This window comes from Phascolarctos cinereus, unplaced genomic scaffold, assembly GCF_003287225.1.
Source record: "Phascolarctos cinereus isolate Bilbo 61053 unplaced genomic scaffold, phaCin_HiC Scaffold_4;HRSCAF=312, whole genome shotgun sequence".
Lineage (NCBI taxonomy): Eukaryota > Metazoa > Chordata > Mammalia > Diprotodontia > Phascolarctidae > Phascolarctos > Phascolarctos cinereus.
Window position 1 is genome coordinate 365,726,550 of NW_027555847.1, and position 144,179 is coordinate 365,870,728.

A 144,179-nucleotide genomic window follows, 5' to 3' on the forward strand; every position below is an offset into this window, starting at 1 on the left:
TCTCTCATGGCTCCCTTCCTCCCACCCTTTCAGCTTGAGAGTATTGTCTCATATTTCACTGAAAAAATATCGAGGCCATTTGCCAAGAACTCCCTCTTCTTCTCCATTTCTTTTTTCATATCATTCAGATTCCTCCTGCTACTGTCTCCTTCACCCCTGTTTCACATGAAGAGGGAGTTCTTCTCCTTGCCATGGCAAATCTCTCTATATGCACAAGTGATCCCATTCCATCCAATCTCATCCAGCAGATTTCTCCCTCTATCATTCATATTCTCTCACTAATCTTCACTTTCTTCTTGTCTCCTGGATGCTCCTGTATTGCCTATAAACATGCTCATGTTTTCCTCATGCTCAAAAAACCTTCACTACCTTTCATCCTATATCGCCTATCCCTTTTGGGGCTAAATACTTTAAGAAGGCTGTTCAGAATTGATGCCTTTCCTTCCTTTCCTTTCACTCTCTTCTTATCTCTTTGCAGTCTGGTTTCTACCTCTTTATTCAACCAAAACTGCTCTTCCCATAATTACAAATGATCTCTTAATTGTCAAATCTAATGTCCTTTTCTTATTCCTCATCCATCTTGACTTCTCTGCAGCCTTTGACACTATTGATCATCTTCTTCTCCTTGATATTTCTCTTTTGCTGATATTTCTTCTTCCATAACACTGCTCTGTCCTGGGTCTCCTCCTACCGATCTGACTGCTCCTTTTCAGTCTTTGCTGGATATTCATTCATTCTACACCTGCTAACTGTAGGGGTGCTGCAAGGTCCTGTGCTATGCCTTCTTTTTCTCCCTCTATACCAATTCACTTGATAATCTCATCAGTTCCCATTATTTTGTTTATCATCTGTATGAGGATCTAAGAAGATCTACTTGTCCAACCTAACCTCTCTTCTGACCTCATATATGTCCCCTTCTTTGTTTTGTGACTGTGAATACCCTAGTACAGGTCTTCATCACCTTACACCTGTACTATTGCAAGACCTGGCTCATTTATTTCCTTCACTCCAATCCATCTCCTACCCAGTGATCAAATTGATATTATTGATATACAGGTTTGGTCATATCACCTCTCTTATTCAATAAATTCTAGTGCTACTCTATTACTTCCAAAATCAAATCTAAAATCCACTGTTTGGCTTTTTAAAACCCTCATAACCTAGCCTTTCTTAGGTAGCCTTCTTACCTTTCCAGTTTTCTGATATGCTACTCCTCTTCATGTACTCTGTGACCTAGTGGCACTAGCCACCTTGCTATTCATGGTACATGATACTCCATTTCCCAATTCTGAATGTTTTCACTAGCTGCTTTCCATGCCTGGAATGCTCTTCCTCCTCATCTCTACCTCTTAGCTTTCCTGGCTTCCTTCAAGTCTCATCCAAAGGCCTACCTTCTTCAAGAAGCCTTCCCATTCCTCCTTAATCTTGGTGCCTTCCTTCTAAGACTACCTTTACATCCCATAAATATCTTCTTTGTACATAGTTCTTTGCTTGTTGTCTTCCTCAGTAGACTATTAGCTGCCTGAGAGGAGTTATTGTGTGTTTTTAAAATTTCTTTGTATCCTTAGTGATTAGCACACTACCTGTTGCATAGTAGGCACTTAATAGATGCTAGTTGACTAATTGACATATGACATTTTCACCTGGCCTCTTATAACTGTTGCCATATTATTCTGGATATTCTGTAGCTGATCTATGCCTCTTACAAAATGTGATGACCAGAACTGGACACATTACCTCTAATGTTGACTGCCCAGAGAAGAGTATCATAGGCATATTAATTTCCTCATTATAGACAATGCAGCTTAGGGGGAAAAGAAGTATTAGTTGTTTTGTTTTTTTTTTTCATGTCACATTATTGACCTCTTTTGGGCTTGCAGTCCTCTAACAATCTCAGATCTTTGTTTGTTGTTTTACAGGAACATTCTCTAGTCATGCTGCTTTCACCTTTTCTTTGTGAGGCTGACTTTTTGAAGCCCAAGTGTAGAGCTTTGCATTTATCCCTATAAGTTTTAACATTCCTTTTAGGACTGGTTTTGGAGCCAGAAAACTCAGGGTCAAATCTTGTCTTTGATTGTAATGCCCTCAGTTTATTTGGGCAAGTCAGTTCACATCAGATATCTTTTTACCCAATCCCAACTCTCTTCCAACCTTTGCTCTTGTTGTTGAGGGCAGAACCATTCTTCCATTCACCCACATTGACACCAGTCATTCTTAATTCTTTATTCTCTTACTCTACAAATCTAGTGAGCTGCCAAGTCTTGTAAATTCTATCTCCATCACATCTCTAATTTCTGTCTTTTTCTCCACACATGACCATCAATCTAGTTGAGTCTCATTACTTTTTACCTAGACTATTGAAATGGCCTCTTCATTGTTCTTCCTACCTCAAAATTCTTTCCTTTCTAATCCACTTCCTCATAACTCCAAAAAACATTTTCCTAAAGCTCAGATCTGACGATGTCACACCCTACTCAATTATCTTCAGTGACTTATTATTGAGTCAAATATAATCTCTTCTGCTTGAAATTTAAAATCCTTCACAAACTGGTTCCCAACTACCTTTCTAGATTTCATTATCATTTCTTCCACTCATACACTCTTCAATTTAGGCAAACTGGTCTTCTTACTGTCCCTCACACATGACACCCCATGTTTTCATCTCTGAACTTTGCAGTCTTTGGAACGTGCTCTCTCTTCATTTCTGCCTTTTTGAACCCTTTGGGTGAAAGTATCTTTTTTTCCTGGCCTTCCCCCTGACTCCATTTCTAGTATTCCCTATTACCTTGTGTGTATACACACACACACACACACACACACACACACACACACACACACACACACAGTATTTATTAAGTATTTACTATGTGTTTCTATGGATTTTACAGGCATACCTCATTTTAATGTCCTTCATTATTGTGCTTTGCAGATATTATGTTTTTACAAATTAAAAGTTTGGGGGAACTTTGTCGAGCAAGTCTATAGGTGCCATTTTTCCAACAGCAAATTCTCATATTATGTATCCTTTTTCCTTAATCATTTTTGGAAATAGATGTGGTATTGTGAGTTGTGGTATTGCTGGGTCAAAGAGTATAAACAGTTTAATAAGTCTTTGGGCATAATTCCAGATTGCTCTCCAAAATGTTTGGATTAGTTCACAATTCCACCAACAATGAATTAGTGTCCCAATTTTTCCACATCTCCAAAATTTATCACTTTCTCCTTCAATCGTTTTAGCCAATCTGGTGGTAGGTGTAAAATGATATCTCAGGGTTGTTTCAATTTGTGTTTCTCTAATCAATAATGATTTAGAGCATTTTTTCATATGACTATAAATCGTTTCAATTTCTTCATTGGAAAACTGCCTCTTTATATCCTTTGACCATTTATCAATTGGGGAATGACATATGTTCTTATAGATTTGACAAAGTTCTTTATATATTTGAGATATGAAACTTTTATCTGAGAAACTGACTATAAAAATTTCCCCCAATTTTCTGCTTTCATTCTGATCTTTGCAGCATTTGTTTTATTTATACAAAATTCCTTAAATTTAATGTGATCGAAATTAGCCATTTTATGCCTAACTTTGCTCTCTATCTCTTTATTCATAAATTCTTCACCTATCCATAAGTCTCATATATAATATGTTCCATGTTCTTCTAATTATCTTGTGATATCTCTCTTTATATCTAGGTCATGTATCCATTTTGACCTTATCTTGGTAAATGGTAAAAGATAAAAAAAATCAATAATCTTTGATGTTACTATTGTAATTGTTTTAGAGAGCCATGAACCATACCCATATAAGATGGTGAACTTAATCAATAAATGTGTGTGTTCTTACTGTTCCTCCATCTTTCTCCCTCTCCCTCTCTTCAGTCCAACCTGATAAGGCTCGGAAAAAATCTTCAACCCTTTTTTGTTATGATTATTCAACCAACACTAGGAAATATCTTAGAATCCAATCCTGATAATACATAAAGTTGGCTTAATTATGATCATAACCTGTTTCTATTCTTTTCTGAAGTATGATTCTATTCTAGTAACAGAATTAAAGATTTGTATTAAAACTCCATAGTACTTAAAGGTGGGCTAGCAGTGAATGTCAACTGGATAGCTGAATTTCTTGGCTCCTCTCTGGTTAGGCCAATTGTCAGTAATCATAGCCATATTCATGTCTTAAACTTGTCATTTTTCATTTATACAGGTGTACAACCATCATCAGCACAAGCTCAGGTTGTATGTGTGTGGTAATTGATGGTTTCACACACACACACAACTTTGTCCATGTTTCCAAAGGGTCAAGTGGACTATCTTAGAAAAATGTTTATAGGAACTTCCATGCTGACGGGCAGTGTGCCAAATCCCACCAGAATGCTAATGTTTTGGACACCTCTGGAACATCAGAAAGGTTTTTTACAATGGGTAGCAGCAACCCCAAATACACAGGACTCTCCTTCTGACACATTCTTGAAGCTGCTCTCAGGTCCTATGGGAAGAGACCAGTACCTCTGGATACTTCCAGAACCAAATCTCCCTTGGATCTTCTTCACTTCATGTTCTACTCTATGGCAAAGAATGTCACGTACAGGCATACCTTGGAGATATTGTGGGTTTGGTTCCAGAGTACTACAATAAGTGAATATCACAATAAAGCAAATCACCTGAATTTTTTGGTTTCCTAGTACATATAAAAGTCATACTGATTCTCTACTGTAGTCTATTAAGTGTGTAATAGTATTATGTCTTAAAAAGGTATATGCCTTAATTTTAAAAACATGTGTTATTGCTAAACCAAATGCTAACCATCGTCTGAGGCTTCATCAAGTAGTAATTGTTCCCCTGGAGCAGGGTCTTGCTTCAATGTTGAAGTCTATTGACTAATCAGAGTCCTGGTTGCTGAAGGCTGGGGTGGCTATGGTGATTTCTTAAAATAAGATAATGAGGAAGTTTACCATATCAATTGACTCTTTCACTTGAACACTTACTGGCCATTGTAGGCTTACTAATTGGCTTAATTTCAATATTGTTGTGTTTCAGGGAATCTATCTTTCTACTACACAGGTATCTCTATGGCATCTATGTAGATATACTTAGGGACAAATTTTGTAGGACTGATCTAATGTCCAAAATTAAAGCTGTTGTGGGGAAGTTAGACAAAGGGGAAAGGGATGCTAAGAAAAAAGTAGAGTCTGGTGCCTTATAGTTAATGCTTAGGACCTTTTACAACCTGTAAACTCATATCCCCTTCATCAAGAATTTCACATTTCCACCGCTCTCTCCTTAGCAAACCTCTCTTTTAAAATGCAGATAGCATGCTATGTTTTATGGCGAGGTAAAGAAAAGAAGAGGAAGAAGTATCTTTTCCCAGAGCTGGCTAAGAATGGAAGAATGGAGGAAGGTGGGTGAGACAGTAGATAGTACAGACAAACTGGGTCACAGGCTGTCTGTCAAAAAAGGAAGTGCTATTATGAGACAGGGAGTGCTAAGAAAAACAGCAGGGGCTCTTGGCTCCCCAGATACCAATCTCATGGCATCACATATCCACAAACAGTGATAAACAGCCTGATATAGCAGAAAGGGTGATTAATTTGGAATATGGCAAAATACAGATTCAAATTATGACTTTAACATGTGTTGTGTGACCCTGAGCAAGTCACTTAACATCACTGAGCTTCAGTGTCTTCATCTTTAAAATGGGGATAACAATATTTCTGCTTTCTCTCTCATCGGGTTATTGCAAAGAGAATGCTTTGTAAAACTTGAAGTACAATACACAAATGGGTTATTATCACTAATAACCCAAGCACCACATTCTACACAAAGCCTTCCATGATCCCTCTGATCACTAGTGCCCACCTTCCTAACTCCCTTGTGCTCACCTACTTTGTATTTATTTTTATTTCCTCTTTTTAAACTGCTTCTCTATATACTTATATATGTACTTGTATCCCATTAAAATATAGGGTTTTTGCACTCAGGGATTGTTTTAGTCATCATGTTAGTGTTCCCTAAGTTTTGCATGATGCTTGGCATACAGTAGGAGCTAAATTTGTTTTTGTTGGTTTACTGATTGATTGGCTAACATAACACATATGCACACTTGAACATGCACATGTGGTTCAATGCTTCAGCCATCTATTATTTTTTCAGAGTGGGTATACTCTCTACAGAGCATCATTCCTTAATATACAGCCTTAGTGAATTTTGAATAATATTGTACAGTCGACTTGGTGGTGAGCCTCTCTTGACTTGGCCTGACTATTAGAAGACAGATAAACATACCAGTGTCAGGTCCCCGCTCAAAGTTTCTCCATCATGGTAGGACCTGCCAGTGTTTAGGTTCCCCTGGTCTGGCTCTTTGATCGTGCCAAATTCCTTCTATGCCACAGTCAGAGCAGGACTTTGGTAGAGGGTATGTGAACAACTAATAGACAGTAATGGAACATGACTTTCGAAGTCATCTTGGTGTTGTTTCCTTGAATGTGTCTTTAGCCTCTATTTTTATATATTGGTACTGCTTAGTAATGATAATTTCAGCATGGAAAGCAAATGCTTGCCCAGGCAGGAGACAGGGGACTGGCCCAAATGGCTTCTTGGTGTTCCTTCCACTCAATCTTCTTAAAAATAGGAGAAGAAAAATATGTATGTTCCACTAGTGCTGCACCCTGATTATTATTATTTATTCTGGTAGTCTCTTACCATAGATAGTACGTAAGACTACTGGAATCTAGAAAAAGACAGTTGAAGAATGGGAATTCTTATTTGAAATTTATACCCAATAATTCAAGAGCATATTGAGCAATAATTCAAGAAGCGTATCTTCTTGCATATTGTCACCCTCGCAGAAAATTCACATCTGATTCTTTTGTTTTGAACACAAGGGACAAAGGACTTTTATTATTTTGTTACCATATTAACTCTGAAATAGAAAGAAAACAGATTAGATTCGATAGATTTGGTCATCAGAGCCAAACCTAGGGTGGGGAGGGGAAGGAGGGGAGGAGGGAATGAAGGAGAAAAGGGAGAGAATAAGCCTTCACAGAGTCTGTACTCTGAGGATGAGTGTTGGTGACATTTTGATGTTACTATGGGGATTGCTATAGTAACAATTCCACTCACCCTTCATTTATTAAGTTATTTTATTGTGGAACCCAAAGGTAAACCAAACATCCAAAGAAACAATAGCTTTAAAGAGATTTTGCTGTTCTCACAGCCCATGTTGAATGTGCTGATGAAAGTACTTTGAGTGGAAAGGACAACATTTGCAGATAATTTAATACAATTGAAGGAATGAGATTCCTCAAGGTTTTCTCTGAGGCTGGAAAACAACAGCTGATCTATGTCATAATACACTATAGCAGTTGAGAATTTACCAATCCTCAAACACAAGGACCTCAGGAAGCAATGGCTTCTGGCCCCTGGCTCCTCTTCTCCAGCCTCCCTCCTCTTATCCTCTGCTACCCCACAGAAGCACTCTCCTTTTTATAAACAGAGAATGAAGGAGAATATACTGTCCAAAAATGTCATTTTTGTTGATTGACCAAATGCACTAAATACAGTTCCAAATACCGTCCAGGCTTTAGCAGTGATACAATTCAAATTAGAAATTGATAACAAGACAAGGTATACAATTCCAGATTAAGTGAGAAAGCTTCAGAATTAAGACACAATTGTCATTTTTCCTTTGAAGAATCTTTTGAAGCTCTACTCTTGTCATTTTGTTCTTACAGGAAAGCTTTCAGTCATTAATTATAGTAAGAAGCCTTCACAGAATGACTGAGGACGGGGCATGTAGCTGTATTCCACTATCTTTTAAGTAAGGAATATTTCCAGGTTTTAAAGGAAATGTTAAAGGAAAAAAAAGGTAGGGAGATGGAGCTAGCAGTATATAGTTAAATAAAGACAGTAGGGACTATGAACAACTAAAAAGAATTAACTAAAGCCCATGTGATGCCACAAGAACTTTTAAGTTTAAAAACAAAATGAGGCAGTTAATCACTTATTTTCTCTACCTGACCTCAAATAACAAATTTGACTGTGCCTTTCTCTCCTCTAATTTCATAGACTGAATTGATTCTTTATTTTGGTGGTGTAAAGACATGTCTTATGAAAAGAGGCAGACACAGACAGCATTTCAGAGATAAAAGTGACCGGAAGGTGGAGAGAAGTGCTTCAATTTGATATTGGCAGCAAGGAGGAGCCTATGAAAGGATTTAGGGGCCAATACAAACACTGTAAAAACACCACATTAATAGTAATAATAATAATATGTTATGTTTATGTAACGTTTTACCTTATCACAGAGTCTAATATTTATGGTTATGTTTTGGCTATGTTTTCATAAGCTGAACTGAAACAAGAGAGACAATAGACAGAAAAAGTTATTCTCTGGTTATCTAGTCCTATGGGCATATACAGAGGCAGACCATTTTATTATTCCATTTCAGTGTCTTCTTTATTGGAACTTCAAAAGATGTTTACCATAGGGAAAGACAGGCATTTGGGGCTACGTGAAATCCATCGGAATTTGTACTAGCCCTCTCCAAGATTTCTTCTTTTAGCCCAAGGAATCACATAAATGAAATCTCCGCATAGATAATAGCCTTTAGTTTCATTTCTTCTATTCCTTCTGTTTCTCTTCCTTTTTAGTACCAGAGAAATATCAGGAGTCTGAGGCTCAGAATTCAAATCCCACTTCTGATGCTTGCTACCTTCAAACCTTGAGCAAGTCACTTAAACTTCCAGAGCTTCAGTCTCTTCAACTGAAAAAAAGAATGGTTGGCCTTTGGAGATCCCCTGTCAGTGATGATTCTTTCCTTTTCCTCTTCTGTCTCCTATTGTTCTTCAGTTTCTTCCTCTCTTCTTCTTATGCTCCCCCTCGACTTTGGAAGGGTCCAAATTCTTTGCCTCTCTTTCCCCTCATCCATTTCAGGTTTGTGGCCACACTCCTAAAAGTGACAGGTTTTTCATTCACCCATTGAAGACTAAGAAAGAAAGGAAGAAAGAAAGAAAGAAAGAAAGAAAGAAACATGGAAGGAAGAGAGAGAGAGAAAGAGAGAAAGAAGAGAGAGAGAGAGAAGGAGAGAGAGAGAGAAAGAAAGAAAGAAAGAAAGAAAGAAAGAAAGAAAGAAAGAAAGAAAGAAAGAAAGAAAGAAAGAAAGAAAGAAAGAAAGAAAAGAAAAGAAAAGAAAAGAAAAGAAGCAATCAGGACAGGGCTGCCTTATCCTTTTTGTGAGTTAGGAAATGGTCGTTTGAAACGTTTTAGTCCTGGCAGGGCAATCAGGGCTCAGAAAGTCCAGTGAGGGGAGTGGAATGGGAAGAGAATCAAGGTGGAGCCTCCAAAGCAGAACGAAGTGTTAACGGTGGTGGCGGGTTTGGGCTTGGTGTTTCGTGTTCTTAGTTTTCAGGAGTGGCAGCCGCTGACAGCATCGAGGAGGCGAACGTCTCCATTGACTTGCATTAGGCTCTGCCCAGGCTGGGCTCTTTACTCTCTAGACACGTTCCCCGGGCTCTTGCAGCTCCACTAATCATGCAAATTCTTTTGTGTTTTGGAGGCCCCTCCGCCTCTCCTTCCGAAGCAGTTTGGAGCCTGGAGGCCACTGGCATCCCAGTAAGCAGGAAGTTGCTGAGTTCTCCGGCCATTAGTACAGGGCAATCCTTAGAGTTAAAAGTTAAAAAGAAGGGGGAAAAATGCAGAAGAAAACAACAGCGAAAAGGGATTTTCTTTCATTTGTCTACATTACTTAGGAGGTGGGAGGTGTTTCTAGAAGTCACATCTCCAAGTATTGCAGGAGGATGGGGATGAGGGAGAACGATGGAGAAGAAGAAAGCCAGGTATGTGAAGGAAGACTGCCGAGAAAACATGTTTAATGCCTTTTTCTTTTGCAAGGTACAAATACAAATGTAATTCCACTTTGCAGTCGCACAGTAAACACCAGATTACTAGGTAATTATATTTAAGCATTACAGAACCTCCAAAAATAATTGCCATGTTCGGGGCAGTTTTTCAATCCCTGGATAACACTATGGTTTAATGGATAGAAACAACTATATCATTTGTTCCTCTTACATAAAAAGCTGCCAACCATGTAAGTACATGATCAATAATCGAGCTTAACAGCAGCCACCGTGCTGCTGCTGCGGCTGTCTGACTAGCTGCTAGCAGAGGCTGCACCTCGGGTAATAATCAGTAAATTGAGCAGCTCAAAAGTATGAAGTGGAGGAACCTAAGTAGAGCTGGGGTCCCCAAGACACTTCACATCCCTTTATTTTTATGATGTACAAGGAACAATGTCAAAACTATACTTGAACCTTTTAAGGAATTTGTAAATCAGCTGTAAAACATTATTTCTGGCTTGAATTTTTTCCACTTAAGATCTGGCCATAAAAAAAATGTGAATGGGGGTGGGGAGGCTGAACCATAAGAGGAAAGACATGTTAAGGGATACCAGGAGGTTTGTTTCTTTTGTTTTTTTTTTTTACTTTTGCCTATTTTTCACATATATGGGTATTAGGAATAAAATAGAAGTGCTAGTTTGAAAGATGTTCTCCAGTGCTGCACATTACAAACTCCAGGGCAAGGCGTCTGCCTTGGGTTAATGCCATAACAAACAAACAAGCAAACAATTTCTATTCCCAGGGTAGCCACTGCATGCTCACTACAACTTTTCTGCCAATATGTATGGCATAGACTATTGTTCTGAGTAAACAACTTGGAAATAAATACAATTAGCAGTTATAATGGTGATCTAAGGTAAGGGAAGGTTCCAGAACCAGCAAGGGACTTAGGGGTTAAAAATCCTCATTTTACAGATGAAAAAACTGAGACTTACACATTGCCACACAGGAAGTAAGAAATGGAGCAACAATGTGAATGTAGACTCTCTAAATCCAGATATAGCATTTTCCTCCATTATATCACACTGCCATGCATATCCTTTTATAATTACCTGCCTCCAAATCTATCTCTCTCCCAATTGGAGACTTATATTTCCTCCTCAAAATAATCAAAACATCTGTAGAACCCATGCAATTTGCCTTGGTCTCATGCAAACTTACCAAGGCCTTCCTTTAGCAGTAATATTGAAAACCCTTTCCTAAATAGCATAGAGCTGAAGGAGCACATCAGTCAGTCTCAGCAAATTCCCTCAAAAGGTCTGTCTCCTCCATGTTTAGTTTGAGTTGAAATTGAAATACCAATTTCAAAAGTATTCAGTAACTCTAGAGTAAAGCATGCAACAGTGTATTTGTCTCCATTGTACACAGATGGTAATTAAATAGCTGGGAACCTGAATATGCCACTCCTCAGGCCAGTCTCCTTACTGTTCTGCATCTTCACACTGGTTGTCCCCACCTTCCTGCCTCTATTCAAAATAATGAGCTATGTTACTCACCTGATATGTCTCCTTTTATCTTCTCTATCTTCCAAAATCTATAGACCTTGCTCTTCAAAACTTATATTGATCTCTTCTGCAGTTTGACCTCTGGTGGCATGTGCTTTACTCATTAGATACTTCCTGTCTAAAACTGCTCTCTGTTTTATATCTTATCACATCAATGTCAGTATAAACTTTGACACAAACAATCAACCAATGAGTGTTTAGTAAGCATTTATTACATTCCAGACACTGTGCTAAGCACTTGAAATACAAGAACCAAAACATAAAAACAAAAAACAAAACCAAACAAAAAAACCCATAGGATCATATAGGTTTAGAGCTGAAAGGTACCTTAAAATCATTGAGTTCAACTTCATCATCAGTACTTTTTGCAGGGCCCTGAAAGATAGAAGGAGGAATAGGAAGCAGATTAAGCTGGTACCTTTGAAGGAAGCATTGTTGGAGTAGTTGGAGAAGTAATAGGCCAAGCAAACCTGGAAACCAGACTGAGAGAGGACATTAGAGTACATGTTGATCCACTGTTTCAATAATTGCAAAGAGGTTGAGGAAGATTGGGATAAAATAACTTTTTTAGCTATAATAGCGGGGAATGCATTGCAACCTTGGCATATGTGATTTTAGTGGAATAAAAGCAGAGAAAAGTTATTTAAACACATATGCAGACCTTCAAGACCCTGAGATGAAGAAGGGGGAAGATATTAAATTTATTCCTCCTTCAGCTTTTTCTATTGCCAACCAACTTACAGACATAAACAAACTTAGTAATCATTGTCTATTCCATTATTCAAATCAGTGATAAATACTGAGCCAGATGCTGCCACTCTTGGGATCAGAAAGTTCCCATTTTGGGCATGCAGGACAATTAGTTTGTTCAATCAATCAACTGACAATAATCAACGAATATTCACTAAATACCTACTATGTGCCAGGAAAATCCCTCCATTTCAACCAAAGTAATGTTTTGCTGTTCTTACATGTGGCGTGGGCGATGCCACCTTCTCATAACTTCTACCCCACTTGGAATGATCACCTTTCTTTTCTCTACCCATTCATACTCATCAACTCCTTTGAGCCTGGCTTCAAAATCTCTCCCCTTTAGAAAACCTTCCCTGTTTAACCCCATCACATTCTAAAGATTTTTCCTTCATAACCCTCAGATCAATCACATACTCAACCTGTACAAGTTTGTCCTGACCTACTAATATATCACTAATGCTGCTCCCAAGTTGCTCTATTTCAAGAGCAATCCATAGCCTGGGACTCCTTATGTTTAATTTTGGGGATGTCATGCAATAAGCCCTTGTACAGTCTTTTTTCTCTTAGAAGATGCTCAATAAATGCTTGTTTCCTAAGTAAGATGCAATCAATCTGTAAATCAATAAGTAATTATTAAGAGCTTTTTGTTACGTATTGGGCACTGTGCTAGCCCTGCAGACACCTATACAAAGAATGAAACAATTCCTAGCGAAGAGAAGCTTTCATTCTAATGAGAGATACAGTGACTTTTTTTTCCTGTCTCTTGCATCCATGGCACCTATGTACCCTGGAGTCTACGAGGCATATCTTCTCCCAGAAGCTCGGAGGAAATTTTTTCCTAATAACAGTTCCAAGCTCTTTTAGTTCATAGATTTGTAGAATTTGCAGATGTCCCAGTCACTAAGTACTAACTTCATTTATCCTCTCAAAGGGAGACAGCCCCTTCTGACTAAGCAAAAAACAAAATAGTTGGAGTCTGATACTCAGATACTTTATGGGTAGGGTTTTAAGTTTTAAAAAACTCCAATTCATTTGGTTTGGCTTAACTTACATTTTTAATTTCCTATACGTGCCAGCCAAAGTAGTAGAGTTCGGTGGCTAATAATAGCAATAATCGTGAGTACATATCAAAAGTGTTCATGAAAGTCCAACTGAACTATATTTTCTCTGCAGATTCTTTGGGTTGTCTGCCAGATTAGATGTTTCACAAAAGTATATTTTCATACACCTGTCTACCTTTTTTTAAAGTCTGTAGACATATTCAAAAAGGAAACTTTCTAAGTTGAAGCACAGTTGAATGTCAAGTAATATTTCTGTGAAATCTGAGATCTGTTCTCTGAGTGCTTGTCAACATGGACAAGTTGAAGAGAATAACTTTGAGTTTGTTTGCACATCTATAAAATGGGAAGCTGTGATGAAGTGGTCTCTGAAGTCTCCTCCAGCTCTAGCATTCTGTGATTCTATGATATGAGTAATTATCTCCAAAGTATATCAATATAGTGTGACAATTTCAAGAATTCCCCTTTTAATTAATTCAAATATTTTTTGTCTGCATTCTTCAGGCAACAGTTTCACTCTTAATTTATACACTAAAATTACATTTGCCCTAAATTCTCTTTAATTATGATATTTAAACATTACTTAGCAGCAAATCTGACACTGAGCACACAGGTGGACAGAAAGAAGCACATTCAAGTAAGTTTGGAGAATAAGACATGGGTGTCAGGGGATTCTCATTTTTGTTCATTGTCTTTATAGCGCATAATATTTGCAAAAATGCCCATTGGCTATGCATTACCATCATCAGAGTCTAAGAGCTGTTAGGGAACATAGAATTCATCTTCTTTAACCCTTTTGTTTTAAATATAAGGAGACTGAGCTGCAGAGAGGATATTTGATCTTTCCAAGGTCACCTAGGTAGTAAATGGAAAACCCAGAATAAAACCCAAGTTCTCTGATTCCAAATCCACTGCATTCTACATGATCTGGAGGCTTAGTGATTAGTGTTTTCATTCTCATGTCCTAAGTGAAAAAATCGAAATGAAAATAGATTAAGTAGCTTAGATTTTACTATAAGCTAATGACAGAGATGAGCTTGAAGCTCAAGAGCCCCTTTTCAAGCAATTGCTTTGCCTTGGTTAATGGGGAGAACAACTGAAGAACAAAGATTAAAAAGAAGAAAAGAACTCAGACATAAGGGAGGGTTTGAATTGAGCCTTGAAGAATACTAAGGAGAATAAGAGAGAGGTGAGGAGGGCAAACATTGCAGGAAGAGGGACAGCTGACATAAAGGTATGGAGTCAGCAGACAGAATTTCTTGTGCAAGAAAGGTAGATAGGAACAAAGCATTGTTAGAAGGCTAGGAAAGGAAGGAAAGGGTCAGATCATGAATTAAGTTAGATGCCAAACAGAAGATTTAATCTTTGATCCTGGAAGGGAGACTTTGGAGTTTATTTAGAAGAAGATGATGGGGAAAATCACTTTGGTAGTTGAGTGAAAGATGGATTGGAGTCAAGAGAGACACAAGACAGACCAATTAATATACCATTAAAATAATACATATGAGAGATACAGAGAATCTGGGCCAGGCAGGTTGCTGATGTTATACACACATATATGTATGTAGATGTATATACACATCACGTACAAATATGCAGCATACTATATTATATAATATACACTGTAATAATATACTATATTATATTTGTATGTGTACATATTTACATATATATATGTATACATATATAATATCTTCAAACTCACAAGGCTTCTGTTCTGCTGAAAAATTAGAGCAAAGAGCTTCAGCAACAATGTCTAGCCTTTCTTTGCCTTTCCAGAGTGGGCTATTTATGAATTAGAATGGGAATCCTGAGAGGTATAATTCAATTCACACACATAGTTTGTCACATAGCAGCCTCTCAATAAATATTTTATTTTCTACTCCCCCTGACAAAAAAAAAATCCCTGTAGACCTGACATTCCAACATGTGATCTGGTTAGTAGCAATAGGAAATAGCAGCAAAGGATAGAATACCATCATCCTTTTCTTCATCTTCACTATGCCCTCCATTCCCTCCAGTTATCAGTCCTTTCAGACTATTATGTTTTCACTGACTATGAGCTCCTCCTTTCCTTAGCTTGACATCCTTGGCAAACCATTTCAGATATCTCTAAGATCTAAGGCCCTAATCTTTCTACAGTCAGGCCCAGGAAGATTTTTTTAAGGGGGACAGAAAATCAAATATTTATTGAGAATCTACTACATGCCAAACTGTGTGTGAATTGAATTATATTTTTCAAGATTTCCAATCTAATTCATAAGTAGCCCACTTTGGAAGGACCAAGAGACTAGACGTAAGTGAAACTCTTTGCTCTAATTTTTCAGCAAAACAGAAGTCTTGTAAACTCAAGGATCTTTTAATCTTGACATAGCCCATCTTGGTAGCTGAAATCCAATAAATCAAAGGTTGACAGACTTTTTTTTTTTTGTAAAGGGCCACAGGGTAAAAATTTTAGGTTCTGTAGGCCAAGAGACAAAATCAAGAATGTTATGAAGGTACTTATTTAAAAAGAGAGAAAACAAATTTCTACAAATTTTTTAATGATGAAATTAAAAATATAATAATAATTGAATACAATATTTTTGCAAGATAATCTACTAATGAGAAAAGTATACTTCTTTCTGTAGGATAACATTTTGCTTTATTTGGGTTCAAAGTTTGTACAAAATGAAAATTGTACTTTCTACTCCTCGTTTTTGATGTTGCTTCAAGGAAAAGGGGAAGAAGAATAGAGAAGAGGGAAGCAACTTCATTGTCTTTAATACTTCACGTGCCTTTTCAAATGTGGCTTAGAAAGATTTTGCAGAATCTGTAAGCCTTTGCTTGCTTTTTTCCCACTACTGGAAAGATTTTAAAAAGCATGGGGTTTAGAGCTTGAAGAGTGTCTAGTGACCATCTATCCTACCAGCCACTAAGCCAATGTTCAAGGGCTTTCTGGAGGGATCCAATCTGCTTATTCCTCATTCCATCTACCTTCCCTAGAAAGCAGCACAGGGCATAGTTATTGTGGCAGAAGAGAATGAGTGCTAGACTAGGTGCGAGGGGACTTGATTCTAATTCCAGTTCTGCCATTAATTTACTATGTGATCTTGGACAAATCAGTTTCTCTCTCTAGATGTCAGTCTCCTTATCTGTTAAATTGGAATCATGCCTTTCATGAGCCTCCAATGAGAAAATGGCTGCAAACATTTTATTTTTTATAAAATGTAAAATCCCTATCCAAATGTAAGAGATTATAGTACCATACATTATTACTGATTGGCCTAGCTGTTAAAAGACTACAAACAGCATCTGTGGTCACTGGAAAGAATAAAAAAATCAGCAAACTCTAATCTGTTTGTAGAAAGCATCTGAAGCCTTATTTGTGACTGATTATTCACACAAGTGTTAGAAAAGCAGGATTTTATAGTGGGAAATATACTGGAGTAGAGTCAGATCACTAGAGTTCATTCCCCACCCACATATGTACTGTCTATTTTAACTTGATAATCACTTAACCTCTCTGGTCCCTAGTTTCTTCATCTGTCAGATGAGGGGGTTGGACTAGATGGCCCCAAAGTCCATTCTAGCACTTAATTTATGATCCTATGAATGGAGTGTTAAGAGGTAACCGAAAGAAGCAAACTTTAGTAACAGCTAACAGATTTGTGCCTTTCCTTCCCAAGATAGAGACTATGGCACATAGTAGATGCTTAATAAATGTGTGTTGCTTGCTTGCTTGCTTCCCTGAAGGTAAGATCATTGGTACCAGAAAAGGCTATCTTTGAAGTGCAGCTGAGTCTTGAAGGATGAATGGGGTTTGGATAGTCAGAGAAGTATGTAAGCATATCCCTAGAAGAGCCCAGGGAGATTGGCAAGTGAAGGGAACTTTCGAGGGACAGTGAACAAACATGTTTGATAGGATGGCAGGGTTGATTAGTTCATATTGTCTTCTAGTACACTCGATCTCAATCCATTGGTACTTCAGTGTTTGCTGTACGATCACATTATAGGTTACACTGACTTCTATCGGGTTCATTTGAAGTACTCCAGTAGCTCTCCCATCTAGACTATGTACAAAGTAGACGACTCAGTTCAATTTTTGCTCTGTAGCAAATTGTTTTAGATTGATAGATCTGTTGTAAAGTTTGAATGTATACCCCAAGGTGAGTGGAAAGATCATCCAGGAGATGAAAATGGCTAGTGGTTAAGTGATAGAAACCATTGCTAGCCCTTTAATGGATTATGCTTAACACTGTGCAGAAGATTCCAATTAACAATTAAGATAAGAAAATTGGGTAAAACAAGACAGATTGGCTCTGTCTCAGATGAAGCACAGAATTAACTGCAAAGGAAATTTTCTACTTGCAAAGGTAACTTCATAACCACAAAGCCATACTAAGGGTCCCCAACCCCTAGTCCCAGTTTTATGGTGATCAGATAAATTCAGTATGTTTTGTGACTGCCTAGGGAGAACTCCAGAAACTTGGGAGCACTGTTTTTGTGAAGTAATTTGGCTGAATAAAAAGCTTAAAGATGACACAGGGAGTATTATCACATTCTTGGAATATATAATGAATGGAAAGGTTTAGCTCTACATAGGTAAATCTATATTTGTGGGTGAAGAATAAGAAGTTAACTAAATTTTAGTTATATGTGCCTTTCTAGGTTAAAGTGAAATGGAATATGTGAGATCACTGATCAATTTAGGAAAGTCCTACTTAACTGGGAGGAAAAAACAAATCAAAACAAAATATACCTTAAGAAAAATGAAGGTCCTCATACTCAGTGTAATCTTACTTTGTAGCCTAGCATCCTGAGCTGCTCATATCAGCTGGCATGGCATTTAAGTCCCAAATCACTCAAATCAAAAGGTGGTACTCTCCGTCTGTCACCATGAAGGAAGCTCTCCAAGGTGTATTTATATTCTGTCCTCATCTAAATTATGACAACTCACCTGGTTGGTTTCTATCATATGAGTGGAGGGAGACATCAGAATGACAGGATATCATTCCCTGTTACTTAAGAGGGAAAAGAAACCTGCAAAAACCAGATTTCTTAGTATTTCCAAAATGTATCCAAATTGGAAGTGAAGGTAAAGAACACTGCTGTGCCCAGAGCTCAACAACTCGGCTCCTTTTATCTTACCCTGGGGCTTCTCAGCTTTGAGGAAGGTAGAATCTGAGATGGCATCTTCCAGAGCAAGTGAGTCTCTTTCGTTTTGGGTCTTTGTCGCTGTTTTATCCTTTCCTTCCAGCTCTAAAAAGCTGTCATTGTGAGACTCTCTGTCCTCTCCTGGTTCTCACACCAAGTGTTGCTATAACTGTATGTTTTTTCTGCTTTGGTGAGAGAATACAACCATTACCACCACCACCACCACCACCACCACCACTACCACCACCACCACCACCACATTAACTTTCAGCTAGCTTTCCCTTCTATGGCTTCTTTGCTGATGTTCTTTAGTCATTTTTTAATTGTGTCTGACTCTTTGTGACCCCATTTGGGGTTTTCTTGGCAAAGATACTGCAGTGGTCTGCCATTTCCTTCTCCATCTCATTTTACAGATGAGGAAAGTGAGGCAAACAGTGTTAAATGACTTGCCTAGGGTCACACAGCTAGTTAAGTGTCCGAGGCCAGATTTGAACTCAAGAAGATGAGTCTTCCTGACTCTGGCTTGGCACTCTATGTACTGAAACACCTAATACTGATTTTCTCACAGGAGGAAATCAAGACTAGGGCAGAATAGCAGATTTTCTATGTACAACATTTGAATGGGAGAATGCTGGAGCTGGAATGGGGCTCAAAGACATTTCCATCCAATCTCCTCATTTTACAGATAAAAAAAACAGAGTGATTAAATGATTTATCCAATACAACATAGCTTTTGTTGTTATTTGTCCTTTGCTTGCAAAGAGGACCAATGATATCACAGGGTGATGTCTAGATTTGTGCATGAGTTGTATTTTAGTGAGGCAGAGTTGCGTAAAGTCATCAAATTCACTCTCTCTTCTAGAGTCATTGAAGACCATTGGCAGGACAAAAGTCGAGATGACTCTGACGGCCCAGGATGACCTTGGTGTCTTTGATGTTTAACCAAGTTCTGGGAACTCCAAGCACCTGCTTTAGCTGTCTCCATGGCCATTGCAACAAATTGATCTGCCCATTCTGCCAGAGGAAGTCTTTACATCCTTGAGACAGACATTCCCCTAACTCACTGACAAGTTTGAGACATGATACCCTCAACCTGGTTTATCCCGTCTACTGAAACAACTTTACCAGGGTGTGCTTTAGCTTCTTGGAGGCACAGGTGAGAGTTAGGTCACACCAAGGGTGGTTGAGCAGCTTTGAAAAGGGCTCAACAAACCCTCACACCAGAGGTCCTAGTCCTCCCTGAACACCCCATACACCCTGCCACAAAGCTACTTGTTACAGATCAAATCATTGGCAGCAAAACAAAATAGAATGTAGGTTCAGATCTGGAAGGAAACTTAGGCTATCTAATCCAACCCCTTCATTTTAAAGATGAGCAACTGAGACCTAGAAAGAATAAGTGACATAAGTCACTGAAACAATGTGTCTGAAGTCCAATTGGAACCCAGTTATTTTGACTAAAGGCAATGATATACCCATACTGTTGCACATTGCCTCTAAAATGGTAGCTAGGTAAAATTTTAATGGACATAGCTTTAATAATATTAGCAGATGTCAGTGAAATTGATATGTGTATAAGGTGACAAAAGCAAATATCTTAAATTTATATCAACATTTACACTTTTAAAAAGTTAACTCGACTTTTATTCAATTAATTTTAATTTTATTCACTAACATCCTCATTCTTTGACTCATGAGAGTTAAGCCATGTACAAGCCCATTGGAGATAGATGGATTTGGCAAGATGCTCTAAATCTCCACACTGTGAACATGATAGATTTGGCAAAATGTGATAAATAGCAATATTACAAAAGAAGAATGTAGGGTAGAGGTTAGAGGCTTAGGAGGGGAGAAAAGAGGCTGGAGAATTAAGAGAAAAAAATGATTTTTAAATAATTGCATTGACTTTAGTTCTTCCCAAACAGGAAATAATCAGAAACCCAACAAAAGTAAGGGTTCAACTTGGATTACATTCCGAGAAACATTCTTAAAGCTGAGAAAGACCGAGGTTGCTATCTGATCCAATCTCCTAATTTTACAAATGTAGAGATTGAGGGCCAGAAAAAAAAACTGAATGAATCAATGGAGCAGCTAGTCAACTTGTGCCTTGACTCTCACTCGCACAGTCCTTCTACTACCTACTTCTACCCCACAGGACCCATGGATTCTAATGATTAATGCTATTTTTTGGCAAGTCTAAGTAAGGGGAAGAAAATATTCTCGTGGATGGTTGGGGAATCAGCAAAATCAGATTTATTCTTAATATTTAGGATGTGAATAGAAAATGAAGAGTAAGGAGATGATTTAAACAAAGTGCCCAGCATTTTATATATCAACTTCTCCTACATTTTCCACCTTGTACAATCCTCCCAATCTACCCTTACTGTCGAGCAGCTAGCATACAACTCTGCCTAGGAATGATTTGCCTTTTATAAAAAGAGAGGTGGGGGGGGTGGAGCCAAGATGGCAGAGTGAAAGCGGTGACTTGCTTGACCTCTCCCCAAAACACTCCAAATACCTAGGAAAAATTGCTCTAAACAAATTCTAAAGCAGCAGAACTCACAAAAAGACAGAGTGAAGTAAATTTCCAGCCCAAGACAACCTGGATGGTTGATCAGAAAGTTATATCGCTCTGGGCAGAGAGAGTAGCGCAGTTTGTAGCAAACCTGGAGCGGGCCTCAGAGGACTGAATCACAGGCAGCTGTGGCAGTTTGCAGACTTCTCAACCCACAAACTCCAAAAACAACTTAGAAGGTCAGTAGGAAAAGTCTGTTTCTGTTGGTGCTGAGAGAGAAGCAAGGTAGTCTCAGCTCCATTCTCCGAGCACAGCCTGAGGGGGGAGCTGCCTCCTGAGCTTCTGGCCCACAGAATGAGGAGGAATCCAGTGGCTAATCAGAGGGGGATTGCAGGGATCTCTTTGCCAGTGCTGAGGCAGGAATCTCTTGCTTTGCCCATGCTTGGATCTGGGTCAGAATTCTGGGCAGTTGTCCTGGGGTGAGGAGGAGCACTGGTGTGGTGGAACTTGTAGTGGCTGTGATGAGAAAACCCTCTTCATAGTTCCAGGATAGAAAGGAGTGCTTGTGGTCACTAATAGATCAGAGCACAGGCCAGGAAAGGAGTAAACACCTCACCCCTTATCATACTACCTTGGAAGAATTGAAAATTTACAGGTCCCTACAAGTATCTCTGAAAACAGCTGTACAACCCCCCAAAGCTTAGGACAGTACATTCTCCACATTGGAAGCAGATTCATACCTTAACAAAGAGTTTAAAACTCAAGTAATTGGCCAGGATCATGAGCAAGCAGCACAAAAAGAGTCAGACTATATTATCTTACTTTGGTAACAAAGAAGATCAAAACATACAACCAGAAGAAGACCACAAAGGCAAAGCTCCTACATCCAAAGCCTCCAAGAAAAATATGAATCAGTCCCAGGCCTTAGAAGAGCTCAAAAGGGATTTTGAGAAGCAAGTAAGAGAAGTAGAGGAAAAACTGGGAAAGAAATGAGAGTGATGCAAGAAAATCATGAAAAACAAGTCAACAGCTTGCTAAAGGAGACCCCAAAAAAAATACTGAAGAAAAAACACCTCAAAAAATAGCTTAACCCAAATGGCAAAAGAGGTCCAAAAAGCCAATGAGGAGAAGAATGCTCTAAAAAGCAAAATTGGCCAAATGGAAAAGGAAGTCCAAAAGATTACTGAAGAAAAGACTTCCTTAAAAATTAGAATAGAACAATTTGAAGCTAGTGACTTTATGAGAAATCAAGACATTGTAAAACAAATCCAAAAGAATGAAAAATTAGATGACAATGTGAAATATCTCATTGGAAAAACAACTGAGCTGGAAAATAGATCCAGGAGAGAGAATTTAAAAATTACTGGACTATCTGAAAGCCATGATCAAAAAAAAAGAGCCTAGACATCATCTTTCAAGAAATTATCAAGGAAAACTGCCCTGATATTTTAGAACCAGAAGGCAAAATAGAAATTGAAAGAATCCACCGAGCTCCTCCTGAAAGAGATCCCCAAAGGAAAACTCCTAGGAATATTGTAGCCAAATTCCAGAGTTCCCAGGTCAAGGGGAAAATATTGCAAGCAGCCAGGAAGAAACAATTCAAGTACAGTGGAAACACAAGGGTAACACAAGATTTAGCAGCTTCTACATTAAGGGACCGCAGGGCATGGAATATAATATTGTGGAGGGCAAAGGAGATAGGATTACAACCAGCAAAACTGAGTATAATCCTTCAGGGGAAAAAATGGTTATTCAGTGAAATAGAGGACTTTCAAGCATTTTTGATGAAAAGACCAGAGCTGAATAGAAAATTTGACCTTCAAATACAAGATTCAAGTGGAACATGAAGAGGTAAACAGAAAAGAGAAATCATAAGAGACTTATTAAGGTTGAACTGTTTATATTCCTGCATGGAAAGATGATATTTGTAACTCATGAGATCTTTGTCCGTATTAGGGTAATTGGAGGGAAAAAAATTATATGTGTGGATAGATAGATGTATAGATAGATAGATAGATAGATAGATAGATAGATAGATGACACAGGGTAAATTGAAGATTAAGAGAACAAAATTAAGGGATGGCCAGAAGCTCAGGGAAGGGGAGTCACTGAGGTTTCCTGCATCAACAATGCTTGAACGGAACTGTTGCTCGATTGCTGGCAGGAGCCGCCCTTAGCCACCTGTCCACCTTCACCTCCACCAACCAACACTTCTTCCATCCTCCCGTTCGAACAGCAGCCTCCTGCTCAGCAGTCCCTGGCTGTCGCAGCTGCCGCCCAGCCTCAGCCACAGCCACTGTGCAGCTGCTGCCTCCCTCCTCCTCCTCTTCCTCCTCCTCCTTTCCACTGCCTCCTCCATCTCCACTGCCACGATGACCTCGTCCCCCTCTCAGGTGCGGCAGTACTAACACCAGGACTGGGAGGCTGCCATCAAGCGGCAGATCAACCTGGAGCTCTACGCCTCCTACGTCTACCTGCCCAAGTCTTACTACTTCACAGTCGAGATGATGTGGCATTGAAGAACTTTGCCAAATATTTCCTACACCAGTCCCACGAGGAGAGGGAGCATGCTGAGAAGCTGATGAAACTGCAGAACCAGTGAGGCGGTCAGATCTTCCTGCAAAACATTAAAAAACCAGACCAAGATGACCGGGAGAGTGGGCTGAATGCAATGGAATGTGCTCTGCACTTAGAAAAAAAATGTCAATCAGTCTTTACTGGAATTGTATAAAAAGAGAGGTGCATGCTGTGAAGAACCTAAGTCATTAACGTATTTTTCCTATTTATCACATGACAAGGATAGACAACAAAATCTTCGTAGTTTTGGAGTAATACCCTGGAGTAGAGCTGTCTGATTACATAACTGCCAAGAACCATCAATCAGGCAAGAAAACACTGACCTCTTTCACCAATGGTTCCATCAGTTGCTCAAGTGAATAGTCAGAGTTATACTCACAAGGACTTCTGAGGTATTTTTCATAATTAGATGGGCCTATGGCTGATATTCCCAACATTCCATCTCCCAGACTCTGCTATGACTTAAGCTTTCCCCAGTGCCTGAGAATTGATCCATGATGGCCTAGCAAGGATTTCAAATAAGCTTGAAAATTATCATCTAAGGAGATATGCTGAAAAGAATCCGAGCACACAAAGAACCATTTTTAAAATTTACCCATTTTTGAACTTATATTATTATAATCAACGGAGTTGCCAGGATGATGATAAATATTTAGATCATTCAAACAATTAAAAAAGAGTTTACATTGGCCTGAATTATCTAGAATAATGAAAAAGTATATTTCAAACAAAGGGCAATGAGAAAGGAGAGAAGGTGGTTTTGAATTATCCATTTTAGCTAGCTACATTGCATAACTCACTTTGTGACAGATATACCTGATACCACTCTAGCTGAAAGGCTAAGTGGCAAAGTGGATAGAATGCTAGGCCTAGATTAGGAAGAAAACTTGGGTTCAACTCTGACTTTACTGTGCACTGGCTGTGTGACTCTGGGAAAGTTATTTAACTTCTCAGTGTCCCAGGTGGCTCCTGAAGACACTAAGTTACAAAGCAGATGCCAATCTACATTGGTAGACAGGATTTCTCACAAGGAGCTCCCTACATTGAAAACACAGGTCCAATTAAAAAAATACAAACCAATCTCATCCTCAGGATAAATCTCTTCCTCAATCTCTAATGCTTCAATGGTGTAGTCAATTCTCCTTAAATCTTATACACATAACATGAATTTGCCATTTTGCCTCCCTTTGCTAGCCATTAAGGTCTGGCATGATTTGACTATGTTTGTTTCTCAGACATTTCAATGGCTCACAAACTTTTTACCATAGGAACTATATCCACTGACAAATATCATAACTTCTCCATGCCTTCTCATCTATCTCTATATTACCCTTTGACTCAACTGCTTTTTTCTTTCTTCTTTGCTCTTGCTATATCATGATTTGCAGGCCAACAGCATCACCAAGAAAATGTCAGTGGTTAAAAAGGTGGACTTCAGTGGCAGGGAAAAGTTTGAGATAATGGAAGCCAGTATTGGATACCCCAAATATGGTAGGCAACAGCCTAATCCTCTCCTTCTATCTCATCAGTTAATAGAAAATTTGCACTTAAGTAGCAGGTGATAAGCTACACATCTAAGATGCTGAAATAGAAGAGGAAGTGGTGAAGATGATGTGTGACCCTCCCATACAATGTATTTGTAGAACTTTCCTTTCCAGGATGATATAATATGAAAATAGTAGGCTGTTGGTTTTGTCTGTGAGATGGATAGATGGAGTTGTTTTTTGTCAAGGTACAGTTTCTTCCCCTTGGAAAGCATTTTCCCACTTCTATAGTCTCAACACAGTATTTGAGTCTGTTTTCTACCCACATCACTACCAGTGTTGCCTCTTTTGATTTTTAGATCCACTTAATTTTCAGCAAGAGAGTTTGGACACAAGATTAGTGTCACCTCCAGTCTCAGGCTTTCATTATATTTCCTGACATATTCAGGGATTTGGGCCTAATAGTGTGAAGATGGCTTAGAAATTGTAGGTCACCACCTGCCCTCACATTGCAGTTAATAGCATCTCACATTCCTGAGATTCAGGACCCTCCTCTGAACACAGGCTCAAATCAGCAAGCGTTTTCTTTAGGAGTTGATATGGGGTCAGGTTATCTGGAATCTTTTGTCCAGAAATTGCTGCTCTGCTATGCCACATGCACCAACATATACCCAGCTTCCATCCCTGCAGAAGGACAGCCAAGACTAACAAGGGTAGGCACTGTGCAGGGCACAGGACGTGTGAATAGCTCTATTCTTTGCTGGGCAACACTAGCCCCATTGTTTGATGAAATGAATAGAGCTGTGTGGAAAAAAAAATTCACACATGAAGTAAAAGCAGCAAAATTTGCCTCTTTGTGATGGTTTCAAGACAGGGTGAAAAAGTCGTTCTTCACCTGGTGCTATTTTGCATATTCTTTGGTAAACAAAAAACAGTTTCTGGCAAGGGAAAATCCTTTTTTCTTTACAAAATTGGAAGTTGCAGGTCGTAGTACAGGTGGAAAAGTGAAAGTTAATGTTCAAGTTTAGAGTTCCATTCAGTTCCATTCAGACATGATTTTAAAAATAAATCTCAAATGAAACTATCTTCATTTGATTGGACCAAGTAGTATAACCATAGCTATGTCTGTGCTTTGGTCTGAAAGCTCAAGTGTTGCCTCATTTCCCCAGAAAGAAGTAAAAGATGTAGCATAGGGAGAAGTTGGCTAAACCCACAGTCTACATGTCCTAAAGAATGGTTAATCCTCCATAAGCTTGGTGGACACTACCTTAGCAGAACTAATTCTAATAATAACCAAAGGTGTGAATTGGGTCCAGTACATATCTTTGGTTGGTTCAGTACTCCCAAAGTGTATCCAAACCCTATCTTGGTGCTGTGTAGACAGTGTGGCCCAAACCAATTCAGTACAGCATGGATTTATTAGGTGCCTGCTATACAATAGGCACTGGGGATACTAAGACCCAATTGAAGACACTCCTTGACTTTAAGGAGAAGACACTGTACAGGTGACCAACCAATATGACAATTTTTATTCACCTTTACAGAGTGATTTGTTCTCTATAAATGAAGAGAGAATCATTCTCTACATGTTATAGTAGGCTCAAAGCCAACAGTTCCTATATAGACCCAAAGCCTACCCACTTTATACACCAGAATAGATGGAATGGTCTTCCCGAGAAACATATATCTAGGCCAATACATTTAATAATAATGCCACACTAAGGCTACATACACTACAATCAAAGAAAATTTCCACAGTTTTACTGAGTGAATAATTATTTAGTGTTTTGAACTTATCTTCCATAAGACTTCTATCTTAAGGTGGAAGCTTTTTCTACTCTTTGCTTTGAAGAAGCCTTATTAAAATCTCTTCTCCTTCTATCCCCAAACTTCAAACAAATCCTTAACATTGTTCTCAGGTCTAACATATTATACCTTCATAGTATCAAATATTCTGTACTGTATCCTTTCAACTTAGAGAGTATTGCATAATAGTTAATTACCAGCTTTGAAGTCAGGAAGAAGTGGGTTCAAATCCTACCTCTGACACATATTAGGAGTGGGACTAAAGAGCAAGTCACTTAAATCATCTACCTCCCCACCTCCTTGAGTCTTTAAGACTAAGATAGCACTGAGTTGCTAATCTGCATTGATGGAGGGTCTTTCCACACTATGTTTCTTATAAACCACATTCCTCCCCCATTCTCAATAGACTAGTTTCATGCTTAAGGCTGAAAAAACATACATCTTCCCTGATTATTTCAAATTCACTTTAATTCCAATCAATAATGATTTAAAGCATTTTTTTCCATAGGACTATACATTGTTTTGATTTCTTCATTGGAAAACTGCCTGTTCATATCCTTCAACTATTTATCAATTGGGGAATTTCTTGTATTCTTATAGATTTGACAAAGTTCTTTATATATTTTAGACATGAGACCTTTACGTGATAAACTTTCTATAAAATGATGTTGGCTACATTTGTTTAACTTGTACAAAAACTTTTTAATATAATCAAAATTATCCATTTTGCACCTAACTTTGTTCTCTATCTCTTGTTTATTCAGAAACTATTCAATTTTGTTCTTCTACCCAGAGTCTGCAATAGCAAATTTATTAAACCTTCTATAGGCCTTTGCTGATTCCCTGCAGTGTTCTCCTTCCACCAACAAAGCTATTTGTATTTAACTACTACAGAGAAGGAGCATAATATAATGAGAAAAGAGAGGACCTTGAAGCCAGAAAGACATGGGTTCAAGACATATGCGGGCTACATGACCCTGGGCAAGATCCTGGACTTATCCATGTTATCAGACAACTCTCTAAAATTATAAATTGCAGAGAAGGTACTGACTTGCCTCAACAGGGGGAGATAATGTCATCACCTGGGAATTAACTATACCTATGAAATGTCAGGTCCAGTCCCTATCTCTTAGTGTGTATATATTTATATTCAGTTATGTACATGTTGTTTCCCTTTCAGTAGAACGTAAGCTCCTTGGAGATAGGGACCACTTCATTTTTGTCTTTGTTCACCTAGTACCCAGCACAGTATTTAACACTTAGTAGGCCTCAACTGATTCCTTAAGCATGGTGTCTCACACATAGTAGGTGCTTAGTAAATTCTTTTCAACTGACAAAACATGTATTGCTGTTATGGGAATCACATTTACATTAAACTTATTTGGGGAGTCTGGTATCTCCCAAGCTTCCAGTTAAGAAAGTAAAAAAAAATCATTGCAATAAAAAAGGAAAATTAAAAAAAAGAAAACCAAGTACATTATTTTGTATATCAATTACAATGCCATTGGCTGACTGACCACATTTTTCACTCCTTGGTCAGTTTTTCTATCAGTTGATCCGATTTAGCTTGGTGCTTTGTGAGCAGTGTTTTCCTTCTGATCCTTGCATAATTCAGAAACAGCAAAGTGGATTTTTTTTTCAACTTTCTAAGACATTCACCTTTGACAGAAAGTTTGGAAAACATTATCCCCAGAGGAGTGGTTTTAAGAAAGTTATTAGCATCCCCTCAGCAAGGAAGCTTCCCCTCCCTCAGACCATTTGTTCCTCCAAACGCCATTTAATACATACAACTACTTTCCTAGCATTTAACCTAACAATGCCTTTTAAAGATTAAATATTACCCTCTTTTCCCTCAAATGATATTTGCATAAGCCATAATTAAGTTTTAGGAGTCTTATAAAAAAACCTTTTGAGAGAAATAAAGCGGTGAGGCAAACACTGTAAATTGGAGCAGCTAATCACAAAAAAATGATAATAGCTTCCAAACTGTAAAGTCAAAATTCACTTATATTTCCTGAATATTATGACTGTTGATATTTTAAGATCTATTTGTACTGAGATTTTTTTTACCTTCTAATTTGCTCTTTTATTCAAAATGATCTTGAACAACTAAAATCTCGTAACCCAATATCATCATCAAATGACTGCATTTTTAAAAGACAGCAGCTTTCCTTTAAATTCCTCCTTTTAGAAAAATAATATTAAAAATCCTTCAGGAGTACAAAATCATTCATTCTGAGGTGCACATTTTTAATTGTTTAGGAAAGTACAAGCTTTCATTAACCACTAATACAAAAAAGTGGGTTCTCCAATAAATAAGAAGCATCCAGGAAAGTGGTAAATTTCAACCGGCTTAACTAAAGCTGCCAAAAGTGGACTGTATTTAATACAAAAGATGTCATCTTCAATTTTATAGCCATTTTACATTTTGCCTTATTAAAGTGATTAGCAACTTCAAAAGAACTATCTCTGACTTTGAAATTTCTTTAGAAAAGGAAAATTTCTAATTCCAGTCACACTGAACATGGAACACACAGGATTTCCAATCCTGTATTTCTCCTCCCAGAAAGTTAGTGTACCGATGGCAGAAAACTTGATGAATCTCAGTCACATCGCCTCATTTTATACACACTGGACTAAAAATGTTTGTTACAGAAGTTTGCAGAAATGCATTCAGTGGCATATGCATACATATGTACACACAAATTAAATCTGTGATCAGCATAAATGAAATGTTCATTCATGGGGTAGAAAAAAAAAAAGGATGAAAATCTGAACCAGGCTAGCTGCCCTGATGCTCTCATTAGTGTTCCAAGTCTTTTCTCAGAACTTTGGACAAAAACTCCATTAGCAGTTTTGGTCTAAAGGTGACAGTTATTTTCAATTTCCCATATACCCTGATGATGAAATTGTATGAACTTTAAATTAAACTTCCCCAAGCCTGTAGATGGAAGAAGTCTTAGGGCTGCCTGCTCTGAACTGGAATTATTGAAAAAAGCCATTGTGAAGATGTTACAATTTTATCATTTTAACAAATGTTTGTTTTTCATTCAGAGTTGACAATAGAATTAATAAAATATTTTGCCATCTTAAGATGTATGAAAAGTGTTTCTCCCCCACTTATCTCATTTGGAAAATTTGCAATTTGTATGATGGGAAGACAGGGGCATTCTCATCATGGTCTTTCAAACACTTCCATTCTAATTTGCCCATAATAGTAAGTGTGCTCAGCAACAATGGTCCATTGATCCAGTTTGTCTCCTACCTGCCCTAGAGCAACTGGGCAATTGTTAACCGTGGAAACCACAAAACAGATAACACAATCGGCCATTAGTGCATAAGCAGGGCCTATAATGGTTTCAATAATAATTAATATGCAGGCTAGCTAGTCATGTCACACACCATTTCAAACTAGAATTGCATCTGTCAGTCCAAATCCTGACTCTGTACGAGGCATCCAGAACTGAATCTAGTTAGACAGCTAACTGAATTAAAACAAAAATCTACAGATGCATGATAAATGCACAGGATGCTATGTCACACATGAATGACTCCTGTGCAGGCCAAATGACAGATGTATTTCCTCGACTCCAGGCCAGGCTCCAGCACAAACCACTCTTCATTTATCAATAATTGGGCCTTAATTTCATTTGGCAGTGGTGGAGCAGCATGCTCAGCTTCCTCTCCAATAGACTAACACTAATTAGACTTTTTTGGGGGGCATCAATCTTTTGATTTTATCCTCTAATAATCAGCCATAAGCTTAGCTATAGCTTGTCCTTTGGAAGGGACAGGTTTGCTTTACCCATAGCTCATTATTAGTGATGATGTCTTGCTTGCAAAGGGAACTCTTAGATTATTTATGGTCCATTTTGATAAAGATGAGGCACATATGAGAGGGAAAGAGGGACCAAGGGAGAAGGAGAGAGAGAGAGAGAGAGAGAGAGAGAGAGAGAGAGAGAGAGAGAGAGAGAGAGAAAGAGACCAAGAAAGAGAGGAGAGAGAGAAACAAGAGGAGGGAGGAAAGGTTGTTCTTTCAATATAACAATAACTCACATTCATATATACTCTTTCAGATGTACAAAGTGCCCCATGAATTAGGTAGCACAGGTAATGTTAGCCCTAGTTTTGAGATGAAACTCAGACTCAAAGTGAAGGGACTAGGCTTTCGTCACACGGCTAGTACATTGAAGAGTCAGGACTTGAACACAGATCTTAGGCTTTTGCCATTATTCCATGCTGCTACCTATGAGCTTCTGTCTTGAGTCACTTGCAAACTTCTTGCTGAATGCTTACAAGTATATGTGTGTGTGTGTGTGTGTGTGTGTGTGTGTGTGTGTGTGTGTGTGTAAAGGACTGGTGGCTTTGTGTATTTGTGCATGCATGTATACTTATGTGGCTTCATACATGTTTTTCAGGGAGACTTTCATGCCTCACACAGGCAGAGGAATACTGCTTCGAAAACATGGTAAGTTTAGGGGCATTCTTACAATTAGGAGAGAAAGAGTATATTAAGAACAGAACAGAAGACTATAACTATGCATGAATTGGATGGTACAGATTATGTCTAGTCTCTGGAGATCATGGTCAGTTTTAGGGTGATTGCTATCATGGTAGCTTTGGGACGTGGAGTGAAGTTCTGTTATTATTGAGTCAAATGAATGTCATGTATATAGTATTGTTTGCCACTACCTTTTGTGTGCGCTATGAGTTACACTTACAAGAAGACAGACTTCATTACCCTGGTGTGTTATAGATAAGCATATGAGCAAGCGCCATAAATATTTTTCCTCTCTTTGTAACAGATATTCTGAAGCATGCATGTTCTCCACATTTCCCTCTGCATCTACATGCAGCGATTAAAATCCCCCCTCTTGCACCTGCATTTTCCAAGCATTCATTTTTTCCCTCTTTAAACAAGAAGCAAATCTGCATGGCAGACTGAGTTTTGTCCCCAGGATGCATCTTTTCCCCTGTGGTGTTGATCCAAGCATGGAATGTTGATTTGTCTCCATTTAGAACTCATTGCTGGATTCTTGTTTGTGCTTAGAGTTGGATGAGCATTTCAAGTTCTCTCAAGTTCCTGTTTTTCTCCCACAATGAGTGACAAATGGGTGTCCTGCCTTCCATTTGCCTCCTACTCCCTAGCTTTATGTCCCTGTTGAGCCCTATTGATTTGCACTTGGGATCAATGTTATTCCCTTCCACTCACTATCCCTTCTTTAGCTCATCTATCACTCTTTATTGGCATAGGGTAAAGCAGAGCTGTTGTCCTGAGGACTGATTGCTATGCCCACATGATCTGCTGAAGTTGGCGGCCTGATCCAATATACAGCATAATTGAAGAGGATGAGGAACAGAATCCATCCCTGTTTCACCCCAGTAACTATGCCAAATTCAGCAGAGAGCTCTCCATATGGTCTAACACAAGTGAGGTAATGTGTATATCATGCCATAATAAATGAAGTCTCATAGGTTTCGATGGCTCATAGTTGTTATCAGAGAGCTCTCCTAGCAACTCACAGGAAACCAAGCAGCATGCCACAAATGGGAAAACCATAAACAATATTGCAACACATCCACTGAGGTTGGGGTAAAATGCTGGGCTTGCATTATCTGTACTAAACACTGACAGATATTTGGGCATGTCTGTCATTTTGCAGGCAGACTCCCCTGTGGAGAACAGAAGTACTATTAGATTGGCAGCCTACTTGGGAGAAATCAGAAGGCTAGTGAGGTGAGGTATGGAGAGAGGGAAGGCAAAAAAATTGACATGCTCCAGTCTAACTAATGCAAAAGTTATTATCCTAAGCTGGGGGTGATGGTAGTAGTGAATACAATAGTTGATTCTTCTCGTTGCTTAACTTTCTAATTTGAAGGGGAAAATGAAGTACTGAAAAAATGGTTTTAACAATATCTTAGAACCCCTGGATAGCAAGAAGGTTTGCTACCACCAAAGGTACCATTCCTGTTTGTCTTCTTCCTCACGCCTTCCCCTGGATCTAGCTATCCAAGAGCCCATCTGGGATACTTGACTACTCACAATGGCATAGATGAGAATGGAGTCACAAGCTCTCTTCTTTTTGATAACATAGATAGAAAGTCATCAGGCTTTATCACTTTCCCTGCATCTGAAATAGTATTAGCCACCATTTTTATAGCCTTCTAAAGTTTGCAAAGTGCTTTACAAATATCTCATTTGTTCCTTACAATAATTTCGGGAGGCAGGTACTATCATTACCCTCATCTTACACATGAGGAAACTGAGGCAGACAGGTTAATTGGCCTCAGGGTCACACAACAAATAAGTGTCTTGGACCGGATTTGAACATAGGTCTTCCTGACTGCAGGTCCAAAAACATCCACTTTGCTACCTAGTTGCATCTATGACTTGTCAATCTCTAGCACCTGTATTTGACCTATTTACCTAACTTAAGGCACTGTGGGCCTTGTCATCTGCCCTGCTACTCTACCTCTTGAACACTTTTTTCCCCATATGTCTTACAGCTAAATTTTCTTTCGTATGTTGTCTTCCCAACTAGAATGTGAGCTCCTTGAAATCTGGGATGCTCTAGTTTTGGTTTTTTTTTTCTATTTGTATTTATAGCACTTAGCACAATGCTTGACCCATAGTAAGTGATTAATAAATGATTGTTCATTTTCATTCAATACTTAAATATTTAATTTTATAATTACAACCCATGTGATCCCAGGAAACTCATTTAAATACTCTCAGCCTCAATCTTTTCTATAAAATAAGGGGACTGGATTTATGTAAATGTCAGCTGTAATAATAATGACAGTTATTATTTTAGCACAAGCATTGACAACCTATGGTACTTTTGTCATGGATTGAATACTAAATACTTTTCGTTACTTTACATGCTATTTAGTGCCACTTCTTGAATGACCACCATTGGCTCCCCTTCTCAGAAAGGTGGCAGGTAACATGTTTACACTGCTTCATCCACTCAACTCCAGACTTAGCATATAAATTTAGCACTCCCTCACCATCCCAAAAGGACACCATGAAATAATGCATACATGCTTATTATCCTTTTCCTCTCCAACTATACTAGAATGAAAATGGGGAGACAGACATACTGAGTCCCAAAAGTTCATAAATTTAGAGACTGGTTGTCACTTTATAGATAAAGAAATGGAGACCTAGAGAGATTAAATGAATTGTCTATAGTTACATGGGTCATAAACATCAAATGTGGAATTGAACCTAGGTTTTCTGATTCCAGAGCCAGATACCTTGATTTATATTAAGATTATTTCTTTTTACTCAATTTCAACACACATGTGTGTATATAGGTGGAGGTTCATATAAATAAATACTGGTAATACAAGGGCGTATTTATATAGAGAAAAAGATGACCCCTCAGAACCTCCATTCATGCTTTAAGGGAAATAGAAGGTACAACATCATCAGTATCCTGTAACTAGAACACCCTCTGGCCATAGAAAAGCTAGGAAAGTCATAATGACAGAGAATCCTGGCTATAGTGGGGAAAATGACAGAAGTAGAGATGGAAGGGAGAAAGAAATAGGAATTTATATAGTGCCTATTGTGTGTTAGGCAGCTGTGCTAAGTGCTTTTTATGAATATCCTATTTGATTCTCTCAACAATCCTGTTAGGTAGGAGCTATTATTATCCTCATTGTAGAGTTATGAAACCAAAGCAGATAGCAGTTAAGTGACATCTAAGATCACACAACTTAAAAGTATCTGAAGCTGGATTCGAACTCAGGTCTTCCTGATTCAGGCTCAACACTCTATCCTCAATGCTACTAGCTAAGGTATTCACTAAAGAAGTCAGGGGAGAAGATGCAGATCAAGGTTATTCTTCCTTTTTATGCCTGGTAAGGCATAAATCAAGCTTCTTCCTGAGGATACAAAAGGAAGTGCAAAATCTATGGTACCTGTATTGGGAACTTTCACACGGGATATGAAAATCCCCCTGAATGAATGGGAGTCTTCTCTATGCATAACCTTATGACGCTTTTAACACATAGATTTTAAAAGACCCCAGTGAAGATCCATGTCACTGGGATTATTTTATCTTTATGGTGCCAGGTCTTGTTTTTGTACAACAGTAAAACAAGTAAATTGTTCTTTGGCGTCCTGCTACCTAAAATTTCAATTTCCTTCTCTCTCTCTCTCTCTCTCTCTCTCTCTCTCTCTCTCTCTCTCTCTCTCTCTCTCTCTCTCTCTCTTTTCATATACAACTTTATTGACCCATTCCCGGGGGTCAAGGACAGAAGGACAGGCTGCAGGGGGCTCCTGGCCTGCCCATAGACAACACTCTCCAGACATAACTCATTATGGTCTTGTTGCTCTTCATGGAGTCTACTAGCAACTTCGAGCGCTTAGGGAAGGGGAGTGTGAAGAGCAAGGCCTGGGGGTGGGGCCCAGAACTTGGGCCTTATCCATCACAGGATTGGACATCCCGGACTGGGGAGCGGTGTAGATGAGTGAGCCAGTTAAGCGACTCCCTGGGGGCCAGGGCTGCTCGTTCTTGGGCCACATCTCAGGTAAAGCACCCTTGGCACAAGTGGTCCTCAGCGGCGGGAGTCTGGTCCTCATCCACCAGGGTAGATCAGCCCAGGACCTTGTGCTCCAGATCCAGGTCCAGAATGGGGGACGGGTAGGTCTCACAGTTGTGGTCCTAGGAACGGTCGGGATCTTGGCCTGAGCAGGTAGCTCAGTAAAGACAGTGGCCGACCCAACCTTGGAGGCGATCCAGTCCAGAAAGTGCCAAGTGGACGTGTAGACGCCTGGCCGAAAGGCTTGGCCACAGCCAGCCCCCAGCTCATGATGCCGACTAACACGTAGGTGCCACTGTGTGCGTCTTTACACATGAGCGGCCCCCCGCTGTCCCCCTGGCAAGTGTCAACCTTTCCATGCCAGTAGCCAGCACAAAGGTTGCTTTGGTGAATCGTCCCATAGTACCAGAGGGTTCTGTTGCACAACGTTGTATCAAGCAGGTCAACCTCGGCTTCCTGCAGCATGGGATGTGGCACAAACGTTTCTTCTGATATGAGCCCCCAGCCACCAATGGCACACTTGGACTGAGGGGTAACTGTGGGCTCTTTAGCCCAAGGCAGGCAGGCAATACCGGCCAGGTCCCCACATTCTATCAGTCTGTCCATCTCTATCAGCGCAATGTCATTTTTATTAAGCTCTTTATTGTAATGTTCCTGTGGTATTATCTTGATGGGCTTTCGCTCTTGCACTGTGGAGTCCAAGGGGCTGTGGGTCCATCCGATCTCAATCTTCAATGCGCCAATCAACAGCCGCCATCCACCGAGGTGACTGGGGAAAGAAAGAATCAATGAGGACCCAGAGTCATCTCAGGCAAGGGAGTGAAGGAGGGAAGGCAGAGAAGGAGATATGAGAGAGAGAGAGAGGGAGGGAGAGACAGGAGAAGAAGAAGAAGAAGAAGAAGAAGAAGAAGAAGAAGAAGAAGAAGAAGAAGAAGAAGAAGAAGAAGAAGAAGAAGAAGAAGAAGAAGGAGGAGGAGGAGGAGGAGGAGGAGGAGGAGGAGGAGGAGGAGGAGGGAGGGAGGGAGGAAGGAGGGAGAGACAGAGAAACAAAGAGAAGACAGACAGAGAAGAAGAAGAGAGACAAAAAAACCATTCCAGAAGCTACCGTACACGCAGAGACAGAAATGGAAGAGGAGAGAAGAGAGAGAGAAAAACTCTTCATCAAGCTTATACCCAGGCAGGGCTTCTCCAGAGACAGACAGACAAAAAAAGAGAACCCTCTCCCCCCCTGGGGAGGGAGACCTCTCTTGCCCACCCCTCCTCCACAGCCGGCCCCAGCTCACTCACGTTTCATTTTAATTGAAGCAGTGGGCAGCACTGAGAACCCAAGTCGGAGATATGAGGGTGCCCCCACATATGTGGTCCCTATACTTGCCATTCCAATACTGTGTCTATATACTGACTATCTAGGGCCAAGAACCTGGGCATGCGGCCGTGCCCCCAATGATCCGAGAGTCAGATGACTTGGACAATGGCCTCTGTCCACAAAGGCCAGAGCACGATGACTCAGCATCAGCCCTCACAGTCCCCAGGAGGGATAGCAACACTACCCACCACAACATCCCAGTCACCATCATCCCCCAGTCTGAGCTGGAAGCCTAGAAGAATTCCCAATTGTACACTTCTCAGGCCAATCCCAGGACTGAGCCTCTGTGATGCCAGAATAGAATGTGGGGGGAGGGGCCCCTTGAGGTCAGAGAGGACACAAGTGGCCACCATTCCCATGGGCCCTCTAAGATCCACAAAGCATTTGCCACACAAAAGCCTCATGAGGTTTTAGAGGTTTAGGGATACTGGGACCAGGAAATAGCAATATGCTATTTTGGTCCACCCAAGCCTTCTTTCAGCCAAAGACAAAGTTTATTTAACAGTCGCCATATTGGCCAGACTCTTAAGGAATCTGAACATTTGTGGACTCGTATTGACAAGCATGCTAGAGTAAATCTCAGCCATTGGTTAGATTTTAAGAATGTGAGCACCTTAATGGAGACAAGGTGGACCTTATATATAGAAAGACTGTGGAAGAGATCTAGGAGTGGCCAAGTAGTTTGGGGGGACTGGAGGAGGGGGTCTATGGAGGATCTTGATGGGGGTTCCCTTCTCTCCTTTTGAGATAGTATCTGTTCCCAGGAGTCCAGAACCTTCATGCTTTCCTCTGAATTATTAAGCTCTACATAGATATTTACTTTCTGTGTTCTAGACTTAGCTATCCATCCATTTCACTGTCTAGAACTGCTCTCAACTAGTTGTCATGCTGGTAAAATTCTGACAAAAAAACTCACACTATTTTCTAGTACTGGAATTATAACAAGGGATCTAAAGTAATAACTAGTGTAATTTCAAATACTAGGGATAGCCTGGTGAGGGAGACATTCCTGGATGGTGGCATTTTCTTGTCCCTTTCAGATCCCATCATATAGGCAGCCACCTACTCTGCTTAAGCCTTGGGCCTGATCCACATATAGGATAAGTATATGCTTCAGTCAAGTGCTTTGAGCAGTGCCATGAGGAAACTAAAGGATTTGAGAACTTGGCATAAGAAATGGTGCTAGAAAAAGCCTGGATTCTACATATTATCAGGTCCTCATGGTATTTTAATTTCTATTGATTTTATTTTTAATTTATGGAATAAAACAAGCATTTCTGTAAAATAGTATAATAAAAAGATAGATGCTCATGAAACTGCTAATCTATTATGTACAACTTGCTATTTCTTTCAAACATATAATAAAGTTATCATGTAAATGATAACTTTTTTCTTTTCTTTCCCCACCCTGAAAATGGCTGCCATTAGCCATAAATACATATGTATGTATATATATTTATATGTAAAATTATATATATACTTCTACTTATCACTTCTTTCTCTGGATGCAAATAGTGTCTTCTTTTATATGTCCTTTGTAGTTAATTTGGGTATTTATAATAGCCAAATGACTTATTTGCTTAAAGTTCTTAAAACAATATTGCTGTTACTGTATACAGTGGTTCTCTTGGTTCTGCTCATTTTTCTCTTACTTTGTGCAAGTCTAGACATAGGCGCCAATGAAAGAAAAGTGTTCTGAGAGTATTTTAAAGAATACCTATTTACAAAAAGCCAATAGCTGTCTTTAGGTATGGTTGCATTGGAAAAAGAGAAAGCAAGAGAGTTGAATAGTATAACATTGTGGCACAGCAGTGCTGTTCCTGGTGAGTCTGGTTAGCTTGAGGTCTTTCCTAATGTGGCCACGTTTGCATTCCATTGTTTCTTGTATGTCCTTTAGCAAGTTTTATGCATTAGGCTGTGTGATAAAGTGAGATCATAGTTGCAAGTGAAAAGGAAGACGGCTCAGTCACAAGGTCAGTGATAGCTACTACAAACAGCTATAGTATAAATACTAGTCTAGAAACAACAGACCCAAAGCCTGGACTAGTTTTGCTTTTATATGTTGTATACAAGCAGCCTCAGAATGTGACAGGAGCTACTATTTTCATTAATGTTACTGGCAATAAAAGCTGCCTTCCTGCTTGGAAAGCTCACCTGTCTTACTTTCTTGATTGAAGTAACAAACATTGCAAATTCTAAATTCTTACACAAGTTTAGTATTTTGAGTAATGTGTCTGAAACTAAACTGATGCTATTAGCCATATGAATTGATAACAGCAAAGAGAGAAATCCTTCTTATATACTTGCTAGTGACATTTAGTTATTTATTCCTTTATTCCTCAATATTCATGTTATCAGAAAGATTGCCTATTTGCTGGATTTCTTGATGCTTAGATGCTCCAAAAATCACCCAATGTATTTTAGTTTATTGGCTTATGCCAGCCAAGACAAGCCCAGACTTAAAAGTAATAGACAATTTCTAGATGCAAAACAGAGCTTGCCATGAAGAGTCTACATTATTTCTCTCATCCAGGTTTTGGTTATTTAAGAATGCCTGTTCAAGATTTCTATAATTTTATAATGTTTTGTTCATTTCCACTTAAAAAAAAACTTAATGAGTTTTAGTGCCATGGGCCCTTATTGTTCCTTTTCCTCCGTAAGTCAATTTTATTTTTAGCTTACTAAAATAGTAATTTTCTCAGGTTGGAAAAATGGGAGAAAAACAATCAGCTTGTTATAGCTAAGTAAGTGACTATTAAAAAGGGAGCTGTATTTTTTAAAAATAAATTACTGTAAAATATTATAATAGATTAATTTGGGCATTTTTCAGGAAATACTTATTTTCTTTCATGTAGGACTATTGTTCTTATAAGCTTGTGCAGTAATTATAGCCTTTGCTAATGGCTTATGATCTCTGGGGTGTATGACAATGATCTCCTTACCTTTTTTGTTATATTGGATTACCAACACACCAACTATTTGGTGCTTTTTGCAAATGATGAAGAGCGCATTGGTAAATATAGAGGTAGGGAGGCAAAGAATAAAGAAAACTTTTATTTTAGTATGTTGAAAATAAAATTAACTTATGGGGGAAAGTAGCTTAGTAAGAAAACTACAACTGGTCTGCTAGCATTCAACTTCTCTCTTCATCCTACTCTTTTCCTGGAAAGTGTCTTGTCTGATAGGGTAAATAACCTATAATCTTCTCTGATTCAGAACTGTTTATTCAGAAAAATAAAGAAATATCATGTAGCAACTTGTTTGTACCCTTATTATACAGTTATTATATACTTTTTTACATTATAATTATCTATATATGCCATTGCCCATAGCAAAACTGTTAGCTCCCATAGACCTAATATTGTATTCTACATATAATAGGTGGTTAATAAATATTTATTGAATGAAGGGAGTAGTATTTAAATCTGAGCTTTTATTTTTTGCTGATCTCTATAATTGTTCAATTAATGATGAATGAAAGAACAAACATCAAAATGTCCAGCTAAAGAAGTCTCGTGTCTCATAATAGTCAATGGAAAAAGTAGGGGATCATCTTTTAAGTTGCCAATCTCAGCTCTGCTAGGCTTTTTTTATGTTCTGCTTCCATTTGTAAACTCAATCATACATTTCTTGTGGCCACATCGTCAGCTCTTTGCTGGTAATTTGACAATTTGATCTTGTTACAATTTCTCCCTGAAGGTACAATATGACTGGTGACAGTTCCAGTGATTTCAAGCAATTTAATTTTAAGCCATAATTCTGAAATAAGCCACACAAAAAGTAAAGAGGGAGACAGTGTAGTGCAGTGAAAGAATACTGAATTTAGAGTTGTAGGACCTGAGTTTGAAAATCAGAGCGTCTATGTTTTACCTTTGTGACCTTGGACAGATCCCTTAATCTCTCTGAGTCTCAGTTTCTTCACCCATAAAATAAGGAGGTTGGACCAGGTGACCTTCAAATTACCTTCTAGTTCTGGATCTATGATCAGGAAAAACTTACCATGGGAAGCGGCATTTGAGTTCAGCCATGAAACTAAGAATTCTAATAGATAAATGCAATGAAGGAGTACATTTGGGGGCATACTGGACAACCTGTGTTTAAGCAGATGGCATATCAAGTTTGAGTAATAGTAAATAGATCAATTTGATAACATAAAATACATAAAGGGGAACAATGTGAAAAAATAATGATGGGAATATAGAATGGAGTCAGGTTAGGAATGCCTTTAAATATCAACATAAGACTGGAGGATGACTTTGGGAAAAGGGTCCCCTTCTCTCCCTCAACAAGTAACTGTAGTTTCAGCTCTTACTCAGGTTTGGAGCTCCCACTTACTGTTGACTTCCATGTCCTGTTAAGTACCGCCTAGGAAAGGACTACAAGATTTCTGATTGTGTCTCTTAATTTTGCAAAAGATGTTTCATTTGATCATTGCAAATGTAACATTCATTGGTTAGAAGAGGACCTTCCTATCATGTTAATGCTCACCACTGAGGAAGAATTCAAGTACTACAAGATAATGAAAACTGTCCATTGGATGGAATTAAAAGCAGACCAGTTACACAAGCAAAAGATAATGTGTGGTTTTCACTACTTATGGGATGCTTGAGAAGTTTATTGAATGGGACTGGAAATCAGATCATGTGATTACAGCCTATTGGATTCATGACTTTATCTACATTCATGGATTTCCTGCTCAAGAAATCCTTGCACAGCTTAAAGGATGAAAAGGGAATTATGTTTTTTATGTACCCTCAATTTACACAGTAGATAATATGTTTGCTAAATTGGAGTCATATATATATATGTAGTATATGTGTGTATTATATGAAAGTTGTTTTTTAATAGCATTTTATTTTCCCAATTGTATGTTAAGATTTTGAGTTCCAGATTTTTTTTTCCCTCCCTCCCCTTCCCTCATCCCCTCTCCTCTTCCTAAAATGGCAGGCAATTCAATATAGGTTATATATGTGCAATAATGTAAAACATATCCATATTAGTCACAGTTGTGAAAGAAGAAACAGATCAAAAGGGAAAAAACACACAAAAAATGAAGTAAGTAAAAAAGTCTGTTTCCACCAGAGTCCATCAGTTATTTATTTGGATATGGATATCATTTTCCATCCTTTGACCTTGTCTTGGATCATTGTGTTGCTGAAAACAGCTAAGTTACTCACAGTTGATCATCATACAATATTGCTGATAGCATGTTCAGTATTTTCCTGGTTCTGTTCATTTCACTTTGTATCACTTCATACACATCTTTCCAGGTTTTTCTGAAATTTGCCTGCCCCTTCATTTCTTATTGCACAGTAGTAATCTATTATGTTCATATGCCACAACTTGCTCAGCCATTCCCTAACTGATGGGCAAGAAGGGGATTATCTTAAAGTAAAAAGATGATCAATGCATGTGTATGTCAAAATCTCCTATCTTGTCAATGGCATTTCTGGAGTTTGGGTACCTCTAGTAGTAGGTGTTGTCCTGACCTAAGTGCAGTGAAAAGGATGAGGTCTATTTGACTTTGTGCAGAGATGACACTACTATCAGGGCCAGGTATCTGAAACTTACAACACGCCCACTTTGTGAAAATTATCCTGTATTTTTTTATTTGTGAGAATAATCAATACGGAATGGGAACACCTCTGGAGAGAGTGTAAAAAAGGAGATTTTGTTCTAGGGTCAAAGGCAGATGGTATAGATTTTCTGCATGTGAGACAACAAATGTCACAGCTGCATCCTCTGATCTAGACTGGTTCCCACACTGATGGAAGCAGAGATGTATCACTATCATGGAAACAACATGAATGACCCAAGTATCAGTTATCATCCTTCAGAACAAGGTCAGGAAGTGAGAGATAAGGGTAATACTATCTTCTTCTCTGACGTAAAATGTGAACAAAAACCTTGCTGCTATTGAGAAATGAAAGGAAATTGATGTTAAATTAAGAAAGAACAGGGTGATAGTTTGCTGTAGATGATCCAGAACCACCTTTTGAAGAACTGGGCTATCACATCTATTCCAGGCAGCACCTTTTGAAATCCATAATGCAAATCAGTGGGTTAAGTAAAAATCTGTCTACTAAAATCAGAGTATGTATGTATGTATGTATGTATGTATGTATGTATGCATGAAAACTTAATAAAAGGCTTTTCAAAGTATATTCTTTTGTCAACTTTAAGGAATTAAGTGTTCAGGTTTAAGAGTTCTAAGCCTTAAAGAAAAGATGCAACTTACAAAACAAAAACATTATAAAGTGTCATGAAAAGATAGTAATTGTGTTATATTAAATTCAAGGGATAATACTAGTTATATGCATTCTATATTTGTGCATTATGTTCAATGTTGCCTTAAAGGCAAAATAAAGTTAAAAATTAAAAAAAAAAGGAAACCAAGTTGATGAGTTTGCATTCTATCCTGGAAGCAATAGGGTGTCATAAGTGACATGTTTGCATAAGGGCTTTCGGAAGGCCAATAGGACGGCAAAGGGAAATGAAAGAGAGTTCTTCTAAGGTAAAAAAAAAAAAAGATATCAGCTCCCACCATCCTCTTGCCTCAGCCAAAGTTGTGTTTCCAAACATCTTCCTGTCACGCAACAAAAAGGGTCAAATATGCGAGCGAGCCTGTACAGTTTATATACAATGTTTTGCTATGCCTTAATGAAAATTATAACCTAATAACCAAAAGTCTTAGTCCTAAGCCCAAATACCTCACAGCAAGCACTACATGTGACAATATAGTCTCCCAAAAAAGAATATCCTCAGAAATGGGAAAATGGGTTTGTCCTTATCCTGGCCTATTCAAACCTGATGGTTCTTATTCTCAAGTGGGAGACTTTCAAGTTCTACATTGGAGTTGTTAACTTTTTAAAAAGAGGGCTTTCAAAGAGGCTCATACAGTTTGTCTGACATCAATAAGCTTTTTAAAACAGTGTTTTGAAGGCCCTTGTGTAAATGAATCAATTCATACAGAATAAATCTCCTTCAAAATACACCTGGGCCTTAACAAGTGATTAGCAAATAGGCTTTGCCAAATTGGAAATGTTTGTGAAGAGTTCAAGATGCTGATCAGTTTGTCCCCAGTGGGGACAGGTTCCTCTGTGCTCTCTGCTCAGCTTCAGTTTCTTGAAAAAATTGCAACTAAGCAAGTTTTCAAACATGTTTTAAGGCCCCACCACAAAGCCAACCAAACTACCTGTAACACAGGCTATTTTCCTCTGCCACTTAAAGTCCAAATGCAGTGAGAAAAGTACACAAACTCCCCAATTTTTATTGCTGTAAAGATGGTTATGGGATAGAATGATGTCTGACCTTTGTTTTTGAAGCATATGCAATCTTGTTCCAGTCAATTCAAGTCAACAAACATTTATTGAACATCTACTGTGTGCAAACCATTATACTGGTGTTGAGATAAAAAAAAATAATAAGACAGGACCCCTGTCCTTAAGGGACTTACAATCCAGAGGATGAGATAAGTCAAGAGCATAAAGAAAAAATCCTACATAAAACACAAGGAAGAATATGGTAATTATTGCAAAGGATAATGCAAAGAATGTATGAGATGGGAATCACATGAAATTGGGTAGGTCAGCAATATAGCTATAGAGCTAGAAGCAAGTTTAGAGGCCTCTAGTCCAACTCTTTCACATTTAACCAAGGAAAAAATTGAGACCCAGAAGAACTTACATGACTTAACTAAGGTTACATAGGTAGTGGCAGTGGTAAGGTTTAAAGTAGTAAGGTCTTTTGGGTCTCGACTTAAAACTTTTGCTACAGAAGCATGTTGCCTCCATGGAAGGGCTTCCTAAAGGAGGTGGTACCTGAAAGTGGGTCTTGAGGGAAGATGTGCTTGGAAAGACTTATATCCTTTCCACAGGTAAAGCCTGGTTCTCTGTGTCTCTGTCTCTCTCTGTCTCTGTGTCTCTGTCTCTGTCTCTCTCTTTCTCTCTCTCTTTTGTGATGTCTCAGTCTGTACCTAGCAGATTTTATTTTGTGCTTTGACCATTTGTGTATGTCTCCTTTCTCCCTTTAGACTGTAAGCTTGTTGAGAACAGGAATTGTGTCTTGTTCATCTTTGTGTTACTTAAGACAGGTAGTACAGAGCATTCAATAAATGTTTGTTGAGTACAAATAATAGAATGAATGTTATACAGTTGGTGCTAATTTTTGCAGTTTATTACTGTTTAATACACCTTTTAAAAAAACTTTGTCTTTCTTATGCCAAAGTTGTCAGCTGTGCTGCCAATTCTGCTCTGTGTGTGTGTGTCTGTGTGTGTGTGTGTGTGTGTGTGTGAGACAGAGAGAGAGGGTGAGCTACGTGAGTGTCATCTGTCAATCCAGTTGATGGTAGCCTGTAGCTAAAACAGCTGGTTGATGAGCTGAGTGGTCAACTATAGATGTAACTGCTGCTCTAAATTTTCCATTTCCAAAGCAAATTTTGGAGTAAACTAAGAATCCTTCCCTATCTGACAGCTGTAGCCTTAGTACCACCGCTATTTCAGAAGAACCCACAGCCCTTTTGCAGTATGTGAATATCTGCTTCAGATAGTGGAAGCATTTCTTTTGCCTTCTCTGCTTGAGGATGGCCCACTTGAGTTCACCATGTGGTGTGCATTCTCCCACCTTCTTCTGATTTCTATTTGTGAGATTCTTAAGCTATGTCTAGACAATAGCCACATGATGGGTTGAAATAATGGGTTGAAATGTGATTGAGTCCACTTGTTGCTTTGAATTTCTGGCTATGCCAGGATATTTCAAATTGTGTTCAATGGAAACTTCTTAATTCCCTGAGTAACTTCACAAGCAGAGTTAGGCTGTTTCTAGCCAATCTGAACAACTCAGTATTCTTCAAATACAGTACATTGATGCTGTCTTATTTCTATGTGCTTGCCCATGAAATTCCTTAATTAGGATTCCTTTCCAAAGTCAGCCAACTAGCATTTACACAGTGCTTAATACGTGCCAGACATGGTGCTAAGTGCTAGAGTACTATAAACAGAAAGGGGCAAAAACATAATTCCTGCCTTCAAGGAGATCACATTCCAATGGGTGTGCAAACCACTATGTGTGTATATACACACACACACACACATATACATATATACACAGGTATATGTGTGTGTGTGTATATATATATGATATATATATGTATATGTATATATGATATATGCTGTTGAGTCATATCCAATTCTCTGAGTTCTATGTGGCATTTTATTGGCAAAGACACTGGTATGGTTTGACATTTCCTTCTCCAGATCATTTGACAGATGAGGAAACTGAGGCAAACAGGGTTAAGTGACTTGCCCAGGGTCACACACTGCACTCAAGAAGATGAGTCTTCCTGACTCCAGTCCTGGCACTCTATCCACTGTGCCATCTAGCTGCCCTATTTAGAAATCAATTTCAAAGGGAAGATACCAGCAGTGGTGAAACTGGGAAAAACCTCTAGTTGAAGGTTATTTGTGAATTGAAGAAAGCCAGGGAAACCAGCAGATACAGGGAATAAGGGAGAGAGTTCCAGGCATAGTAGACAGCAGGTAAAAGGGCACAGTGTTGGAAGATGGAGTGTCATGTGTGATGAACAGCTAGGAGGCTACTATGAATGGACCATAGAGAAGGAAGGAAGGAAACAAGACTGTCACTGTGCTAAACTAAGAATCATCTCTTTTGGTCCTCACAATAATCCTGGGAGGTAAGTGCTGTTTTTATTATTATCCTCATTTTATAATCAAGGGAACTGAGGCAGACAGAGATTGACTTGCCCAGCATCACAGAGATAAATTTCTGATGATGGATTTGAACTCAGGTCTTCTTGACTGTAGGCCCAGCACTATCCACTGTACCACCTACCTGCCTTAGGTATGTAGAGTATGTGCAGGGGAATAAAAGGTATAAAAAGACTGGAAAGGTAGGAAGGTCCTGGGTGCCAATTGCTTCCATTTGTTTAAATATGACTTATCCTTCAAGATCCACTTCAAAAATAATCTCCTCCATGAAGTCTTCCCTCATTCCCCTCAGCTAGGAGCAATAACTCCCTTCACCAAATGATCTCTGTACTTTGTTAGTAGCTTTCTTATTTACATCTCTCATTTTATTTCGTATTATTGTTATCTGTGTGCATGTCTTAACTCCCTTCCTAAGATCAATCTTACTTCTCTATGTGCACGGTGTTTTGCACATGGTGGGAAATTAATGGATGTTCATGGACCTGAACTGAAGCAGTAGTGGAATTGTCAATTTGATTTTGCCATGAAAAAAATACAGACAACAAAAAAAGGAAAAAAAAAAAAGAAAAAATAGTATTGCACCTGTATCATCTCTTGCTTTTACTACCTTAATATTTTGATTTGGTTTGGACAAGATCTATGACTTCATTGATATTAGGAACTTCCAGTCAGGAAACCCCCTCTATCAATGCAGATAAATATCTTCCCTCAACTTAGATTCTTGGAAAGATGTCTAGAAGAAATTAAATGACTTACCCAGGGTCAAATAGCCAGTATGGATTAGAGGCAGGGCTTGAATTGAGGCCTTTTTGATTCCAAGATCACAACTCCATCCAATATGTCATGCTGCCATGACTAACAGTAGCGTTATGCTTTCTTCCATGGAAGTCTTATTTCAATACCTTATCATGGTTTGTAGATGACCTGAGTTCTCAGTGTGGTGAGGGAAATAGAACATACACACCGTAGCAGGATCTACCCAGCCAGAAAAGCTTGAGTAAAGGCCTGCTGAGAGACGTCCATAACCTAAGAATGAACAAGGAGGTGGACTACCCGGTGGTACATTCTTTTCCACCAACAACTCTCAAATGTGTATCCACACTAATGAAATCATAGGTCCTTAAAGTAAGCATTCTGCTGCTCTATGTACCTGTATTTACCTGAATTCTTGGTTATAAAACAGTATAAATTTTGTATTATTACCATTAGCCTTACATAGACATCATTAAAACTTGACTCCATGATGAAAAGTCAATGAATTGTATTTCATATCAGGTTTCTGTGACTTCTAAAAGCTTGAAAACCCCCGGTCTACACAATACCAAGGAACGAGTTTGATTTCTTTACTGAATCGATCTGTTGCCATTTGACTGGATTGACACATTTGATCAGTTCTGTTTTTGTGTTGCCTTGCAATAGTATTAGAGTTTTATTCATTTCATGTATGTGATATCATGGAAATGTGAATGAATGAACCATTCATTAATCAATGAACCGCATGGCTAGTTCTTTTCATAAGAGGGAAAACTAATAAACTTTGCCAGAGCAGTGGACTAAAGTGAGAAAGGTTTTTTTTTTTTAAACTGTCAATTTACTCTCCAAAACTATGGAATAACCTCAGGCACAAAGATACTGCCTTGGTTAGACATGGAATTCAGGTCCCTTTGGTTGCCTTAGGTGCTTAATGCCATCATCTCAAGGTAGAGTGATGACAGCTATAGGAGATGCTCTGATGCTCCCACCACTGTTATCGCTGCCTTGGTCTATCTTCACTGGTCAAAAGGCAGACTTTTTTTATCTGAAATATTGTTGTGGACTTGTTTCTTATGGGATATACTACTGGGATTAAAATTTCCCATTCACCCTACATTTTGGTCAGATTGACTAAGAATAACAACTACAACACCACCACCACCAAGGAAAAACAGTCGTCACCTAGAAAACTATCAGGAAATGTGAGAAAAGTGTTTGTGTTTTTTAAGCATCAGTCATCATCATCATTATTATCATCAGCATTAATGCAGCCTCTGACAATCTTGTTTTAATTTGTCAACTTTATTTATTAATGCCTTTAATTTGAACCTTTCTTTGGCTTCCAGACGTATTCTCCATCCCAAATTTCTCCTTAGGGAGTCTTTCTTTGCAAGAAAGAAAAGGAGTTAAGCAAAACTCTTTCATGATATTGACTGTATGTGATAGTACATTCAACAAACTGTACTCATAGAATGCTCTGCTCTCCTCCTCTCCTTTGACACAGGAGGAAGGTGTATTTCCTTATGTTTTTTCTAGGACCAAGACTGGTATTTATAGATACATAGTATGCACTTCATTTTAGTGTTTTTTTGTTTTTGTTTTTGTTTTTGATAATTGGGGTTATGTGACTTGCCCAGGGTCACACAGCTAGTAAGTGTCAAGTGTTTGGTCTGAGGCCGGATTTGAAGTCAGGTCCTCCTGACTTCAGGGGTGGTGCTCTATCCACTGCGCCACCTAGCTGCCTCTAAATTTTGGTGTTCTTTTAACTTATGTTTAATATATATGTATACACACACACACACACACACATGTATATATAATTATTTATACTGCTATCTTGAATATGCTTATTTCATTCTGCACCAGTTTATACAAGTCTTGTCATATTTACCTGATTTCTACCTATTTGAAATTTCTTACATCTTTCAGTTACTTATGATGTAACCTTAGTACTATGACTTAAACAATTGGAGCCTCAGTTTGCTTATCTCTAAATTGAAGAAGTTGGATTAAAGAAGCACTGAGGCTCTTTTTCATTATTCTTAGTAATTACTGAGAACCTATTGTATTCTTGGAGGCAGCTTAATGGTTCAGTGGATAGATTGCTAGGCGTGGAAGCAGGAAGAGCCTTGTTCAAATCTGACATCAGACACTTACTATATGTGTGACCTGAACAAGTCATATAATTTCTGTTTGCCCCAATTCACTGGGGAAGGAAGTGGCAAGGCACTCCAGGATCCTTTGCCAAGAAAATCACATAGATAGTATTAGCATGCTATGGTCCACAGAGTTATGAAGAATTGGACACAACTGAACAACAAATTATATTCTTAGTCCTCTAATAGATACTAAGAGAGGGACAGAAAAAATATAAAAAGGGTCTCTGCTCTCAAGGAGTCTAAAATACTTGAGTGAGACAAAGACTTTATAAAAAGGAAAGAAATTATAAGATGAAATGATGTGACAAATGAGGGGTGTAGTATCAGCTCAAGGGGTCTTTTAATTATTCATCCCTCCACAAGTCCCTAAGAGCATAGTCCACTGGGAAGTACTCTAGAGAGAGAACATCTGCAATCACAGAGATAAAAATATCTGAGAAAGCAATAGAATTGTAGAGTTAGAAGGACTTCAGAAGGTCCATGGTACATCCCAATCCAAAACACAAGCCCTGTCAATAATGTTACTTAGCCTCTACTCAGACACCTTTAATGACAGGACAACTATTTCAGTTTTGAGAGAACTCTAACTGGGATTGTAGTATCATAGATCATCTGGAGGGAATGTGAAAGGTCATCTAGGCCAGCCCCCTCATTTTACAGGTGAAGAAGCTGAAACCTAGGAAGGTTAACCTACTTCACAGGGTTATTGGGAGGATTAAATGAGATAACTGTGAAATGTTTTGCAAACCTTGAAGTTTTAAGTGAATGCTAGCTGTTAGGTTGTTGGTTTTTTGTTACTGTTGTTGCTATTGCTGCTGTTAAGTGATTTGTCAAAAGTCATGCAGGCAGTAAACAAAATTGTTAAGAAGTCTGTCCTTAGGAAGAAAAATTGGGAACTCAGAATTTAAAAAAAAACACTAAAAATTGTCTTGACATGTAATTTGAAAAAAATAAAATACTATTTAAAAATAAAACAAAGGAAGTCTTTCCTTATACTGAGTTGAAATCTCCTTCCCTGTAAATTTCTCTTATTTGTCCTAGATTCTTCTTTCAAAGCCCAGATAGTACAAGTCTAGTTCCCTCTCTGCATGATAATTCTTCAAATATTTGAAAATAGCTACTATGTTTTCTCTAAGTCTCCAGATCGAACATTTTCATTCTCATTTCCATCAGTTGAATGGGAGCTAATCTTCATCTGTCATGGTTCCTACTTTCTTTGACATCCCCATCACCTTCTTCTGAACATACTCCAGTTTGTCAATGGCTCTTCTAAAATGATGTATCTAATATGGGATACAATATTTCAGATGGAGTCTGACCAGAGCAGAGGACATTTGTGCAGCTCTCCCCCCTCCCTTCTGAGAGACCATAACCTCTCTCAGGATCATATTTTAGCTCATCCATGTAAGTCAGAATGCAGATGAAGAGTAGAGTAGGGTTATTAACACTGTACCCTCAAATGCACACACATCGATGCTTAAGAAACTGTTTTGGTTTTTTCAGATTAATGATGGCCTGCAGAAAAAGTCCAACAATAGATGAACACATTTTATAGGATCATGATATGCTCTGTCACACAAACAGGAAGCAATGTAATTGCTCAAAAGAGAAGGAAGATAATGAGGGACCATGGCCTTTCTCCAAAAGCAGCATTTTAAACATTACTACTCATGGCTGATGATTTTCACTTCATTGTTTCCTTTTGATGTAATGCTTTGACAGTGTGTATGCGTGGCCAGTCACCCTTACTAATGGATACACATGCGTATACACAGTGCCTGCTCAGCATAAGGAATAGATCTGAGGCCATTACTACCTAGAAATATTGTACTCTAATGCTGGCCCTAGAGGCAAGTGTTTTCCAGCAGAAGGGTTAGGTTAAGTGTAATATCGTTAGCCAAAGTATAATGCTACTAGTGATAGCCGTTCAACTCACTCTAGTTCTTAGGCCTAGGGAATGATAAATAGGGACTACAGCCTTGTACCCTATGTTTAGGGCACCATGAAGGCAGCTGAGCAATTATATAGAGGGATAAATTGAGAGAGAGGAGGAAGTGGTTATGATACACAGTCCAAAAAAATAAATAAAAGGACTTGAAGGGTACAAACATAAAATGAGTTCATAATTTAACCCCACCATTCCTGTGATAAATCCTTAGGACTACTCCCTCTTACGTTCAATATATGCTCTTCAGAGGACCCTCTTGTGACCTTTGAGTTTGCCCTTGCTGTTCATTTTAACTGAATTTTACTCTTCTAAAGGTTTTTCAGGACAAACAAGTGGCAAATACAGTGTGATTTGACAGGCCCTAGGGTGATGCTAGACTTCACACTCTCCTAGGCATGATCTGGGTCCTGGCCAGTCCTGTGGGTTCCATTAGTCACATAGATCCTAAAAACTAATTACCATGAGCTGCTGTAGTTTTAAGACCAGAATCCTTATACCCTGATTGGCCTAGGATCATCTCAGTATTAAGGACCTTAGGCACATAGTATCAATTTTAAACATCCTACGAGTATGCATCTTAAGATCATTCCAGAGATGCCTTTGGGATCCTTGATAGAACTCAGCTGACCGTAGGTGAAATTTCCCTAAATGTTCTTGCTTAAATAATTTGCCCCAAGTTATAGGATGTGGGGTAGGGGTGCTGAGGAATCACTGAAAAGCTTTAAAGTCACATAATGTGAAGGTCAAAAAGCTGGGTAGAAAAGTAGAGGCATTTCAATATGGAAAAGTGTTATGAAATAGGAAAGAACTTGGAAGTAAAATAGCTGTTACAGAGAAATTTCACCAGCCTACCAGAGAAATAGATAGTTTGATAGTGGTGACTATTAAAATGAAGAATATTAAAATCCTGGAGATGAAAAGGATTGCAATACGTATTACATGTATCACAACCTTGGTCATCTAACTTAGGAGTAATAGGTATCTTACTCCACTCTAGAATTATACTAGTACATGGTTGAGTTTAATAATATATAATAGTTTATGTCTTTATTCAGTCCATTCTCTATTAACAGATCAAGCAGGAATAGGAAAATGCTGAATATGGATTGAGTAACAGAAAATAATTTGGGAAAATCAAACAGTGGAATCAATGGAAGGAACTAAGGATGTTTAGCTTGGGGAAGAGAAGAAGACTCATGGGACAAATGATAGTACAAGTTTGAATTATCTCTCTTTCTTATAGCCCCATCACACTCTTGTATATATTGAACATCCACTTAGTTTAAATCTTATGTCTTTTTCACATTGACTGCTTTCATATCCTCTCAAGGAAGATGATGGCCAAATCTATATATCCAGTTTAATACTTTTTCCTGAACTCTAGTCCAACACTGCCAGCTGAATATCTCTCACTTGGTATCTGATTGACATCTCAAACTCAACATATGTAAGATGGAATTCATTACATTTTCCCCAAAACTCCAATTTTCTGACCTTTAAGTTATTCTTGACTTTTTCTTTCCCTTCATCCCTTAAATGTAATTGTTTGCCAAGTGTTGTGACTCTGTCTCTATACTATCTTTTGTATTGATTGCCTTTAGATAAAAGATTGAGAGCTAAAGGGGGCCTAAAAGATCATCTAATCCAAACCCTTAAATTGTAGACAAGGAAATCGAGAGAGTGATTTGTCTAAAGTCTCACATGTAGTTAAGATTTGAATCTTGGTGTTCTGAATCTAAATGTACCACTTTTTTCACTATGCTTTGGTCCTTTCACATGTCCACCACCCCAGTTCAGTCTCTTACCTAGATTATTGCAATAATCTTGTAGCTGGTCTCCCTGCTCCAACCTCTTCCCTCTCTAATCAATTTTCTACACAGCTACCAAATTAACCTCCCTAAAATAGAGACCTGATCATTTTATTTCCTCATTCAAAAATTTTCTGTGGTTCCCTATCATCTCTACAATAAATAGAGACTCTTCAGTCTGGTAATTAAAACCATTCACAGTATGATTCCTATTTACCTTTCCAGGCTTGCTAAATATTCTTATCACATAGGTAGTCTATATTCAATCAAACTACTAGTTGTTAGTCAAACTGTACCTATTATTTCCCATATTTTTGCCTTTGTAGATTTCCTCCACAACTGCAACACATTCCCTCTTAAACTCCATCACTGATAAATCTGGATTTCTTCAAGTGACTCCTCCTTCAGAAGACTTTCTTTTGTACCCTTAGTTGCTAGTGCTGTTTTCAACCTCAAATAACTTTCTATTTACTTAATAACGTATATGCCACACTTGCCTAGAAGCCTATAAGTTTTGGGGGAGTAGAGTTTCTTTCTGTTTCATCTTTATATCACTAGTACCTAGCTGCCTTGTATACAGGAGGTAAATAATAAATATTTGCTAAATTAGATTGGATTGAATGAAATTGAATTATGTAGCAGTTATTTTTAAACTAAATTTAGGAATTCACACATATGTGTGTTAATTTTGCTCTGTAGATTTTAGTAGATGTCTGCAGCCTGTAATATAGTTTGGGGTTTTGATTCTGGCATACAGTGGATTAGCTATTCCTCCCAACCTGAGAGCATATGCAAATCTTATGATCATGTCCTTTATGTGTCCATCCAAATAATTGATGAAATTGTCAAAAAAGGCAAGGGCAAAGTACAAATCCAAGGGCATGAATGGAGGCAGTTTGGACAAACATTCAGATTGAAGTGACAAAGAACAAATTGGGATTTCAGGAGCCTTCTGGTTTTCACAATTGGATAATTGAGCTAGTGTTGGTGGCTAAGGAAATCATCAAAGTATAGTAAAAGAGGTCTGGATTTGGGTTTGCAGACCTGAGTTGGAATCCCAGATTTAACATTTATTAGCCATGATAAGGTCATTTAACTTCTTTGTACCTTGGGATCCTCATCAGCAAAATGAGAATGTGCATATTGGTGTTGTTAGTATCAGCCAATCACTCAAAAAATGTTTATTAACAGACTGCTATGTATATGTCACCATACTAGCTTTCATTGAAACAAAATCATAGTTCTTTGTGAGTCTTATTTTTAAACTTTTTTTATTCTAGACTTAAATACTTAAAATGTGTAGACAAGAGGATTCTAAAAGACATCAGGAATCTCTATTTCATGCCACTTGGTTAAAAATGTTCATAATGAATTATACACATGACTTTCAAAAACTTTCCTGAGTATTTGCAACTTCATAAGCCTTATGGTACACTATCAATGTGAGTTATTATTATGGTGTAAATCTTAGGAATTTGCTTCTTCCTTTGTCAGTTTGGATGTACTTGAGCTTGACCTTCAGATGAAATAAGATGGGACTGAGAGAAGGATGGGCAAGTGAAAGAGAAGCACAGAATCATTGGATTTTGGAGCTGGAAGAGACTTCAAAGAATCGTAGAATCTCAAAGTTGAAAGGAGTTTGGAGGCCATGTTTATTGGCCTGCAAAGGTTATTGAGAGAATATTCCCCTGCAATATCCCTCAACACATTCAGCCTTTGCTTGAAGATTTCTTTTGAGATATATCAATGTATTCATTTGGATAGATTTTTTTTTAAGTATCCTTCATGGTCATTACACTAGCTTTTGTTCTAGTTGGGGAAATAAAATGAAATAACAACTGACATTTATATTACACTTTACCTACATTATACACGTTCTATTTATCTACATTATATATGAGCTTCAAAGCAACTTGTTTGGCAGGAACTATAGGCACAATGTTCGTTTATAGATGACGAAACTGAATCTGTGAGAGGTTGTTTGACCTGCTCATGGCTACATGGCAAGGAGTGGCATAAAGAAGAAATGGTGTAGGAGTTCAGAGGGGAATTTTGCTGTGGATTGAGATTTTCAGGGAAGGCTTCATGAAAAAGCAGGTCTTAAGCTTCTTTCTGGAATTGGTAGGATGGAATCCAATCTAATCTTTTTCCTGATTCTTCCCAGTACTGAAGTAGCATTTCACATGGATTAGAGAAATAAATTCAATCACATTTCATTGTCTTGTCCTCTCTCCTTGAAAAAAAGCATATTCATAGCTATCAAATCAATATTTTTGGTAAACCAGCCAGATTCATTGCAAGACCACCATCTATCCTACATTCCACTCTGTTCCCATAATGTCTCATCTCTTGGAAAGTGAAGAAATAATCTAAAATCATGTTTTAAGAATTATTCAAATGGCAAAGTTCAATACACAGGTAGAAGAACAACAAGGAATTATTCTTTGTATAGATTTTTTTTGAATTGGCTTTCAGCCAAAGAAGAAATTTCAGAAATCAGTTTAATAGTGGTATGAGCAGACCCCTGATGCTTAATCTGGGCTAGACTTATTTACATTTGGGGGAAAATCCAGAAGCACTCTGCTTAAGATTCATTGATCCCCGTTTTATGACTACCTAAAAATAGCTTTATTTGTTGAATTTTTTTAATGGGTTATAGGATCTTGAGAAGGTTACACTGTTGTGGATGCAAGATCTTCCTCTGAAGGTGCTGGACTGCTAAATAAATGACAAGGGAGGAAACGATGATAAGAAGAGTTCCATTCTAAACCAGTATTTTTGGTCCATAGGCACAAATAGAATTTCCCTTCTAATTATATTTACTGTTCTGTCTAGTTTTATCTTCTTGAACATTGTATAGTCCTTGCTGTAATGATGTCTAGTCATTCAACAGGGCTGGTCTAATATTAGGAAAACTATTAGCATAATTGATCATATCAACAACAAAGCTAACAGAAACCACATGATTATCTCAATAGATGCAGAAAAAGCTTTTGAAAAAAATACAACATGTATTCCTTTTAAAAACACCAGAGATCATAGGAATAAATAGAATCTTCCTTAAAATGTAGCATGTACCTAAAAGTATCTACCTAAGTAGCATCTACTAAAACCTTCAGCAAGCATTATATGTAATAAGGATAAGCTAGAAGCATTTCCAATAAGATCGGGGGGGTAAAACAAGGATGTCCATTATCACCAGTGTTATTCAATATGGTACTAGAGATGTTAGCTTTAGCAATAAGGGAAGAAAAAGAAATTGAAGATATTAGAATAGTCAAAGAAGAAACAAAGCTATCACTCTTTGCAGATGATATGATGACATACTTAGAGAATTGTAGAGAATCAAGTAAAAAAAACTACTTGAAATAATAAACAACTTTAGCAAAGTTATGGGATATAAAATAAACCCACATAAATCATTGGCATTTCTATATATTACCAACAAAGCCCAACAGTAAGTGATAGAAAGAGAAATTCCATCTAAAGTTACTGTAGACATTACAAAATATTTAGGAGTCTACCTGCTGAAACAAACCCAGGAACTATATGAACACAATTACAAACCACTTTTCACACAAAATCAAATCTAACTAATTGGGAAAACATCAAATTGCTCATGGGTAGGCTGAGCTAATATAATAAAAATGACACTTCTACCTAAGTTAATTTACTTATTCAGTGGCATGCCAAACTACCAAGAAATTATTTTATAGAGCTAAAAAAGATAATAACAAGATTCATTTGTAAGAACAAAAGGTCCAGAACATCAAGGGAACTAATGAAAAGAAATGCAGGGGAAGGTGGCCTAGCAATTCCAGATCTTAAATTGTATTATAAAGCAGCAATCATCAAAACTGCTTCGTACTGGCTAAGAAATAGGGAGGTGGATCAGTGGAATAGGTTAAATATGCAAGACACAGTAGTCAATGACTATAGTAATCTATCATTTGATAAACCCAAAGACCCCAGCTTCTGGGATAAGAACCCACTCTTTGAAAAAAACTGCTGGGAAAACTGGAAGAGCATGGCAGAAACTAGGCATAGACCCAAATCTCACACCATAAACCAAAATAAAGTCAAAATGGGTACACAATTTAGAAATAAAGGCTGATACTATAAGCAAACTGGGAGATCAAGGAATAGTTTACCTGTCAGATTTATGGAAAACAGAAGAATTTATGACCAAATGAGAGATAGAGAATATTATGAAATGCAAAGCAGATAATTTTGATTACAAAAAATTGCAAAGTTTTTGCATAAACAAAGCCAATACAACCAAAATTAGGAGGGAAATAGAAAACTGGGAAAGAATTTTTACAACCACTGTCTCTGGTAAGGGCCTCATTTCTAAAATAAATAGAGAACTAAGTTAAATTTATAAGAATACAAGTCATTCCCCAATTGATAAATGATTAAAGGATACAAACAGGCAGTGTTCAGATGAAGAAATTAAAACTATCTATAGTCATATGAAAAAATGTTCTAAATCACTATTGATTAGAGAAATGCAAATCAAAATCTGAGGTACCACATCACACCTATCATATTGGCTAACATGACAAAACAGGAAAATGATAAATTTTGGAGAAGATGTGGGAAAATTGGAATAGTAATACATTGTTGGTGGAGTTGTGAACTGATCCAACCATTTTGGAGAGCAATTTTTTCAAAATTTTTTTGTCCATTAATTTATTTATTTTTAATTTTTAACATTTACTTCCATGAGATTTTGAGTTCAAAATTTTCTCCCCATCTCGTCCCTCCCTCAACCCCAAGACAGTGTGCATTTTGAATACCCTTTCCCCTAATCTGTCCTCCCTTCTATCTATCTTCTCCCCCACCCCCATCCTTTTCCTCTTCTATTTTCCTGTAGGGCAGGATAGATTTCTATGTCCCATTGTCCTGTATATCTTATTTCCCAGTTGCATGTGAGAACAATTTTTTTTAAGATGTGTTCTTAAAACTTTGGGTTCCAAATTTTCTCCCTTCCTCTCTCCCCAGCCACCCTCACTGAGAAGGCAAGCAACTTGATACAGGTTATACTTGTATAGTCATGCTGTGGAAAACTAATTATATTTACCTTCATCCTATTCTGCCTCCTGTCCCTCCTCAGAAGTGTTTGCTTCTGATTACCCCTTCCCCAATCTGTCCTCCCCTACTCTCTTATTCCCTTTCCCCCTATTTTCCTGTAGAGTTATATAGCTTTCCATACCCAATTGAGTGTGTATTTTATTCCTTCCTTAAGCCAAATCCAATGAGAATAAGATTAACTCATTCTCTCTCACCTTCCCCCACTTCCCCTCCACTGTAAAAGCCTTTTCTTGTCTGTTTTATGTGAGATAATTTACCCTATTCTACCTCTTCCTTTCTCCTTCTTCCAGTATAATCCTTTCTCACCTCTTAATTTTATTCTCCAGATATCACTCATTCATCTTCAACTCACCCTGTGCCCTCTATCTACCAATCTATCTATACATACAATTATTCCCCCTTAGAGAGCAATTTGGAACTACACCCAAAGGACTATAAAAATGTGTATGCCCTTTGACCCTGCAATAGCACTTCTAGGGCTGTATCCCAAAGAGATCACAATAAAAGGGAAAATAACCTACATGTACAAAAATATTTATAGCAGGCTTTTCTGTGGTGGCAAAGAATTGGAAATTGAGGGGATGTTCATCAGTTGGGGAATGGCTGAACAAGTTGTGGCATATGAATGTAATGGAATACTATTGCGCTATAAGAAATGATGAGCAGGCAGACTTCAGAAAAACCTGGAATGACTTGTATTGACTGATGATGACTGAAGTGAGCAGATCCAGGAGAATGTTGTACACAGTAGCAGCCACGTTGTGCAGTGACTGACTTTGATAAACTTAGCTCTTCTCAGCAATGCAAGGATCTAAGACATCTCCAAAAGTCTCACGATGGAAAATGTTATCCACATCCAGAAAAAGAACTATGGAATTGGAATGCAGATTGAAGCATACTATTTGCTCTTTTTTTTCTTCTGTTTTGTTTTGTTTCTTCTTTCTTGTGGTTCCTCCTATTGGTTCTAATTCTTCTTTACAACAGGACTAATGTGAAAATATGTTTAATAGGAACATATATGTAGAGCTTATATCAGATTGCATGCCCTCTTGGAGAGCGAGGCGGGGAAGGAGGAGAAGAAAATTTAAAACTCAAAAGCTTATGGAAGTGATTGTTGAAAACTTAAAATTAATTAATTAATTTCTAAAAATTCTGTTAAAAAAAAAATCTGTACCCAAGGAAGTTGAAGCTGTTACTCAGAGTAGTACTCTTTAACATGCTAATAAATTCCTTTGTTTTCAGTTTGAAAAAATCAGTCATTCAGAAAATGTTTATTGACTGATGACTGTATACATATCCAATGTACTAGATGTCATGGGGATAAAAAACACACAATGAACAATTTTAATATTCAAGGAACTTACAGTCTAGTCTGAGACTTGCACATAAAAAGCTATAGGATTAGGGGCTAGGCCTATAATTTCATTGATACAGGGAAATTCCCAGATAATGAAACGCCCTCTACCAATATATACTGACATCTTCTCTGGAACTTATTTAGCTAGAGGATTGTTTAAAGGATTAGGTGTTTAAATGACTTGGCCCGGGTTACACAGTCAATATGTGTCAGAGATCGGACTTAAACCTAGATATTCTTGATGTCAAGACCAGTTCTCTATCTACTATATCATGAGTCTTTCCCCATTGGCTACAAATATACTGTAGTGTTCCCATCCTCAACATAACAGAACAAAACAAAACAAAAACACCTGACCTTGTTTTCCCTTTGACTTTCACACCCAAGAATGACATCTGAACAGTTCCTAAGAATGCCATATATATTTTCATTCAAGCCATCAACAAAAATGTTAAAAAAGATGTCTCTTTACTGGGACATCAAGCCGTTTATGATTACTCTTTGGGTGCAGTCATTCAGTAAATCTCAAACCCACTTGACAGTAAAAGTATAGAGGATATAGTATGTAGTATCTAGTCCATATCTCTTTATCTTGTCCACAAGGATATAATGAGCAATCATAAAATAACTTACTGATGTTCTGATAAACTATAATTTTGGCATCCCCCTGGTAAACCATTCTAATAACTGTCAAAAAGAGTGAGTTTAGTCTAGTAGAACTTGTTTTTAGTCAACCTATACAACATCTTACTGATTACCACTTTCCAAGTATTCACAGATCATCTTTTAAAAATGCATTATAGAATTTTCCTGGAAATTAGCAAAGAGTTATGGTGGGCTTATAGTATACATATGTTTTATACATTATATATGTATATATATATACATATATATATATGTATACATATATATATATATATATATATTTAAAGTATACATAGCCTTTCACTTAAAAAAAAACAAAGCCACATTTGCTAGTCTTTACTCCCTCAGCACCATTTCCATTATCCACATTTCCCCCTCAAGTCATTGAGAGCTCACCAAACAAATCTTTAATTCCCTCAGGTTTAATTTGACTGCTCCATATGACTCGAACTCATTCATTTAGGTCCAAAACACAAACTTGCCATTTTACTTATCTTGGTTATCAATTCCCTCAATAATTTTAATCTGTATTTCCTAATCTGAAGATGATTTTTTTCTAGATAAAGAGAAAAAAAGCAAAATGGGAGTTAAATAGTTCTGCCTTCTCTATTACTAGTTTTCAATTGTTCTCTCTACCCTATACTCTATTTCTATCCATCTCTTGATTGTTTTTTCTATCCTCAACAAGGCTAAATAAACCCTTTTGTCTTTTTTGCATTCTTAAGTCTTAGCTTATCTATGATTTTAGTCTTTCTGATATTTTTCTTATAGTTTGGTACCATTCTTTTGTATTCATTGTTCAATGATGTGCTGTTGCTTTTACTTCCTATACACATCTTTTGAAAAAAAACCTGGAGATGGTCCTTTAGTTTTATTTATACAGATTCTCATCCCATATCCTTTCTTCCTCATCAGAATCTTTTGCCTTAGATCTCCCATCTGTCTTGAAGTGACTTCCCTTTCAGAATAGTAGTCCAACTGATCCTTCCAATACCTTCTCTGCTCTCTGAAATCTGTTCCCCCAGACTAGACTCACCAGAATACTACTATTCAATGCACCTACAGAATGAAGCTAGAATGGCTTTGTTGGCCACTTCTTACTAAGGTTCCAGTCATTCCTTCATTAGCAGCCAGTTTCTCTTCTTTGATCAGTCAGGCCCAAAATAATGGTCCCCATTGCCACTTCTTATGCCGTCTGATGGTTGAAATTTCAAGTAAGGCCCATCAAGAATATTTCAGCTTATATCACTTTTAGCAGAGAGAGACTCCTCTTGAAGACATGTGTCCATTTGGGATGAAGCCCCAAAATACTTCTATCTTTAAGTTATGTCTCTTCTCAGAACTTTTGTCTTCTTTCAGTCCATTTTAACCTGAGCATCACTTTCTCTCTCTGATAGAAACAGCATCAGACAAAGGTGGGCTCTTGCCTGGACTTGTTTTTCATACCTTTCTTAATCAAGGTAAGTAGGCATTTTGTTTTTTAAGGGCTTTCTCTAGGGCTGCAGTCTACCTGGGAATACTAGCAAAAAGGGAACAAGTTAATGGGATCAACCAGCAACATTAATGTCTATTGTGTCTCATGTCTATTCTGTATCAGTAAGGCAAGAATGCCACAGAAGGGGTCAATTTGCCCACAGATAATTAAGAAGTATTAAATAATTAAGAAGGGATGGATATTAAAGGCTAGTTGAGTTTCATGGAATTGAAACTCAGTTTGGAAATACTCACTAGCCTGTTCTAAACGCATAAGCTCCCAATAAGCAGGCCCTTGGGAGTCTCATTGGAAAACAAGAGTAATTAATTAAAACTTTTGTTCCCCTTAGTCTATGAGGCAAGAATTTAGGAGGCCAGCAGAGCTCTTTCTTTTCAATTTGAAGAATGTTGTTCCTGGATGAGTGACTAAAGGTTTGGGCCCTCCAACTCTAATGACCCATGTCAGAGAAGTAGCAGGGACAGGTGCCTCCTGTTAGCTTTGGTTTTCCAAGGCAAAAGTTGCCTTTCCAGTGAGGTGAGTGCTTAAACTCTGGATAGCAGAAACTTTAAATGTCCGTTTGCAGCTGTGTTGAAATTTGCAAGGCTTTTCCAAGCATAGTGCTGTTTATGGATTTTCTATGATGTTTTTCCATGCTCAAATCATCACCCAGAAAGTAAACACTGTAGGGGAAGGCTGAGTGGCAATACATACCCTATGCCATTGTGCAACTGTGTGTTTTTGTGTGTTGGTTTGGTGCTGGCATGTGTGTTCCCTGACACTAGGGTAACTACAGAGAGATCAAACACACACTTACCTCCCCCCGTCCATGAATACCCACTTTATTACTGAGACATGGATGAGATAATAGGATTTGTCTTTCCATTTGTAGAAACCTAGCCATGCATGAAGACGGGGGAAACTGCCTCATAGGAGAGCAGAGGCTAGAGTGCTGCACAGACCAGCCAGAAGACAGGAAGCCTCAAGTTCTAATCTTTTCCCCCCCCCGCTCCTGCCATGCCCTGAAACAAGCCATTTAACCTGGCTGTCTGAGTTTCATCTCATGTAATCCACCCTAGGGTATTTGAGGGATTAATTAGCTAATGCTTGTCAAAGGACCAAGAGTATGAAGAGCACCATTACACATTCTTGGGAAAAGAGAGAGAGAGAGAGGAAAAAAAAGTATTACATATTTTACTCATGGTTGTCCCTATTTAAGCTCACAGTACACCTATGCCATAGGTGACTGTTGGTCTGGGGCCTCTATTGGTGAATTTGACCAATAATTGTATTTGCCACACATGAAACTTTTAGGAAAGCAAAAAGTGATGTGGGGAGACAGTTAAATTGCAGCACTCAACACTGGATTCCCAAAACTGATCTGGCCACTTTGGTCTATGATACACTTTTGCTGAGAAGTTATCTGGGTAAGAGGTGGCATTTGTTTTAAACCAGAGTTTTCTAATCTTGTTCAGTCTCACAATGTCCCCCCCAAAGCATAATTTCCCTGGGGCTTATATGAAAATATACTAGAGAAATTGACTCTAAGGAAAGAGGACCTTAGCAGACCATGACACATTTTCCCCAAACATTTTTTTTTTGTAGGGGAGGAAGGAGACTTTTCCAAAGGGGAAAATAGGGAGAAAAAATGGCCCATATTTTCACAGGAACCTCTATCTAGTATCCCTCCCTAGTCAAGTATAATGGAGGTTGGCCTAATCTATGGTTACCAGGTGCTAACTAGAGATGCTACAGAATGTAAAGGTGGGGTGTCTTTTGCAATGAATCAACAAACATTTGTTCGGGGCCTAGTAAGTACTTTCATGTTTCAAAATTATATTTCAGAATTGGAAGAGATTTCAGTAGTCATGCAATACAGCTCATGTATGAAAAAGAATACTATTTACAACATATCCAACAAATTATAATACAGCCTTTGGTCAAAGGCTTCTAATGAGAGAAACCCCACCAATATAGGAGACAACCAGTTCTGCTTTTGGGTAGCTCCAATTGTTAAACAGATTCTCTTTTATTTCAACGCTAAATCTGTTTCTTTTTAATTTCCAACCACTACCCCGAGTTTTGCCCTCTGGAGTCAAGCAGAAATATAATCAGTAACCTTTTACTGAGAGTCAGTTAAATACCTTTAGAATGCTATCATACCTTCCCTAAGTCTTCTCTTCTTCAGGCTAAATATCTCCTTCTAATGATAAATATTTCCTCCTAATGATTCTCAAAAAGCATGAATTTAAGACCCTTCACCAACTTGGTTATCCTCTTTTAGATGGTCTCCAGGTTATTCATAGTCTTTTAAAAATATGATATTCCAAACATAGTACTATGGATGTAGTCTAAAAAAGGCTGAGGGCCATAGGAATATCATATATCTATCCCTGAATATTATAATCTATTAATGAAGCCTGAGTTGGCATTAGCTTTTCTGTTGCCATATCACAACATGTGGACACATAATAAGTTTGCCACTCCACTAAAATTCCCAGATCTTTTATAAATGAATTGTTATTTCTCCATTCTCCTTCAACCAGTTCTCAAATTGACTTTGGGAATCCATATATAATGCATTATAATTTTATATATTATTAAAGAAATGGTTATACCCTTTGACCCAGCAATACCTCTTTTAGATATGTATCCCAAAGAGATCATACAAATGAGAAAAGGATCCATACGTGCAAAAATATTTGTAGCAGTTCTTTCTGTGGTGGCAAAGAATTGGAAATGGAGGAGATGCCTATCAGTTGGGGAATGGCTGAACAAGTTGTGGTATATGAATGTAGTGGAATACTGTTGTGCTGTAAGGAATGATGAGCAGGCAGATTTCAGAAAAACCTGGAAAGACTTATGTGAACTGATGCTGACTGAAGTGAGCAGAACCAGGAAAAACATTGTGCACGGTGACAGTCACAATGTACAATGACTAACTTTTATAGACTCATCTCTTCTTAGCAATCCAAGGATCCAAGATAATTCCAAAGGACTTGTGATGGAAAAGGCTGTCCGTGTCCAAAAAAAAAAGAACTATGGAGTCTGAATGCAGATCAAAGCATATTATTTACACTTTTTCTCTTTTTTTGTTTCTTACTTTTCATGGTTTCTCCCATTGGTTCTAATTCTTCTTTACAACGTGACTAATGTGAAGATAGGCTCAATATGAATGTATATGTAGCGCGCCTACATCAAATTGCATGCTGTCTTGGGGTGGGGGGGAGGGGAGAGAAGGGGAGAAAGTTTGGAAATTAAACTCTTATGGAAGTGAATGCTGAAAACTAAAAATAAATTAATTAATTAAAAAAAGAAATGGTTAGCAAAGATAAAGAAAAGGAAACCATGATCACAGCATGAGTCCTTTAAGAACAGGTCATAGTAGAATAACCTTATTTTTAAAAATATGGTTTCTAATCTGGTTAATACCTAGGTTACTAAACTAGATACTGAGTATTAGACAACAAAATAACTTCAACACTGGCTATAACAAATTCATCCAGAGGTAAAACCACTACAAATTAAATTCTACAACATGGAGACCAAAAGAACCCAAAGAGTGCCTTAGTTAGCAAACATTTGACTTATTGGACAAATGGAGAGATAGCAGCCAAAAGCGACATTGGGTTAGAATATACACTCATTTATAAAATCTTATAAAGAAAAATGATGGAAGATTATGAATAGTACTGTCATAAAGCAGAGAGAAGGAGTAGAGGATGAAACAAACCAGTCTAAAGAAGGCAAGATATCCAACTTAGCCATCATCCCAAGGGAGTTCATGGATGAAATTCAAGGATGACTAGAAACAAAAGAAAAATGGGGGAAAATTGGAAAACTTATTACAAAAAGCTGTTTTCTTCATTAAGGATAGTGGAACCACCATTCTTGGATTCCTACCATTACAGTCCCTGATGGACTTACAGAGGAAGTAAAAATGACAGTAAAGAGAAGAAAGATATGAGAAGCAGCCAGAATAGAATATTCATGCACATATAATATAATATACATGTGTATATGTACATACATATGTGTACATATGTGTATGTGTGTTATGTATGTATATATGGAGGGAGGAGAGGAAGCAGCAGCAGCAGCAGCAGCAGCAGCAGCAGCAGCAGAAGAAGAAGAAGAAGAAGAAGAAGAAGAAGAAGAAGAAGAAGAAAAGAAGAAGAAAGAAGAGGAGGAAGAGGAAGAAAATGAGGAATTATCTTGGTGATCCTCCTGGCTATGTGAACAATAAGAGGGAGGACTAGACATTTTCTCCAGTCCCTACTGACTCTTAAAAACCCCAACAGACAAAAAGTGAACATAGAGGAATTATGCACTAGGGAGAGAGTAACTGCAGATGTTTCCAGGAGATGACAAAGCAAGAAATACAAGAACATAGTATTAATTAACAGAGAAAAATGATTATCCTTAATTCACTCACTCAGCTCCTCTCTTCCCTTTTCCCAGAATTCTGTTACAAGCAGAGTACTTCAACTCTGCCCAACCATGTGTTGAGGAGGAGGTATGGGGGTGAGGGGAATTTGCACTTCCCTGCAGTCTGGGGTTAGGTTTTAAGGAACCCAAAGGGGGTAGAAACTCTATCCAGAACACCCACTCTCTCTCCCAATATGGAAAAAAGTGACAGACACTGAGTAAGCTTAGAGAAGAAAATAAAGAATTGAAGGAACTAAAGCAGGCAATCAGCCTGTGAGACTGAAGGAAAAATTATTGGAATCCAGTTGGGGTCAGTTCTGTCCCCCCAGAAACTACTTAGGGGAGCTACTTAAGATTCATGAAAAGTAAATTCCCCAGCGTGAAAGGAAACTGAGCCATCTTCGAGTTCTAGCCCCAATGTTAACTCACCATTAAGGGAGAATCAGTCCAAAAATGAGTACTGCTGAATGAATGCAAAGAAAAGACTAAAGCACTAATGATCTCAGAGGAAAATCCAGTTAAATCTAGAGCACAAGCAGATAAATCAACGGGAAAGATGCTAAAATTAGAAAGGAACATATAACAAGGCAGCTAAATGATTACAAATGTCTCTAAATACTGTTGTTCATCCTTCATTCTGAAAGAGGACCAATGATATCATGAAGGTGATGTCTTCTCTAAATAAATATTGCAAAAAAAAAAAGAGAAAGAAATTGAATCATCACCTAATGAAACACAGAACTCTACAGATGTACAATAGAACATGAAACCACTGAAGGATGTTTGTGTAAGTTCAATGATGAAATCAGAACTCTTAGAAAAGTTAGACAAGAAGAAATGGCAGGATTTATATTTTTGACAGCAGAAACAGCAGAATACATACATATATATATATATATATATATATATATATATATATATATATATATATATATATATATATATATATATATATATATATATATACCCTTGAATCCACAGTGGCCAATTTATCCAAAGAAGCCAAAGAGGGAACTAGAAGATTGAGAATTTAAATGTACTCAAGTGAAGAAGAGAAACAAAAGTCAATAATGTTAAAAGTACATATAATCTCTTTACCAGTAAAGTGCTTGATCTCTAAGACAGAATGTACAGAGATAATCTAAGGATTATAAGCCTCCCAGAAGAACATAACAGTTAAAAAAAAACCTGAATATCTTAAAATAAGAAATAATGCAAGAAAGCTGCCCAGAATTTCTGAATAAAGGAAATAAAACACCAATCAAAAAAGTCTATAGTTTGTCTAGGGTCAGAGATGTGTTGGGGAGGAGCCCTATTTATATTCCAAGATACATAGTGGTTTGATTTCTCAAATCCAATGATGAACAATACATTTCTCAAGTATCCAAAAGAAAGACTCTCAAATATGGAGGAAAGGAAATTCAAATATGTAAGATTATTACATACCTACCAGAAATTGTTTTTGTTGTTGTTCATCCTTCATATTTGAAGAGGACCAATGTCACCATAATGGTAAGGTCAAGCTACAGTGTGTCCACTGTGGCTTATCAGTCCAATACAAATGTTCAAGAATCTACCAGAGGTTTGGCACAGATAGTCCATTTGAATATTTGGGATGGAGATATCTCTAGATTGGTGCATCTCATGTTTCTTGTGTGCTATTACCATTCTTCTTTGTTCATAGAGCACAGTGGCTTCTTTGATGTGGGTACGCTATGCTGGGAAGTCCTGTGCCAGCAGCTTTCATGTTTCATAATCAATACTGACATTCTTCAGAGAGACCTTGAGAGTTTCCTTGTACCTCTTTTTCTGACCTCTGTGTGACTGCTTGCTTTCCACTAGTTCTCCCACAAAGTGGTCTTTTAGGCAAATGTACATTTGACATTTGTGCTTCGTGGCCAGCCCATCAGAGTTGTTCTCTCTGGAGTGGAGTTTGAATGTTTGGAAGTTCAGTTTGAAAGAGGACCTCAGTGTCAAGTACATTATCTTGCCAGGTAATCTTCAGAGTCTTCCTAAGACTATTTAAATGAAAGCAATCCAATATTTTGACATGGTTAAATTTTGAGAGAACCAGAAATTATAGAAGGAAATGGAATATTTATTCTGAAAACAAAGTAGTTCAAGCTACAACACAAAAGTAGATATAAAAAAGATTTATCTTCCAGACCCAAGATGGCAGAGTAAGGCAGGAACTTGGCAGAGCTCTCCTGATTTCTCCTCAAAACAACTTTAAAACATTGCCTCAAAATGAATTCTGGAGCAGCAAAACCAATAAAAGGATAGGATAAAACAATTTTCCAGCACAAGACAACTTAGAAAGTGAACTAGAAAGATCTGTCTCACTGATGTGAGAGTAGGGCACAGTACAGCACTGCTGGCCTGGGCAAGCCCAGCAAACTAGCAGTAAGGCTCAATGCCCCAGAAAGCCAGCAGCAGGCCCCACTCCAGCAAATCAGTGTAAATCTTGGGGGCAATTGAATTAGCAATAGTGACATCCAGAGCTCTCAGCCCACAGATGATAAGGGGGCTGGACAGCTGGTCAGAAAAAAATTACAGGGGACACTTTGCTAGCACTGAATCCAAGCCTCTGTTGCATTGTGCAAGTGAGGGATCTGGTTTACAGACCTGGGGCAAATTCCCAGGGTGAGAAGGGGCACTAGAACTCTAGAGTACTCAGCCTCAGGGGAATGCAGATCCTGGTCACATGTTCAAGGTGGAAAGCATAGGCCATGGGAACAGAGACTACATCTCTTTAGATTATACCACATTGGAAGAACCAAAAATTTAGAGGTTCCCAGAATTATCTGTAAAAACAGCAGCACAAAAAACCCCCGGAAGCTTAGGACAGTGCCCACTCCACTCCAGTAGCAGAGCCCAACTTTAGCACGGAATTAAAAATTAAGAAATAGGCTGGGGAAAAAAAACAAGCAAAAAAAAAAAAACAACAAAAAGGACCCAAACATAGAAAGTTACTATAGTAACAGGGAAGATCAAAACACAAGCTCAGAAGAGGACAAGAATGTAAAAACAGCCCTAAAGAAAAATGTGACTTGGTGTCAGTCCCAAAAAGAACTAGAGGAGACAAAAAAAGTATGTTTAAAAATCAAATGAAAGAGGTAAGAAAAAAATTGGAAAAAGAAATGAGTTATCCGGGAGAATCATGAAAAGTAGAACTTTGTTTGTTACATTTATCTAGTTCTGAGAGGGGAATGTTGAAGTCCCTCACTAGTGTAGTTCTACTGTCTATTTTATCTTGTAACTCATTTAACTTTTCCTTCCAAAATTTAGATGTTATACCATTTGATGTATAAATGTTTGGTATTGATATATACTAAATACTACAAGTTGCGTTAAAAACTGTCAATCTTTGTAGAACTGGCCAAATGGAAAATGAGGTACAAAAGGTCGCTGAAGAAAATAATTCCTTAAAAATTAGAATTGAGAGGATTCAGGGAAGACGGTGGAGTATGTCAGAAAATTATTAGCTTTCAAGATTTTCCTCCACAAAAAAGATAAAACAGCACTTAATGGCACCGCACTACCCTGGGGAGTTGGGCATCTGAGTCCAGGAAGATCAAGGGAATCTCTATTGACAAGGAAGGCCAGACCCAACTGTGTTATGGAAATGTGGCAGGGTGAGGAGGGGAGGACAAGAAGGAACCACCATGTGACTGCTGAGCGCAGAAGCAGTGGGTCAGGGACACTACTAGCTGTGGGCACTTATAGGAGGCTGGAGGTTTTAGTTTTGGTTCAAGGTCATAGAGGAGAACTAAAGGAGGATCTGAGGCTAGAGGCACCATCCCTCATACCCTAGGACCAGAGGTGACTACAAAAAATTAAGCTATCACCAAAAAAAAAAATAAGATGCATAGGCAAATGGGAAAAAATTCAATCATACAGTTACTATGGGAATAGAGAAGACCAGGGTTCATCTTCAGAAGAGGATAGCAAAGCAAAGAAGCCCTTTTTTCCCCAAAGGGTAATGTCAAATGGTCACTTGCTCAAAAATAATTCATAGAAGAATTTCAAAAAGACTTTAAAAATCAAATGAAAAAGATTGAGGAAAAACTACAAAAAAAATCCAAGAAAAAGATTATGAACAGAAAATCAATCAATTAGAAAAGGAGATCCAGACTCTTAAAGGAGAAAATGACTCCTTGAAAATCAGAATCAGGCATAGGGAAGTCAATGAAATCATTAGAGACCAAGAAATAATAAAACAAAATAAAAAGAATGAAAAAATAGAACAGAATATGCAACATCTCTTAAGAAAAACAACTGATCTGGAGAACAGAACAAGAAGATAAAACATATGAATAATTGGACTACCTGAAAGCTATGACCAAACAAAGAATCTTGATACAATAATACCAGGAATAATTAAAGAATATTGTCCTGAAGCATTAGAACTAGAGGAGAAAGTAGAAATAAAGAAAAAAATCAACCAATCACCATCTGAAAGAAATCCTTTGAGGAAAACAGACAGGAATATAGTCAAATTCTGAAGCCCCAGCTCAAGTATAAAATATTATAAGCAGCAAGAAAAAATTACATATGGTTTTGTCACAATTAGAATCACACAAGACCTAGCAACAGCAGCATTAAAAGACTGCAGGTCTTGGAACACTATATATTGAAGAACGAAAGAACTGTGCTTCTGGCCAAAAATCTCATACCCAGCAAAGCTAAGTATAATCCTGAGTGGGGAAAAATGGATATTTAATGAATTGTCAGGCTTTCAGGTCTTTGTTTAAAAAAAGGGAACTTAATAGAAGATTTAGCATTGGGGCATATACTAAAGACTAATTACAAGGGACTCAATAAGGACACACTATTTACTTTTTATGTATATAAAATGTAAAATGTATGTCTAAGATTATTATTAGTAATTGGGTAGTTCATAAGAAAGAATGGGGCAGACCTGAGCATGATATGACTTCAAAATGTAAAGCCATTCAGGAATAGATAAAAAGAGTAATTATCTTATACAAATGAATTACTAGAGGAAGAACTGATACAGAGGAATTAGATGGGGGAGGAGGGCTGGTAGTTCTGGAAATCTACTTTCATCAGAAATGGGTTCAAGAGTGAATGATACATATACAGTGCAAAATCTTCTAAATTTAGAAAGAAATAAAATGCTAAGGGGATGGGGGGGAAGAAGATAAGGGAGAGTTCTTTAGAGGAGAGTGTGAGGGAATAGGTAAAAGGGGGATATAGAAGGGTATTTAGATTAATGGAAATGAGAGGATAAGAGAAAGATCTTCAGAGGGGAGGGTAAGGGAATAAGTCAAAAGCTGTGTATAAAAGGGTGTTCAGACTTATGGGAATGAGAGGACAAGGGAGGGATCATTGGAGGGGAGGTAGGGTAAATAATAGTAGGTCAAGGTAACAGGTGGAAGTAAAATAGAGGAGCCAGGTGAGACAGGAAATAAAAGATACACACAAACATAAAAACAAAGACTAGGAGTAGAATCTCTTAAGGAAAGTGTATGTTTATATATGTATGTACATATATGTATATGTGTATGTATATATCAATATTTATATATAAACATATCTATGCTTAATTGTAGCCTAAAGGAGTGGGAGGAAGGGGAAAAAAGAATAAAGTAAAAGTGTACAGCAGAGAACAAAAGAAAACCTACAAGGAAGCAAAGATTGACAGCTTTTAACACAACTTGTAGTATTTAGTATATATCAATACCAAACATATATACAACAAATGGTATAGCATCTAAATTTTGGAAGGAAAAGTTAAACAAGTTACAAGATGAAATAAACAGTAGAAGTACATTAGTGAGGGACTTAAACATTCCCCTCTCAGAACTAGATAAATGTAACAAAAAAAAAATAAACAAGAAAGAATTTAAGGAGATGAAGAGAATTTTGGAGCAATTAAATATGATAGATTTCTGGAGGAAATTGAATGGGAATATAAAAGAATATACTTTTTCTCAGTGGTATATGGCACCTACACAAAACTTGATCACTTCTTAGGGCATAAAAACCTCATAATCAAATGTAGAAAAGCAGAAATATTGAATGTATCCTTTTCATATCCTATGCAATAAAAATTACATTCAACAAATTATCTAATAATTTCACTAAAGAGAATCATGACAATGAGTCAACATACTAAAATTTATAGGATTTAATTAAAGCAGCACTTATGGGAAATTTTATGTCTCTAAATGCTTATATCAACAAACAGAAAAAGCAGATCAAAGAATTGGGCAGGCAAGTGAAAAAAAAACTTAAAAAAAGCACAAATTAAAAATCCTTAATTAAACACCAAATTGGAAATCCTGAAAATCAAAGGAGAGATTAATAAAATTGAAAGTAAGAAAACCATTGAACTAACAAAAAAAACTAGGAGATTGCTTTATTAAAAATAGATAAACCATTTGTTAATTTGTTTTAAAAAATAAAGATTACCAATTACAAATTACCAATATCAAAAATGGAAAAGGTGAATTCACCACAAATGAAGAGGAAATGAAGCAATTATTAGGAGCTATTTTGCCCAATTACATGCCAGTAAGTCTGACGATCTAAGTGAAATGGATGAATATTTACAAAAATATAAATTGCCCAGGTTAACAGAAGAGGAAATAGAATACTTAAATAACCCTTCTTATAAAGAGAAATTGAACAATCCATCAATGAACTCCTTAAGGATACCCATGCTGGAAGTCATAATTCTGAAGGCATCATTAAGCCTCATTTATAAGGTGTTTAAAGGAAGAGAAGACACCAAAAGAGTAGGAAAAAATCTCAGACCTTATTTTAAAAAATGTAACTGAGAAAATATAAACAAGTACTGATTGTCCTATATACCTACCCTTCCAGATCTAGAAAATCTTCATGAAGGTCATCTATACCTCAATTTCAGGCATTCTTGATGAGATTTCCTATAGAGGACAAGCTAACTTTAACAAATATTCAACAATAGACGGTATCTTTACCACCTTATAATTAACTGAAAGATAGATGGTATAAGGTGCCATTGTACTTATTGTTTGTTGATTAGGAAAAATGTATTAAACTCAATAGAACAAAACACTCCCTTACACAGTTTTTTACAATGCAGTATCTTCCATTTACATCTCAAGTCATTCAGTAATAGTAGCTGAGCTACCATTTATATATCACTGAATATGTGTCCAGCACTGTGCTAAATGCCTTGTGATTGTTATCTTATTTAATTCTTCAGAACAGTCCTGTGAAGTACATGATATTATTGCCTCCATTTTACAGGTTATGCAACTAAGGCAAAAAAAGGTAATTGACTTTCACATGGCTAATAAGTATCTGAGGCTGGACTTTAACTTAGGTCTTCCTGACTCGTAGGTGGTGCAGTGGATTCAGAGCCAGGCCTGGAATCAGGGATACTTGTCTTCTGAAGTTCTAATCTGGCTTCAAACATTAATAGCTATATGACCCTGGTCACTTAACCCTATTTGCCTTAGTTTCCTCAACTGTAAAATAACCCAGAGAGAAAATGGCAAAGTACTCCAGTATTTTTGCCAAGAAAATCCCAAATGGGGTCATGAAAAGTGAGACATGATGGAAAATGACTAAACGAAAAAAACAACTTCCTCACCCCAGTCCTCTATTCACTGTGCCACCTAGCTGCCAAGATTTCTTGGAATATAAAACAACAGAAATAACTACTCACTGATCCTGTAATAAACATGAAGTTAGGTATAAACAGGGAAATGTATGCTGTATGCTCGCCAGAAGTATTCACCACAATACTGAGGGAGATCCAGTACAGGGTTTAGATCAAGAAAGTATTTTTGGATAGTAAGGTCTTCCAAATACTCCGATTTTCAAACAGCATTGTGTTGATTCAATCAAACCCCAAGATAGTACAGAGTCTCTTGGCAGAGACATTTAAGGATTGTGTGTGGCATGTCCATTCACACAGAAAAGACTAAATGGATGAAGAACATCTGTTGACAAGATTTCAACGTGCATCCATCTGAATGGACAACCTACAGAGTTCATCCTACAGTATATGTAGCTGAGACTGAAAGTACAGATAAATAATTATCCAAGTCCAGAGTTGAAAAAGAGAAGGAGGTCAGGTTGAATTACTTTTGGGAAATTGTAAAGAAATTTTAGCGACTCAAAGCTTCTCATAATGGAAGAGGCTTATTTTTTTTCTCCAAAAAATGAACATTGAACCAGTATTGCTATATAGCAGCAAGACCTAGAACATTACTGCCTTTTAGAGCTAAAGATGAGCATTGTACAGAGGGTGATAGAGGCATGTATAGTGGGTATGATTAGGCTGCAATAAGTAATTTAAAAAAGGACCCCAAAGAAGATGAGCAATAAAGGATATCATTAAAGAAGTATGTGACAGAAAGAGATGATCGACTGGTTGCATGCTGGGAGTAGGAGATGGAAGTGAGATAGCTAAAATGCTCTGTTGGTACCTTTGTGATGTCAGAAGAAATCAAAGACCTCAATCATTCTACTGGAGATTCCCTATGCTGAATTGCAGGAAGGACATGGAAGAGTCTTACAGGATGAATAGGCAAGGGTGGGCTGTGATCTGCACGGATGGAAGGGACATCCCCATTGATGAGGACACAGATCCAGGTGAGCATCTGAACATTTTGAGAGTATTAAACCAGTAAATCAAGACAATGTCTCCAGTACCTCATTTTTTAGCAATAGAACAAGTAGAACAGGGGAAAGATGGATGGATTTTATAACCAGGTAAACCAGAGTAATGCTGCAGATACAGTTTACCTGGATTTTAGCAACAGAGGCATATGACCCATTCCCTGACTTCATAGGTGTTGGCGTTGGTGTCTAGGTAAGATTTCTAGTCATTCAAAGAGCAAGGAATAGTCAGGTGGCAGTTTATTTAGAGGGACATTATTAAATAACCTAATCACCTCATTCCCCTGTTTCAAAAATGACCCTGAAATACTAGAATATGCTAGAAGAAATCACCTACCAATTTCCCCTAAGAAGTCATCTACTTATTGCGCTATCTCTCTGTGCTCATGTCCTACCTTGACCATTCAGCCAATCAATAAACATTCATAGTCTACTATGTGAAAATCTTCGTCCCAAGAAAGATACAAATTATGCCCTTTCCCTGCACACACCCCTTTCCTTAACTTAACACATGCTCTAGCCATTCTCATTCTTTCCCTTCCTTATGATTAGCTTTTATTCTCTTGGGAACAAATCAACTAAAAGGCATGGGAAAACTTGAGGCCACTCTCAGTATATCTTAACATCATACCAAAGTACACTGATTAGGACATGGTGCTTTAAGCAAACAACAAACTTGTTATCGTAGACTTCAAGGTGCACTCTAGACCTATGTGTAGGCTGACCTAGACTTAAGCTATCTTGAGAAATGTTGTAAGGAGAAGGGTAGGGGGTGGAAATCCTTTACCACAAACCTTCCTTATCTTTAGGCCTAGGATTCCTTCAATATGTTTGTGCTATGTTCAGATAGTGATTATGACAACTCCTTACAGATGGTCCATAGCCCCAGAACAGGTTAGAATAGATCACCATGGCAGCAAGCACCTTTCTTCCTAATTTATCTCATCTACCCAACCTAAATATTTTCTGGTTGGTATTCTTGCCTCCTGTGGGGTTATGATTCTCCAAATCACTTTTCCTTTCCCGTAAGTTAGACTGTGGTAAATTGCAGAGATGGAATGAATATTAAGATAGAGCCAACTGCATGAACCAATTCAATTTAATTTAATGGCATTTATTAAGTAGATGACATTAAATACCTACCATCATGTGTGTGCTGGAACTAGCTCAAACTGCTTTAGTAGAGAATATTTTACATTTTCAGTGTGGGCGTTTGAACCTCAGAAATTGGCAAATGCTAAAAAGCAGAGATTGGTTTGTTGTTTCCTTGATTACTTAGATTTAACAACATGGTGGAGAAAATGTTAATAATGTATATTAAACTTAGAAGTGTGTCCTCCATATTTTTTTCTTGAAGATCTGATTGTTAAACATTTGCCAGTAGTCCACTGCTTATCAGATACCTCAACCATTAAGCACTTAATATGTGCACTGTGCTAGGCACTGGGGAAGATACAGCACAGCTCTCAATCTTACAGAGTTTGTCAAGGCATTGAGACACATTACACAGCTATGACACACAATAACATATGCTAAGTACTTTAGAAAGGTTTGGAATAAAGGTGATCTTATCATCCTAGAGCTAGAAGCAGAAGGTCACTGAGGGGTCATTGTCCAACTTCTTTGATTTTCCAGATTCAATTCAATAAGCAATTATTAAGCACCTACTATGTTCCAGGCACTGTGTTAAGTTCTGGGGATACAAATAATGAAAAGAGACAGTCTCTGCCCTCACAAATCTGTGGGGAAAGACAATGTACAAAAGGAAGCTGAAAAGGGAGGGAGGAGTAATAGACGCCAGCTCAGGCTCATGTTGTTCCCTAGAGTCAAAGCCAAAAAGGGAAGCTTGTGGAAAATAGAATTACCAAGAGGGTTGTGAGCCTTCTATAAAGGAAGACTCTGGGCACAGTTTAATGCTCTGCCCTCTAAACCTTGGATGAGATTGACGTACTGAGATACAAGAAGCTCAGTTGTTTTTGAGCTGCAGGAGAGCATGAGTACTATCAATGATTTCTAAATTTTTGTGCCCTGGGGCAAAGCCCTAGTCAACTGCATGATTATAACCACTGCTGTTGGCCATAGTTTTAGATTGCCTTGAAGACAACCAGATAATTAGGTGAAGTTTCAAAAGATATTTATTCTCATGGAGGGATTTCCCACAGGCAAACCATTTATTTTAGCCACTACAATCAACAGACCAGTACATTCTACATACTATACACTTCTTTCTAGATTCAATCTTATCTAAAGAACTCCTACCACTAGCCTATTGTTCTCTCATCTTGCTGCAGATCCTGTCTCTCCATTCTTGTTCTCTTCTTTTTCCCCTTTGATTTGTTCTATAGCTCTTCTGCTATTGCTTTGCTGATGAATTTTCCCACTGCTGCTCCAGCTCTCAACTCCATCCTAGAATAATAATTTGGGCAGTGAGTACCACCTGTGTGCCAAGTGATATGAATAATTTAATCTCCCTTCCTATGGAATTAAACTTCTTCTTAGGTCTTACTAGGATCTCTATTTCTTCTTGCACTTGATCATTCTTTTCCAACCCTTTTTTTTTAACCTTTCAGTAATCTACCTTAGTCCCAAACAAACACAGTCCTTAGCATATTGTTCCATTTCCCACCAAACAAGGGTCAGGGTGGGTGGATGAACAATTCTCCTCACAAAGGTATGTTATGTACCTGAGCGGGTTCCTGGTCAGCTCTAATTCCATCCCCAGTGTCTCCTAGCCAGGTTAGCCCAGTAGATACCATCATTGCCATCATCATCATCGCCATCATCATCATCATCATCATCATCTTCATCACACATACACATAGAGAAAAATATGAAGGCTGACTGAGCATTATAACAATTGAGAGAAAAGTTATAGTAGATGCTATGGTTAAAGAAGTTTTCTTCATTACAAAAAGTGCATTCTTAGAATGGAAGAATCAGATCTGGATTTTTTCTTTTTTTCCCCAGAAAGTAAATTTATGGCTTCTCTCACTATCGCTATGATTTTTCAGACAAAACACCTTTCCCTGATCATCACTCCCTAATATACATTGTAAATGTAAGCTCCTTGTGGACAACTACTGTTCCACTTATGCTTAGGATAGTGTTTGGCAAATTGTGAGTGATCAATAAATATTTTGATTTATTCAAGTTTCAGAATTAGCTCAATTTTGAGGTACACATATTAATAGTCACTGGAGACACAAGATAATATGTATACCAAATTGATGAAATTTGCTTTCTTCCCCAGCCTTTTGCCCCCATCTTAACCTTGATTTAAATTGTATGTATAGTGAGTGGGGAGGGAGGAAGGGGAAGGACAGAAGCTACTTGGCATTTCTCACATCACCTTCTAATCTTAGTTATTCTCTTTGTTTTGTGTAACATTTAATAACCAAGATCTGAAGAGGGCCAGCAGTTTCCTCTGTATGAGCAAAAAGTTTACACTCTCAAAGGTTACTTTTTTGCTCCCCCTGGCATACCTTGGATTCTTTGTTTCCTGAAAAACTTTAATTAGATAAACATGATAAAAGAATAATGATCAGTACTGTAAAAGCAATGTCTCAAATACTTTATCCAATAAACTCTCCCATCAACTGTACAGGAAGACTATAGTAGTTCATATTGGATCATAGTTTTAGAGTCGGTCCAACCTACTCATTCTCCAAATGAGGAAAATGAGACTCAGAAAGGTTAAGTGACTTACTCAAGGTGCCACAGGTAATAAGTGAAAGAACTGGAAGTTGTGCCCAAGTCCTCTGAATTAAAAGTCAGCACTCTCTGCACCATATCAAGAGTGCTTTATTAAAAAAAGACAACTGCTTTCTCATTTTCCATAATCCTTTTCAGAGAGTGTCCACTTTCTCTAACCTTTTTTGTCAAACCATTGCTTATTTTCAGCAAATTCCATCACTCCAGAAATCCAAATCCCAAGTCATGTGATAGCAGAAAAGGGAAGATTCATTCTGCAATATGTTTGTCTTGTTAATTGTCTGCCAGGGCTATTACAGGGAGAGAAAACTGAAAATTTCAATCTGTGACCATATGTCCCACGTAAATCCCCTCTCATAGACATCCAGGGAATAATCTCCCTCCCTCCCTCCCTCTCTCTCTCTCTCTCTCTCTCTCTCTCTCTCTCTCTCTCTCTCTCTCTCTCTCTCTCTCTCCTTCCCTCGCTCTTTCTCTTTTAAACTCAAACTGGGTAACTGGTATTTTTAAATTATACCAAAAGTTTGCTCATATTATTTTCCAGAAAAAAATGTTCTTTCTCTTTCAGTTCCCCATTCACTGTTTTCTCTATCTGAATCATCTTTCATGACATTCTGGCAGCACCTCTGCACCTAGTCAATGGTCAAAGATAGTAACTACTATATTTTTTCCCTTCAGAAATCACTTCTTTCACATCTTAGGTCATATTTTAATAGCTCTCTGGCCACCAACATCCCTGTCCCCCACCCACCCAGCAGTAATGAGGATGAAACCACAGCTGTTGAGTTCAGCAGAGCTCTAAGGCTATTCTCACTGTCAGTGAGTGAGATGTCTTCATCATCTACCCTAGGCATGAGGGAGCTTGCTATGATCATCTCCCACTGCCATGTTCTCCTGCCTCTGGCATGGCCTCACCAGGGCTAGGAGAGTCAGATTAGCTCATGGTCTGTGGCAATTCAGCAACTACAGATCATCTGATTGATTTGCTCTTGAACATGAAAAATTCCAACAAGCTCAGCAGCTCTTTATGACATCTGGCAAACACTGCAAATTCCTTCCAGCTCTGTTCAGAGCTGGGCCTTTTCCTGCCTTAAAAGCAGCCCCAGCTCCTCAATTACCTTCTGCCCTTATTTCTGTCTTGCCAGTTCTCTTTTTACTTCTCTCTTCACCAAAATACTAGAGGAGGTGCCCTGGCAAGAGTTTAGATCATAAGGTTCAGGATACATGGGGCTGTACCCATGGTGATTTGACTCAAAGAGAAAACTATGACTTGTTCTATGGCTAGTGGAGTTTTAGTTCAATTTCTGTTGTTATCAATGTGGAAAAAGAAGGTATCATATGAAGAAACACCCCCTGACTTATGCCTTCCAGAGTTAGGAGTGGAAGGAGGGCAAGAATAGGCACTCACCATATGACAGGTCAGGAAAATTTCCCTTATTTCAGACTATTGAGGATTTCATCTTCTTCTACGATCTTAGCATCTAGCCAATGACCAGTGTGGACATAAGCCACTACTCCTTCCTATTCACTCTTTGAGAAAATGTCATCTAATATTTCCCCCCAAATGTTGAGGAAAATATTACCTGGTCTAGAGACTGTTCTAGGAGGGGAAACTTTTCAGGGCCTCAGCTCTTAAGATTGGAAGCCAGGGAAGCTATGCTGCTGGGTGGAGGAGGGCAATCACTTCTATAGAATGTGCCATTTCAAGTCTGTTGTGAAAAAAAAACCCACTGTAACTTGAAGTCAATGAATTAAATTCAGTCCAAAGAAAACTCCAGAAATTAAGAGGGGAGGAGGATAGAGGGAGGTTTACCTCAAGTTTTATGGTCCTAAAGAAGGCAATTTTTAGTTTGTGCAGCTTTATTATTTTAATCCCTTGTTTCTCTCTGGTTTTGCTGGCTTTGTGTTTGACTGGACTAATCACAAAGACTCAGAGTCCTGTAACTAAAAATGACTGTGAATTCACAGGACCAGAATCTTCCCCAGAAGAAATCTCTGGAGAGGGATCAGGAAGAGGAAATGGATTTCAAAAGGTCACATCTGTAGGACCAATTCCTCTTACTCACACTCAAGCCATCTTCTATGTCTCATCCTTTTGATGATGGGAAATGCACCCCAGGTTCCATTTCCTCACATGTTGGGAGTGAAATCCCACAGATATGTGGTGTCCATATAGAACGAAGGCCTTAATTATTAAAAGGTGGATTTTTGTTTCAGCATACCAAGCAATATTAAATTCAATCCCCTTTCCTGTATATCTGTAGTATCAGATATTGGTAAGAGGGAAAGCAACTAGTGCTTTGCTGACCCCTGGTACTAGTTTTAGGGCCATTGACACTAATACTGCTTCAACCACATGGAATCATCACAGCTTATTACCTTGTTAGCAAGTTCAATTGAAATAAAAAAGCTTCCAGATGATACCCAACACTTACCATGACCTCTCCAGCATCTGCTTCACACTGGTGTCCATTTCCACCACAAGGTAGTGTCACAACCCCAATTCGACTCAGAGTAGCTTTAATACCAATTACCTCAGGTGGCTAACAGCTCCGCTCTCTGTAAAATCATAGAAGCATAACTTTACAGAACCTCAGAGGATATCTAATACAATCCACTCAATTTGAAAAAAAGAAAACTGAGACCCATTTTTTATATGCTGATAGTGTTTGCCTCCTACACCCTACTCTGGTTTCTTCTCTTCTCACCCTACCCTACTCTACTGTGGCCCCTATATATCTGCCTCACACTGGTGTCTACAACAAGACAATATCAGCCCTAAGTCATCTGGGGCAGGGTGCCTAATACACCACTTACCCTCACTACTTATAGTTCTGATTTAAGATCTGATATAGGATGATTAGAGGACTCCAGATCTAGAGTTAGAAGGAAACTTAGTGAACATTTAGACCAACCCATTCATACTATAGATGAAAAAAATACTGAAGACTATTCTCTTAACATTCTTTCTGGGTTTGTTTGTTTTTTCGTCCCCCCAGGAGGTATTCTAAGATACTTTAGATATTCATGCCTACTCTGCTTGTTCCTAAGCAGAAATTTCTGATGCTCAATTTATCTCTAATTATATGGGGAGGAAAATTATGTCCCCATAAATAGAAGTGGAGATTATTTCAGTATTGTATAATGGGGGAGGTCTCTTCAAGCAGAGCAACATAGACCAAATCTCAACTCTTGCTAATCACTCCTCCTTTTTTTTCTTCTCCCCCCACATACTTATCCAGGTAAATTCCCATGAAAATGAAGATCAAAGCCAATCTTTAAGGCAAAAAGAAGTCAGAATAGGACAATATCAGGTAGACATTTTGGAAGATCAGTCCAATCCTCCCTCTTGGTCCTGTGAATGTGGAGATTTGCAGTTCTATTTTCATATGTATATGAGCTTCAGCTCTCTCTCTCTCTCTCTCTCTCTCTCTCTCTCTCTCTCTCTCTCTGCCCCTGTCTCTCTGCCTCTGTCTGTCTCTGTCTCTGTGTCTCTGTCTCTCTATTTCTGTCTCTATCTCTGTCCCTCTCAGTTTCTCTCTCTCTCTCTCTCCTTCTATCTCTCTCTGTGTCTCTATCTCTGTCTATCTCTGTCTGTGTCTGTCTGTCTGTCTGTCTGTCTGTCTCTCTCTCTCTCTCTCTCTCTCTCTCTCTCTCTCTCTCTCTCTCTCTTTTTCTCTCTCTCTGTCTCTCTCCCACCAGTCAGGAAAGGTAGACCCTTCTCTCTCAGCACTGCCACCCTGAGTCATTGTCCAACCATCAATATCAAGAAAACCAAGGTCCAGATTCAATGAACTTAGATTCAGCTAGATTTACTGTAACCAATTATGACCATCTCTGCTATTTTATTTAACCTTGTGTTCCCTCACATCCCTTGTCTGAAAATAGAGGCTATAATATCTGACTCTTTATTACTTCACAGAGGTGTTGACAGCTGATTTATTTAAAAACTAAATGAAATACCTCATTCATATATTATGAACTCTGAGAATCAAATGCAATACAAATAGAAGGAATTATTTCATCAATATAATTTTTACATTTTCCCGTTGAGCTAGCAGGTGCTTTGAAGTTAGCAACCATGATTTATCATGTTGGACAGTGTTTCCTTAGTATTTACCTCTCGTTATTATCACCTAAAATAGAAGTCCACCCTTGATATATTAACTGACTTTGCTACATAAAATATTGGATGAAGGCTGTATTTGTTTAGAAAAAAATTCTGAGTTATTCTTCTAATTTAATCAAGAGAAAATTATTACTCAGCTTATGAAATCTAAACTCTTCAGTAACAGAAGCTGACATGAGTGAATATGCTTCCTGGGAGATGAGGACCTGATGGACTCTATCTTAGTATAAACCCAGCAAAAATGGGAGAAATTGTGACAATTAGAATAAAAAGGTGAGCTGGAGTTCTAATGTTTGACCTTATAGTGGCTGTAAGTTATGCCCTCCATCTTAATTCTACCATAGAACTCTAGTATGACTTTAGAGACTATATAGATCTTTGCATCGAGTACAGATCCCACTCATAGCACAAATGGGTATGATAGGGATGGCAGGAACATCTGCTTAGGTGGTACAGTTTGAGTATTAGACCAGGAATTAGGAGGACATGAGTTTGAATTCTGCCTTACGTATTTAATAGCTGTATGACTTTAGGCTAGCTATTTAACTACTGTGTCTCAGTGACTTCACTTGTAAATAAGAATGCTGGACTCAATAGCCTTTAAGGTCTAAATCAGCATAGTGCCCTGTTGTTGTGGTTGTTCAGTTGTTTTTTAATTAGATGCTATTCTTTGTGACCCCACTTAGGGTTTTCTTGCAGATATTAAATTGGTTTGTCATTTCCTTCTCTAGCTCATTTTATGGCTGAGGAAACTGAGGGAAAAAGTGATTTGCCCAGGGTCACACAGCTAGTAAGTAACTGAGGCCAGATTTGAACTCAGGTCTTTCTGACTCCAGGCCCAACGCTCTTATCTACTGTGCTACCTGGTTGCACCTTGAACACAATAGGCATGTAATAAATGCTTTTTGACTTGACTGAATACTCATAAGGCTTAGAGTTGAAATATAAAGCTGGAACATTAGGAAAGAGATGTTTTATAAAGTTGTGAATAATTCCACTTAGTTTTGAAATAGAGAATATGGAGGGTGGTCTTAGAATGGATTATGTCACATGTGTATGTGATGTATAATGAAATATATCAATCAATCGTTAAACATTTATTAAGCGGTTACTGTGTGCTAGGCACTGTACTAAGTTCTGGGAGAAAAAAAAAAGCAAAAGATAGTCTCTGCCCTCAAGAAGTTAAAAACCTAATGGGGGAGATAACACACAAACAAACATATACAAAGCAAGTTATATACAAGATAAATAAGAAATAATTAACAGAAGCAAGACACTGTAATTAAAAGGGATTGGGGCAAGCCTCCTGGGGAAGGTGGGATTTTAGTTGGATATAAAGGAATCCAGGGAGCTCAACAGTAAGAGCAGAAAAGGGAGGGCATTCCAGGTACGGGGAATGCCCATAGTTGAGAGATGGAGTGTCTTGTTCATGGAACATCCAGGAGACCAGTGTCACTGAATCAAAAAGAACATGTCAAGGAGTAAGGTATAAGAAAACTGGAAAGGTAGGAGGGGGCTAAGTTATTAAGAACTTTGAATGCCAAACAGAGCATTTTGTATTTGCTCCTGGAGGAAATTGGAAGCTTAGAGTTTATTGAGTAGGAGGGTTACGCGACTGGACCAGCATTTTAGGAAAATCACTTTGGTTGTTGTTCTTTGTTCTCAGAGAGGACCAAAATGATGCCACTATGTTAGAGACAAGTTACAATGTGTCCAGCTGTGACTGATCAGATCAATACAAGCTCAGAATGTTCTACCATAGGTTGGGCACAAATTGTCCATGTGAACATTTGGGGTAGGTTCTTCAAATTTGTGCATCTTGTGTTTCTTTTAAGTTACTTCAATTCTGCTTTGCTTATGAAGCATATCACCTTCTTTGATGAAAGCATACCATGTTGGGTGGTCCTGTACCATTGACTCCCATGTCATGTGATCAGTTCCAAAATTCTTCAAATACACCTGGAGAATGACCTTGAATCAGTTCTTCTGACCACCATATGAGTACTTTCCTTGTGTGAATTCCCCCCAAAATAGTCTTTTAGAAAAGCATACATTTGGCATTTGAACAATGTGACCAGTCCATCGGAGTTGTGCTCTCTTCAGTAGAGTTTGAATGCTTGGCAGTTTAGTTCAAGAAAGGTCCTCAGTGTAAGGTACCTCATCCTGCCAGATGATCTTCAGAATCTTCCTACAATTCAAATGGAAGCAATTCAGTTTCCTGGCATGGCACTAGTATATTGTCCAGGTTTCACAGGCATACAACAATGAGGTCAACACATAGCTCTGTAGATTTTCAGTTTGGCAGTCAGTCTAATACCTCTTCTCTCCCATACTTTCCTTCAGAGCTTCCCAAACACTGAGCTAGCCCTAGCAATGTGTTAATCAACCTCATTATCAATGTGGAAAGTATACTGCCAAGGTAAGTGAACTTATCCACAGTATTCAAAACTTCTCCATTTGCTATAACTGTGGTTCCATGTGAGGATGGTGTTATGTTGTCTGGTAGAGCACCCGTGTTTTCTTAGTATTAATTGTTAGGCCAAAATTAGTACAAAATTAGCCTTCAATACTGTAAGTCATGAGGGCATATGGAAAATTCTGCCAAAATTTGGTTTCCTGGAGAAGTTCATCAGTATTGTACATCGATTTCATGATGGCATGTTTGCCTGGATTCTGTATAATGAATAATGAATGATCTTATGCTTTCTCAGTTACCAGTGTAGTGAAACAAGGCTGTGTGCTTGCTCCCATGCTTTTTAGCATGATGTTTTCAGGAATGCTGTCAGATGCCTTCAATGAGGACAAACATGGCAATCAAGGTCAACTGAGGTAAATTATTTAACTTGAAAAGGCTCCGAGCCAAGACTAAAGTGGAGGGAGAGTTGGTGCATGATTTTTTTATTCACAGATAATTTTGCACCCAATTCAGCCTCTGAAGCTAAGATGCAACAAAGTACGGATCAATTCTCTCCTGCTTGTACTAATTTTGGCCTGATATTAACACCAAGAAAACACAGGTGCTCCCAGCCAGTACCACACAATCCACACAAGGAAAATCACTTTAGTGGCTGAATGGAGGATGGATTAGAATGGAAGGAGACTGGAAGCAGACAGACTCACCAGCAGGCTATTGCAATAATCCAGGCATGAGGTGATATGTGCCTTACTAGAATGGTATCCATCTCAGAGTAGAGAAGTTTGAAATGCCCAAAAGGCAGTTAGAGAAGTGAGATTGGAGGTCAGAGGCGAAATTGGGGGCAGAATAGGTAGATTTGAGAATCATCAGCATAGAAATGGTAATTAAATTCATGGAAGTTGATGAGATCATCAAGTGAAGTAGTATAGAAGAAAAAGAATAGAGGGCCCAGGAAAGAACACTGTGGAACACCTATGATTAGATGGTGCAATCTGGAAGAAAATCCAGCAAAGAAGATGCAGTAGGAACAGTTAGATAGATAGGAGAAAAAGCAGGAGAGAATGGTGTCCCTAAAACTTACAAAGAAGGGGGTATCGAGAAAGAAAGAGTGATCAACAATGTCAAAGGCTGCAGAGAGATAAAAAAGAATGAGGATTGACAAAAGGCCATTGGATTTGGCAACAGAGATCATTAATCACTTTGGAGAGAGCAGTTTCAGTGGAATGATAAAAGAAGTCAGAGAGTGATCGGATGTAGGATAATAGCATTGATGGAAAGGTCAATTTTTCAGGATAGGGAAGTTTTTTCAGAATAGGGAAGAGACATTGTAGGCAGTAGAAAATGATCCAGTAGAGAAGGCCAGTTAAAAATAAGTGAAAGAGTGGGGTTGATAGAGGAGGCAAAATATAGGAGAAGCCAAGAAGAAATGGGATGCTCAGTCTTGGTAAGGAGTAAGACTACTTCATTATGTGAGACAGAAGAAAAGGAGAGAGTGGCAGACAGCACCAGAATGATAGGAGATGAGCAAGAGGGGAGAAGAGGAAGTTCATGGTGAATGGCCATAGATTTCTTCTGTAAAATATGAATCAATGTTCTCAGCTGAGAATTTGGGGGAAGGGGAAGCCATGAGAGGTTTGGGGAGGGAGGAAAAGATTTGGCAGAAGCATTGTTGAGGGTGGGAGAATGAGTTGATAAGGGGGGGTGTAGTGGGATTACCTAGCAGCAGTGAGAGCCTAGTCGAGGTTATATAACATAAATTTGTAGTGGACCTCGTCAAAATGGTTACATGATTTTCTCCACCTTCATGTAGCAACACACATAATGAAATATAAAATAGACCATATAATAATTTTTAAATTCAGGTGTTGCCAGAATCTTTAGATTACTATTCTTTTAAACCAAATTTTACTGGGTCCAAGATGGCTTAGTAGCAGAAGAACCACAGCCCAATTCTTCCAACACAACTTCTCCATAAAGAGCTGGAAAGCATACCAGACTAATTCCTGATCAGGAAATCCAAGGGAAAAAAATCAGTGAGTCATTTTTCTCCAGCTCAAATTAGCTTAGGAAGAGAGAAAGGTCTGCAGACAGTGGGGACTGAGGTATGACCAGGGTCACCATGCAAAAGATTCCAGTGCTTAGGAACTGAAAGGAGACTGTGAACTGGGGCAAGGAATACCAGGAAAGAATAAAAGTCCCCAAGGAATACTTAAGTTATGCAGAGTCTGGAAACAGATGCTGAGTGTCATCTCTGTCACTATATAGTTCTGGGTCACAGATCCAGGGATGGATTGAGGAAGGGACCTGCAACTATATGTGATTTTTAGAGGTTAGAAGCAGCTGTAGGCTGTGGGTTGCTTACTGAGAGAAGAATAAGTTCAGAGGCAAACAGTAGCTGTGTGACTCTAAACTTGGGAGCAGAGCAGGGACTCACTTTTAGCTTCAAGGCCATTCTGAAGCCTATAGTGGAACAGCCAGGGCTGGAATCCCAGACAAAAGAAGAGAAATAGTTCTGTCACTCTGAATATGCAGAGCTTAGAGCTTGGTGTAAGACAATGCATAAAAAAAAAACCTACCTGAATATTAGAATGGACCAAATAGAAGCTAACAACTCCATGAGACATCAAGAAATATTAAATCATTTAAAAGACTTAAAAATAGAAGAAAATAAAAAGAGATCTCATTGCAAAAACAACTAACCTCAAAACAAGATTAAAAAGAAAAAAAATTAAGAATCACTGTACTACCTGAAAGCCATGACCAAATGTTTAAAATTTTTTTTATTAATTTATTTTGAATTATCAACAATCACTTCCATAAGCTTTTGAGTTTTAAATTTTTCTCCACCTCCCTCCCTACCTCCCTCTCCAAGATGGCATGCAATCTGATATAAGCTTTACATATATACTCCTATTAAACATATTTTCACATTAGTGATGTTGTAGGTAAGAATTAGAACCAATAGAAGGAACCACCAGAAAGAGGAAACAAAACACAACAGAAGAAAAAAATAGCAAATAGTATGCTTCAATCTGCATTCAAACTCCATAGTTATTTCTTTGGAAGTGGATAGCATTTGGAGATGTCTTAGATCCTTGTATCACTGAGAAAGGTTAAGTCTACCAATATTAGTCATTGTACAATGTGGCTATTAGTGTGTACAAAGTTCTCCTGGTCCTGCTCACTTTATTCAGCATCAGACCATAAAAGTCTTTCCAGGTTTTTCTGGTCAGCCTGTTCATTATTTCTTATATCACAATAGCATTCCACTACATTCATATACCACAACTTGTTCAACCATTCCCCAATTGATGGGCATCCTCTCAATTTCCAATTCTTTGACACCACAAAAAGAGCTGCTATGAATATTTTTGTACATGTAGGTCCTTGTCCCATTTGTATGATCTGTCTGGGATATAGCCCTGGAAGTGATATTGCTGGGTCAAAGGGTATGCACATTTTTATAGCCCTTTGGGCATAGTTCCAAATTGCTCTCCAAAATGGTTGGATCATTTCACAACTCCACCAACAATGCATTAGTGTTCTGTTCCAATTTTCCCACATCTTCTCCAACATTTATCATTTTCTTGTTTTGTCATGTTGGCCAATCTGGCAGGTGTGATGTGGTACCTCAGAGTTGATTTGATTTGCATTTCTCTAATCAATAGTGATTTAGAGCATTTTTTCCTATGACTATAGATGGCTTTAATTTCTTGATCTGAGAACTTCCTGTTCATATCCTTTGACCATTTTTCAGTTGGAGAATGACTTGTATTCTTATAAATTTGACTTAATTCTCTGTATATTTCAGAAATGAGGCCCTTATCAGAGAGACTGGTTGTAAAAATTCTTTCCCAATTTTCTACCTTCCTTCTAATCTTGGTTGCATTGGCTTTGTTTGTGCAAAAACTTTTCAATTTAATGTAATCAAAGTTATCCATTTTGCCTTTTGTAATGGTCTCTGTCTCCTGTTTGATCATGAATTTTTCTGTTCTCCATAAATCTGATAAGTAAACTATTCCTTGCTCTCCCAGTTTCTTTTTTTTTTTTTACAGTATCAGCCTTTATATCTAAATCATGAACCCATTTTGACTTTATTTTAGTATATGGTGTGAGATTTTGATCTATGCCTAGTTTCTGCCATGCTCTTTTCCAGTTTTCCCAGCAGTTTTTGTCAAAGAGTGAGTTCTTATCCAAGACCAATTTTTTTTTTTAAAAAGAGCCTAGACATCATATTCCAAGAAATCATAAAAAATATTTCCCAGGCAAATATTTGTACCAGGGAACAAAGTAGAAATGGAAAGAATTCACTGGTCATTTGAAAGAAATCCTAAAATGAAAACTCCCAGGAATATTATGCCCAAAATCCAGAGTTCCCAAGTCAAAGAAGAATACTGCAAGAAGTCTGAAAGAAAGAATTCAAATGACAAGAAGCCACAGACAGGATCACATATGATTTAACTGCCAATATAAAGCTAATATAGTAGCCAAAGCTGATATTCCATAAAAGAAAAGATCTATGTTTACAGTTAAGAATAACTTACCTAGAAAAACTGAGCATAATCCTTCAAAGGAATATGATGGCTCTTTAATGAAATAGAGGACATCTAAGGATTCCTGAGGAAGAGGCCAGAGCTGTATAGAAATTTTGAAATACAAGGACAGAAGCCAAGAGAAGCATACAAAAAGTTAAATTAAGAGGCAAAACCAAAATAGTGAAAAAGTACAAAGCAGTAGAGCCAATCTGCTATCTTTAAACGTTGTTCAAACATATGTTTAAAATACATCAAACTAAATCCTATTTGGGAATTTCAGGAAAAGTCAGAGCATGTCATTTGTCTAGCTGAATTCAGGACATGGCAACAGAGAGGTCTTGCAGACACTAGAGATGTGTTTGGGCCAGAAGTATGCTGTGCACAGAGCTCTCCAACACTCAGGCAGAAGCTGTGCACCAGGGTATGAAAAGATCCCATACTGGGACATCACTAAACCCATACTGTGTTACCTCAATGGAGGCAGGTGAAAATTGGCAGCTTTGTTCCTCCCTTCCCAGTTCCAGGTCACAGATCCCAGGCATACTGAGAAGGGTAACTGCACACTGGGATGACATTCCCAGAAAGGAGGAAATTCAGAAGCAAAAAGCATCAGAATGGCTGCAGCCCCAGAAATACAATGGGATCTCAGATCCAGCATCTACTGCAGCCTTGAAATAACCAAGGCAGAAACCCCAGACAAAGGGGGAACTTAAAATTCCATCACTCTGAACCAATAGAGCTTTACAGTTGGTTGATAGTGGTTATGTCCAGGAGCATTCTGCTGTTGCTCAGACTGAAACTCAGGTCAGGAGCTTGCAGACCTCAGACTATGGGTAGTGATCAGACCACTCTGGGAGCACAAAAATCTTGCAGGCCCCCAGCCTGTGATACTCAATCCCCCAAGAAACAGCAACAGAACCAGCCCAGATCTTCCCACCAGAAGTATAGCAAAGCAGTTAGCATCAAGTCCAAAGTCATGAAGTAGGCTGGAAAAATGAGCAAACAAATGAACAATATCACCCTAAAGAGCTATTGTGGTGTCAGGGAAACTCAAGGTAGAAATCCAAAAAAAGAGCATGACTCCAAAACATCTGCAAACAAAGCCTCAGAGAAAAATATAATTTGGGCAGAGATTCAATCAGAATTCCCAGAAAAGATGATGCATTTTTTTCAAAAATGAGGTAAAATTATATTATAAATAAAATTCAAATGAAAGGGGAAATATAGAAAAGAAATGAGAGCTATGGAGAGAAAGAAAGAATTGAAAAGAGAAATAACAGCTTGGCATAAGAGATATGAAATTTTGGTCAAGCAATAAACTCTCTGAAAATTAGAATGGACAAATGCCACAAGGCAACAAGAAATAGCAAAACAAAATGAAGAGACTGAAAAATATAGAATAAAATGTAACATATAGAAAAAATAAGTAACCAAGAAAAGAGATTGAGGAGAAAAAAATGTAAGAATCATTCAACTATCTGAATGTCTTGACCAAGAAAAAGAGCCTAGATACCATATTTCAGGAAATCAAAAGAAAACTGCACAGATCTCTTAAAACCTGAGGGCAAAATGAAAATATAAAATGTCCACCAGTTATTTCATAAAAGAAATTCTAAAATTAAAACTCCTAGGAGCATCATAGGCAAAATCTAGAGTTCAAAGAGGTCAAAGAAAAAAAATACTGCAAGCAGTCAGAAAGAAAGGATTTGAATATTGAGGAGTCACAGTTTAAGATCTCACATGATTTAGTAACCACCATTATAAAGAAGCAGAGAACTTGAAATACAATATTCCAGAAGGTGAAGAATATAGAATTACAGCCAAGATTAACTTATCTAATGAAACTGAATATAATGCTACAGTGAGGGAAATGAACTTTTAATGAAATAGAGGACATCCAGATATCCCTGATGAAAAGAACAGAATTGCATAGAAACTTTGAAGTTCAAACACAGGAATGAAGAGAAACAACAAGGGAAATGGGGAAAGACATATGAAATGATGCATTGTAAAGTGAATAGAAATAGGAGAACAATTTATACAGTGACAAAAATATGGTAAAGACAACCAACTTTGAAAGAATTAGGATCCGTTCAGCATCATTTGAGACAATAAGTCTAGAGGATTAAGGATGAAACTAACTATCTAACTCCTGCCAGAGAGGTGTAGCATGAAGTGCAGAATAAGATAAACATTTTTTTTTTGACATGGCCAATATGGAAATTTATTTTGATGGACTGTACATGTTTGTAATGAGTTTTGTTTTTCTTTTGCTTTCAGTTGGGGAAGGGTTGGGCAGCACAGTGAGAGGACATAAATTTTTGATAATTGAAATAAAATATAATTAAGCAAAGCAAAACAAAAAAAGTAACTGATAAACCATAAGGGACTGAACAAGGATAAACTGCTGATATTTTAATATGGGAAGATGAAATATCTACGGCCTCAGAACTTTATCATTATCAGGGGTAATAGACAGAGTCTAATCAGATTGAGAGTGTCAGACTTATTTTATTATGTTTTGATGATGTTAGAACAAGAATGGAAAGGATGGAGAAGAGGAATACACTAGAGAGAAGGAGAAAGGAGAAGAAAATGGGGGAAATTATCTTTCAGAAGTGAGATGAACAAGTAGAAATACTTACAAATAAAAAAGAAAAGGGAAGTGGGTGAAATTTGAATCTCACTCTCATCAGAACTGGTCAAAGGAGGGAAGAATATACATGCAGTTTGATACAGAAATAAATTTTTCTCAATAGAGATTTACAAATGAAAGATCATGAACTCCTTGAAGACAGGATTTGTCTTTTGCCTCTTTTTGTTGTCCCTGTGATTAGCACAGTGACTGGCAGATTAAGGGAAAAGGTAGAATAAGAGGGAGACATATTAAAGTGAGGGGAGCACTCATAGGAAAAACTCTGATAAAGGGACAAAAACCCAGAAAGAATCAAGGTATAAGAGAATAGAATGGAGGGAAACACACAATCATAACTGTGGATATGAAAAGAATAATCTCACTCATAAAATGGAAGAAGATAGAAGAATGGATTGGGAACTAGAATCCAACAATATGTTGTTTACAAGAAATAAACTTGAGACCGAAAGATGCACATGTAACTAAAACAAGGGACTGGAACAGAAGCTATTATGCCTCACCTGAATTAAAAAAAAAAAAAGTAAAGGTAGAAATTAGAATGTCAAACACAGGAACAGCAAAAATAGGCCTCATTAGAAGAGATAAACATGGAAACTACATTTTGCAGAAAGATACCATAGACAATGAATTAATATCAATATTAAACATATAGGCACCAAATGACAAATTATCTAAATTCTTAAAGGAAAAGTTAACTGACTTATAGGGGAAAAGAGAATAAAAATTATAGTAGTGGAGGACCTCAGTTTGCCCTTTCAGAACTAGAGAAATCTAACCAAAAAGAAATAACAGATTTGACAAGGATTTCAGGGGGGGAAAAATGATATGGTAGACCTCTAAAGGTTATTGAATGGGAATAGAAAGTAATTTACTTTTTTCTCAGCTGAACATAGCACTTTAAAATTGATCATGTTAGGGTCATTAAAAATCTCACAAACAAAATAAGAAAAGCAGAAATATTAAACACATTTTTATGGACCATAATTCAATAAAAATTACATTCAATAAAGGGCCTTTAAAGCAAAGATTAAAATGAATTAGAGACTAAATAACTTAATCCAAATGACTGTATGGATCAAAGAAAAAATAATAGAAATAATTGAAAATTAAAGTTAAAGATAATAACAATGAGAAAATGTATCAAAATTTTGGGGATGTAGCCAAAGAGATACTTACGGGTAAATTCATATATCTAAACACTTTCATCAATAAAAGAGAAGAAACAGATCAAAGAATTGAGAATTCATCTGAAAAAAACCCCAGAAAACCAACAAATTAAATTCCCCCAATTAAACACCAATGTATAAATCCTGAAAAAAATCAAATAATAAGAGCTCATATTTATATCACATTTACTGTGCACCAGGCACTGTGCTAGAGCTTTATAATTGTTATCTCATTAAACATATAGGCACCAAATGACAAATTATCTAAATTCTTAAAGGAAAAGTTAACTGACTTATAGGGGAAAAGATAAAGTAAATTATAGTAGTGGAGGGCCGTAGTTTATCCTTTCAGAACTAGATAAATCTAACCAAAAAGAAATAAAATATTGACAAGGATTTTAGAATAAAAATAGTGTGATAGACTTCACAACCACCCTGGGAAGTAAGTATTATTATCATCTTCATTTTGCAGACAAAGAAACTGAGGCATACAGATGATAAGTGACTGAGAATATGTGAGGATAGATTTGAAGTCAGATGTTACTGACTCCAGGCCTATTGCTCTATTCACTGTGTCAGGAGATTAACAAATGTGAAAGCCAAATTCCATTGAATTAATTAAAAAAAAACTAAACTAAGAGCTGTTAAAAAAAATGAAATTGATGAATCATTAGCTACTTTTATTAAAAAAAATGCAAAAAAATACTTTTGTAAAATGAAAAAGATGAATTCATAATCAATGAAGGAGAAATAAAAATAAATTTTATGGGACTATTTTGCCCAGTTATATACTCTTGACTGACTATCTAAAAGAAATGAATAAATATTTACAAAAATATAAAATATCCTGGTTAACAGAATAGGAAGTAGAGGACTTGAAGTAGAAGAAATGGGAAAAAGAGAGTTCCAGCTAAATTTCTTCTATAATGCAAATGTAGTCTTGATACCTAAAACAGGGAAAGAAAAAGTATAGACCAATCTGACTAGTGAATATTCATGCAGAAAATTGAATAAAACATTAGCAAAGACACTGTGACCTTGATGGCTATATACCAGGAGTATAGGGCTCATACAATTTTAGGAAAACCATACAAATAATTGACTATGTTATGACAAGAATAACAGATATCATAATTATAGTAATTGAGTTAGAAAAGCTTTTGACAAGGTGAAATATACTTCTCATTAAAATAACAACATTAAATAGTATAGTAATAAATGAACTTATTTAAAACCTAGAACCAGCATTATTTCTAATCAAAATAAATAGATGTCTTTCCAATAAGATCAGGGGTAAAGCAAAGATGCCCAATATCACCATTACTCTTCAATATAGTGCTAAAAATGCTATCTGTAGTAATAAGATAAGAACAAAGAAATTGAAGGAATGAGCACAGACAAAAAAGAAATAAAAATATTCTTTTTAGAAAATAAAAATGATAGTTTACTTAGAGAACCTTTGACATTGAACCTAATTGAAACAACTAATAACTTGAGCAAAGTTGCAGAATATAAAATAAACCCTCAAAAAATCCTCACCATTTCTGTATACTACCAACAAAATCTGTAAGGAAGAGATAGAAAGAAAAATTCCATTTAAAATAATTGCAAAAAGTATAATATATTTGGAAATTTGCCTGCCACAACATAAGAACTATATGAACAAAATTACAAAACACTCTTTAAGCAAATAAAGACAGATCTAATTATTTGTGGAAATATTGTTCATGAGTAGGCTGAACCAATATAATAAAAATGACAATACTAGTAAATTAATTTATTTATTCAGTACCATACCAATCAAACTTGCACAGGATTAATTTATAAGGTTGGGGAAAAATTTATCTAAAAAAACAAAAAGTCAAGAATATCAAAGGAATTGATTTTTAAAAGTGGGAAATAAGGGGGCCTAGCAGCACCAGATTTCAAAGTATACTAGAAAGTACTAGTCACAAAAACATTCTGGTACTGATTAATAAATCAAGAGGATTATCAGTGAAAGAGATTAAGTATGCAATCTATAGAAGCAATTGAGAGTAAAGCCTAATCTTTGATAAAACTAAATTTCCTAGCTACTAAGGCAAGACCTCACTATTCATCATACCCTCTGACTCCTTAATACCACTATCTCAATATCTTAATACCACAATATCTCAAAGAAGTAAAAGAAAAAAGAAAAGGACCCATATGTATAAACACATTTACAGCAGCTCTTTTTTGTAGTAGCAAAGAAAGTCACTCATTAGACAGAACACTGACCTTGGTGACAGGATAACCTGAGGATAGTCCAGCCTGAGACATGTACTAGCTATATATATATTTGACCTTTGGTAAGTTACTGCCTCAGTTTCCTCATATGTAATAATATATACATCCCAAGGTTGTTCTGAGGATAATGCAAGGTGTACAAATCACTATGCAAGCCTTAAATCAATGTATAAATGTTAGCTATTATTATCATTATTAAACAACAATAACAATAATGATGAATGATACTAATACTAATCTGAAAAGGTACCCTTTAATTGAGGAATTGCTGAAGAAGTTATGGTAGATGATCACAATCAAATACTATTGTACGGTAGGATATGAAGGTGACGCTTTCAGAGAAACCTGGGAAGACTTGTGTGAACTGATACCAAGCGAAATGAGTAGAACAAGGAGAAAAATCTACACCATAACAACAATATTGTAAAAAGGAACAGTTTCGAAAGACTTAAGAACTCTGCTAAATACACTGACCAATTGCAATTCTAGTAGGCTCATTATGAAACCTACTACTCATTTCCTCATAGAGGTGATTGATTCAGAGTGCATATGGAAACACATTTCTTGTTGGACACAGACAATATTAGAATTTATTTTGCTTGATTATATGTACTTGTAATATGGTTTTCTTTTTCTTTCTCATTGTTCATGGGGGAGAAAAAATACAAACAAAAATAAAATTAAATTGAATTTCAAAAATAAATAAAATTTTACCATTTTGATGACAACTAAAAATACATAACTATCTGACTAATTATCTAGCTATTTGTCTAGCTCATTTATCTAGCTAATTATCCAGCCATTTCCAAATATGTTAAGTAGAATTTAAGGTACAGTTCCAATCAATTCTTGTGAATTTCTTTGGTGAGTTTGTTTTTCCTTCTCTTTTGGGTAGTCTGATATGATTCCCAAACTGATGACATACACTTATAAATGGCCCATGACTCCTAATTAGTCATTTCTGTTCTGGAGTCTCTTAGAACAGTCTCCCTATTGTTTAGACCCATCATCAGTATTTATTGTGAAGTATAAATTATGCAAAGAAATGTGAAGTCACAGCCCAGGACAAGGTGTAAACTGTGCTTTTCTGATTGTAGCTATAGCAATAAGAGTTGAAAGACGTCCTGGATCAACAAAAACTCATAGTAACAATAACAGCAATAGTTGGCTTTTATATACTATTTTTAACATTTGAAAAATATCTTTTCCTTGTATGTTTTATGAAAAATTAACAAGCAATATTAATACAATCTAACAAACTTGCTAAATACATATTCACACTTTGATTTAATTGCATAAAGTATCATATAGAGAGGCAACAGTATAGGGAAGCATGGGCGTCAAAGCCAAATAGTGTCTGTAGCATGAACTGCCTGGATGACTGTGGGAAAGTCATTTAACCTCTTTGTGCTCTAGGCAACTCTGTTGCAGAGATCATGATCTCCATTGGTAGAGGGAGTTTCTTCTCCTGAGACTTCATGAGTCTGGTCCCTCCTCCTATATTAATTAGTGCATACTCTATTCTTCTGTTTCTGTTTTGGTCCTTTTTTATAATCTTTCACATATATCATCACTGTTGAGCCTGACAATAGCCATAGAAGGGCATAAGATCATAGATTTAGAGTTGGAAAGTACCCAATAAGTCATATCTATACTAAACTTATTTAGAAAGTGTAGTATATATATACTATAGCATGGGGGCAGGTGAGATAGTGAATAAAGCACTGAGTCTGGAGTCAGGAAGATCTGAGATCAAATCCAATCTCAAATACCCACTAGCTGCATGACCCTAAACAAGTAACTTAACCTCTGTATGCCTCAATTTCTTTATCTGTAAAATGGGGATATTAATAGCACATGCTTCATGGAATTGTGATGATCAAATGTAAAGCATTTTGCAAACTTAAAGTGCTCTATAAAAGTGAACCATTCTTCTGGAATTTTCTTTTTTTTGTGTATTTTTTTTTTAGGCAATTGGGGTTAAGTGACTTGCCCAGGGTCACTCAGCTAGTAAGTATCAAGTTTGGTCTGAGGCCGGATTTGAACTCAGGTCCTCCCAACTTCAGGGCCAGTGCTCTATCCACTGTGCCACCTAGCTGCCCCTGGAATTTTCTACAGACAGTTGGAAGTTATATAGGAAAAGCAGTCTCAATTCAATCTGATTCCATGAGCATTTACTGGGTACCTGCTATGTACTAGACACTGGAGATACAAAGACAAAACACAAAATAGCCCTTTCCTGAAAGAATATTACCTTCTCTTGAAATTACATACTAGATTAGCAATATACCTGTCAGTGACCAGTGCACAGTAAGGACTTAATTTAAAAAAAAAAAGATTATGACTGTTGGCTAAATATAATCCATTTTGAGGAGGGAGCAGACATTAACAACCAGGAGGATCCGGAAAGGCCTCTTATAGGAGTTGACACCTAAACTGAGCGTTTAAGGAAGAGAGAGATTGGGAAGCAGCACATACATCAGAGATGGAATGTTGAGTTTCAGGAATTGGAGGTCAGTTCGTCTGGCATGTAAAATGCATGAAGAAGAGTAATGTGAAATGAATTGGGAAAAGTAGAGTGGAGCTAGGCTCTGAAAGACTAAATATCAAGCTGATTTCAGCTTTGATTTCAGCTGCAATAATGATAGGATTCATTACAAAATCCCACTATTCTGTAGTCACAGTTTGTATTTTTATGTATTTTTTTCAATTAGTCAGGAATTATATTACCCAGATTCAATATTTCAAGGGAATTGTTATTTCTTGGATGTGATCATTCATGTCACCAATGTAGTTTGTAGTTCCCTTGTGCCTTATAAGATAGCTTTATTTTTTTTAGTTTCTCTCACACTAAATGGCCAGGCCTGTGTCCTCAAAGTGGTTCCATTTTTGTGAGCCCTACTACAGCTTGGTATAGTCTTCCAGAACTCAGGATCACTTTTAACAGCACAATGAACATTGGTTATTTACAAATTTGGCTCTAACAACCTATTAGCTAAATCCCCAAATCAAATATGCCATCTGAGAATAAAGAAAATAGGTCTCAAATTGTAAAGATTAATCATAAAATGTCAGAATCAGTGGAGTATCTGCATAAAGTTTCCATTGCGGTAATTTTGAAGAGACCTCACTAATATTGATTAGGATTCTAAGCAAGCATCTTCTTCCATACCAAGTCTATGAGATGCATTTGAGACAAACCCTGATAGCTCAACTCTCTCTCCCCACTCCAATTAAGCTCATTCTTAAAACATATTCCCAATCAGCCCCAGCTAAACCCATCCATTCAGGGCAATCTTAATTTGCATATCTTAATTCTGGCATGTTTGCTTTTAAAATCATTTTCATTATTTTTTAATTTCTTTTTTAGGTTCAGACTTGTGATTTCATCTGTGTTGGGAATCTATTGCTTAGAAACTACCTTGACCCTTTGGTACTTTATCAAAATTTTGTTTCCTGAGGTATATGTAAAGTTGAGATTGATTCAGGGTAATGCACCCAGTATATGGCAGAGCTAGGACTGGAACCCAGATCATCTTTCACCCAAGACTGACATTCCAGCTAATACTTTGCACTATCTCTCAGCTGCTAATTACACATTTTTAAAATATCAACCTTGGGTCACAGATACCTTTGGCACAGACGGGTAGGCTACAATCCTGGATGTGTCATACTTCTATTCCAAGCCCCCAAAATCCTTATGTCTGTACATTATATGACTCTCTCACTTGCAATCACTCTGGTCACAACATCCAAAAGATGAAATCAGCTAGGCATGGTGTTACATGTCTGTAATACCAACTGCCAGGGGGCTGAAGCTGGTGGATTCTTGAGTTTAGAAGTTGGAGTTGTAGTTGGAGTGGGCTATGCCAATCAGGTATGAGGTAAGTTTGGCATTAATGTTTTCCTGAGGGCAGGGAGCCACCAGGCTGCCTAAGACAAGACAAAGAAGTCCAGGTTGGAAATGGAGCAAGTCAAAGGTCCCATGCCAATCATCAGTGGGATTGAGTTCCTGCACTTCCATTCTGGGTGAATTGGGAAACTAAGTCTTAAGTTAAAAAGGCAAAACACAACAAAATCAAGAAAAGAAAAAAAAAGGTGAAACCAGAGAAATAGTTTTACTAATGGCAAATTGGCACCAGTCATCTGATGTCAGCAATAATAAGAATCTAACGCCCTTTCTAGAAAATTACTGAGCTCACATATTTTCCAGAAGCAGCTTCCATTCATAGAGAAAACTTCCATAAACCATACTGATCTCTGCTGACAAGACTGCTTCTCTGTGGTCTGTGGTCAGCTGTTGGCAGGGATGTTTGCACACGGTCTGCTCCATCCCTACTCATACCATCTTGCCACCGTTATTTGTTGGGGGGGGAAACTGTTCCTGCTTGGTTCTTGGTCCATTCGGTGACTTCTTGCCAAGGTTCTGACATGTGGCCAGTACCATACCCTTTATTTCTTGTAGTCTTAACGGTTGATATCTATGTAACATTTTAAGATTTACAAAGGCATTTGCATGTTTACCCACTAGGGTGCATTGTTGGAAACTAGCCCGATCTTGTTCAACAATAAAAAGATCTACATTCACCCAGAGGGTTATGTGCCCCACCCAAAGCCAAAGGGTTCTGGGGGAAAATGCCCAGATTTCTACCACTCTCAGAGAGCTAACATCTCTTTCCTCCCCCATCCCAGTTATTCCCTGTATGTGGGTGGTAGTGTTCATTTTATTAGTGTAGAGATATAATTTATGTGGATTTATCCAAATAAAGTTGTTGGCTTAAGTCTCCACCCACTAGGAAAACTTTTTTTCTCCTTCTTTGATGTCAAATTTCAAAGAATCCTATCCATGTGTGCATGGCAAAATGGAGTAAATCACAGAAACATGCTACAACCGTATACAGTTTTTACTGTTAGCTCTAGAATCTAAAGCAATATAATTAAAATATACAAAAGCTATGGCTAAGCTACCTACCTACAGGTCCATTTGGACTTAGGGAGCCATTATCCTGCTTATATGTTTGCCCAAACTCAGGTATTCTCATACTTAGTTTAGATGCTTAGAGTCAGCTGTCCTTCAATAGCCACTGTTACTAAAAGCTAGCAATTATTCCTAATGTTGGTATTTGCAAGCATTCACAATGAAGATGTTAGGAATGTCCCCAATGTTAGCATTAACAAATATACATAGATCTCCTTTCTCATTCACAACCTCCTAAAGGGAGGTTCATATTGGAAGAACTCAAGAACTAAGGCTGGCTCCCAATAATGTAGCCTTTCTACACACAGTTCTATTGCTGGCTGCAACCTCCAATCCTGCCATCCAACTGCTTTTTGGCACTGTAGGCTCATTAGCTAGGATGTGTGGGACTTGAATCAATCCTCATTGCTTGTTCAATGCAGTGGAGTCAAGGGCAGGGCAGCCACAGGGAGAAGCTCCTCTGGCTGCTATTGCACTAAAATATCACAGTTTATTCTATCATTTCCCAAAAGATGGTTGCCCACACTCCTTTTAGCTTCTTTGCTATCACACACACACACACACACACACACAAAATGCTACTATTAATATGTTGGTATCAGCGGGATCTTTTATGTTTTCTCTGACCTCAGTATATATGCCCAGTCATGGCATATGTGTATAAATGAATGAATTAATTAAACATTTATTGAGCACTTACTATATGCCATGTACTGTGTTTAGCATTGAGGATATAGTGGGAAAATGAAGACAGTCCATGCTTTCAAGGAGCTCACATGCTAATGGGGAGACAACACATATGGAAGGTTTCAGCTGCAAGTCAGATGGAGTCTCATGTTCCTTACTGTATAACAGCAAGGTAGATGGTAATGCCTCTTCTTTTATACTGACAAAAATCATGTCAGTTTCTTTTGCTGATGACAGCACCAAGGATTTTGGTACCAAGAACTTTTTTTTATAAGTCTTCAATACATATGACTGTAGCACCCGTAGGAGAGGTTGCTAGGCTGCATCTCCCTAGAAGCTGCTTCCTAGGATGATGTCTGAGGGCACTGGGCTGGAAGTACTGTTATTCTCAAGGCTCTTATCTTCAGAGTCCTGGACTACATCCATCAGGTTCCAAAATGGTGTGGTAGTTATTTGACTTACCTGGAATTGCTGCCTCCTGTCTCTCCCTTAGGGACCCCTGATGCTTCAACTCAGTAGCTCTACCTGCCTTGTGAATGGCAATTAGTTGGCAATTGGTAGCTCCATGGGAGCTTCTTCTTCATAGGAGTTATCTCCTTGGTTGATGGTTCTTGTTGGTGGCAAATGTCCAGCAGTTGTTGGTGGTAGTGATAAGCAAGGTGGGCCCCTTCTCCACAATTATTTGTTCCCTCATTTATGACAATAAAGACTAAACTGGAGGCAGAGAGGTGAATCAGTGGATAGAATACTAGCCCTGGAGTCAGGAGGACCTGAGTTCAAATCTGCCCTCAGATACATGATACTCACTAGCTATGTGACCCTGGGCAAGTCACTTAACCCCAACTGCCTCGCAAAAAAAAAAAGACTAAACTGGAAGCAGGTCCAGTGGCCTAAGGGACACTACACCTCCCAAGGCTCTTGAGTTTAGGGTCCTAAGCTGTCAGGATCCAAAGGGAGATGGTCGTGGTATTTCAACTTGCCTGACACTTGCTGCTACCCCTCAGGATGCCCTGTGGTTTCACTAGGTTGGCCCACTACCCTGTGAGTGGCAATTGGTTGGTAGTTGGTGAGGATGGCTGACCCCCTTTTTCTCAGGAGCTGCCTTCCTAGATAATTGATGTAAGGGCTGGGCTAGAAGTAGTGCTGATGGGCGGGGTGGCATTGATCACTCCCATGGCTCTTATGCTTATCTGTCTATTGGTAGAAGTTGTTCAGCAGTATTTGGTATCACTGGGTCAAAGGGCAGATCAGTTCAGTAATTTATAGCATAATTTAAAATTGTTTTCCAGAATGGGTGGATCAGTTCAAAGCCTTACATACAATATATTAGTGTGACTCTCTTTCCATAAACCCTCTGACATTAACTACTTCCATCTTCTATCATTTTTGCCCTTTTGCTAATTTGCTGGATGTGAGATGAAACCTCCAAATTGTTTTAATGTGCAGTTCTCTTACTATTAATGATTGAGAGCACTTTTTATTTGGTTGTTGATCATTTATACTCAACTTACTGTTCCAAATACTTTTCTTGTTACATTTCTTCTTGCATCCAAATTAAAACACTCATTGTTTCCCAAACTCAAAATTCCCTCTCCCGTTTCTGGGCCTGGGTACAGGATATTTCCTATACCTAGGATACATTAGTCTTCATTTCACCTCTAAGAATTCTCAGCTTTTTATTTTTTAATAGTATTTCATGTTTCTCAACTATATGTTGAGACAATTTTTAGCATTCATTTTTATGAGATTTTGAGTTCCAAATTCTTCTTCCTCCCTTCTTTCTCCCTCCCCTCTTCCTGAAATGGTAGGCAATTTGATATAGGTTATAAATGTGTAATTACATAAAACATATTTCCTTATTAGTCACAATTGTAAAAGAAGAAACAGATCAAAAGGGAAAACAAAAAACAAATAAATAAAGTAAGTTCACAAATTTGGCTATAATTTTCCTTGGCGTTTTTTTTTTTTTGGAATCTCTTTCCTGAGGTGATTGGTGGATTCTTTCAATGCCTATTTTGTCCTCTTGTTCCAGGATATCAGGGCAATTTTCCTCAACAATTTCTTGAGAGACGCTGTCCCGGTCCTCCCTTTGATTATGATATTCAGGTAGTCCAATGATTCTGACATTGTTTCTCCTGGATCCATTTTCCAGTCAGCTATTTTTTTTTCAATGAAGTATTTTATATTTTCTTTTGTTTTTTCATTCTTTTAAATTTGCTTGGTTGATTCTTGATGTTTAATAGAGTCATTAATTTCCACTTGCCCAATTCCATCTCTTAAGGAATTGTTTTCCTCAGTTAACTTTTATACTTCCTCTTCCATGTGTCCAATTGTACTTTTTAAGGAGTTGTTTTCTTCAGTAGATTTTTGTATCTTCTTTTGCATTTGGCCAGTTCTATTTTTTAAGCAGTTGTCTTCTTTTTCCAATATGCTGACTCTTTTTTTTTTCATAATTCTCTTGCATCACTCTCATTTCTTTTCCCAATCTTTCTTCTACCTCTCTTACTTTTTTGAGCTCTTTTAGGAGTTCTTTCTGGGTTTCAGATCATTTCCCATTTTTCTTTGGGGGCTTTGCCCATAGGTGTTTTGACATGGCTGTGCTCTTCTGAATTTGTGTCTTGATCTTCCCTGTCAGTATAATAATTTTCTACGGGTTGTTTGTTTTGCTTGTTTGTTTTTTGCTCATCCTTTTTTGGCCTTTATCCTTTCTTGTAAATTTGAGCTCTGCTCCTGAGGTGGAAGGGGCACTACCTTCGGTTTCTTGTGCCAGGGGCTGTAGGCCCTGTTTACTTGGCTGTTTACTTGGTGCTGCACTGATGTTGCCCTGAGGCCCACAGGGTATCCTGGTGTCTGGTGCTGCACTGAGGAGGTGGTGCATGTGGGATTGTGTTGGATGGCACTGCCAGAGGCTCTAGGGGTCTGAGTCCTTGCCCTGGTGCTGAGCTGGGATCTCAGTGCTGGTGTCTGGTGTGTGCTAAGGTTCGTGGTGTGTTCTTGCATTGGTGTCTGCTTGCCTGGAGCTATGTATGCTGAAGCCCATGGGGGCCCCCGTGCTGGCAGCTGCCAATTCTGCTGGCTATGCTCAGGCATGTGGGGTGTCCTGGTGTTGTTGTTTGCCTGTTCTACCACACAGGGACTCAGGATATCCCACTGGTTTGCTGAGGTGGAGCTTGCTGCTGGCTTGTGTGGATACTTCCTATCTTGGACTGTACTCCCCTTTTACCCAAGACATACCATTCCTGCTGACCTCCCAAGTTTCTTGGGCTAAAAGATTGTTTTACCTCATCATTTTGCTACTTCTGCTGTCCAGGATTTGTTTTGTGGTGCTATTTGAAGGTAAAAATGTGAGAGTTTTGAGGATTTCCTGCTCACTCTGCCCTCTTGGCTCCTAGAAGTACACTGTGAATTCTCACCTTTTTAAAAGCTAATTAATTATTTAATTTTAGAGGTAGTATGGTATAGTGTAATGGACTGCATATCACATTCTGTTTCTATAATTTTTCACTTTGTGACCTCAGGGAAGTCATTTACCCTTTAAGACTCCCCATTTACTCATACATAAAATTAGAAGTCTATACTACATGGTCTCTAAGTTCTGTTGTAGTTCTAAATCTATGATTGTATCATATAGCATAGGATGGCATGGCATGGCATGGTATAAAATGATACAGTATGGTATGATGTGGTGTGGTGCAATATAGTGTGGTATGGTATAGTGTGGTGGTTTATATGATAAAATATAGTACAGTATGGTATGGTACCATGTGATATGGTACAGTATAGTACAGTACAGCATAAATGTTTGATATGGTATGGTATGGTACTGAGTGATATGGTATAGTATAATATCATATGTGATGGTATAGTACGATATAGTATGATATGGTATAGTATAGTATAGTGCACTGTAATGTAGTATAGTATAGCATAGTATAATATGTAAGGTATTATGTGGTATGATACAGTATAGTATGGTGTGGTATCTACAGTATAGTATGGTACAGTATGCTACAGTTTGTTATAGTATTCTATGGTATGATATGGTACAGTATAGTATAGGATGGGATGGCATAGTATGATACAGTATAGAATGGCATCACATAGTATAGCAAAGCATAGCATAGTAAATGAAATATGATCTGTTCATTAACAGAAACAAAATAAAATAAAACACAGAGGAGGCAAAATTTATATCCACTGGGGTCAAAGGGGTGTTGTTATGGAAAATTTCATGGAGATGACATTTGAGCTGGATCTTGAATGGTAAGTACTTCAATAAGTGGCATTAGGAGGAAGGATAGAAGAAATAGCAAAAGACAGATATTCACAAAGTGTGAGGAATGCAGGGGAGGGAGAGCAATTCAGTTTGTTGGAGTACAAGATGTGCTCTGAAGCTGTACTGAGTGTGAGAATGTCAGAAAGTAAGTTGGGGGCCAGAACATGGAGGACTTTGAACACAATACTAAGGAGTTTATTCTTTATTCTGTATGCAATGAAGATCCACTGAAGGCTTTTGAACAAGTAAGTGATATGCTCAGAGATGTGCCTTTTATTTGGTTTCATAGAGATGTAGATGGTATCTGCCTCTTCTTCCATAATTGCTCCAGGGCAGGCTCTGGAATACTTGAAATGCTCTCCCTTCTCACTTCTCTCTCTTGGAACCCCAAAGTCTCTTCAAGATTCTTCAAGATTCAACATGAGACCTACCTTCTCCCATACAAAACCCCTTTCTGTATTCCTCAGTTTTAAAGCTGTCCCTTCAACTACTTTGCATTTATTCTGTATGGATTTTGATGTTTCTTGGTGGTATACATGTTTTTCCCCCACATGGAACGAAAGCTGAGAGAAGGAACAGTTTCATTTCATCTTTGTATCTCCAGAATCCAGCACAGTGTCAGGTACGTAATATATGCACACGAGGAATGCTTATGGAATTGAACTGAATTGACCTCCATTTCCACTGAATTCCTGGAGCACTCACTGCCTGTATCACTTTCTTGGCATTTCTTCATATACTGCCTTGTTTTTATTATTTAGCTTTTTTTGCACGGTGATATCTCTCAATTGGACTGTTAATTCTTCAAGGGCAGGACCAGGACTTACAACTACTCATGGCACATAGCAGCATAGAACTGTGTATATAATTGACATTTATTTAGCTACTTACTAATTGATAAAGTGCACAATGTAAATATAGGGAATTATTAATTCAGAGAAGGTAATGCAGAATTCAGAAAAGGTAATGAGGAACTGAAGTTTCCTGAAAAAACTGAATAAAAAACATGCAAAAACTTCATTGGGAAACGAAAGGGGGAGGTTGTGGAGGGGATGGAAACTGAAAGGATTCAAGGCTCAACCTTAATGAATGAAGGTAGATGTTAATTAAAGTGTGGGTGTGACTTAAACCAGAAGTGGTCAAGAAGAAACAGGGAAACATGCAACTTTTTTTCTTTTTGATGGGGTGTGGGGAGGGGTATAAGAGTATCAAGTTATAAAGTTCCCTGAGCCCAGTAAGAACATGAACTCTGAGGTTTCAGATGGCAAACTGTGGTGACAATTTCAGAAACCAGATAACTCCCACCAGGGGGAAGTTCCTGGCAAATGCAGGATCAGTTAAACTGTAAAATCAGAACTACCTGGAAAAAGTGAAAAAGCATATGCTTATATTTGAAATTGACTAGGGTTAGACCTGGGATGGAAGGACTGTAACTCTGCCTTCTCAAGAGCTTTGACCAAGAGAGAAAAATCATACAATCCCTAACTCAATTTGTCATTTTCCTAAATTTGTTCACCTAACTCTACCCAGATTCTCCCTGAATTTGTGCAATTCTCTCTTCCTTGCCTTATCTCCTTAATGGATACTTGAGTTTTCCTATTCTATCCTATTCAATTAAAGATGTTTTAATTTAAAGTATTTAAGATTAAATGAATCAATGCCCATTATATAATACTTCATTGTGTCCATACAGCATGAATTAGGTGTTCCAGCACATCCTGAAGGAGAATTCCCATTGGTCCTCCACCTTCCACTAAGGGTTCCAACTTCAAATCACACAATAATGTATTGCCAAACAGTGCAGGAAAATCATAAGAATTCATTTCAACCCTAATCCTAGGTGGATGAAATAAGAGATGGAATGAAGGATCCATTAAAATTTCAATAGGGTAAAATGAAAGATGTGGAGGTCATTGGAAATCTTAACAATTCAAAATCCATAAATTATCTTAATAATGAAATGGATGTTTAAAAAAATATTACCAATGATTTTTGTAAGGAGATGGGCATACTTAAACTGGAATTTTGAAGATTACTTTTAGAATTTGACAGTATAAATCCAACTAGTAGATCAACTTTACTAAAACAGAGTAATTAAAAAAGCGGAACTAAATTAATTTGCATTAATTATCATAAACAAATGCATTCTCCCACAGTATATGACAAAAGCTGTAACAACACAGTAGTACATTAGCAGCCATTGCTATGGTAAAGGTTGTAGGAAAAAAAAGTGGGGCTATCAAAAAAAAACCTTGATAGGTATCAAACACTGCCATGGTAGAAGATACGTGAGAGAACTAGTAAAGTTCTACTAAAAGTCAATGGAAGATTATGTCAATATCTTGATGGTATGTGCAGTTGAAAACTTGAATATCATATTTCCCAATAAAAGGGAACAAAAGAAACCTACAAAAACATAAATCAGAAAACAAAAGCATATCAGAAATTCTAGATACCCTTAACAATTGAAAGCAAAAGTCCAAAGGCTAAGAAGCCAAAGCAGCTCAAAGGACAAAATAAACATTTTGACATCAATCAAAAACTTTACTGCAAAGGGTGAAAGCAAAGAAATCAGAGGAAAAGAGACAGTAACCCTTGAGAGAAGAATGTAGGAAATTTCTATCAGTCTACAGACAAGAAGTTGAGCACAATGAAAAGGCAAGAATCAAACTAGAAACAGAAAGTTTGCACACCATTAATATGATAAATGACAGGACTGTTATGTCAAAGGAGGTGACTGAATGTCTAACTTCTCTACAAAACTGAAAAACAGAGGGGCAGGATAAAATCCACAATTGGCTAAAATGCTTCACAGTGGTGTATAAATTAGTAGCAAAGTACTTGACTAGCGTCTCTCAGGTACAAGCATGAACCCATCCTTCCTAACCAAAATTATAACATACATACTACAAAAAGATAAGAATACCAATGACTTCTTTAAATATAGACCAATTATATGTTTATGTACTTTGTTACAGAAATCTTACATCATTAAATAGTATGAGAAAAACTTGTAAGAAACAATATTGATTGGGGAGCAAAATTAATGTGCCCCAAAGTCTCAAGGGTATAAAGAACAATTTAACAGTTCAATATACATTGAATGGACAGCTGTGTGGTGCAATGGATAGAGCACTGGAGCTGAAGTCAGAAAGACCTCGAGTTCAAATCTGGCCTCAGACACTTTCTACCTATGTGAACCTGGGCAAGTCACTGTAAAATGACTTCCTCATCTGCAAAATGAGCTAGAAAAGAAAATGGCAAACCACTCCAGTATCTTTATCAAGAAGACCATGTAAAGTCATGAAGAGTCAGACAGACTGAAAAACAACTGAAAAACAACAAGAAAATAAGTTATTGAACAAGCCACCCCACCAAAGCACTGGAACATTTATAGATTAATTGTAAAGCTTTTGATTCAGTTCCCCACTTGTGGGTTATTCTTGCACTGCAAATATACAAAACAGATATAACTGTATTAAGAACATTAAAGTATTTGATGTCCACATGGAAAACTTTTTTCGATATAAAATATATGCCAGCACAATAATAGCAAGGACAATTGACATACAGTGTAGTATTTTTCTGGGAGATAGTTTCAACTCATGGTTTTGCCAAGCCTTAAATCCATGATCATTTCCCCTAAATAGGAATAAATATAGCTTGTAAATTAAAGAGGGAGTTGATCCAATGTATCTTATTACTCAAGTGATATACGTGGATGACATCAATCTACATGACTCCACCAAGAAATACATTAAACATCTTCTTCATCTGTGGAATTTTTCCTTAACGTGTACCAAGGGAAAATAAAGATCAAAGGCTTCAAGCTTGGATTAAAGGGCAGATTGATCTAATGGGCAAAGATGATATATCCAAATGCTTTGATCTTTTCCAGGTAAGACTGTTAAACATATAGCTATCAAGAAGAAAACTATGATTTTACACATTATACAATTTAGTGGCACCTTAAAATCAAAGCTGAATGGGGAGAACACATTTAAAGCAGTTAAAATCTACCCAATGCCAGTCTTAATACACATTTTTAGAATTGTAGACTGTAACAGATTTGGAATGTAGCTTAACAATATGCCTATATACATATACATACATACACATATATTATATATATATATCCCATCACCATGAGGCATGTAGAGAAAGATTATTTTTTTCCCATTAAAAAGATTAATCAAAATTCTAAGAGTAAATGGTAAAAAAAAAAATTGAAAAACCCCTACAAAATACTTTTGGAACACTCATCACTTCAACAACCATAGGAGCTAATAACAGATAAGTGCAATTAAATTGGTTGAATATAACTAAAGCAATTTGTCTTTGAATGGAGACTATGAAATGACTGAGCTCTAAGAGTGAAATCAAATCCGTGAGTGAGGGCCACATGAACTCAACCAACAAAGTGTTAACAAAGAAATCCCACAATTAACTGAGTCATGTGGGATCAGTAATAGAAATGGAGAATTTCATGAGAGCAATTCAGTGCCAGGGTAATACCATCAGAAATTGTGTACGAATTATCATTAAGGAGCCCAGACTTAGTCATTAATGCAGATTATATAAAGGAGACAGAGTAACTGGATTTATTTCACTCTGTCTTTTTGTGGGTTCTGCTGCTTTAGAATTTGTTTAGAGCCACTTTTTACAGGTATTTGGAGGGTTTTGGGGGAGAGCTCAAGCAAGTCACTGCTTTCACTCCAATGTCTTGGCTCTGCCCCCCTGCTTGTCATTTCTTATAGCACAATAGTATTCCATTATAATCACATACCACAATTTGTTCAGCTATTCCCCAATTGATGGGCATCCTCTCAGGTTCTTAGCCACCACAAAATATAAATATTTTTGTACAAATGGGTTCTTCTACCCTTTTCTGATCTCTTTGGGATATAGACAGACCTAGTAGTAGCATTCATGGATCAATACATATCTTCATAGACCTTTGGGCATAGTTCAGAAATGCTCTCCAGAATGTTTGGATCAGTTCACAACTTTACCAAGAATGCAGTAGAAAAATATTTTCAATAGAGCTTACCACACCAGTATTTGTAATCTCTCAGCTACACAGAACAGGAATCTTTCAAAATACAGGGATACAAGCCATTCCTTAATTGATAAAAGGTCAAAGGATATGAACAGGAAGTTCTCAGATCAAGAAATTAAAATCATCTACAGTAATATGAAAAAATGCTCTAAATCACTATTGCTTAGAGAAATGCAAATCAAAACAACTCTGAGGTACCACATCACACCTACCAGATTGGCCAATGTGACAAAACAGGAAAATGATAAATGTTGGAGAAGATGTGGGAAAATTGGAACACTAATGTATCATTGGTGGAGTTGTGAAACTATCCAACCATTTTGGAGAGCAATTTGGAACTATGCCCAAGGGGCTATAAAAATGTGCATACCCTTTGACCCAGCAATAGCACTTCTAGGGCTGTATGCCCAAGGGATCATAAAAATGGGAAAAAGACCCACATGTACAAAAATATTTATAGCAGCTCTTTTTGTGGTGGCAAAGAATTGGAAATTGAGGGGATGCCCATCAATTGGGGAATGGCTAAACAGGTTGTGGTATATGAATGTAATGGAATACTATCATGCTGTAAGAAAGGATGAGCAGGTAGACTTCAGAAAAACTTGGAAAGACTTGTATGGACTGATGCTGAGTGAAGTGAGCAGAACCAGAAGAATGCTGTATACAGTAACAGCCATGTTATATGATGACTAACGGTGATAGACTTAGCCTTTCTCAGCAATGCAAGGATCTAAGACATCTCCAAAGGTCTCATGATGGAAAATGCTATCCACATTCAAAGAAAGAACTATGGAGTTTGAATGCAGATCGAAGCATACTTTTTGCTGTTTTGCCCTTCTGTTGTGTTTTGTTTCCTCTTTCTGGTGGTTCCTCCCATTGGTTCTAATTCTTCCTTACTACATTACTAATGTGAAAATATGTTTAATAGGAATGTATATGTATAGCCTGTATCAGATTGTGTGCCCTCTTGGAGAGGGAGGTTGGGAGGGAGGGGGAGAAAAATTTAAAACTCAAAAGCTTATGGAGGTAATTGTTGATAAATTAAAACAAATTAATAATTTTTTTTTAAATACAGAGATTTATAAGAAGAAATACAAATTATGGGATTGCAGATTTAGAAAGGAACTTAAAGAACACTTAGTTCAATTCTTTTATTTTATAGATGAGGAAATTGAGGCTTAAGGAGTTTACAAAGTAGTAAATGTCAGATTCAGTATTCAAAGTCAAGTCCAGTGACGCAAAATTCAGTGCTTCAATTTTAATTCTCTCTCTATTGCACTATAATGACTCTCATGCGTGGAGCTGAATCAGTCTGTCTCTTGCTTGAATTGTGTCAAAGAGACTTCCAGTGAGCCTACAGATGTGAGCTTACTTCCTGATATATTTTTTCAGCTACCAAAAGATGTTATTTTATACCACTGTACAATGGTCTGTAGAACATTTAAAATAAGAGTATGCAGCAGGATAGTAACTTTTCCCATTTCTTCCTGAATATCATCAAAATAAGATTTTTTTCCATAATAGTAAGAACAATTATAAGAATAAAAGACCCAACAAATAATCTGGTAGGTAGAATCAAACATAAGAAGCTCACTATCCTTTTTTTAAATTTTTTTTGGTTACATTTTGAGTTCTGAGCTGTCTTCCTCCCTCCTTCCCAACCCTGCACTAGAAAAGGCCAATATTTAATACAGATACATACACACACATATGTGTGTGTGTGTGTGTGTTGTGTGTGTGTGTGGTGTGTGTGTGTGAAACCATAAAATACATACTTGTATATATTAGTTGTTTCTCTGGAAGTTGGTAGCATCTTCCTTCCTAGGTTCTTTAATTTGAATATTCATATTTACTCAGAATAATTTACTCATTCACAGTCACTTTTAGAACAATCTTGTTACTGTATACAATGTTCTTTTGGTTCTCCTCTTTTCATTCTTCATTATTTCATGCAACTCTTTCCATGTTTTCCAGTGAGCTTGTGTACTTCCTTTTCCATCTGGCCAATTCTGCTTTTTGGAGGGGTTTTGGGGAGACCTCAAGCAAGTCACTGCTTTCACTCCAATGTCTTGGCTCTGCCTCCCAATTCTGCTTTATAAGGCATTCTTCTCATCGGCTTTTTGGACCTCTTTTGCCATTTGGGTTAGGCTATTTTTTAAGGTGTTATTTTCTTCAGTATTTTTGGGGTCTCCTTTAGCAAGCTGTTGACTTGTTTTTCATGATTGTCTTGCATCACTCTCATTTCTCTTCTTAGTTTTTCCTCTGCTTCTCTTACTTGCTTCTCAAAACACTTCCTGAGCTCTTCCATGGCCTGAGACTGATTCACATTTTTCTTGGAGGCTTTGGATGTAGGAGCTTTGACTTTGTGGTCTTCTTCTGGCTGTATGTTTTGATCTTTCCAAAGAAAGATTCTATGGTCTGACACTTTTTACGCAGTTTGCTCATGATCCTAGCCAATTACTTGAGTTTTAAACTCTTTGTTAAGGTAGGGGTTGGCTTCCAGTGTGTCCCAAGCTCTGGGGGTTTTGTGCTGCTATTTTCGGAGATACTTCTAGGGACCTGTAAGTTTTCAGTTCTTCCAAGGTGGTATGATCAAAGGCAAGGTGTTTACTTCTTTCCTGGCTCTGGTCTATGAGTGACCACAAGCACTCTTTCTGCGTTGGAACTGTGAGGAGGATACTCTCTCTACCACCACTACAAGCTCCACCATGCCAGCACTCTTCTTCACCCCAAGACTGCCACCCAGAACTATGACCCCAATCCAAGCACAGGCAAAGCAAGAGAATTCTGCCTCAACACCAGCAAAGAGATCCCTGCAATCCCCCCTCTAATCAGCCACTTGATTCTCCCTCAGTTTGTGGGCCAAGAGCTCAGGAAGAAGCCGCCACCCTGGGCTGCACCAGAACTGGGGCTGGGACCGAGCTTCTCTCTCACCATAGTCACAGACTTTTCCTACTGACCTTCTAAGTTGCCTTTGGCTGCCTGTGAGTCAGTCCTCTGAGGCCTGCTCCAGGTTTGCTGTGGCCTGCATGCCCACGCCAAACTGTGCTCCCCTCTCAGCCCAGAGCAATACACCTTTCCGATCAACCATCCAGGTTGTTTTGGGATAGAAATTTGTTTCACTCTGTCTTTTTGTGGGTTCTGCTGCTCTAGAATTTGTTTAGAGCTATTTTTTACAGGTATTTGGAGGACTTCGGGGGAAAGCTCAAGTAAGTCATTGCTTTCACTCTGCCATCTTGGCTCCACCCCTCCCATGTTTATTTAAAATCAGTCTGTTCATTATTTCTTACAGCACAGTCATATTCCATCATAATCACATACCATAACTTATTCAGCCATTCCCCAATTTGTGGGCATCTTCTCAATTCCTAGTTCTTTGCCACCACAAAGAAAGCTACTATAAATATTTTAGCACATGTATGTTCTTTTCCTTTTTCCCTTATCTCCTTTGGGAACAGGCCTAGTAGTGGTGTTGCTGGATTAGCGGGTATACACTTATATAATGCTTTGGCCATAGTTCCAGATTACTCTACAAAATGTTTGGATTAGTTCACAGTTCCACGAAAGTTTGTATTAGTATCTCAGTTTTTCCACATCCACTCCAATATTTTTCATTTTTCCCTCCTATCATTTTAGCCATTCTAATAGGCATTAGAGGTTATCTCAAAGTCATTTTAATTTGCATTTCTTTAAAAATAATGATTCAGAGCATCTTTTTATGTGACTATATGCAGCTTTGATTTCTTCTAAAAACTGCCTGTTCATATCCTTTGGTCATATATCAGTTTGATAATGACTCATATTCTTATAAATCTGACAAAGTTCTCTATATATTTGAGAAACCGTTTATAAAATTCCCCCCCCCAATTTTTTGCTTTCGTTTGAGTCTTTGTTACATTGGTTTTATTTGTTCAAAACCATTTTAACTTAAGGTAATAAAAATTATCCATTTTACATCTCACAATGCTCTTTATTTCTTGTTTGTTCACACATTCTTTTCCTTTCCATAAGTCTGGTAAGTAATATGTTCTTTTTTCTTTTAATTTACTTATGATATTTCCCTTTATGTCTAGGTCATGTGTCCATTTTGACCTTATCTTGGTAAATGGTGTAAGATTAGTCTCTGTACCTGGTTTCTGTCAAAATGCTTTACAATTTTCCCAATAATTTTACCAAATAGTAAACTCTTATCCCAAAAGCTTAAATCTTTGTTAAACACAAAGGTATTATAATCATTTACTACTGTGTGTTGTATGTCTACTGTGTTCCACTCATCCACTTTCTTAGTACTAGCCAATGCTAGTTTTGATAATTACTGTCTAATCATATAGTTTAAGATCTGGTACTGCTGAACTTTCTTTCTTTACATTTTAAAAAACTTAATTTCTTGGACATTCTTGAGCTTTTGTTTTTCCAAATGAATTTTGTTATGTTTTTTTTCCCTAGCTCAACAAAATAAGTTTTAACAATTTAATTGGGAAGGCATTACATAAATAGATTAGCTTGTCATTTTTATTATGTTGGTTCTGTCCACCCATGAACAATTAAAATTTCTCCAAATATTTAAATCAGTCTTTATTTCTATTAAAATTATGTTAATGTAGTTCCTGGGTTTGTCTTGGCAGGTATACTCCCAGGTATTTTATGCTGTCTATGGTTATTTTAAATGCTGTATCTCTTATTATTTCTTGCAGGGTTTTGTTGGTGACATATAGAAATGCTGATGATTTATGTAGATTTATCTGATATCCTTCTGCTTTACTAAAATTATTCATTGTTTCAACTAGCTTTTTAGTTGAAACTTTAGGATTTTCCAAGTACATCATCTGAAAAAAGAGATAGTTTTATTACTTCCTTGTCCATTCTGATTCCTTCAATTTCTTTTTTTCTTTTATTGCTATTGTTTGCATTTCTAATACATTATTGAATAACATCATTGATAGTGGGCATCCTTCTTTCACTTCTGATCTTATTGTGAAGGCTTCTAACTTATCTCCATTACAAATAAGGCTTGCTGATGGTTTTAGGTAGATGTTTCTTATCATTTTAAAGGAAAAAAACATTTATACCTATGCTTTCAAAAGTTTTTAATAGGAATGGATGTTGTATTTTATCAAAATATTTTTCTGCATCTACTAATACAATCACATGATTTTTGTTACTTTTGTTATTGGTATCAATTATGTTAATAGTTTTCTTTATATGGAATTAGCCTTGCATTCCTGATATAATCTAACTTGGTCACAATGTTTATGATATGTTTTTGTAGTCTCCCACCCTGTATGTTATTTACAATTTAAATTAGTCTATAATTTCCCTTTTTTGTTTTTTTTTTTTTTGGTCTTTCTGGTTTGGGTATCAGCACCATATTTGTTTTGTAAAAGTAGTTTGATAGTATTCCTTTGTCTATTGCTCCAAATAATTTAGTTAATATTGGATTTAGTTAATATTGGATTTAGTTGATCTTTAAATGTTTGGTAGAATTAACTTGTAAGTCCATCTGATCCACATGAGTTTTTCTTAGGAAGCTCATTTCTGGTCTATTCAATTTCCTTTCTAAAATCAATTTATTGAGATATTCTATTTCCTTTTCTGTTGATCTGGGCAGTTTATATTTTTATAAGTATTCTTTCATTTCACTTAAATAGTTAAATTTATTGGCATAAAATTGAGTAAAATTACTCAATAATTATTTTAATTTCATCTTCATTAGTGGTGTATTCACTCCTTTCATTTTTGATACTAGTGATTTGGTTTTCTTCTCTTTCTTTAAAAATCGTATTGACCAATGATTTATCTATTTTGTTTTTTTTCATAAAACCAACTTATAGTTTTATGTATTAATTGGTAGCTTTCTTACATTTGATTTTATTAATCTCACCTTTAATTTTTAGGATTTCCAATTCAGTGCCCAATTGGAGATTTTTTTTAAAAAAAATTGTTATTTTTCTAGTTTTTTTAATTACATTAATTGATCTGTTTAATTCATTGATTTGCTCTTTATTTTATTGATATAAGCATTTAGAGATATAAATTTTCCTCTGATTACTGCTGTTGCTCCATGCCATAAGTTTTTATATGTAGTCTCATTATTATTATTCTCTTTAATGAACTTATTGGTTGTTCCTACAACTTGTTCTTTAACTTGCTTATTCTTTAGAATTGGGTTATCTAATTTCAAATTAAATTTTATTTGTGTTCCATGGTCATTTATTAAATGTAACTTTATTGCCTTATGATCTGAAAATGATATATTTAATATTTTTGCTTTTCTGCATTTAACTGTGAAATATTTATGCCCTAATATATATTCAATTTTTGTAAAGGTGCCATGTACAATTGTGAAAAGGAGGTATATTCCTTTCTTTTCCTATTTAATTCTCTCTGGATGTCTATCGTATCTAGCTTATCTAAGATTCTATTATTTTCCTTGACTTTTTTGTTATTTCTTTTTGGTTAGATTTGTCTAATTCTAACAGGGGGAGGTTGAAGTCTCTCATTATTATAGTTTTGCTACTTATCTACAACTGTATTTCATTTAGCTTTTCCTTTAAAAAGCTGGATGTTATAGCATTTGGTGCATGTATGTTTAATAGTGATATTGCTTCATTTTTCATGGCATATTTTAACATAATGTTATATGGTATATTTTAATATGGTATATTTTAACATAAATATAAATAGGGAAACTACTCTATTTCTTTTTATTTGATCTACTTTTGCTTTAAATTTGTGAGATCATGTTTGCTAACAATGTTTTTTTTTTACATCAGGTGAAACATAATCTACTCCAGCCCTTTATTTTTATTCTCCATTTTCACTCTCATTTTAAAATGTGTTTCTTATAAATAACATATTGTTGGGTTCTGTTTTTTGATCAATTCTGCTATCTGTTCAAGTTTTATGGATGAATTCATCCCATTCATGCTCAAAGTTACATTTACTAGTTGCGTATTTCCTTCTATCCTATTTTCCTCACTGTTAATCCTTCTTTCTCTTTCTCTTTTTACCCTATCCTTCCTCAGAAGTCTAATTTACTTCTCACCACTGTCCTCTTAATCCACACTTCCTTCTAATAGTTCCTCCCTTATCTTATTCCTTTATGCTTCTATTTCTTAATCTACATACTCTTCTAAGAGTTCCTCCCTTATCCTATCCCCTTAGCCTCCTATTTTTCTGTAAGTTAAGAAGATGTTTATACTCTACTAAATGTATATGTTATTTTCCTCTTTAACCAGTTCTGATGCAAATAAGGTTCCTGCACTCCTTGTCCTCCATCTCCTCCTCCCTTCCACTGGAACAGTTCTTCCATTCATGCCTCTTTTGTATGAGATAATTTGCTCCATTTTACCTCACCCTGCCCAATTTTATTTTTCAGGATTATCCCATCATAATCAACTCTATTCCAAGCTTTCTATCTATGTACATTCTTTCAACCTACCCTAGTAATGACAACATTCTTTTTTAATTTTTAATTTAATTTTTTAAATTTCTTTTGCATTTGAATTTTTTTATATTTTATTAATTTATTTTGATTTATCAACAATCACTTCCATATGCTTTTGAGTTTAAAATTTTCTCCCCCCTCCCCAAGACGGCGCACAATCTGATACAGTCTTTACATTTACATTCCAATTAAACATATTTTCACATTAGTGAAGTTGTAAGTAAAAATTAAAGCCAATAGGAGGAACCATCAGAAAGATGAAACAAAACTCAAGAGAAGGTAAAAATAAGTGATAGTGATTTGACTTCCATAGTTCTTTCTTTGGATGTGGACAGCATTTTCCATCCCGAGGCCTCTGGAGATGTCCCAGACCTTTGCAATGCTGAGAAGGGTTCAGTTTAACAATATTAGTCACGGCATAACATGTCTGCTATTGTGTACAAAGTCCTCTTGGTTCTGCTCACTTTCACTCAGCATCAGACCATATAAGTCTTTACAGGTTTTTCTGAAGTCAGCCTGTTCATCATTTCTTATAGCACAATAGTATTCCATTACATTCATATACCACAACTTGCTCAGCCATTCCCCAATTGATAGGCATCTCCTCAATTTCCAATTCTATGCCACCACAAAAAGAGCTGCTATGAATATTTTTGCACATGTGGGTCCTTTTCCCATTTGTTTGATACCTTTGGGATATAGCCCTAGAAGTGCTATTGCTGGATCAAAGGGTATGCACATTTTTGTAGCCCTTTGGGCATAGTTCCAAATTGTTCTCCAAAATGGTTGGATCATTTCACAACTCCAGCAACAATGAATTAGCGTTCCAATTTTCCCACATCTTCTCCAACATTTATCATTTTCCTGTTTTGCCATGTTGGCCAATCTGATAGGTGTGATGTGGTACCTCAGAGTTCTTTTGATTTGCATTTCTCTAATCAATAGTGATTAAGAGCATTTTTTCATATGACTATAGATGGCTTTAATTTCTTCATCTGAGAACTGTCTGTTCATATCCTTTCACCATTTACCAATTGGGGAATGGCTTGTGTTCTTATAAATTTGTCTTAATTCTCTACATATTTTAGAAATGAAGCCTTTATCAGAGAGACTGGTTGTAAAAAATTCTTTCTCAATTTTCTACCTTCCTTCTAATCTTTGTTGCATTGGCTTTGTTTGTGCAAAAACTTTTCAATTTAATGTAATCAAAATTATCCATTTTGCTTTTCATAATGTTCTCTATCTCCTGTTCAGTCATGAATTCTTCTGTTCTCCATAGATCTGATAGGTAAACTATTCCTTGTTCTCCTAGTTTACTTATGGTATCAGCCTTTATATCTAAGTCATGAACCCATTTTGACTTTATTTTGGTATATGGTGTGAGATTTGGGTCTATGCCTAGTTTCTGCCAAACTCTTTTACAGTTTTCCCAGCAGTTTTTTTTCAAAGAGTGGGTTCTTATCCCAGAAGCTGGGGTCTTTGGGTTTATCAAATAATGGATTACTGTAGTCATTGACTACTGTGTCTTGCATATTTAACCTATTCCACTGATCCACCTCTCTATTTATTAGCCAGTACCAAGCAGTTTTGATGATTGCTGCTTTATAATACAATTCAAGATCTGGAATTGCTGGCCACCTTCCCCCACATTTCTTTGCATTAGTTTCTTTGATATTCTGGACTTTTGTTTTTCCAAATATACCTTGTTATTATTTTTTCTAACTCTATAAAATAATTTCTTGGTAGTTTGATTGGTATGGCACTGAATAAGTAAATTAGCTTAGGAAGGATTGTCATTTTTATTATATTAGCTCAGCCTACCCATGAGCAACTGATGTTTTCCAATTATTTAGATCTGATTTATTTATGTGAAAAGTGTTTTGTAATTGTGTTCATAGAGTTCCTGGGTTTGTTTAAGGAGGTAGACTCCTAAATATTTTATAATGTCTACAGTAAGTTCAAATGGGATTTCTCTTTCTATCTCTTGCTGTTGGGCTTTTTTGGTAATATATAGAAATGCTGATGATTTATGTGGGTTTATTTTATAGCCTGCAACTTTGCTAAAGTTGTTTATTATTTCAAGTAGTTTTAACTTGATTCTCTAGCATTCTTTAAGTATATCATCAGGTCATCTGCAAAGAGTGATAGCTTTGTTTCTTCTTTGCCTATTCTAATGCCTTCTATTTCTTTTTCTTCTCTTTATTGCTAAAGCTAACATTTCCGGTACAATATTGAGTAACAGTGGTAATAATGGACATCCTTGTTTCACTCCTGATCTTATTGGAAATACTTCTAGCCTGTCCCGATTACACATAATGCTTGCTGAAGGTTTTAGACGTATGCTATTTATTATTTTAAGGAAGACTCCATTTATACTTATGCTTTCTAGCGTTTTTTAATAGGAATGGGTGTTGTATTTTGTCAAAAGCTTTTTCTAGGGGCAGCTAGGTGGTGCAGTGGATAGAGCTCTGGCCTTGGAGTCAGGAGGATGTGAGTTGAAATCCAGTCTCAGACACAAGATACTTACTAGCTGTGTGACCCTGGGCAAACCACTGAACCCCTATTCCCTCATCAAAAAAGCAAAAACCAAAAAAAACACCCAAAAAACCCCCCCAAAAAACAAAAAAAACCAAAAGTTTTTTCTGCAGCTATTGAGATGATCATGTGGTTTCTATTGGTTTTGTTGTTGATATACTCAATGATGCTGACAGCTTTCCTAATATTGAACCAACCCTACATTCCTGGTATAAATCCTACCTTGTCATAGTGTATTATTCTTGTGATAAGTTGCTGCAATCTACCTCCTAGTATTTTGTTTAAAATTTTTGCATCTACATTCATTAGAGAAATTGGTCTATAATTTTCTTTCTCTATTTTGACTCTTCCTGTTTTAGGTATCAGTACCATATTTGTAGCATAAAAAGAATTGGGTGAGACTCCTTCTTCACCTATTTTCTCAAATAGTCTATATAGTATTGGAAGTAATTGTTCTTTAAATGTTTGATAGAATTCACATGTATGTCCATCTGGCCCTGGAGATTTTTTTCCTAGGGAGTTCATCAATGGCTTGTTCAACTTCTTTTTCTGAGATGGGGTTATTTAAGTATTTTACTTCCTCTTGGTTAATCTGGGCAATTTATATTTTTGTAAATATGTATCCATTTCACTAAGATTGTCAAATTTGTTGGCATATAGTTGGGCAAAATAATTCCTAATTATTGTTTTAATTTCTCTTCTTAGCCCCTTTTCATTCTTGATACTAGTAATTTGGTTTTTTCTTTTTTTAATTAAATTAACCAAAGGTTTATCTATTTTATTGGTTTTTTCATAAAACCAGCTCTTAGTTTTATTTATTAGTTCAATAGTTTTCTTAATTTCAATTTTATTAATTTTTCCTTTGGTTTTCAATATTTCTAATTTGGTGTTTAGTTGAGGATTTTTAATTTGTTCTTTTTCTAGTTTTTTTAGTTGTATGCCCAATTCATTAATCTCCTCTTTTTCTATTTTATTTATGTAAGCATTTAGAGATATAAAACTTCCCCTAAGAACTGCTTTCTGCATCCCATAGGTTTTGGTATGTTGTCTCATTATTGTCATTCTCTTGAATGAAATTATTGATTGTTTCTATGATTTGTTGTTGACCCAATCATTTTTTAGGATTAGATTATTTAGTTTCCAATTATTTTTTAGTCTATCTTTCCATGGCCCTTTATTACATATAATTTTTATTGCACCGTGATCTGAAAAGGAAGCATTTAATATTTCTGCCTTTCTGCATTGGACTGTGAGGATTTTATGCCCTAGTACAGGGTCAGTTTTTGTGTATGTGCCATGTACAGCTGAGAAAAAAGTGTATTCCTTTCCATCCCCATTCAGTTTTCTCCAGAGATCTATCATACCTAACTTTTCTAATGTTCTATTCACCTCCTTAACTTCTTTCTTGTTTATTTTGTGGTTAGACTTATCTAGTGCAGAGAGGGGAGGTTCAGGTCCCCCACTAGTATAGTTTTGCTGTCTATTTCTTCCTGTAACTCCCTGAACTTCTCCTGTAAGAATTTGGATGCTATACCATTTGGTGCATATGTGTTTAGTAATGATATTACTTCAATGTCTATGGTGCCTTTTAGCAGGATGTAGTTTCCTTCCTTATCTCTTTTGATTAGATCTATTTTTGCTTTTGTTTTGTCTGAGATCAGGATTGCTACCCCTGCTTTTTTGACTTCAGCTGACGCATAATATATTCTGCTCCAGCCTTTTACCTTTACCCTGTATGTGTCACTCTTTTTCAAATGTGTTTCCTGTAAACAACATATTGTAGGATTATGGTTTTTAATCCATTCTGCAATCCTTTGTTTTATGGGAGAGTTCATCCCATTCACATTCACAGTTATGATTACTATCTGTGTCTTTTTCTCCATCCTTTTTTCCCCCATTTATGCTTTTCTTTCTCCTTTTTCCTTTCCCCCTTCACTAGTGTTTTGCTTTTGACCACGCCTCCTTCAGTCCCTTCCCCCTTTTATTATCCCTTTCCCTTTTCTTCCCCTTTACTCTTACTGCTTCTTCCCTCCCTTCTTCCCCCTCCTTTTCCCCCCTCCCTTTTCTTTCCCCTTTTCCCTCCTACTGCCTATAGGGCAAGTTAGATTTCTATACCTAACTGATTATATTATGCCCTTCTTGAGCCAAATCTGATGAGAGTAAGGTTCAAACAATGCTCCCCCCCTTCTTTCCCTCTGCTGTAATAGGATTTTGTGTCTTTTCCTGTAATGTAATTTACCCTTGTCTGCCTCCTCCTTTCTCAGTACATTTTCTAAGATCAGATTGATCCACTTATTTGGATCCATTTAACCCACTTGATTAGATTTTTTTTTATCATTACATCAAAGTCAACTAATATCCACCCTCTTTATGTATACTCCTTTAACATGATGTAATAACAATACAGTTCTCAAGGGTTGCAAGTCTCATATTCCCTTGTAGGGGTTTAAACACCCCCCCCCATTAACAACATATTGTATCCTTCTGTCCCATTTACCTTTTTAAGTCCTTCTTGAGTCCTGTACTTGAAGATCAAATTTTTTGTTGAGCTCTGGTCTTTTTATCAGGAAAGTTTGGAAGTCTCCTATTTGTTGAATATCCATCCTCCCTTGAAAAATGATGCTCATTTTTGCTGGGTAATTGATCCTTGGCTGCATTCCAAGCTCCTTTGCCTTATGGAATATCATGTTCCATGCCCTGCGTCTTTTAATGTAGAAGCAAGGTCCTGTGTAATCCTGACTGTGGTTCCATGATATTTAAATTGTTTCTTTCTGGCTGCTTGCAGCACCTTCTCTTTCATCTGGTAATTTTGGAATTTTGCTTTTATATTCCTTGGCGTTGTCAATTTGGGATCTCTTTCAGGTGGTGATCGGTGGATTCTTTCTATGGTTATTTTCCCTTCTGGTTCTAGGACTTCTGGGCAGTTTTCCTTTATGATTTCCTGAAAGATACTGTCCAGGCTCTTTTTTTCATCATGATTTTCAGGTAGTCCAATAATTTTTAAATTGTCTCTCCTGAGTCGATTTTCCAGATCGGTTGTTTTACTGAAGGTATTTTACATTTTCATCTATTTTTTCATTTTTTTGTTTCTGTTTGACTGATTCTTGCTCTCTCATAGAGACATTAGTTTCCATTTGTCCAATTCTAGTTTTTAACAGATTGTTTTCTTCTGTTAGTTTTTGTACTTCCTTCTTCAACTGGCCAATTGTTTTTTTAGGGACTTGTTTCTTCAGTGTACTCTTGTGTTAGTTTTTGTCCTTCCTTCTTCAATTGGCCAATTGTGTTTTTTAGGGACTTGTTTTCTTCAGTATGTTTTTTTTTTTCAAATTGGCCAATTGTATTTTTGAAGGACTCTTCTACCTCTCTCATTTGACTATTAAAATCCTTCTTGAGCTCTTCTAAGAAGGCTTTTTGGGCTTCAGACCAGTTCATATTCCCTTTTGTTGTTGCAGATGTGGGTTTGTTGACAATGTTGTCCTCTTCAGAATTTCTGTCTTGATCTTCACTCTTCTCATAATATGAATCTATGGTACGTTTCTTTTTACTCATGGTGTTTCTTTATTCCCTGGCCTTTAAAGAGATTGAGCTCTCCTGCTGGGGAACAGAGGGTACTGACCCAAGCTTCTTGTGTTGGGAGCCTAGGTCTTGGTCACTGCCTTTGTGTGCTAGGGCCTCTTATGCTGGCAATTGGAGGCTGTAGGTTTCTGGCAGCTTACCTGTGTTGGGCTGGAATCAGCAAGGCTGGAACTTTCAGGCAATTCTAGGTTGCCTGCTTTTCCTTTCCTTTAGCTTTCTTCAGCTCCTTTTAGATGGGTGCTGCAGGGTGTTTATCTGCCTGGGGCCCCCTGCAGTGTTGTCTCCCTGTTTCTGCTAATGCACTGGGAGATTCCTTTGGTAGAGTGCCAGGCACCTGGTGGTTTTCTGAGCTGGTTTCCACTGGTTCCCCACCCTCACTGAGGCACTGGAGGTCCAGGTGTTGGTGTTTGCCTGCTCTACCACCTGGGCTTCAGGATTTTTTCACAATTGGAGGCTGCAGGGCTACAGCTCACCTGGTGTTGGGTTGGAATCAGCAAGGCCTGGGCTTTAGGAAGCCTTTAGGTTGTTTTCTTCAGCTCCTTTCAGATGAATGTCGCAAGGTACTTATCGGCCTGGGGCCCCTTGTAGTTCTGCCTCCCTTATTTTTGCTGAGGCACTGGGAGACCCGTTTGCTGGGGTGCTGCACTGCTGCTCCTCATCTGTCTTCTAGTTCAGGTGTTCCAGGGGTTTTTTTTCTGGGGTGATATTTTCTGGGTTTTCAGAGGTTGATAGGGGAGAATGAGAGAGACTACCTTTTCACTCAGCCATCTTGGCTCCCATAACGGGAAGTCTAATGATAACATTCTTAAGAGGTACATATATCATTTTCCCATATAAGAAGCAAACAGTTTAACCTTATTAAATCTCTTATAATTAGTGTTCCATGTTTATCTTCTTATGTTTCTACTTATTCTTATAAATCAAATATTCTGTTCAGTTCTGGTCTTTTACTCAAAAACGCCTGAAAGTCTTTTAATTAATTAAATATCCACTTTTCCCCTTGCAGGATTACACTCACTTTGTCTTGGTAGGTTATTCTTGGTTGCAAATCCAGTTTCTTTGCTTTTTAAACTATCATGTTCCATGCTTTTTGGTCTTTTCATGTAGAAGCTGTGAAATCTTGTGTTATCCAGACTATAGTGCCATAATATTAATTTTTTTTCTAGTTACTTGTAATATTTTCTCCTCAATCTGGGAGCTTTGAAACAGCTAAAATGGTCCTGTGAATTTTTATTAACATCTTTTTCAGGCAGTGAGTGGTGGATTTTTTCAACTTCTATTTTACCCTCTAGTTCTAGAACTTAAGGTAATTTTCCTTACTAATTTATTGAAATATGATGTCTAGACTCTTTTTTTGAAAGTTAAAAAATCAAGAGGATTTCCAGGAAATCCAACATTTTTTTAATTATCTCTCTTCATCTATTTCCAAATCAGTTGTTTTTCTGATGAGATATTACATGTTCTCTTCCATTTTTTCATTCTTTTGATTTTGTTTTCTCATTTCCTGATGTCTTATGAAGCCATTATCTTCCCATTGGCCAATTCTAATTTTCAGGGAGTTATTTTCTTCCACAAGTTTTTGGATCTCTTTTTTCCAATTGATTTACTTTCTTTTTATAATTTTCTTGATTCTCCTTCATTAGTCTTATTTTTTACTCAATTTTTCTTCTATTATTTTTAAAGTCCTTTTAATGTTCTTATAAAAACTTTTTTTGGACTCATGACCATTATACATTTTTCTTTGGAGCTTTACAAGTAACTGTTTTGGCTTCATTGTCTTATAAGTTTGAACCCTGATCTCTATCATTATAGTAACTATCTATGGTCACATCCTTTCTGTTTTATGCTAATTTTAATAGCCTATTTCTTAACTGTTAACTTTATGTGCTCCTAGGGTGTGTGGGATAACAGCTCAGGCTTCAAAAAGTTTTTCATGCTAATGTTTGTTGAGCTCAGTCTAGGGATCTATGAATTTTTAGTTCTTCCAATGTTCTATAATCCAAGGCCAGGTGTGGTCACTGCTCCTGTAGCTTGTGTCTTGGTCTATGAGTGACCTCAGGAACTCCTCTCTGCCCCTGAACTGCAACCAGAGCCCCCAACACTGCCACTGCAATCATTTTTGTTTTCTGTAGTTCCTCCAGAGAGTCCCAAGGGCCAATTTGCCCTTTTTTCCTGGAACTAAAACCAGAGACCCTCAGTGACCACAACCAGTAGGCCCTAAGTTCTCTGTAACTACACTCACCAGTGTGCGCTCCTTCTCACCACAGCTAAACCCTTGAATCTCATCTAATCAATGTACCTAGGCTCTGAGTCCAGAGTTGGTGGAGAGGCCTTCAATCTTTCCCTGATCAGCCTCCTGACCCTTATGACTTCTGTGGGACAAAAGTTCCTGAGGTTGAGGTTGTTGCCTACACACCTGTCTTCAGGGCTTACTGTTTGTTGGACTCAGAGGTATCTTCCCAGCCCGACTACCACCTTGAGAGGTAAGATCTTTCATAATGTACTCCCAAGTTGTCTTAAGCTGGATGACTACTTTACTACAATTTTAAAATATTTCTTCCACTCTACAATTCATTTTGAGGCATTATTTTAGGTTTTTTAGGAGGGAATTTGGGACAGCCAGGTAATTTTCTGCCTTATTCTGTCATCTTCCCGTAATTCCCTTGCTCACTATTCTTCAAGGACTGACAAATAAGAACTCCAAATACTACAAATATAAGTCTCAAAATATCCTGGAAAATTCAATCAATAAACTTTATTGTAACTCAACCATTCTCACAGACTGAAATGTATTCACAATCACCTGAAGATATTGATTCACAAAAACTTAAGAACAGTGTTTTAAATAGATGTCAATGCCTGGAATATACTGAACCAAGCTCAAACTGGCTTGTGAGAGCAAATTATTAAATTTTCATCATGAGTATTTACATCTCAGAAATCAGCAATAGTAACAAATCAGCATTTGATTCATTGTTGTATTTGTTGTCTTGCCTTAGGAAAGTGATAGGAAAAATGTTAACAACACAGAATAAACTTAAAAATGGGTAATGCATAACTCCCTTCCCTCTCCCCCTATAACCATGTGTTTTCTCTTTATTGGCATACCCTTGAGTGTCACTATTTCGAATGCTCATATTCTCTAGTTTTGATGGAACCAAAAGTTTTCCATTTACAGAGACCAGACTGAGAAAATAAAAATTATATGAGAACAAGATGAAGTATATCTCATCTTCTTTGAGCTATTTGGAGTTATGCTGAGGATGCTTACAGCGAGTGATCTTACAGAGCCTAATCTTAATATTTTTATTCAATTTAAAAAAGTAGTTACTTTATCCACCTGTAGAGTAAGTATCCTACAGAATATTAAATTTAAAAGAACAATAGCAGGATAATAATTTGTCTCAGGACCATTTCCACTTAGATCTTGTGGAAAAAAAACTTTTAAAAATAACAAGATACATCACAACAATAATAGCAACAAGAGTGAGAGCTGACTTTTTTTAAAACAAGGAATAGCCTTTCATTAACTGTTCTCTAAGAACAAGATTGGTTATAAAACAGCTAACAAAACAATAAAGTTTTGTCAGAATAAGTAGTACAAATAATAAATGTCATAGGAGTTCTAAAAATCAAAAATAAGAATAGCTAAGGAAAGCTTCATGGAGGCAGTGAGCCTGGAGCTAGTACTGAGCAAGAAGTACAGTTTGGGTAAGAGAAACTATTAGAAATGTGGTTAAAAGGGGTGGGAGAACTATCACAGAAGGTGGTTTGCAGCTTCGCAAATGTTACTGGATGCTGAGAGCTTCCCTTTGATGCACATATCTAAGATTCTAAAGCTGAGATTTGACAGAGCAGGGAGGGCCATAAATAGTCTGGACACCGAGTGACTGTGCTGATAGTCAGGATAGCCAGAGCTCTCCCACCCCGGAAAGCTCAGTGACTGAGGCCAATTCCGGGCCTCACGAGTCAATAGGACACCTGCTTCTGGCATCTTGAACAGTTTTTACAATTTCACTGCAAAGATCAGGAAGGGATTAACCTCATCAGGGAAGACTTAGTGAAGAGAGGGGGATCAGATGCCATACAGGATGGGGTCAATGAACGCAAAAGCAGGAGCTGGCAGGAAGACAGGTCAATTGCACATCCATTCTCACTTCCATCTGGTAAATGAAAAATGGTTGTGTCTTCAGGCCCTAGGCCTCTTAGATTAAGACAGGGGTACTGTTTGAGCCAGTTTCTTTGTTTCAGAATTACAGGCCATTTTGCTTGCAAGATACTGTTTAGAAGTTTCTGGGAATCAAAATAAGACCTTCCCTCTTAAGAATTCATGTGCTCAGACATCAGTCTGTATGAAGTGCTCTTACCCATTTTTCTTTTCCATGGTTTTAAAAGGTTGTAAAAGTTTTCTCAATGTAATTTTTATCACCTTTCTTTCTTTCCCTTTTTTCATCATTTATGACCATATGTGTTTTTTATGATATTCACAACATGCTTGTGTCACAAGATTCAAATTTAATTTCCTGCAGTTACTGCACAATATGCATAGCAAAAAATGATATAAAAATGACAGAAAATAATGAACAGTCACTCCATTTCTTCTAGGTTACCCTTTGGAAATAAAACTCAAGGATAATCCACATGAAGCTTCTGATTGGCTGTCTGCAGAACCATGTTGTTTAGGGAATTTATAACAATCGTTAGAGATTTTCAAATCTTCCCATGGTGGTTGAGGGATTCACTTTATTGGGAAATTATCAACCTGTACATCCGGGGAGATATAAGAGTTGTTATAACTTCCTTCCTGTCACTTGAGAGGAGTGGAGTGTGAGTGAATGGGGAAAGTTAGCTAGTACAGTAATTTGGCAGTAACACTTTGTACCTCTCACCTGAAATCCAAAATGTAAGAAACTAACTTGAGCAAGTAATTAGAAAGTCTCTTTGTTTCCAGGCAACCTAAGGAACAATAATCAGAGACGTTGGTCATCCACGATGGGGGCCATGTTGGATCCAGATTACTGGATTGCTCCTCCTAGTGTTCAGTGTCATAGACTCAAGTTCATGATAGGTCAGTGCCTTAAAGAAAGGGCAAGGGGTCATGGCTAGCATGTACCAATTATATATTTAAAACTTCTTCCATTATAGCATTTGCTGGTCATTACTAACCCAAGCTCTGGCACCTGAACTTCTCCCTAATGCTTTCAATCCTAGCTCATTCTTGGCCCTTCAGAGCCACTTGGCTCCATACTGAAGTCCACCTGACCCAGCTTTGTAATTTTCTCACCATTGCTCCAGCTGATCCTCTGGCTTTGCTGCCTTTTGGAGCATTGGTGCTTCCGGTACCTCTGTCTTGTCTCTACTCTCCGTTCTAATATCTGGCTCCCTCCCTTTCTCCTCCGTTACACAAAACAATTCCCAGAGCATCACTTTCCTGTTTCTTTCAGGTCTGACCAACAGCCTGTAATTAACCCCTGACCTTTTATTAGAACCGTAACCACCAAAAGCTGTATCTGGTCAAATGTAGTTCAGCCACTGCTGCTTCTACTTGCCCATGATGAGTGCACTGAGGTCTAGACCTAGGTGAGATACAGAGACCATAATTTGTGGGGGGAGGATGCATACATCTCCCTCAGTTGCTGATGTCCTGTTGGTGATGTGCTAATGATAACTCTTCTTTCTAAGAGGATTATTTCACAAAGAAAAGACAGACATCCCTACCACAGCTAAATAGCATGTTCAAAACACAGGTGGAGCACAGTAAGTGTTGTTGACTAACACCTCCCTTCTGTCTATTATTTACTAAATCTCTATTTAGGCACTCAAAAAGGCAAGTGAACATCTTTTCCCTGTGAGGTGTAATTCTTATGAAATGTCAATGTTCCCTGAGCTTGCTTAACTTCTTCCAGTTGCCTGTGAGTGGGAGAAAATGCCCAGGTAGGGAGATAAAAAAGATAAAAAGAAAGAAAAAAGGAGAAGGTATGGAAATGGAGTTTATCCATTTAAGAAAATATTCTTTAAGTAAAAAAAATAAGAATGGAAAAATGCAATTAATATTATGTTCAAACCAAACTAATCCTCATCACATTGGTATTTGATATATGCCCGCATGGCAGGATGAACTGACTTCCATCATTTGCTTTCTTGAAGAAACTCATAAATAAGATCCAAATGTTTTTGAAATATGAAATGGCCTAAGGAAGGATAGGGAGTGGTTTTTAAGACTTTGTGATGTTCTCTTACATATCTCTTACATTTACATATGTAATATTATAATACTTCTTACATGTGCAATATTATAACATATTTAATATTATACCCATAGTTATGATAACATTAAATAATATCACATATATTATAATTTAGGTAATAAAGAAATAGCTCTAATATGTTGCCTATTTTCATAAAAAAAGTTATTCTCTGACACCTTTATAGGAGTTGACAGAAAAGACCTTGTCCAGATCATAATCAGAGATAAAATAAGATACCTTGTGAGAATCTGGTCCTGAAGTGACCCAGGAGAGATGGCGTGAAGGGGAAAGGGTATGAAGAAGCTTTGAAACAGCCTAAAAATTAGAGCTGAAGCCAAAGACTCTATACTGAGGGCTAGGCTAGGGCCAAGATCTCTACTTAACACAGACAGCACAGGAGTAGTGGTAGCAAAAATAAAATGCAGAAAAGTGAGTTTCTGTTAGCCCTCACTAGGGGAAGGGCAGGTGTCTGCAACCCAAGGAGAAGGAGTAAAACTTTGTCTCCACAATTCAATCAATTCAGTCTAAACCTAGTCAAGCTCCATTTATACAAAATAACTACTATTGACTGATTCTCACCCACCCTTCACTTTTCAACCCCTTGCTATCATACAATAAAGGAACAGCACAAGTCACCTGTTCTTAATGCTTGCTGTATGACTTGCCCTGCAGAGACTATTTGTGTTTTTAGATTTATAAACTGGCCTTCTACTATTTGGGGTCTTTGTGTAGCTGGTGTTATTTAATTAGTCATTATTTGGAGGAGAAGAGGGAGTGAAACTTTGCTTTGGGGCTGAACATGTGTATCCCATGTCTAGCCAAGAGTACATTTGAAAATGTTAGTAATAAGCCAGTGGCATGGAAACAGGCTCTCATCTATCCTGAAAAACCATCTTGAACTCACATTTTGCACAGAACAATTTCACAGTAAACAGAAGTCTATCATCACTAGAATTACCGTCTGCAATTTGCAACACTGAAACAATCAGTCGGTGTCTGCTTTACTCCTGGGGTCTTTTGCTCCTCTACAAATCCCGCCAAAGCTCGCTGTTCCTCATGATTCTAGGGCCTGCATATAGGAAACATGTATGGCTACATTGTAATGTGCATGTAAACATTTGTAGGCCTGATTTATCGTGTCCTGTGTTTTCTATTGAATTAATACCAAATGTTAAAGAAAATGCTTCGAAAATAGTTTCCTACAAGTCATTCATTGGAAACAGTGCTGACAGATGTCGATTGGCTTGGTTATGGTGTGAGTTCCCAAATACAGCAAGTGGAGTGGAGTTGAGATAACTTGGCTGAGTGGAATCTTTACTGAAGCTGAGGTAGGGAGAGGCCTTTGAAGGTCTCCTGTCCTGTGATAATATGTCTCAGTCACCTGAGGGTGTAGTTTCTCTGAAAACATCTGACTGGCACTTTTTGAGAGGGTTATCGAGAAACTGGTGCAGAGGAGGAGTACTGGCTCGTGAGTCTGGGGACCTGTATTCAAATCCTACCTGGTGCTTACCGCCTATGTGACATTGAGTTAAGTGATGTAATCATCCTGGATCTCAGTTTCCACATCTACAAAATGAGACCTTTAAATAGTCCCTGTAGTTCTAGATCTATAATCTATAAAACTTCTACCTTGGAAGCAGCTTGGAGCAGTAGAAAGATTGCTAGATTTGGATTCTGAGGCACTATGTTCAAATCCCATCCCAGGTATTTAGTAGCTGTGTGACTCTGAGGTAGGTAGGTGGCAGAGTGGATAGAGCAAGGGCCTGGAGTCAGGAAGACATGAGTTTGATGTGACTTCAAACTCTGACACTGGGTGAGTCATGATCTCAGTCTGTATCAATTTCCTCATCTATAAAATGGGAATAATAATAGTACTCACCTCCCAGGAGGTTGTGAAGATCAAATGATGTAATGAGATAATACTTGTAAAGCACGGATACATAGGAGGCACTTAATGATTATTTCCTCCCTTCCTGAGTAAGTTTATGTCTCCTCTCGTGTTTCTCATTTGTAAAGTGAAAGAGTTGTGCTTGACCACTTCTGAGTTCCCTTCCTTCTCCAAATCCATGATTCTAAGAATGTATTCCAAATGAGATCAACAAAGATCTAGAGAGATTTGGAAACCATGTCATGCGAGGAATGGTTGAAGGAATAGGAATTTTTAGGTTGGAGGATACTAAAGTTTCAGAAATATACTAACTGCTTTTGAATACTTGAAGGACTGTCATTTGGAAGAGAGATTATTTGGTATATTCTGTGTCCCTCCAGAGAGCAGAACTAAAACTAATGGGTTGCTATTATAGGGAAGCAGATTTCACCTCAATAAAAGGAAAAATGTTTTAACGATGGACATTGTCCAACAACTGAATAAGCTGCCTTATTAAGTAGTGAGCTCTCCATCCATGGAAATATTTATGCTGAGATTGGAAGAACATCTTTCAGTAGTCTCGTACAGGTTTGTAGAGATTGATCTATAAATCCTACCCTCCCTCTGTGTAAAAGCAGAGGCAGCTGGATGGCTCAGTGGATAGAATGCTGGGCCTGGAGTCAGAAAGACCTGAGTTCAAATCTCACCTCAGATACTTATTAGCTGTGTGATCCTGGGCAAGTCACTTAACCTCTGTTTGCCTTAATGCACTGGAGAAGGAAATTATACTCTGGTATCTTTGCCAAGAAAACTCCATGGACGGTATGGTCCATAAGGTCATGAAGAGTCGGACACTTCTGAATGACTGAAAGAAAACAACCCCCTGTGTAAATAATGTGTTGGAATGTTTCTCATTAAGAATATTAACAATGTAGTTGGTGTCTTCAGGAAAGCTGACACACATTTTATATGCCCGGTGTGGGGGTGAAGTCTCTTATAGATGGCTTCACCATGCCAGCACTGATCCTGGGTTCTCAAGTTGTCCAAGACAGTAATCTAGGTTTAATTCTCTGATGGTAGAATCAGAAAAGCCTAGAAGTCAAAGGGTATTTTTCAGCCTTAACCTAAATGAAGAAACAGACAATCTATCTCCTTCAAAGTCCCAAGGCCACAGGGGCAAGAACAGACTTGTTTTTTTTAAACTTGGCAACACTGCCTATAATGACCTCTTTCCCTCATTTATCAAAAGGGTCAGTTGGAAGTCAGTATGGTACAATGGAAAATGCACTGGCTCCAAATGTGGGTGCCCTTTGAATAATCACAATAATGATAATCACTAGTGCTTTAAGGCTTACAAAATGTTTTGCATATATGACTAGAGAGATAAGGTGAATGTTGACTTATTCATCCTTCAATCCAGACATCTCTTTCCCAGAATCAGTGTGAGTCCCAAAACAGAATGGATCACTGGGTGGGAAGGGAGGGGGCTAGTGTCTCTGAAGGTTTGAGTCTGGGTGACCATTTCCGTTAAGGGGGCAAGGCATTTGGCACAATGCTTGTGCTGGCCGGACTCTGTTGTTATGGCGAGGAGGCCTCTGGCTACAGAATCACCAGTGTCTTTCTTGTTGATATCATCTTGGTACTTGCCCTCAATCTTCTTTAAGCTAAACATCCCTAGTACTTTCCACCTAACAGCAAATGGCATGGATTCCAGGCCTTTCACCATATTGATTGCTGTCTCAGGATATTCTCTAGTTTAGTGACGTCCAATCTGGGTCCGGGTGATATCCAGAAGTGAATATGCCATTCCAGACCCAGATATTGTCTAACCAGGGCAAAGCACAGAGGAGCTATTACCTCCTTATTCCTGGAAGTTAGGCCTCTCTTAATGCAACTAAGTATTTTATTAACTTTTGTAAGCTCATATTGAGCTTAGAATCTGCTAAAACACCTAGATCTTACTGACACAAACTGATGGCTAACCATGCTTCCCCTCCCAGCCCTGCTAATAACTTTCTAGACTTCAAATTTCATGTATGTGTTACCAATAGTTCTCTCAGTGCCTGAGGCCTCCTCACTCTAGAACATCCTACCTCCCTGTTGCCTTTTCATCTTGGAATATCCTTCCACAAGTCCCTTCTCCCTTCTCCTGTTGGTAAGTTCCTCCTGGATTCTCCATTTGGTGAGGTGGCCCAAGCCTTCATTCTCTTCCTCGACCTGTTGTTAATTTTCTGGATTTCAAAATTATTCCCCACACTGACTCTACTGAGTATCTTTATGTCTAGTCCTTCTTCCTCTCTAATTTGCTTTGGCTAGGTAGTGGGGTTAAGTGACTTGCCCAGGGTCACATGGCTAGTAAGTGTCAAGTGTCTGAGGCCCGATTTGAACTCGGGTCCTTCTGACTCCAGGTCCAGTACTCTATTCACTGCACCACCTTAGCCCCACCCCTTGACTTTTAAGCTACCTTTTTATTTGTTTTCTTTCCCCATTAGAATGTAAGCTCATTGAGGGCAAGGTCTAGCTTTGTTTTTGCTTATATTTGAATCTTCAGCATTATGTGCTTAGTAAGTGCTTAACAAAAGCTTTTTTTTCCTCCTTCCTTCCCCATTTTTATTTGGAAAAAAACTACAACAATAGTTACCCTTCAGGGGCTTGTACTCAAGGTAGGGAGAGAAAATATGTCCACAATTAAATGCATTTTATTCCATTAGTTCCTTATGAGTGGTGCTTCAAAGGCATGATAAAGGAAGTTTCTGTGGAAGAGGTGGCATTTGAACTGGATCTGGAAGGACATGAGGGTGATAGTCATGTAAAGGGATGGAAACAAGAAAGCTAAAAATTCAGCTAAGTTTAGATGCACTGGTCCTGAATTGACATCATTAGAATTGTGTTCGTAAGGGTTCTTTGATTTTTTTTTCCATTGGAGTAGAGAAAGGTGAGACAGAAAAAAAAATCAATTCAAACATGGAAAATAACGTAGAAAAGAGATTAGAACTTAGAAATAGAAAAAATTCAAAAGCACAGGGTCTCTTAATCTTTGTTTTTGATATGGACCCCTTTGGCAATCTGCTGAAACTTATGGACCCCTTAGAGAATAAATCCTTAATGTATAAAATAAAATATGAGATTACAAAGGAAACCAAAGGTAAGTCAAACTAAAGATGTGCTTTTCCCATCCATGTTTACAGACTCTCCTGACATCCCAATCATGGTCCCCTTGGGAATCTGTGGACCCCAGCTTAAGAACCTCTGCATTAGCAGTTCAGTTCCTTTTGTTTCTGATATAAAAGGAAAAGGGTCAAGAAGTAGCATCTTGTTTGTAAGTCACGTTTATTTTCTGCCTAGGTGACTATTTAAAGTTTCATGTCTTGATAATTCAACTTTCCACTGAAACGAAATCTTTAAATCATCCACCCACTAGACCTAAAATTTTCTGAACACAGTTGTCCAGGAATTACTGATTCCCTTGTGGATTTTTGGTCTTTTGGCAACACACATAGCCTGTATACTCTGAAAAGTCATGGATGCTCTTGTGACTTATTTTTGCTGATTGTATGAATGGTGATGAAAAGAAAATGTGTTGGATTTGCAAAGATTTTTTTAAAATGCCTTGTAGTGACCCAACACCTCCAGTTGTATGCTTGCTCATAAAGAGTGAAAATGAAAGGATTTGTCCAAATGTGTGGCATAATATGGTAGTAATAGAAGGGCTTTTATCTCTCATCATAAAGAGCACTAGAGCAAGAGGATTAGGGGAAAACTCTTTGAAAATCAGAGCTCATGTTATTGCTACTTGATGGACTAACAATTTAGATCTAATTGATCACGGCATTAATTATCCATAATCTCTACATACATGGGGAGCCTTGTGGGATATTTCTAATCAAATTAAAACTAATTCAAAGCCATCTCAGATTGCAGAATGTTTTGTCTCTCTTTTCAGCTAGGAGAGTCGGGGGAAATGTACTGCTTATTACAGGCTGATCTGAGTGCTTGCACTGTATAAAGGGCCTTTAATATAATCACTTTCACAGAGTTAAGGGGAGTAGTAGCCTCCTGTAATTGAGCCTAGCAAAAAGGAGACTTTTAAAAAATTTAAATGAAGATTTGACAACATATTCATTTTACCAGCTCAAATTTATGCACCTCCTAAATACGCCAAATGAGGTTTCTGGGTTAGTATTATGCAAACTTCAGAAATTATTGATTAGAGCTGCATACAGAATCTAGCATGCTGATGGCTCTTTTTCATACTTGGGAAAGACTTTTTTGTTGTTTATGGTGAATGTTAAATTAATTATGTGATTCTAATGTCCACAGAAAAAGCCTTTAGAAAATGAGAGGCTCTGGGTTCGAGTTATGGCTTATCCCTTAATAAATTATGTGATCTTTGACAAATCAACCACTTCTCTGGGATTCCTCCTGTTCAAGGTTTCCTCCTCTTTAAAAATAGGAGCAAAAATCACTAAGTTCCCATCTCATCCTAAAATTGTACAAGTTGATTTCCATTCCCTGTCTTACATCCAATTCCCAATCCTAGCTTGAAACTAGAAGCATCATAGTATGACAGAAACAGAGCTGGGTTTGGGGTGAGGGAACCTTGGGTTTGAATTTAATCTCAGATGATATCAATATAACCTTGGGCAAGTCCATTAACCATTTAAAGTCCCAGTTTCATAACAAGTTAAATGGGGTTAGCAGCTGTCTAGAAGGGTAAACTCAAATGAGATAATTCGGATAAAGTGCTTTTTAAACCTAGCAATGATAACTAAATGTTAGTTATTATTATAATGGTACTACTAAGTATCAGGGATGAAGTTTCCTGTTTTATCTGGCCTCAAAAAATGAATTAATTCCTTGAATTATTATTCTACCACTCACTGCTATCCCTCCCCAGAGAAAAAGTTAAAAGATAATAAAGGGAAGGATTCAATGGTATCCAGATAGATATTTGCTTATTTTCTGTGAATCTGACTGAAAGCAACTGGTTGGCAGCTGTATAGGTGACTTTACTTTTCTCAGAAAAATATTTAAACAAAAGTAGAAACAAATATTCAGGAAATATGTAACTGGGTCCTCTGATAAGAGATTCATGCCTGCAACCTGATGTCCTGGTTCACTTTCCACAAAAAACAAATATGGGTTTGCTTAAGTACATCCCATGTTAGAGAAAGAAGCCCAGCTCTGTTTGAGACTGCTCATGTTTAGGCAAAAGTCAGAGTAAGTTTGAATGTATGAATTACAGTGTGTGTGTGTGTGTGTGTGTGTGTGTGTGTGTGAGAGAGAGAGAGAGAGAGAGAGAGAGAGAGAGAGAGAGAGAGAGAGAGAGATTTGTGTGTGTTGGGGTCAAGGAAAGGAATCCATCCCATTGACGAAGGAAGCACTATGAGAAGCACCCTAGAATTTTAGTTTTGGGGATTCTGAGTTTGAGCCATTTGAGTCTTTTGACAATTCAGTAGAGAGCCTTGCAGAATGAGATTTCCTTTTGTAAGGAAAGAATAGTTTTAAAATCCTATAAACAAAAGCATTCTAAGGCTTCTGGGAAATAAAATACTTCTTACCAAACAATGTTTTGATGAATTAAGTACAAATGAATTGAAAACATGTGGATTAATTTTTCTTTAAAATGCACATGGGTTTAAAAGTTACAGAAGAAAATGCTTTGCAAAAGACATTCCAGGCTTTGGCAAGCCCAAATGGAAGACAGTTGTATTTTCTTCCCTAATAAATTGCAACTTGCCAGTTCAACTTAATTCAACAAACAAGAGCCTTCTTTGAGCAAGGTACTATGCTAGATGTTGGAGCTAGATGTTGGAGTGATAAATAATGACCAGTGCCTGGTCTCAAGTTGCTTATAGTCATTAAACAGGATATGAACGATGAGCACAATACAAGAAAGAACGGACTGAGTCAAAGAAGAGATCAGAAAAAAAGTACAATAAGAAATTTGAGGAGGAAGAGATCCCTTTTAGATGGGGGGAGGGGCAGAATTGAAAAAGGTGATACAAGTTGAACTTGAAGGACTTAATTAGGCTAATGAAAAGGAGTATATTCCAGGCATGGCCACAGTTCATATGATAGGACAGAGGGGGAACAGAGATGAGAATAATTTATTTTGACTAGAAATATATACATTTTGTAAATAGTCCATTCTGACTAGAACCAAACTTAATGAAGAAGAGTTACATGAAATTAGGCTGGAAAGCTAAGGTGGAGCAAGATTGAGATTAATGGGCCACATGCATCACCCACAGTCTTTATCAAGAAAGGGAGGTGTGTCAATCTTTTCTCTAAGTCTGATTGCTCTTTGGGGAATAGCCAATAGTCATGAATGCATAATGGGAGTAACTTTTTTAGAAATGTGGGTTTGAGCCAGATTATGGAGGGCATTAATGCCAGACTTAGGAGGTGTTATTTTATCCTAGATACAGTAGAGGAGCTATGAAAAGTTTTGAGGAGAACAGCAATGTTCAAATCTATTCCTTATGAAGAATATTATGGCAGCTGTGTGAAAGGTGGATTGGAACAGGTGAGAAACTGGAATCAGGAAACCCAATTCAGAGACCACTACCCCATAGTCAAGGTGAGAGGTAATGTGAACTTGAACTAGAGTTATGACCATGTGAATGGAGATGCTATTGATAAAGATAAAACAGCTTGTGGTAAATGGTTAGATTCAGGGGATGAGGGAGAGGGAAGAATCTAGGATGATTCTGAGGTCATAAAACTGGAAATCGGGGGGCAGAGCCAAGATGGCAGAGTAAAAGCAGTGACTTGCTTAAGCTCTCCTCCAAACCCCTCCAAATACCTATTTAAAAAAATGGCTCTAAACAAATTCTAAAGCAGCAGAACCCACAGAAAGACAGCATGAAACAAATTTCTAGCCCAAGACAACCTGGATAGTTGATCTGAAAGGTATATCACACTAAGCTGGGAGAGGAGCGCAGTTTGTTGTGGGCTCTCAGGCCACAGCAAACCTGGAGCAGGCCTCAGAGGACTGAATCACAGGCAGCTGTGGCAGTTTCCAGACTTCTCAACCCATGAACATCAAAGACAACCTAGAAGGTCAGTGGGGAAAAGTCTGTTTCTGCAGTGGTGAGAGAAGAGCATGGGAACTCAGCTCCAGTTCCCGAAAGCATGGCCCCCAGGGTGGTGGCTGCCTCCTGAGCTTCAGGCCCACAGACTGAGGGGAAATCAGATGGCTGATCAGAGGGGGATTGCAGGGATCTCTCTGCTGGTGCAAGATTCTCTTGCTTTGCTCGTGCTTGAATTTGGGTCACAGATCTGGGTGGCTGTCCTGGGGTGAGGAGGAGTGCTGGCATGGTGGAGCTTATAGTGGCTGTGAAGAGGAAACCCTCACAGTTCCAAGACAGAAAATACTGCTTGTGGTCACTCATAGACCAGAGCATAGGCCAGGAAAGGAATAAACACCTTGCCCTTGATCATAGCACCTTGGAAGAACTGAAAATTTATAGGTCCCTAGAAGTATCTCTGAAAATAGCTGCACAAAACCACTGAAGCCTAGGACAGTACATTCTCCGCACTGGAAACAGACTCCTACCTTAATAAAGAGTTTATAACTCAAGTAATTGGCTGGGATCATGAGCAAGCAGCGCAAAAAGAGTCAGACTATATTATCTTACTTTGGTGACAAAGAAGATAAAAATGTACAACCAGAAGAAGACAATGAAGCCAAAGCTCCTACATCCAAAGCCTCCAAGAAAAATATGAATTGGTCCCAGGCCATGGAAGAGCTCAAAAAGGAGTTTGAGAAGCAAGTAAGAGAAGTAGAGGAAAAACTGAGAGTGATGCTAAAAGAGACCCAAAAATTTACTGAAGAAAATAATACCTTAAAAAATAACCTAAAAAAAAATAGCCTAACCCAAATGGCAAAAGAGGTTCAAAAAGCCAATGAGGAGAAGAATGCCCTAAAAAGCAAAATTGGCCAATGCAAAAGGAAGTCCAAAGCTTACTGAAGAAAATACTTCCTTAAAAATTAGAATGGAGAAATTGGAGGCTAGTGACAATTTGAGAAATAAAGGCATTGTAACACTAATCCAAAAGAATGAAAAAATAGAAAAGAATGTGAAATATCTCATTGGAAAAACAACTGACCTGGAAAATAGATCCAGGAGAGAGAACTTAAAAATTATTGGACTATCTGAAAGCCATGATCAAAAAAAAGCCTAGACATCATCTTTCAAGAAATTATCAAGGAAAACTGCCCTGATATTTTAGAACCAGAGGGCAAAATAGAAATTGAAAGAATCCACCAATCACCTCCTGAAAGAGATCCCCAAAGGAAAACTCCTAGGAATATTGTAGCCAAATTCCAGAGTTCCCAGGTCAAGGAGAAAATATTACAAGCAGCCAGAAAGAAACAATTCAAGTATTGTGGAAACACAATCAGGATAACACAAGATTTAGCAGCTTCTACATTAAGGGACCTCAGGGCATGGAATATGATATTCTGGAGGGCAAAGGAGATAGGATTACAACCAAGAATCACCTACCCAGCAAAACTGAGTATAATCCTTCAGGGTAAAAAATGGTCATTCAATGAAATAGGGGACTTTCAAGCATTCCTGAAGAAAAGACCAGAGCTGAATAGAAAATTTGACTTTCAAATACAAGACTCAAGTGAAACATGGAAGAGGTAAACAGGAAAGAGAAATCATAAGAGACTTATTAAGGTTGAACTGTTTACATTCCTGCATGGAAAGATGATATTTGTAACTCGTGAGTTCTTTGTCAGTATTAGGATAGTGGGAGGGGAAAAAATTATATGTATGTGTACATAGAGGACACAGGATGAGTTGAAGATGAACGGGTGATTTCTGGAAAATAAAATTAATGGGTGAGAGAGGATTATACTAGGAGGAGGAAGGGAGAAGTAGAATGGGGTAAATTATCTCACATGAAACAGACAAGAAAAGGCTTTTACAGTGGAAGGGAAATGGGGGAAGGTGAGAAGGAATGAGTGAATCTTATTCTGATAGGATTTGGCTTAAGGAGGGAATAACATACACAATGGGGTATGGAAATCTATCTTACTCTACAGGAAAATAAGGGGGGAAGGGGACAAGAGAGCAGAGGGTTGATAGAGGGGAGGGGATAATCAAAAGCAAACACTTCTGAGGAGGGACAGGGTCAAAAGAAAGAATAGAATAAATGGGGGGTAGGATAGGATGAAGGGAAATATACTTAGCTTTTTTCACAACAGGACTACTATAGACATGTTTTGCATGACTACACATCTATAACCTGTATTAAGATGCTTGCATTTTCGATGAGGGTGGGTGGGGAGGGAGGAGGAAGAGAGAAAATTTGTAACCCAAAGTTTTAAAAACATATGTTAAAAATAAAAAAAAAAGTTTTAAAAAGTAAAATAACCAACCAAACAAGCAAACAAACAAACAAAAAAAAACTGGAAATTGCTGATCACTCTTCTAAACTCTAGTTTTACATTATCATCTAACTCTGCATAAGTTGATATTAGTGTAGCAATAGCAGCTCAAATTCAAGGATTCTCAAAGAGAACTCATTACTTTCTCCTAGTGATGTGTTGGCAGATGTTTAACAACCCACTCCCTGGAGGTGGGGGAAACCTGTATACAGGACATAACTTTTAAGTTTAAACTGTATTTTAATTATTTTCTCCATCACTTTCTTAAGTCTAAATAATCAACAAACATTAATTGGAGCCCTGATTTATAGCATTTGTCTCTTTCTGAGGAATAAACGCTAACACTGAAAATTTAACAATCAGCTCTTAAGATCCAGTTTGAGCTGGCTCCAGGACAGTCCTAAATTTGTACCTTTTCCCAACTTCCTTATTTCTGATGGGACAGACATCCTCTCAGTCACCCAAATAATGTAGCCCCAGAATCTCATATATTGGTCTCCTATTCACTCAAATATATAGTTCCAGAGTTAGATATAGATACTTAACATTAACATCTATATCTATATCATTTACAATTAAATCTAGACCTAATGAGTGGTTCACATGTGTTCTGTGATCCCTTTTCATCAACAACAGCAAAATGTTCTGTGAACCCCTGGGTAATTTAATATATTCCTTATTTCCTTATTTTATTTATTATTTTATTAATTTAATTTATTTCATTTATTCATTAAGTATTTTGAAATAACTATAATAAAAAGTTTGCCCCTAAAAGCTCCAAATTAAAACTTACATTATATAATAATAATTACAAAGTATAAAATATTATTCTATCTATAATTATGAAAATTTTAAATATAAAATTACACAACTCATCATAAAATAATTTTGATCATTTCATGTGGGATATTGTGTAGCAGTTAAGGGAAGTAATCCACCAAGATCTCATATCCTTACTATTATCAGCAAGACTTCATATTAAATTTCTTTATTTCATAATATTTGGTGGAAGTAAATAACCTTTTAATGAAATAAGTTATAATGAGGAAGATGTTTAATCTTCACTAATAATCATATATGAGTGTAATTTCAATGTTGAACTTTTTTATTTGAACAAAGGTTTAGAATATTTGGCTCAACACCAGAAAAACATAGTCTTATTTGTGGTTCTAGGTCATGTTTACATTTGCATTTTGATTTAAAACAAGAACCAATGAAAATGCTCGCTCATACAAATATGTGGAAGGAGGGAATAGGAGATTTTTATAAACTTTCTTGATGAAAGATTTAAATTCTTAAAAAAACTGTAACCAACATAACAGTTAATGAAAATAATTATTAATGGCAAAAATATTTCTGTTATACTGGCTAATGAAAAGTGCTGTATTAGTTTATAAGTATACTTAAAGTTCAGTTGCATATATTACTTCATTTTAAAAAATGTTTTTTATAGAAACTATCCTTTGTAAGAAAAGGATCTCTTCAGATCTGACTTTCTTCTCTTACCACTGGCAAAATAGTCACACCCTCACAAAAACTATACTGGATGATTAACTGATATTACCAATCAATTCATCTGAAAATCTACCAGTTTGAAGGATGGTACCATAAGCAGAGCATACCTTTAAATAGGAAAATATGTTTGCTTCTATACAACACTTTTGATAGTCCATGATTGTTTCAAGATGGCTTATAAAACACATATCTAACAATGATGGTTTTTAAGCAGCCTAACATTCATATTGAAAGGATACAAATGTTCATAACATCCTGGTCATGTAATTACACAGATGATAAATTATGACTATAAGTAATATAGATAGGATACTACTTTGGTGCAGTATACAGAACACAGATGAGGATATGCAAAGCATCCAATTATCCTCTGGGAATTATTTCATGCTAGAATGTTGAAGCCTGTTGACGGTTTAGAAACAATTTGATGACAAGTTGAAAAACTACAAGAATAAGTCATGCTTAGTCAGAAGTGGATAGAGTTTGATCTAATTACTACACAAACACCAAAATTATGTATTCATGATCATGAATTTTAAATCATACAGAAACCAATATATGATACTGCCAACATATGCATTCTTGTTATCACAGAGGAATATATGTATATATTTGTGTGTGTGTAATATATATATATATATATGTTATATATATCTCTGCATATATATATATATATATATATATATATATATATATATATATATATACACATACACACACACACACACATGCACACACATACATACAATTATTTACCACTGAAAAGAACCAATATTTGTTTGTGCAAACATCTTGGACCATTATCCCAAAATGCTAAGGAGTTCACAAACCACTAAATTGATACCAATGATTTAAAACTATAGCTACAAACTTCATATCATATTCAATATATCTATGTTACCTATATACGAAAGTGTGGAGTCAGCTCTCATTGACTCATGAGAACCTTTTTCAGTGTGAGCATTTACACCTGGAAAATTGTCAAATGCTAAAAATCTGGACTTCATTTATTGCCTTGTTGAT

General features: G+C 37.4%; 1 pseudogene across 1 annotated transcript; it reads right to left on the reverse strand.

The window, feature by feature from the left end:
- Positions 1–34,946: 34,946 nt before the first annotated feature.
- LOC110213369 (acrosin pseudogene) lies at positions 34,947–36,861 on the reverse strand (annotated as a pseudogene). Its single transcript, XR_013485700.1, has 2 exons — positions 36,578–36,861; positions 34,947–36,059 (listed from the first exon to the last, which is right to left on the reverse strand). The product of XR_013485700.1 is annotated as an acrosin pseudogene (transcript).
- Positions 36,862–144,179: the final 107,318 nt, after the last annotated feature.